General features: G+C 41.1%; 1 protein-coding gene across 1 annotated transcript; it reads right to left on the reverse strand.

Moving 5' to 3' along the window:
• Positions 1 to 7,871: 7,871 nt before the first annotated feature.
• Positions 7,872 to 92,937, reverse strand: LOC142141581 (sodium/hydrogen exchanger 2-like). The gene is made up of 12 exons (XM_075200199.1): positions 92,495 to 92,937; positions 70,556 to 71,019; positions 39,318 to 39,568; positions 35,130 to 35,347; positions 22,894 to 23,099; positions 21,946 to 22,035; positions 19,300 to 19,370; positions 16,428 to 16,586; positions 12,456 to 12,552; positions 11,829 to 11,963; positions 9,769 to 9,859; positions 7,872 to 9,189 (listed from the first exon to the last, which is right to left on the reverse strand). Exons 1-12 carry the CDS (start codon positions 92,709 to 92,711, stop codon positions 8,840 to 8,842), a joined length of 2,349 nt encoding a protein of 782 aa, XP_075056300.1. The 5' UTR covers positions 92,712 to 92,937; the 3' UTR covers positions 7,872 to 8,839.
• Between the last annotated feature and the right edge of the window lie 39,202 nt (positions 92,938 to 132,139).

The raw sequence follows: 132,139 nt of genomic DNA on the forward strand, positions 1-132,139 counted from the left end.
CGTCTGGGCCTGCTATCATATAACCTCCTATGATTGAGTTGGCAAAAGATGGTGTGAGTTGAAACTGCTTTACCTTTTGTCTTAAGGGTCAGCTGGAACCTGTATGGCATTTGATTGAGATGCGTTCTCCACCATTTGAACAATCCTGTGCTGCAATCTTCGATTAAGTTTTAGTGTGCCAGGGACCTTAAACTTCCTAATAACATTACGTATATTAGAAACAGGAACATCATGGTCTCTTGATTTGTAAACTTAAGCTTGGCTACAATCTTCTATCTGAACTCAGACAATTCTTAGTGCTGTTGTCTATTTAAGCTTGTTTAATGAGTGATTTTTATTGCAGACTCCTGCTACTCACCACAGGTGAAGGAAAATCTCCTGCTTGAAATCTAATTATTTCTAACTACTTCTAAAAGATGCTAATAATTGTGTCTGGTCCTTTTAAGGATTTCTACATGGAATAAACTACAATATAGTAATGTTTTAGTCCACAGCAAACCAAATCTATATGTAATCTCATAATATCCCACCTAGGTTTTGCCAGGCAGCATGTGCAAGACCCTGATAAAAACACTCCCTATTGTGAAGCATGGTGGTGGGAGCATGATCTTATGGGGATATGACTCTGCTCCAGAAAACTGGGCAAACGTGTGACGCAAGATATAAATACATTTCCAGGAAAACCTGCTGTAGTCTGGAAGAGACCTAGGAGAATATTTATATTCCAGCAGGACAATGAAACCTACTGTAAAAACTACATTGAAGTGGCTTAAATATAAAAAGATCAAGTTTCTGGGGTGGTCCAGTGAAAGCCCAAACCTCAAACCTATGAAGAATCTGTAGAATGGAAGGTTGCTGTTCACCAATGGTTCCATCCAACTAGAATAAGCTCAAGCAAAAATAATGGGCTAAAAGAGGTTTACTAAATATACTCACAATTGTAACTACAGCTTAAGCAAAATATTAATATAATACTTTTGTATTCGAATGTTGACTGTTTTTACTTAGTATTTTTCTTTTTATTGTGGTAAGAATCCTGATTAAATCCATTGTAAGAAAATGAAATGTGAAAATGGAAAAGTGAATACTTTTTCTAGTCATGCTTATTTTTCAGTAATATCTCTTACATTAGCAGTTATTTACCAGTTACTTACCAATTAGTTCAATTTTAGAAAATGAAAAGCATGGTTCGTCAAATTGTTTGTGATATATAGTGTTACATAAAAATAGCTAAAAAATGATGCTATACACATAATGCAGAACAAAGTTAACTGTTTATTAAGTTATGTTGGGTAAATACTAATAGTTTGGTTTGGAAATGTAGGTACTATGTCATTGAGAAAGACGTCCACAAGATGGAGATGTGGCTTTTCTTTTTCTTTTTCTTTGTTTCTACACATAAAATACTTGAAATGCTAACATTCAAATAAAAATGGATTGAGGTTGAGTGTAATCAGGTATACATTCAACACATTATAAGTGCCAGGGCCAATAACTTGCAATAACCAACAGAAAGGCTATGTTTTGTATACTAGGCACCAAAGAAACACATTGACATTAACTGCATGCAGTCGCCCAGTCTGACTTATAACCCCCCCCCCCCCCCCCCACATACACACACACACACACACACACACACACATATCAATTAAGGGGGGAGTACAGACAGAGCAGCTCCCGACTTCAGGAAATTGAAGGGGTTGGGACAGATCAATATGAGTGGGCTTTCCAAAACTTGGCAATCCCTTCAAGTGCTGCCCAGCCCCATGTTGAAAGTAGGGGAATACTTGCTCTGTTATCCCCCAGTACCATAGTGCTGTGGATTTCTAAGCATTCGCTGTGGCTCACAGTCCAGGTTGACAAATTAGATCCAGTCCTTTTCTGTATTGCCAAATAGAGCTCTTCTTTTGGATAGACTGAGTTCTTCATTGCATGAAATGCCGCACACGCAGACATGTGCTACAGTGCAGGAACTGGAGGTAGGACTTAAAAAGATGCAGAATGATCCAATTTAGACCACCCATTTAAGGCAATTGGGCATCATTGCCTGTCTCTGTAGACATGGACCTGCACATAGCATGCGGCCGCAGACAGTCCACTACTGATAGAAGAAAAAAGGGGTGGGGATTAGATCAGGACCCACCACCACCACTAAAATAAAATCTAGATACACCCCAGGGCCGTCTTTCCCATAGGGCACAATATCCATTGCGGAGCGCGACGGAGGAGGAGACCAGGGAGGGAGCCGGATCGCCAGCTGACAGCACGGTAAGTATTTTCTTCTTTTCTTTTTCCAGGTTTTTTTTTTTTTTTGGCTTCCTCCGACGGACCCCCCTGGGCTGCAGGGCCCATATATATAATCTTTTTTTTTCCGTATATATAGGGGCCCCGGTGCACTGCTGTGCCCGGGGGCCCAAGATGGTCTTAAGCGGGCCCTGATACACCCTTGTATAAAAAGTTGGGAGGGAAAGTATTCTGAATTGAGATGTGTGTCGGGGAGTTTGTAGGTAGAGGTGAGTAATGTGAATTATATTCTAGAGGACACAGCAGATGTGGAGCGGTAAGAAAGGAAGATCAGTCTTGCAGCAGCATTTAGGATGGATTAAAATGGGGATACATGTGTGTCTGGAATGTCAGATAGCAGGAGGTTGCATTAGCCAAGACGGGAGATGATGAGAGGATGGATAAGAGTTTTGGTAAGACAAGGGCGTATTCTGGCAATGTTTTTAAGGTGGGAGTCGACAGGACTGGGAGAAAGTTTGGAGGTGAGGAATAAAGCAGAGGACTTAGTCAAGGCAGCAGGCATGGGTGACTGAAAAAATTGTGGTGTTATTGACAGTGAGAGAGAATTGAGGGATGTTGATAAGTGCTGTTGAGCTTTAAGTAGCATTGGGACATCCATGTGGAGATAGCAGAAAGATGATTACAGGAGAGGAGAGAAATATAGATTTAGTTGTCAGCGTAGAGGTGGTACTGGAAACCGAATGAGCAATTTAATTCCCCAAGAAAAGAGTTGTACAATGAAAAAAAGAAAAGGGCCAAGAACAGAGCCTTGTGGGACTCCAATAGATAGTGGGAGTGGACAGAATGGTGTACCAGAGGTAGACACACTAAAGGAGCGGTTCGATAGGTAGGAGGTGAACCAGGAAAGAACTGTGTTATGAAGCCAATGGAATGAAGGGTGTGTAGTAGAAGAGGATGATCAACAGTGTCAAAAGCAGCAGAGAGTTCCAAGAGAATGAGTATAGAGGAATAGCACTTGGACTTTGCATTAAGTAGATAATTGATCACATTTATAGGAGCAGTTTCAGTGGAATTTTGGGGGCGGAAGCCTGATTGGAGAGAGTCCAGAATGGAGTGAGAGGAGAGAAAGTGAGAAAGACATTTGTACACTAATCACTCTGGAAATTTGGAGGCAAAGAAGAGGAGAGAAATAGGGCAGTAGTTTGAGAGGCTGGATCAAGATATAATTTCTTTTGAATTGGTGAGATGGGCGCATATTCAAAGGAGGATAGAAATAATCCAGATGAGAGAGACAGGTTGAAGAGGTGGGCATGTAGTGGTGGAGAGGGAGCGGAGAAGTTTGGAGGGAATAGGGTCGAGGGGGCATGTTGTAAGGTGAGATGATGAATGAGTGCAGAGACTTTGTCTTTAGTTACTGGAGAGAATAAATTAAAGGTGGGTAGAGTGGGTGAAATATGTGAAATTTGGCATGAAGAAATATTTTGTCGAATGGTGTCAATTTTGTCTTTGAAGTAGCTGGCAAAATCATGGGCTATGAGTGAGGAAGGGGGAAGTGGTGCAGGTGAGCAGCGAAGTATGTTGAAGGTGTCAAAGAGACAACGTGGATTAGAAGACTGGTTGTATATTAGAGATTTGCAGGTTGAGTATGCTTAAGGCATGTTCACACAAATGCGGCTCGTGCTGACCTACAGAAACACACATATATGCCTGTTTAGAGGCGTATGTTTTGCACCTGCTATAGGGCAGGTACAAATACATGATGATTTATTGTAAACCAGGTGCATATGCTGCAAATGCAGAGGTGGACACAACTGGAGATGGGCGAAAATATGCTTGTTTTCCACACTTATTTTTTAAAAGTAATTTCCGTCCATTTTCCGTCCAACTCTGCATCAACACCGTAGTGAGGAATGGCACGACAGAAACGGAACTTGAACTTTATGTCCCCCCACACCTCTGAGAAATGACCTGTTCTACTCCAATACTCTATTTGTGTTATGTTTTGTTGCATTTTCCACTCAACTCTACTAGTTACTATGCTAGTTTATACTACATCTATTAGTATAGACACTATGATTTCTGTCTATTTATGGTCTTTTCTGGTTTAAAAAAGTGAAAAATTAAATGTATAATTTTATCTATGTCATACCTTAAATTAAGTACATGTTTTATGTTCATACATTCAAGGGAACTAGTTTATTACATTCTTGCTGTAACGTTTTTGGGTAAATTGCTGTTGTTATATGGCGTCATTAAAGTAGTTATAGGAATAATTATGCAAGTGTATTATTCTGTATCACCTAAAAAATGCACAACAAATAAATACATAATAATAATAACAAACAAAGACCACCACTTCTAAATTTTCACTTCAAGCACTGAATGTATGTGTGTATGTGTATGTGTATGTATATATATAATTATATATATATATATATATATATATATATATATATATATATATATATATATATAAACATTTCTTTCAAATGTGAATCTTCTGTGTATAGATAATTTACATAGTTTCCTTAGTTTCCTTAGAACACAAACATGCATTTGCACATGTTTACATGGTGTGATGATTAAATGTTGACTTAATGCACAGCTTATGTGCGACATAGTTTTGTCCTATGGGTTTGAGATCACTCAGCAAGTGATCTCAAGATGCATCAAGTGTTCTCCATATTCTCTTAATTTGAGCGATTGAATTATACTTAATTAGTGGCATGCATAAAAGGTAAATATGGCTATGCAAAATTGTATGTTTTTTTCCTGTCTGTATCCACATTTACTTACAGAAGTATCCATCCTCTGCAAGGCATACTAACAAACAACATAGCACATATTTCCCGGCAACTAAATTATACCTAGCAAATGGTCAGCATATCATAATTAGCAAAGGAAATGGCCAGATTATCATACCCAGGAAATGAATCATACAAAATTTGAACAGACCAAAATAGTACAAGTGTAAGTATTATGTGAACAGGTACAATGTATTTAAAAAACATTTCCACAAATAAAAAATTATGAAATATGAAAATTATGCTTTGATTTTGCAAACCTAAACTTGCACAACTACAATACATTATGAAAAATCTCACAATTTGTTAATTGACTTCACTTGTGTAACAAATTAATGGTTCATCTTCTGTTACTTATAGTGTAAATATAAATATCTCTTTCTCTATGAGGTCCAACAGCACTTTCAAGCCTCCCCAAACAGGATTCCCAACAAGAGAGATAAAATTATAGAGAGGCACAAATTTGGGCATGGGTACAAAGACATCCCTCAGAATTCAGTGCAGTCCAACGTACAGGTATCAAAGATGTTTGAAACTAAAGCCACATTGCCTATATTAGGCCATCCCTGAAATTTAGTTGTCTGACAAGTAGTTAGAGAAACTGCTTTGAGGTCAAAAGTGACATTGCACAAGCTACAGAAGTCAGTTGCTGCAATGGAAGATAACATCTTTGGGTCAACAATCCCCAAGACAAGCCACAAAAAGGAGCTTTATGGGATGGTTACAAGGAAGAAGTCATGGCTGGAAAAACGGAAAAACCCATATCCTTGCCTATTCAGAGTTTGCAAAATGCAGAAGATATTACAATTATCTGACAGAAGTCTTGTAGTTTGAGAAGTGTCAGAACCTTAAATTTGCTATTTATTGCAGTCCCCCAACTAACCTAACCCAACTTGAGTTTTACAAATAGAAATGGGATAATATTGCCCCAAACTGGTGTTCAAAGCTAATAGAGACTTATCCAAACCAAGACTACTGACTATAATGGCTGCACGTGTAGTTCAACTGCTTATTAACCAAAGAGTATGACTACCTAATCCTGGGCCTCATTAATTAAGGAACGCAAATGCTGATACATCCCCTATTTTGCATAAAATCCCACTGTACCTGCCCAGAATCGAACAAAAGGCCAGTGATCGCAGAAAAATAAAATTTGCCTTTGAGAGCAAAGTACCCTTACAACAACTTATGATTTCAGGGGCGGAACGGGGAGGGAATGGGCGTAAGCACATAGTCAATGTACAGTGAATGCTTTTCCCAGCTCCAGAGCACACAAAAGTACGCTGTTTTTCAGATGTAAGTTTTGCACCTGCTCAAGGTCAAGTGTAACTAACGGATGATAGTGAATTGACTATTCAACTGACACTACTCATTCCATTATACAACCCTATATAAGACTGACAAAGAGAGAATACTCTAGTGCTATTTCGTAAAATACCACACATCAGAATAATTTTATGCAAGTGGATTTCTAAAGTGGCTTTTCTAAGTGGTTCTATGACTTTTGTGTCCAGATTACCTGGCAATTTATTTGCAACCCTTAGTATGCCCCTGCACTACATCTAGTTTACAGTGCATTTTTATTTCCATTGAAATTTGCTGCTCAGAACAAAAATCACACAACAATAATAACAATTGTATTTTTTCATTTAAGCTATGTTGCTAAGCACTAGTCTCACCCTTTGTGGCCTGACCATTTCCACGTTAGCGGCAGTACATGATATTACATGGGTCCCTACGATTGATTTCCCCACTGGACCCTTCATGCTCCAATCTGACACTGACTACAATTTGGTCTGTAATTGTGTTGGCTCTTTCAATACCGCCTCACTGGAATGAACAGCTGAACAGCAAACAGGTAGTGCTTATGTGTTACAGTTGTTGCTAATAATACCCTTCAATCAAAAAAGTTTTTTAGGTTTCCTCCTAAAATATAGCTTGGTTTAGCCTCATTTATGTCCTACATTAATAATTTGAGTTAGAGATTGTCTCTATTACAGATGGTGATGTTGTGTGTTTGAAGCTTTTTATGTACTGTCTTGTTGTTTTCCTTCTCTATGGCGCTGCAGACCTTATGTGGCGCCCTATAAAGATTAATAAATAATAATATTATATTATTGTAGTGCACCTTGAAATACGCTTGTCCGCAGAACTGGAGGCACAAAACAAATCCCATGGAAATTTTAGGAAGAGATCAGAATACCACCAGCTCTGAGCTAGTGTAAAATCAACTACTTTTGCAGAGTAGAAGTGGCTATTTGCCCCTCAGCAAGGTAAGAAACACTCCTAAAAATGTCCCCTCTCTACCGTTTCTCATTTTATGAATCTGGTTCGACAAAAGGAGATCTAATATCTGCACTGCTCCATATAATGAGGCACTTCAGTACACCTGCTTTTACTACTCTCCAATTGAAACAGATTGGCTTTTGCTTCATTCAATTTAAAATATAAGAGGGATCGCAGGAGATCTAAAATAGGTTGAACTTGATGGACTGGTGTCTTTTTTCAACCTCATTAACTATGTTACTTTACTAAGAATACATTCCCTATGCCCAGCTCCTTTCCTCAGCCTGTGCAATCTTCTGCTCCTCTGTAGGTACCACCATCTCACTCTAGAATCCCACGTATCATGGTGAAAATCAGCGTTCACTTGTACAAATCATGGTTCACAGTGGTTCCAAAGCTGGTTTTGTAAATGATCAAATACTGCTTTGTATTTTACTGCATAGTCACAGGAAATAATGTTTTCTGGCAAAAAGGTGTGTGTGTGTAACAGGTTAGTTTTTTGATTGTTTAAAAAAAAAAATGCAATGATTTCCAGCCTTATAGATTAAAATTTAATACTTTCATTACTGTCACTACATTGTAATAAATATCATTATAAAATTAAAATGTATTTTAAAACATTGATGATTATCTTTGTGCAGGAGAACTTCATTCATCAAATGTCATCATGACCAACAATATAAACAGTACATAACATTAATAGGTTAAAAGACAATAAGTGCATGACTTAGGTTTCATAATTAACAGGAGATAATTTGCACTGTAGTGCATAAGTGCTGGAGAAATACAGGGGCCTCGTCCGCTTGTGTTGCTGGATGACCAATCATAAAAGTTTTACCTGACAATAGATGTCTGGCATATCTTACTACAATTGATCATGATAGCAGGGCTTCTCTGTTCCTGAAACATCTGACCAGAGCATCCAAACTAAACAGTACAACTCCACAGAGTACAAGGACAATGTTTCTTCTAAACAAAAGCTCACAGACACCATGTTGTATTACAAAATATATTTGTTTGAGCTTCAAAGATTTTGTGGAGACAATTTGTATGAGAATGGAAATGTCAGTAGTAGTCAAAATGGGAATAGTTGTATAATAAGTATCCAAGTCACTTGATAACAATTTAAAATATTACTCCTGAACTTTTCCAGCTGTAGTTTCAGGGTATAACTTCCAATAAGTCAGTGCAATGTACATTGAGTTTCAATTTACAATACAAAACAAATATTTAAAAGTTATTCAGCTTTTAGATGTGTTGTCCTCCTAATTTATTAAATGAAATTATTGTCTGCTGCAGTAATACTGGTAAGGAGTGTTTTGCTAACAGTTTTATGGAAGTCTGTGCTCGTTAGATTCTGTCCATCTCATTCAGTCTAGGACCATGAAGATACTTCTTTTTTAATGACAACCATACTTTCCTTAGTGTTATATGCACAATTGAAGTCAGATAAATTGTACAAGGCATTACATCTTGCAGCTCTGTCCATTTGCTTTGCTTGATCACTATTTTGGTGTTCGAAAGTGAGGTCTTTTTCCATACCTCTGTTTTTGACTCTCAGCTTCTGAACCACGCCTAATTCTTGGAGGTGGAACTGGTGCCACCGTTTCCCCATATGGCTCCCTGTCTTCTCTTAAAGTTCCAAACCTTGCCTTAGATAACAGGGGCTCCCGTAGAGGAGATTTATCAAGTGATCTGGATTCCTGCATATTGTCGTGTAGTCTCTCATCTGTCCACTCAAGTCCACTGACGTATGGAACTCGTTTTTGCCTCTCATTCCTTAAGATTTCCGCAGCTCTGGGGTAGAAGTTCAACTCTTGGCTGGAGTTACCAGCATCAGAGTCACTGTCACCTACTGTATATAAAAACAAAACAAAACACAATAATAGCAAGATTATGTTAATGTTGCTGTCTTGATGTTGTCTGAGAAACGATAGCAGGATTTCCAAAACACTGATGTAGTAAATATTACTACTAAGCCACAATTTTGAAACATTTGCCTCCTAAGTTATGCAGATAAGAGTTTTTTCTTTTCTTTTTTCAGCACTAAGACCATTTAAATCATGTTTGTTAAGGTGTATGTATTACAATAGATTAGCAATTTCTGATTCAATGGAATAACAAAAACAACCTATATGTCATGTTAACCATTAGCCCCAGAAAGCTAAGCTATGTACCAGTTTTATCTGCTATATGTCATTAGTTAAGGGGCTGACAAGTTGAAGGCAAAACACAACCAAGAGAAATCTCCATATTAACCTTCATACAAATCCATTATTCTATGACATTATGTGTTATTTGCCATCAACAAAGTTTCATGTTTTCTTTTTGCTATTCACTAATGCAGCAATAACTAGTTAATAAACATAATAAATAAACGTCGTAGTCTGCGGCACTGGCCAGACGCTGGAGCTCTATAACAGATGTGTCTCACCTTTGAAAGAAGCTGCATTTTTCCGTCTTGATCCTTCAGAGAGCTTTGTGTGCCCGGGAAGAGACAAGTACCGTGCTGGGTGAACAGTGGCCTAGGTAGAAAATGCAAAGGATAGCCCAATGTGTACTGCAATTATCAACACCATCTCCCCATTATTAATTGACCAAGATGCTTGATATGAGAAAATGTCAAACTAGACTGGAGGGGAAGTTAGAACATGCCCTTTTCATTGCCTTTTGCACAAATATACCTATTGTCACGATCTGCCTCTGTCTGCAATACAGCATCTCCTCTGTAGATGCTGCTTTACCTATACCAGATCCTGCCTGCAAGGGGTTAAGCTTTCATTTCATCTAGATCCTAATCACCTGTGCCTGGTCATTATTAAGACCGCCTTTCCAGCAGATTGGAGCCAGTTCATCAATTGTCACTGTTACTGGTCTCACTCAGAACGCCTGTGATCTGTTCCCGATTTATCTCCTGGTATCGGACTCCTGTTTAACTTATCAAATTGCACTTTTTTTGTGACCCTGACCTTGGCTTTGTAGACTTATGCTCCCTGGTACTGTTGTGGTTATCCCAGCTACTCACCCTAGCTTGCTGACATTCCTCCAGTCTGCTCTTTCCATGGAGCATCCAGTCTCAGCTTTAAGACACCATATCAGTGGGTCTACTCCCATCAGTTCTAGACTGTTTTTCTGAGCATATTTCAATATCTTCCGCTGTGGTATTATTAACATCAGTGTACTCTGCATCCTAAGTTTCCTGTTACCTCCCGTGGTTTCCCAGAATTTTGCAGCCATCACTTGTGATTGTGCAGCTATGCTACAGACTATCTATTTTATTGAGCTGTCACCTGTGTTTATCCTGCTACTGCTGCAATTACTATACCCACTAGCTGCTGCCACTGTACCACTTAGTTTATTGCATTCTGCATCAATTGCCTGTGGTTTCTTTGGACTTGTACTGACTCTACTATTCTATGCATCTACCTGTGTGATCCTTGTTTGAAATAAAGGACTGTTTCATTTTCACATCTCTCCGTAACTGGGAACCCTTATGGTATGCTGGGAACCCTAACACCTATATTTCCCACCAGCTCATACATAAGTGCATTCCCAATTGTGTTTTTGGAAAGCACCATCTAAACGCTGTATATGACCTTTTGCTGTATGGCAGGTAAAGCTGGAAAAGCAAATTCTGTGTACTATAACTTTTTGGACCACCCCCTTTATTAATTACAATTTTTACATTTTTCTCCTAAAATACTCCTCGTTCAAGTCTATTTATATTTTATAATCTGTCAAGGACATCAGAACTGTCAGTATTTAATGTGTCACATTTGTCTTCTTAAATGTTTTATTATTTTAATATTTGCCTATCAGAGGAACCTGGAAGGGACAAAGTGTAGCACTGAAACTATAGAATGAGCCCTGAATATCTGCATCTCTAGGGCACTCATAGCATGTAGGTCATATTGCTGGAGGATGAAAAATTCTGCAGGCACCTGCTATCTTAAGAACATCCTCAAGTGTGCACTCTACAGCCCATGAGACTCCATTAAATTGCTGTCTCCCAACATGAAATCTTTCTTTTGCATGTCCGTGGAATACAAGGCACACAGATTCACCCAGCCTGCCTTTAGCTATGAATACTCGTTCCGTCAAGGCTCTCCCATCAGAAAAATGAAGCACTTGCACCCCTCGCACTCACCAGCATCTTGACATGCTAGTTGTGCACATTCCATGTATATGAGCATATTCCTGCCAATAAATATGCAAGACTCGCATAATAACATTTTCCCTTTAAAGTCAATAACTTGAGAATAGGGCAACAATGCACTATTAACACATAATTACTAAACTTTTAAACGTGTGTGTTTTCATATTATTAAACTACATTGTATCTTGGGAATTTTATGATGGTTTATTTAGTATTGTCTTCCTGAAGATGGTTTTCTTCATTATGTGTTTTGGATGAAAGCCCTAATTCCTGCAGATCAACTAACCCTTGGTAATATGACCACACCTAGTTATTAAAAGTAGGAAAAACAAATGTACCGGTCTACTCCTTGTCATTAGACTATTATGCTTCTTTAAACTCTCTCTCATGCTGTGTCTCCGACGAATCAGTATTTCTTTTGCTTGTTTTTCATTGGTCCCACCGGCAAGATTGTGCCTGTTGTAGGAGAGTGTCTGGAATAAGAAAAAAAAACTGCAGTTAAAATCCACTGCTTGTAGTCATTGCTTCAATATATAATAGAATGCCAGGCCAGTTTGCTGTAATATATATATATATATATATATATATATATATATATATATATAGTGTCTCTGTAATGGTCGGTAATCGGTAATCCTCGGCTCCATCTGATTACTGCCCCAAGACTTGTGGTGCAGGATAGGTGAGATTAGCTGGAAGCTTAACTAGTTTTGTTGCTGTAATGACACTGCCTCAGAGGCTTCCTCCATTTCCTCCATCTGACCTGCCAACCCATGTTTATTATTGATAAAAAAAAATTGTTTCAATATTAGAAATTTAAAAATTTAACAGCGGCTACCTTTGAACAGCGCGAATATGGTCACAAAAGTTTATCAACCTTTTTCATGATTAGACTGTGCGCGATTTTATTCCATAATGGATTTTAAAAAGGTAAACCATAAAAACGCCTATATAAAATATCTTACTCGCTGACGTATCTGGTAGAGGTTCTTTGATAATACATCTCGCATTTCATTAACTTCAATTGGAGAAAGAGGTTTCACTTTACTTTTTTCATATGTTCTGTAAAAAATAAATCCAATTATATTTAAAAAAATATATATAAATTAAATGTAGGTAAAATAAGATTAATAACTTAATCACAATGCAAACATCACACGACACTGTAAAATTCACTTGGATATCCAAGTAAATAAAAAGTTTATTTATGGTGTAAAGAGCAAGAATACAAAATGATTTGGCCAGTAACTACAGCTGAAGCTTAGTTTATTGATGCAAACAGCACTTTTGTAATTAAATCAAAATCCAGAGTTATTTACATTTACACTAATCAGAGACCTGCCACAACATAACACAGATTTGCAACTTAATCCTTAAACATTGTGCATCATTCCTGGAACAGTGGCAAAGTAGATAGCATTGCTTTAGTGCAGTTCTTCTGAGGCCTTAGGTTCAATTTCAATGAGGGGTCTACCTGCAAGGAATTTGTATGTTCTTGCTGTGTTTGCATGGATTTTTTTGGGTTGCCCTGTATTCTTCCCACCATCTAAAAACATGCTGTAGGTTAACTGGCTTCTTACTTAATTTGCTCTTTTGATAACAAACCCACAGTTCCTATTTTCGAGAGATGGAGTTTTGACTAAATATGCTGGGTTTAGAATGATCAAGGTCAGGGGTGGATTGGCCATAGGCCTTACCGGGAATTTTACCGGTAGGCCGATGACTTAATGAGGCCGTCCGTAGGCTGCTTGTTTTTTTTGTTTTTCTTTGTCCATTCATTTTTTTTCACTTGAAATCACCGGGTGCCCAGATCTGCTTAATCCGGGCAACCCGACACTGTGCCGAATGGGGGTGGGGAGGGAGCATCCCCCCACCAGCCAGAGATACCAGCTGGCCGCGTATTATAGTTGGTGGCTGGACCACCTTCCCCCTAGTAGCTGCGCCTGCGATCCCTCCCTCTTGTGTGGCTGCAGTGGTCACATGGGACGCGCACCACATGACAGGTGCCGTCCCATGTGTGCTGAGAAGCGCGACTGGAAGGTGTGTGTGTGCAAATGTAATGTAATATTTGTGCGTAGGGGGGCCTCTAAATGTAATATGTTTGTCTAGGGGGCCTCTAAATGTAATGTGTGTGAAGGGGGTCTCTAAATGTAATGTAATATTTGTGTGTAGGGGGCCTCTAAATGTATTATAATGTTTGTCTAGGGGGCCTCTAAATGTAATGTGTGTGAAGGGGGTCTCTAAATGTAATCTAATATTTGTGTGTAGTGGGCCTCTAAATGTAATGTAATATTTGTGTGCAGAGGGCCTCTAAATGTAATATAATATTTGTCTAGGGGGGCTCTAAATGTAATGTAATATTTGTGTGTAGGGGGCCTCTAAATGTAATGTAATATTTGTGTGTAGAGGGCCTCTAAATGCAATATAATATTTGTCTAGGGGGAGCTCTAAATGTAATGTAATGTGTGTGTGTGTGTAGGGGGCCTCTAAATGTAATGTTTGTGTGTGTGAGGGCAGGGGGGCATATGGCTATGTAGTGTGTGTGTGTGTGTGTGTGAGGGCAGGGGGGCATATGGCTATGTAGTGTGTGTGTGTGTGTGTGTGTGTGTGTGTGTGTGATGGCATGGGGGCATATGACTATGTAGTGTGTGTTTGTGATGGCAGGGCAAAATATGGCAATGTAATGTGTGGATTTGATGGCAGGTGGGCATATGGCTATGTAATGTGTGTGTGTGATGGCAGGGGGACATATGGCAATGTAATGTGTGAATGTGATGGCAGGGGACATATAGCTAATTTAATGCTGTGGTGGTTTGAGGCTATTAATTGAATGTGGGGATGAGTTTGGACAGGAGGGCTATTTATTAAATGTGAATATGAATTATTTAATGATGGTTGTAGGAAATGGTTATAATTATTAAACGTAAATGCTATTAATTTATTGCTGGGGCTTGAAGGGAGGGAAATAGGTTTATTTATTAAATGTTAATACTATTATTTTAATGTTGGGGCTGGAGGGGGGTCTAATTATTAAATGTGGGTGCTATTGATTTAATGCCGGGAATGGTTGGAGTTTTCTATATTTCATGTACCCATTTTTTTTTCCAAATAGGGCTTCCAACATTCCAGGATCCAGACAAACAGCAACTGATCTAAAGAAACCAGCAGTCGCCGATGGTGAAAGTCATAAACAACAGGTAGGAGAGACCAGGACAGTCTGCCAACTGTCCTGAATGTGTTGGGGCACTTCAGAATTTGGGTGACTGTCTTGCTTAGTCAGGATTTGATCCAACAACAAGGACAGTTGGGAGAAATGTCCTGCTTCAAACTGTACTGCTCGTGAAAGCAGAGCTGCGTGCAACTAACAGTAGTGCACACAGCTTTGTTTGTGTATTTGTCTAAAATGTATACAATATGATAACCTCCCTGTTTTAAGTCATCACATCTAGGTTTTCTTAAATGTAACTACAACAATATTCCAGTAGTTCTAAATCCTACTTTAGTGTTGGCCCCACCTACAGTTTATTTGGTCCCGCCCACACGAGCCACTTCAATAATTTTTTCCAGGGCCACTTTAAGTTCCCAATCCGCCCCTGATCAAGGGTATGTGTCTCAATTAATCCCGGGTCTTTACGATGCGAATCCTAGGATCTGCACAGTTTAGCGTTTATACTAACAGGGCGCTGAGTCTAACGAGCAGATGGTGTTCACCAGGAACTGCCGCAAAGCAGTATGGTCTTAACTGCGTCTGATCGCAGGTCGCGGCCCCTGCCAGAGTACTGAGTGAGACCCTCTTGGAAAGGCAGGAGAGTAGAAGGAACTTGATAGGAGTGTCAGCCTTGCAGACAAATAAAGTAGAATAGTCGGTACCTGAGTGGAGTGTCAGCTTTGCAGACGAGTACAATAGAATAGTCGGTACCAGAGTGGAGTGTCAGCTTTGCAGACGAGTAGAGTAGCAGGTACTTGAATAGAGTGTCAGCTTTGCAGACAAGTACAATAGAATAGTCGGTACCTGAGTGGAGTGTCAGCTTTGCAGACGAGTAGAGTAGCAGGTACTTGAATAGAGTGTCAGCTTTGCAGACGAGTACAATAGAATAGTCGGTACCAGAGTGGAGTGTCAGCTTTGCAGACGAGTAGAGTAGCAGGTACTTGAATAGAGTGTCAGCTTTGCAGACAAGTACAATAGAATAGTCGGTACCTGAGTGGAGTGTCAGCTTTGCAGATGAGTAGAGTAGCAGGTACTTGAATAGAGCGTCAGCTTTGCAGACGAGTATAATAGAATAGTCGGTACCTGAGTGGAGTGTCATCTTTGCAGACGAGTAGAGTAGCAGGTACTTGAATAGAGTGTCAGCTTTGCAGACTAGTAGAGTAGCCGGTACTTGAATAGAGTGTCAGCTTTGCAGACAAGTAGAGTAAACTTAGTAGCCCCTTCTTTGGTACCCAAAGGCAACTGAGGAACAGGCACTGAAGGTTTGGAGGAAGTGCCTTTTGTATTTGGCGCCAGGATTGCCTGGCCAATAGTAAGGAAGTCAGTGATTTCATACTTCCCTGATCTGCGCATGCGCAGACTCGAATCCAAGATGGCGGTGCCCGGGATGGAGCGGACCGCCGGAGCCAGGTAAGTTTGCTGGGGGTCGGGTGAGCTGTCCGATACCCGGGCAGGTGACAGTATGGTCTAAGTTCCTACTTTACATTTGGGAATGTCAGCATATATGATGTGTATGTGTTATGGAGCTTAGCTTTCAAGTTACATCAGTGTCCTCTATGTATTGCACCACATCTTCAAAGAACAAATAGATTTGCTTTCAGAGATTCACTAGCTCTCTCTACAATATGTCATCTACAGCATCATAAATGTCTCAAAAATACACTTATATACAAAGAAGCATATCAGACAGCAGTTTATAGTTATTTCATAGAGTTTGTGCTGTACTTACGTCAATGAGGATAAAGATGGGTCCCTACTTAGACCAGTTTCTGCCATCTCAATAGCCTGTTTAATTTCCAGCTTTTTATATAAGGACACAATGCTTGATTTTGGCTCATTTTCTCTAATCAAAAGTTTACGCAGGTATTTTTCGTCAAATTGTTTAAACCTATGTGAAACACATATATCTTTAATTTTTCAATGGATACATATAAACAATATGAAAAAATTCTGGCGTAACAGCTAAATGTTTGGAATCTTTTATGGGGAACCTCAATCCAGATAAATTTAAAAACCAAAAAGAAAAAAGTAAATAATTATGACACCAAGCATTTCTTCCTATAGTCACTCTGAGGAGCCCTGCTACTGAGGACTGAGGATTAGAATGCTGGAAACAGTGTAGTTTAATATATTTTTAGTATAAAGTTTCTTATCGATATAGCCTTATTGTACTTTGTGTAGCCTTGTTTTTTCTTAAAAATGTAGAGAAAAGGTATATATCCTGCCTGTTCTTCTGTACGTATAAGCCTCATGGGGGCGTATTCAATTGTCGGCGGAAACGCCGAAAATCCCACGGTCCGCACACTATTACCGTTATTACGGTAATAGTGTGCGGAAAAACCGTTACTACGGTAATTTTCTCGCTGGATTTCAGCTCGCAGCTCAGGGAGCTGCGAGCTGAAATCCAGCTAACTATTACCGTAATAACGGTAATAGTTTTAACGCGCCGCGGAAAACCCAACAATTGAACACGCCCCTTAGTGTTATATTTACTAAACTGTGGGTTTGAAAAAGTGGAGATGTTGCCTATAGCAACCAATCAGATTCTAGGGCCTGATTCATTAATGATCTTAAATGAAGAAGTATGTTATTTCAGTCTCCTGGACAAAACCATGTTACAATGCAAGGGGTGTAAACTGGTTTTCTGTTTTGCAAATACGTTAAATACTGACTGTTTTTTCATGTAGCACACAAATACTTGATAGCTTATTTGTACACTGAAATTTAAAGATGATATTTTTGTGCTACATAAAAAAAAACAGTCAGTATTTAACTTATGTGCAAAACAGAAAACTAGTTTGCACCCCTTGCATTGTAACATGATTTTGTCCAGGAGACTGAAATAAGATACCTCTTCATTTAAGATCCTTAATGAATCAGGCCCCTAGTTATCATTTATTTAAGACATTCTGCAAAATGACAGCTAGAATCTGAATGGTTGCTATAGGCAACATCTCCACTTTTTAAAACCACCTAAACTTGACCCACCCCGACAAAGGTGATTTGTGCAATTAATGAGGCATTGCCAAACCATTGTGATATGTTCTGCAGTCATTCTGATATATAGAACAATAGATTAAGTGCCAACCTTAGGGTTCTCCAAAATACTTTAAATTTGTGAGGAGGAGAGGTGAAATAGAGCTTTGTAATGCTAAGGTACCCTGATTATTAATATTAAAGCAAAGCACATTTATACTGGAGGAAGGGTAGCACTGTAAATATAAAAAAAAAAAAATAAGAACTGAAAATCTATATTGTGCAATGAAGGTGCATGAATATTAAAAGTTGCCAGGTCAATCCGCATACTGCTGCTTAAAAGCTTAAAAATCGTCTCACTGCTTTGTGAGACATTTTTAATAAATATTGTATTCAGAATGGACGAGTTATCCCCAGGTGTCTTTTACATATGAAATAATCTTATCTAGGTCATTGTACAGTATATTAAAACCACAATAGAACTTTTGTAATTTCTTTCATAATCTTTTCTGTGCTTCAATGGAATAAAGAGTCTTTCTATTTCTCCTGCTAGAATGTAATTCAATATGCTCATGTCCATACAATGTGGAAAAGAAAAGAACCAGCAAATGAGAGCTGGGTAACACAGAAAGTAAGCATTTGTGTACTGCAGGATCCTGGTTACCAACGATCACTTCATTTATTCGAAGTCACTATATTTACTGCTTAACATTAAGGAAATGTTTTGCCTGTCATTAAAAATTCAAGCAGTCAGTAAAATGCAATAAATTGACTATACAAACCTAAGTATTTTAGGTTTTTGCGGGCCTATTAACCATTTATTTGTCATTTCTTAATGCCATTATTTTTAACATTGCCACCAAATTTGTTTTTCAATTAGCAGTAAAGAAAACATATTCAAAGCAACCCAGTACAGAACTGGACAGTGAATATCCCCTACAGAATCCTTTTCAAACTCCTCACCACCACTTACAAGGCTCTCTCTCAGTCTACTGCCTCTTACATCTTTAACCTCCTCTCCATTCACACTCCCGCCCGCTCCCTGCGCTCAGCCAATGATCGCCGCCTCTCCTCTACTCTGATCACCTCTTCCCACTCTAGAATCCAAGACTTCTCCCGTGCTGCCCCCCTTCACTGGAACGACCTCCCTCGCTCCATTCGTCTCTCACCCAATCTGTGCTCCTTCAAGCGGGCTCTTAAAACTCACCTGTTCCTTAAGGCCTACCAACCATCCACTTAACCTCTCACCTCTTCTGGTTCTCCCCTGCCCCCTTTCTCTCTCCCCGTTGCTTCACTGGCTAACTTATGTACCTGATTCTGTTTACCCTCCCTTAGGATGTAAGCTCGTATGAGCAGGGCCCATCTTCCCTCCTGTCTCCATACCTGTTCTTCTGCTCCGTCTCTACTGTATCTGCCTGCCTGGAGTTTCTGAAGTACTGGTACTTTGTGTTTAATGTTCTGTACTGTCTTACCCTGTATAGTCTACTGTTTGTACCATGTACGGCGCTGCGGAAACCTTGTGGCGCCTTACAAATAAACAATAATAATATTAATAATAATATTCATGACGACTGCTCCTTTTTAAAGAGAATGTGTACTAAAATAAAGAATCATATTAATCATACTTGTCTTTGCAGTAGTTGTGTCCCCAGTGACCACATACATCTTCAATGCCTGCCTTTACATGATCCAATAACTGTGGATAAAATGACAGCTGCTTATTGGTACAGTAAATACAATTCACCGTTCCACACATTCATATATATACAAGTTTAATGGAAAGCAATGTTTTGTGTACCATGTCAAATATTAGAGATAAGACACTGAGCTCTTTTGGAAATGTAATTTGCACTACTCTCCTGCAGTTGACCTAATACGTGTAGGTAAACATTTAATAAAGTGTAATTTGCAAAAATTTACTTAATATTGACGATCTGATATAATGGAGTAGATTAAAAGAAGTCTATAAAAATATTCACGAATTGGCACAAAAATACAAGAACTGTAAATAATGGATAGAACATATTTGTTAACCACATTAAAAGATATTCTCAAAATGTTGTTTGTTATATGTTTTCAGAAGAGAGAGGGCTTCATTTGGTAACATATTGGATTATATAATTTATGTCTCTCTAATTAGAGAAAAATAGGGGGGGGGGGAAATAACAACAAACAAATTATATTTTCTCTCCTCAATTCATTTATTTGTAGAACCAGATAGATTTTGAGGATTCACCAGAAAATGGGTCTGCTATCAGCACTAACAGATCGGAAAATAAATGATCTAATAGTAACTATTACAGCAAGGAATTATTAGTGTAATGCTTTGCATAGGAAGCCTGATTCAGGTTTTTGCATATACCATGCACAGAAATACCTGTGACATCACATGCTAATGTCACAGAATATCTTGTTACAAATGCAGAAGTGCATAGCATTCAATGTAAATGATTGATTGGACCTCTGGCTTCCATTGACACAGGGGTTTACTAGTCCCCCTGGTTTGACATTGTGACTTCAGCCGGTCATGGCAGCACATGACTGCCATTGTGTGGAGACATTTAAAAAGTGCACCACAACTTTGTCCTCTGCTGGGATAACTCCAAGGATTCTAGTGGAATATAACCTGAGACAATGGGGACATACTCAGGTTAATTAAGGGGCAAGGCCAAGATGATTAAATGACACTCCCAGCATTAAACCCTTACAAGCTTTTTTCAGCCAGAACAAGCTTCCAGCTGATCAGGGCTTTCTGTAGAGAAGGTAGGGGGAGGATGAATGCAGCTACAGCCCCCACATCTGTATCCTATGACTGTACCCCACACGGTCCTTACCCATAACCCACCTAGCTTCAATTTATGAACAATTAACAACAGCATCATTGCAATAACAGCAAACACATTTTTACAATACGTAACATAGAATGAATAAGTGTCCTATATAGGCATGGCTACAGTCCCATTATTCACATGTATTTAAACACTGCATTTGTTCTCTAGTAAGCTGGGGAACATTAACAGGGCTATAAAAAGGACATGTTATGCTCAACATTTTGTGAGAAACGAGGGACAGGCTGGTTATGGTGATATTAAACTTGTTTCGTCACAACAGTGCATTGCAGCTTGCTGTACCTCTGTCCACCTCTTAAAGCGCCTACTATGGGCACGTGTGTGTCCAGTACTGGACCATGGAGCAATGGAAGAAGGTGGGCTGGGCTAATCAATCCTATCTTCTTATACATCATGTGGACAGCCTTGTGCATGTGCGCTGGGAAAGAGATAGCGCCAGGATGCATTATGGTAAGAAGGCAAGCCGGTAGAGGCAGTGTGATGCTCTGGGCAATGTTCTGCTGGGAAATGTTGGGTCCTGGCATTCATGTGGATGTTACTTTGATATGTACCGCCAACCTAAACATTGTTACAGACCAAATACATCCCTTCATGGCAACGTTATTCCCTGATGGCAGTGGCCTCTTTCAGCAAGATAATGCACCCTGCCACACTGCAAAAATTGTTCAGGAATGGTTTGAGGAACATGACAAAGAGTTCAGGGTGTTGACTTGGCCTTAAAATTCCCCAGATCTCAATCTGATCAAGCATCTGTAGGAGGTGCTGGAAAAGCAAGTCAGAGCCATGGAGGCCCCACCTTGCAGCTTGCAGGACTTAAAGGATGTGCTGCTAACATCTTGGTGTCAGATATCAAAGGACATCTTCAGAGGTCTTGTGTGGAGTCCATGCCTCGACGGATTAGAGCTGTTTTGGTGACACAAAGTGGACCTACACAATATTAGGCAGGTGGTTTTAATGTTGTGGATGATTGGGAGGGGTGTGTGTGTGTGTGTGTATTTTTTTACATTATCAGAATTTTAATGGCACAAATAAAGATTTGCTTACATGGAAAATATTACATTTAACACTGTCACTTTTTTGAAATTACATTTTCTTTCAATGGTGGTTATAATTACAAATATTGAGAATATCCTTCCCCCCAGAATTCTGATATACACTATAAATACTAACTTTCTGTAACACTGTCATCATTAATCCAGATACCCTCAGGTTGGATTAATGATGACTGGTAGAGGATATTTTACCTCTACCAGCCAGTTAATGAAAAATATCGGCGATAGATATTTACTGCACGATGCGGCGATAGAAAATCTCTTCTATCGCCATTTTTTGTTTATATAGACCCCACAATCTAAAATTGACTGTAGGCTCAATTTTGGTTGTTAATTATTTGAACTATCAGCATAAATGTCCCTGGAATACCCGTTTATGAATTTCTTCACTGATGTTCTGCTGCTTTTTATTTGCTTTTTTCACATTTAAAAATTCCACCAAAGGACGAATGGTAATGCCCTGAAAAAAAGAAGAGAAATTGTAGTGAACATACAAAATTTTTCATGTATGACTTTTGTTGAAAAATGACATTCAGCAGGTTTACAGTGAAGCCCAGAATGGTTCTATACACAAATGTTACACAAGTGCAGGAACTACAATTGGTGCAGCAGGTGCCATGCACCGGGGCCCATGGAAATATTGGGGCCCGTTGCATGGCAGATGCAGAGGGTCGAGGGCCCCAGTTCCCTAATCCCCGCCTCCCTGCACCGTGGCCCACAGCTCACTAGTTTCGCCTCTGTGCCCATGAACAGTCCAGATTCAGATTGGGAGTGTTACAGTTGCAGTGATTTCGGCTAATAATAAATACACAGGTAATTTAATAAATACAATGCACATTTCCTCATCTTTAAGCACCTTAAAATAGACTTTTACAGCACATCTAAACCATCACTTGCACTTGAAATACACCCTGGAGGGTGTCTGTGTGTTTGCAAGCTAAGTGGTATTTATAGTCGACCCCATTTATAAATAGATGTAATGCAAACTGCTGAAATGTGCAAAACAAGATGTGAATGCTAAATCTTCATTCACAAGGTTTGCCGTATACAGGAATTGGTCTGTATATATGTGCATATATTGACTGTGCTAAGTTACAAGCATAAACAAACATTTGGCAGATACTATGTTCAACATTCACACCAGATCCCAGGATCTTCATTCATGTTGTGCCTACAAACACATATATAAGCAGACGATTTTGAAGAAAATGGCTTAATTAGCAGACAAAATGACATTGTGTATGACTGCATGAGCATCTTTAGTGTCAATTTCATTATACAATTTCTGATGAAACTCAAGCAAATAATATATTCCCACCTGAATAAAAACTGTAAAAAAGATCACTACTATTGCGGCCGTAATAAAAAGTTTCTTCCTCGGAAATGCAGGGGAGTCAGGGAGGAGAAACACGAGGGAAAAACATATTGCTCCTCGAAGCCCTCCATAGGCAATGATGAACTGGTCTTTTAGTGTCAGTGTTATTGTACGGAACCGATTGATTATAAGAGTCAGAACAAATACACCTAAAATGGAAAAATAACATTACTTCATAACAACTGTTAATCATAGCTGTCGCCTACGCACAGAGGAGCCCGTTATTTTGTGGATGAACCAATATACATGAGAATGCAGCTTTACAATACACAAATTGCCTCAGTTGTGTGATTATTCCATGAATATACAATAGATATACTTTAACATTCGTGTGTATATATATATATATATATATATATATATATATATGTATATATATATATATATATATATATATATATATATATATATATATACATCATCATTATTTATAGGGCGTGACAGATTTATTAGTGTCAGAAAATTATCTTACAGATATGACATACAAGAATACAATAAGCATTATTTGTGGTCAGGACCATACAGATGTGGTTATTTTATGTCTGCATATGCTATATATAAATAGTGTCCTTTTCTACTACATATTTCACACTGCGCCTGGGAATCAAATTTATATCACTATTTAGAGGAGAGGGACCCCCCTCTTATACATTATTTCCCTAGAAGGCTGCATTATACATTTAAGAGGAAGTGCGGTTTCCCACACCTAGCTTGTTTAGAGCTTACATTAGCTATCTGTAGCGAATAATAAACTTTTGCTTTTGTGGTGTATTGCCCTCTAAGTTATATGAAAAAGGCTAATATACTATATTCTGTTACTGCTTTATTGTGGGTCAGATGCTATAAACACTACTTCATACAATAGATCTTATAGTGTTTGTGAGAAATAATAAAAGAGTAAGAGGGCAGGAATTGGCGTGAAGTAGCATAAACACAGAGGTTGTGTATATTAGAGAAGTGTGGCAATCAGCCTGAACGCAGTTAAAATCACGTGGGTGAGTGATTAGGTGTTTAGCCTATGGGCTTATTCTATATGTGAACCAATAGGCAGAGAGGGGGGGGGGGGGGGGGGGTGGTTTAGTTTTATATAGGTTATGTTCTCCACCATTTTCCCCTCTCTGTTTCCGGATTCCTAGCTGTGCAGTTGGAGCTGTGGACTCAGGCCGTGTGGAGAGTGCTTTTGTGGTATCGTATTGCAGGGCTGTGTATTGTACTTGTTCTGTGTCTTTGTGTGTATTTTTCATCCTTCTTGTCTCTGTTCCCTCCGTTTTCCTCTTCTCCCTCTCCCTTCTCTGTTCCGTCCTTCACCCCCCCTCCCCCTCTTCTCCTTTCTCTCTCTTCCCCCCCCTCCCCCATTTTTCTCCCACAGTACCTTCTACCTCGTGCGCTTCGGTGCTCCGTGGTGTGCATCCCCCCTCTCCTCCTTTCTTCTGGTTTCCAGCTGTCGCAGTCATGTCGCGGCCTAGCACGGTGCGTAGCGCACCAGCTCGATATCGGGAGGCAGGGCCAGGTCCAGTGTCCCTTCCATCTTCCCCGTCTTCCCGGTTAGCGGGTGTCCCTCTCTCGGCCCCTGGCGGCGTGCCCTCCCGGGGGTCGCGCAGTGCCTCCCCCCCTTCTTCTTCCAGGAGTGTGGCTGTCACGAGGGGGAGGCGAGCTTGGGTGGGCATAACGGGCGGCGGTCTCATTCCATTGGCCCAGGCATCTGGTTCCCCGGCGGGGGCAGGTGTGGGGGCGGTTGGCCCTGTCATCGGGGAGGTTCAGGGGGGGTCCTTGGTCCGTTAATGCCCCTCCGATAATGCCCCCCAGGCCAGTTTCATCAGGTGGTGTGTTTAGGGGCTGGGAGTCTTCCCCAGTCCGTGGGTCCCGGGGAGATTCCAGGCCCAGGGTGGAAGATAGGGTGGGGTCCACATACCGAGGTTTGGGGCCTGTGATTTGGGATCCTCCTATCCCGGGGGGGGCTACCTTTCCCCCCCCTGTCAGTGAGTCCGTTCCAGGGGTGTTAGCGGGGGGGTCAGTCATGTTCTTCCCCCTTCCACCACGGGTGTTTTAGTGGGGACAGCAGATTAGCGGGGCTAGGTCTGTATAAGCCCTGGCATGCCTGGCATGGAGAGGTTCCTTTGCCTCCGGTGGGGGGAGGGGGAGGGGCGGACCCTTCGGGTCTTGGGGCTATTTTTCCCTGGGCAGGTAGTTCCTTTGCGGCCTCACGGGGTATGGCCGGGGCAGGTTCCAGGGTAGGGTTTTCCTCAACTCCGATAGGCCAGTCTAGCTCGCGGTCTCCTCTCCCTCAGTTCCCGGCAGCCATGGCGTTTCCCGCCCGGGTTGCGTGGGATTTGCCGTACACCCCGGTGGGTGGGCCGGCCCTGGTCCCGGCAGGGGCTGGGGGGGCCCTCCTTACCCTATTCCCTTTGGGGTTTACATGCATTCCTACCCGGTGCCCGAAGTGCCCATTGGGGGGAAGGTGTACGACCTGGGTGTGGCCCAGGCGCTTCAATGAATAGACCCCCTCCCCAGGGGTTTTTAGGGTTAGAGAAGGAGCTCTTAGGAGGCACTGCTTCAGTAGCAGTGGTAGATTCACCGGCAGTGATGCCAGCAAGACTGCCAGATGTTAACGTGCCTCTTGTTACAGATTCGCAAGTTATGGTTGGAGGGACGAGAATGCAGCCATTGCAGGTGGTCGGTGACAGGCCAGGAGCGGAAGCGCGAGCTCTGGTCGCAGCAGATAGTCTGTCACCGGCAGCAAGGACAGCAGCTGATCGGTCGGGAATGGAATCTCAGCAGGCGGCTGTCACGGAGGACGTAGCAGCACCAGGTCCTTCCGGGGCGTCAGGATCCGGGCCACAAGTGGAGGCTGTCGTTGGTGGTGAGTTGTCGGATGTTGTTATTTCACAAGAGCTCACACATAGTCCTCCTTTGTCCTCCACTGACGAGGATTCTCCCTCTTCATCGGGGGAGGGTCCTCGAAAATTGATAAGTTGCTTAACACACACTTTGGCAAGTCTAGATCCCAGGGAGGGAGACGGGATGTGGCAGCTAAGTTGGCAGTGTCCAAGGTCCTATGGTGCTATGTGAGAACACGGCTCTTTTAGCAGGGTTACGGCACAGTATTAAAGACAGGATTAGGAAGGGATGGTTCGTTAACATGTTCGAGATAACGAAGGCGGCCAAAAAGGGTTTAGACGCAGCTTGCGAAAGAGGGGGTATCGGCGAGGAGGCATATAAAACCTTCTCTAATTGGGTGACCGGTTTTTGTGCCTTTGCGGCATGCTACATTGAGACGAGGCCGGAGGCGCATGAGGAGGTCTGGAAATATTTGCACCTCATAAACGAGATGTATATTAATGATCGTCCAGGAACCTGGCTTAAATACGATGAGTTATTTCGAGAGAGGGTGGACGGTCGTGTTGATATGCCACTGGGGGTGAAAGACATCGAGATTTGAATGCAACTTAACCGGGCTAGCTTAGCTTTCGGTCCAGGGGCGCAAGGGAATCGGTTTCTGCAAGGGGGGAGACGTAGTGCTCCCCAGTTTGCTAAGAACAGATGTTTCGCCTTTAACAATACGTCCTGTGGGCGGGGGGAAACGTGTACGTATCGACACAGCTGTACGTATTGCCGCGGACCACATTCTGCCAAGGAGTGTCCGAGGAGTGCCCCCGGTCTCGGCAGAGGTCGTGGCAGCGACGGAAATATGGGTTAAGGGCCCCTCCCCTATTCGTATTGATTATTTAGAACAATGGCTTAGATTATATCCAGATGCAGAACAGGCTTCTTTTCCCTGGGAGGGTTTTCGTCACGGGTTCCGGTTGCCGATTGGGGCAACAGTCAAGGCCAGGGCGGCGAGAAATTTAAAATCAGCTTATATTTTCCCGGAGGTCTTGAAGAAAAGATTCGTGGAGAAATTAGCCTAGGACGCATGATCGGCCCTTTTAGCTCACCCCCTTATCAGATTTAGTCATTTCCCCGGTGGGGATTGTTCCTAAAAAGGTACCGGGTAAATTTCGTTTAATTCAACATCTGTCACACCCGGTAGGCGAGTCGGTTAATGACGCTATCGATCAGGACATAAGCTCGGTAGTTTATCAATCATTTGAGGAGGCCCTATTGATGGTTAGACACTTTGGCGCGGGAGCTCTCATGGCGAAACTAGATATTGAATCCGCTTTCAGATTACTTCCCCTTCACCCAGATTCCTTCAAATATATGGGTTTCCAAATTAAGGGAGGGTTTTACGTGGATAGATGTCTGCCCATGGGTTGTTCTTTGTCATGTGCCTATTTTGAAGCTTTTAGTTCCTTCCTTCATTGGGCAGTTCAAGCAGGGACGGGGCAGGAGGGCATCGCTCACTATCTTGATGATTTTTTGTTTGTTGGCCCGGCCGAGTCCTCAACGTGTAAAGACCTATTGTTCTCTGCACAGGCCCTGTTCTCAGTCATGGGGGTGCCAGTGGTGTGGGACAAGACTGAAGGTCCGGTTACATGTCTGGCTTTCTTGGGGATTGAGATAGACACAATGGCGGGCTGCTCTAGGTTGCCGGCAGATAAAATCATGAAGCTAAAAGGGATGATATATAATGCTATGTCTTCCCCCTCCCTTAAACTGAAAGAAGTTCAGGCTCTGTTAGGGCTTTTTAACTTTGCATGTAGGGTTATTCCAATGGGTAGGATTTTTTGTAGAAAGCTACAGCTTTCTACGGTGGGTATGAACAGGCCGCATGCATTGATCAAACTAAAAGAGGAGATTAGGCAGGATTTGTTGGGTTGGACATCTTTCCTGGGGAGATTTAATGGCATTAGAATTTGGCCTCCCCCCTTATTTCCACCAGGGACTTAGAATTGTTCACAGACGCAGCCGGGTCTAAAGGTTTTGGAGCATACTTTCAGGGCGAGTGGTGCGCAGCTTCTTGTCCGCAGGAGTGGGTTGACAGTGATTTGATTAAAAACTTACTAGTATTGGAGCTATTTCCCATTATAGTGGCCCTGGAGTTGTGGGCTTCTCAGCTTAAGGGTCATAATGTTTCCTTTTGGTGCGACAATTTGGGAGTGGTCCAGGCAATTAATCGCCAGAATGCATCGTCAAGACCAGCTGTGAATTTATTGCGGGTTCCGGTGCTTCTTTGCTTGGACTGCTACATTAATGTTCGTGCTAAACACGTCCCTGGGATTGAAAATGGCATTGCTGATTCTCTTTCTCGTTTTGATTGGGGGCGGTTTAGATTATTGGCCCTGAGAGCTAATCCCGTAGGTATAGCTTGTCCATCTTATATTTGGCAGATGATCGGTCCGGACTAAGGTTTTTGGCTGAAGCGGCCCTAGCTCCCTCTACGCTGAAGGCTTACCGGTTGGCGTGGAAACGCTGGGAGAGTTATTTGGTATCTTCTGGTAGGCGATTTACGGGCAATGGTTCAGACATGGAGGATTTTATGTTGAGGTGTTATCAGGAGGGGCTTAGCAAGGCGTCCATGTCTTCCACTATAGCAGGTATAGCTTTTATGTCTAGAGTCCGGGGGTTAACGGATCCTACAAAATCCTTTCTGGTTAAGAAAGCCCTGAAAGGGTGGGCTAGGTTACATCCTGTACCAAGAGATCACAGACGTCCCATTGACACTTGTTTGTTGTCTCGATTGTTAGGAGTATTGCCTAATATAATGGTGGATGCCTTTGAATCTTCCCTTTTTAGTACAGCCTTTTCCATGGCTTTTCACGGGGCTTTGAGAGTAGGGGAGTTGGTTGCTCAGTCTAAGAATCAGTTAGGGTCAGCTATCTTAGCAAGAAATGTCATTATGTATTCGGATTCCGTTCAAATTAGAATTGCCCGGTCTAAAACAGATCAATTGGGAGTTGGTCATTGGTTAACACTTTCAAAACAGGTCAATGGTATGATTTGTCCGGTCAGGCTCTGTCATCAGTTATCAGAAGCACGCCCGCAACATGCGGAAGCTTCGTTAGTTCATAAAGACAGTTCCCCAGTTACCAAGTTTCAGTTCCATGCCATTATGTGCAAAGCTCTAAGAGACCTGGGCTTACCCCCCTCTTAATTCGGAACACATTCCTTTCGTATTAGCGCAGACAGTGGCAGCAGCAGATGGGGCTTCTAATTTAGCTATACAGGCATTAGGTAGATGGAAATCTAGTTGTTATAAGCGATACATTAGACCTGATGTTTAACAATTTGTTTTGCTTCCCTTTTACGCAGTTCTTCTTTTTCTTCGCTTTTCTCCCTTAGGTGGTAGACCCAGGGGCTAGCTGCTCGCCGCTATTTGCTGGTGCGTGAAGGGCTTTTTCCAACCGGGTTTTCACCTTCACCTGGGTCACTGCCTTTATTTTTCTGTTCTATTTTAATGTTGGAAGTAAAATCACCCTTGTTGTTAGTTTCTGGGTTTTTTCTTCCTGTTTTGTTTGGTTATTAGTTTCATTAAGTTTTTAGTCTATGGGCAATTTTTAGTTGTTTTTGGCATTACGTTTGTTACAAGTTGTTATTTTTGTAGGGGTTGATACCAGAAAAATCTCGGTGTGGTTTTTTGGACATTGCTATATCTTCTGGGCCGGTAGACACCCGTTTGTGCGTTCATGCCCGTGGTTCCCTGTGAATTCAGAAGTCATTTGGATAGGCCGTCGAGGTATGAGATGGAGGCAGTTCTTGTCGGTTTTATCCTGTGAGATTGCTGTTCGCGGATTTCCCGATATCCTCGTGGTTCACTTGGGTGGTAATGACATTGGGCAAGTTAAATCCCTGGACCTCATTATAAATATTCGTGATGACATTTTATCGGTCTCTGAGAATTGGCCGTCTATAAAGTTATGTTGGTCCTACATTGTTCTCCGCAGGACATGGAGGTCTGATTTGCCTCTTACGGCTATTGCATCTGTGGTCAGAAAAGTGAATCAGGTGGCTAGTAAGGTTTTCCGCCAGTCCGGGGGTTTTTCCATTTCTCATCCTTTGTTAAAAGCTGAATATATTCATCTATTTAGAGTAGACGGGGTTCATCTGTCTGAAGAAGGCATTATCTTTTTTATAGATCAGTTATTTTGGAAACTTAGAGCTATTTTTAGGGCTGTGGTTGGCGGGCTGTATTTATAGTCATCTCTGCAGCGTGGGTGGGAGAGCAGTGCAGTTGGTAAGTTTGCATATGGTGCTTGGGTTATATGGTCATAGGTCACTACTCCCCCTTTCGGATTGTGTTGTCATCACGTGTGTTGGGTCCAGTGAATGGGACTCTGGGCCAGTATGTTGAATATCTTGCTGGCGGTTTAAATAGGGGGTGTAGTCTTGCCGTTGGACATATATTTCGCACCGGCCAATAGATAAGGTATGATCCTGGGTTGGTGGTTCAATGGTCTGACCTTTCCACCGTTATTGGTTTTGTGTTTGCTGACTGCCCTGCTCTCGTCCGCCTTTCAGCCCCTTTAGTTTAATATTATCCATTTAATAAATATATTTTAATTCCAACGTTATTCTGGTGTCCGTCGCGTTATTGGTTTTAAGATGGTATTATGGTAAACACTATGAACTTCCACACTGTGCATTTTAAAGTAAAAGTATTGAGCTTACCAAGAGTTAACTTAAGTTGTAGGGGGTTTGGGTAGGTACTAGCCAATCAGTTTTAGAGTTCAGGGAGGAGCTTCGTGGAGGAAGACTTATAAGGGTGGCAAGTGGCACTTAGATTTCTCTTGCCTTCTGGAAAGTTTTATGGTAATTATAACTTGACTGAACTGGTAAGTATTGATGATAGTGATTTCACTGTGCTATTATTTCAATTCTTTCTATATATTTTTTTTTTCTATAATCTGTTTATTTGTATTTGCTATATTTATCACAGTCATTTATTTCTTTAACTCATAATTTTTCCTTGATTCTATAGTTTTATTCCCCCCTCTTTTTTTATTTTTATTTTATTCCTTCTATTTTTCCCCTCTATTTACTTATTTCTCTTAATTTCTTCCCCTGCTTTTGTTTATTTTTTTTAATTTCCCTTTCCTTCTATTCTCTGCCCGGCAGCCTGTTAGCCCTGCCCCCTTGCGATGGCATCTAATGTGCTGCGGCCTAGAAGACCCCGGGTTCCCCCGCATCGCCTCATTGAGGCTGCCTGGGGTCCCCCATCTGTTGGTTCACGGCGAGTCCTTTCTGCGAACTCGCCACTTGTTGTCCCCTTCCCCTTCACTCTCCCCATTTGCTGAGAATCGGACAAACGAGAGGAGTCAACTGCGCGCGCTCGTCCTCGCAGTGCAACTGCGCATGCGCAGCATCGTTCGCACGCACAGAAAATGGATCCATTTTGGATTTGGCCGATCCGGAAGCACCCACGACATTATCCACTGCCACCAATGAAGGTATGGCAATGAACGTGTACCACACTGTTAGTGGGGATAACCTGGCAGTTAAAGAGGGCTGTAATATAGGTGGCGCTGGTTCAGCGCTTGTCAGCAATGCATCTCCCATTTCATTCATTGGTGGCAGGAGACAAGAATACACAATCTACCCTCCTCTTCAATAGGATCAGCCTAATGATGAGATAGGTCACTCACTTCAGACAGGTGTGATGGCAAGGGTACTGGAGAATGATTTAAATATAAACTTGGTACCCATAAACACTCAGAGCAGTTCGCAGGTCCCTTCATCGCTATGCAGTACTATGGTTTCAAGGTCACATGCCCAAACCCCTTTAATTTTGCCTGCAACATTAACTGCGCATGTTTCAGGTGCTATGGCTACAGCGGTGGTTGTTGCGGCAGCATACAGTTCACTGACTGCTTCTTCCACTCTGCCTAATCCCTCTACATAGTTAGTTGAATTTAATCTCTCCCAAATTCCCACTGGTCACTCCACAACCAGTGATAGGTCGCAGCATGGCGCTATTTCTTCCCCATCTCCTTCGCTGACAGCTTTTGCACATGCTCAGCGCAGCGCCTTTCCCTGGCCTGCTGGCCAGGCGGCTGGTGGTCACGTGTCACCTGCGCCGGCGCAACACAATTTTCCTTTGCAGGATGTGGGTACAAATTGGTTTCCAACTGGTACGAATGTTGCCCCTTTCATTGTGAATTTCACAATCTGTCTGAGCTTATTAACACTTATTTTCCCCATTCTTCTTATTTGACAAATCCCATTTTTGAAACATTTTGCTCAGGTTCCGGTCAATAACAGGGTTCAAATTTGTCATGGGGGAGAGGCATTCCTATCAGTCACATAATACCGTTGACTCCTGCATCGCTGGCAATTTCCACATAAACTCACAGGAGTTCTGCTCAATCACATGTCTCTAGTGTTATGCTTGCTAGCAACGTGCCACTGGTCACTATTGGCCCAGGCCCTGGGTTGGGTTCTGCGCCCACCTTGGCGCCTACTGTGGTAGCTACTCACACGGTTGCATCTACACTCCCAATTATAATTTCACAAGCCGGGCAGGCTGTAATGCCTGGTATGCCTGGAAGAGAGCCCTCTACGCTAATGGTAACTTCACCTAACCCAGCAGTGTCATGGAGTGTCGCTCCTGGATTGGGGAGCTGTGTTTCTGCTTGTTCCGCTACAGGTTCTGCTGGTCATTTATCTTCAAAGCATCGGAGGCATCGTGAAGCTGAGGACGCGGTAGCATCCACGTCAGCTCAAGGGTCTTCGTCGCAGATGGCTAGAAATGTGTGCAGGCAGCCTATGGAGTCTGGTGAACATGTCTGTGATTTGGTTTATGATGATAACCAGGTTTGGGCTCTTCTTCAAACAGTGATATTACTGTTCAATCACGGAGCAGCAATGAGAGATTGATACAGCTCCTTGAGAGGAAGTTGGGCGGTCCCTGATGCCATGCCAGGAATGCTGGGGAGGGCACCCTAGGCAAAGCAGGTGATGATGTGGTACGCTGTGGTAATACAGCAGTCTGTAGGGACATTAGAATAATGGTGCGGGATAGAATCTGCAGTGGTAAATTTGTTGACATGTTCACTATTACTAGTAAGGCTAAGTTGGCCTTGGCTGCTTCAAAGTCTCGGTCTGGCATAGGTGAGGAAGCATATCATAATTTCTCGAATTGGATGGAAGGTATGCTTGTGATTGCAGCATGCTATCTGGAGGCCAGGCCAGAGGAGCACATGAACGTGGTTAAATATTTATACCCAATACAAGTTATGTACATGCATTCCAAGGGAAGCATGTGGAGGAAGTATGACGAGACTTTCAGTAAAAAGCAAGATGGGCTTCAGGTGATGGATTTTGTTTGTAAGTATGTGGAAGTCTGGTTAGAAGTGACTGTGACCTGTGGTGAGACAGCGGCAACCTCTGGTGAGACATGGTTCGTCCTTTCAAGGCCGTGGCAGATGTTTTGCCCATAACGGGGGACACTGACAGAGCAGTCCTGTAGACTTTACTTTGCAAACCGTTGTACATTGTCCATGCCCACATACTTACATTACCCCCTTAACAGCAACGATAACAGCGTCACGCTCGCCGGTGACGTCATCAACTCTCGTCGCCGTCTTCATTCGTCGCGATGCCTTCCAGGCGTTGGTCATATCAGTCGGGAAGGAGCCGTTCGCTGTCAACATGTCGGGGTAAGTGTTGTCGAAATAATGATAATCATTATTCCGTACCCCACCTTCCCTAACAGGGATGTTCAATTAGTTTACCACCCTCGGTGTAGTTGGGAGAGGGGGCACCGCTTGGTCAGGCGGGCCTCAGCTAATTAGCCAAAAGGGGTTGAGTTGGGCTCCACCGCCTAGAAGTGTCCAAAATGAAAATGCAGGAAGTTTATGATTTATTGGATATGGCTGATTGGTCCTGCTATTTATTGCCCACCATTCTTTCTGATTAAATGTTATATTTTTAATAAAAATTTTGTGACCTTTCAAATGCCAAACAAGTGTCTGAGTCTTTATTTTTATGTTACAGCAAGTATTGGTAAGTGAAATATTGTATAAGGTATAACTATCAACTGTTAGACGGATTAGGGTAACAGAGAGCAGGAATTGGCGCGAAGTAGCATAAACGCAGAGGTTGTGTATATTAAAGTAAAAGTATTGAGCTTACCAAGAATTAACTAAATTTGTAGGGGGTTGGGTAGGTACTAGGCAATCAGTGTTAGAGTTCAGGGAGGAGCTTCGTGGGGGAAGGCTTATAAGAGTGGCAAGTGGCAGTTAGTTTTTTCTTGCCTTCTAGAAGGTTTTCCCGCCCACCCAGTCTCATTTTTTTAAAATTTTTACTTATTATTTTATTTTTGTTTATTTATTATTATTTTTTCTCTTGTTTTTGTCTGTCTGCTTTGTTTGTCCTTTAGCCTGTTTTTCCTTTTTGAAAGGTCCAGTTGGCGGAAAGCAGTCCAGTCAGCGGCCATAGTGACACATTCGGGTGGCGTGTTCGGCACTCTCCCCTAACAGGGATGTTCAATTAGTTTACTATCCTTGGGGTAGTTGGGGAGCACTGCTTGGTTGGGCGGGCCTCAGCGAATTAGCCAAACGGGGTTGAGTTGGGCTCCACCGCCTAGAAGTGTCCAAAATTTTAATTCAGGAAGTTTGATTTATTGGATATGGCTGATTAGTCCTGCTATTTATTGGCCACCATTCTTTCTGATTAAATTTTATATTTTCAATAAAAATTTAGTGACCTTTCAAACGCCAAACAAGAGTCTGTGGGGTAAATGTATTAACATGCGGGTTCTTCAACACCCGCGAGTTCAGCGTCTTCGGCGATTAAATTTAAAGTGGAAGTCTCCCTTTACAATGCAGCGCCGCTTTAAATTTAATCGCCGAAGACGCTGAACTCGCGGGTGTTGAAGAACCTGCATGTTAATACATTTACCCCGTGTCTTTAGTTTTTATGTTACAGCAAGTATTGGTAAGTGAAATATTGTAAAAGGTATAACTATCAACCGTTAGGCTAATTAAAGACTTGGTGGCTCACAACTACAGTCGTTTCATTTTTTTAAATATTTACAAATAATTCATTAAATTGTTTCTAATTTTATGGGAAATGACAAAGCAAATATAAAAAACATTGTGAGTTAAGATGTGGATATTACATAGCTTATGTCATTGTACATGAAATTATTAAGAGAAAATATATCAACACAGTAACAAGCTAAATTACACAAAACTAGTCTAGTGAAAAACTAGGCTCCTGGAAATAGTTGATTCAAGCAGCAGTCACATGTGCTGTAATTTGTTAATGTGGTAATGTGTTCTACTGTCATTTACACTTACCCATTGCACGCCAGATCAAGCAGAAAATCAATGTGAAACAAACAAAAGCCCAGTTCCATTCATGGTTTCTTCCAACTGTGGAAACACCCATGAAGATAAAGATCAAGGTTTCGCTGACACTGCTGAGCATCTTCATGAAATACTTGATTGTAGTGTAAGATTTCTGGGACACGTTCTCTTCCACATACTTATTCATAGACATAGCACATGTTGTGATGCTGAAACAGAAACACTCACTGTCATGATGTCTGTTCATGTGGTAATTTTTAGCTATTCAATAATAATATATCCTGTTCCTTTTCTCCGTGAAATACAATTCCAGCTATGTTTTAGCATTCCTGCTCTTTTGTAGTTGATTAAAAGCACAATGTGTAAGTTTAGGGTATTCGACAATCAGTTTTTGGGGGACAATTTTGCACCTGAAAAAGTCAGGTAACAAAAAACAAAACGTTAAATAACATCACAAGCAAGAATATAAGGGCAAACTTTTCAAATGGCCACAGATGCTGTAAAAAGTCACACTTTTTTCAAGGGATCACTTCAACTGACTTTTAACTATAGATTCACATACAACTCTAGTTATTATACACAATAGAAAACACCATTAAATAATACAACCCATACAATAGTATAGGGTAGGTGCTGATAACTATGAGTAGACAATTTTAAGAGCCTGATGAGCAGTTTACCCATACACCTCTATGTATGATCGCAATAAGCGGACACTGAAAGGATCTTGGGTACACTCTTATATATGTTCTTACTTCATATTAAGCCTAAGAGGAGCATAGTATTTGTTATAAATGCAGCATATATCATACCCAATCTTGCCTCTTCTTCATTTGGGACAGGGGATGTGACCCATCACAATGGGCGTGTGACCATACCACTGGGGGCGTGCCTAGCTATTTTAAAGCACTGGGCCACACCATATTCTCCTCCCCTCCAAACACCATTCATTGCACTGCGTGCTGTACTCTGCCTTGCAGAGCAGCAGTGAACAGGCAATAATATCCAAATTTCCCACCCACGGGACAAAGCCATGTAGGACAGAACCCTCAAATCAGGACTGACCAGCCTAAACTTGGACAGTTGGGAGGTACGCATACATATCCTAATTGTGAACGTTTCATAAATAAAACCACCTCTAACTTACCTTTTGTGTCTTTCCCTTTTCTGCTTTGCACAATAAGTTTTATATGATAGAATGTCCAACAGGAAAGTCAGGGGCTGTAAAACTGGGCTTGGAATCCTAGATTCTGTGTCGCTGATCGGTTGCCGTGCTGGTCTGCCACTGTTATTTTTTGTACTGCAGTTTTTGAGAGACTATTCCTAGGGATTTCTAATTTCTTAATGAGCTTCACCTGTTCCTAATCTGGAAAAAAAAGGCTATAGAAACCCAGCAGTGTCCTGTATCCTTGACTACTACTGGGGTTTGTACCTGTGTTCATACAGTGTTACTTCTGTTATTATTACCTATATACTGAACTGATTTGTGCTTGCCTACGTCTCTGCTTCATTACAAATGTACTAACAGCTTGCTTAACTATGCTCCGCATCTGCCTACACTGACAGTATGATATACTGTATAATATATATATGACATACTCTTATATTAGCTAACATAAACATGCTTGTGAATTTCAGGGATTTATAAAGTTTGTTGTTGCAAATTACACTTCAGTATTTGGATTATTTTTCTCTGTACACAATAGTAACACAAGAAAATGTCTATATATTTTTGGTTACTTTAAATTAGTCGATTTTAGGATATGATTCCCTAGTCCATCCTTATACAGAATTCCCAAATTATTGTGCATACTTGCCTTAAAACAGACCTAAAGATAGCTTGTAGGTCTACAACAGCTTGGTATTCCAACTGTTGTAGACCTATAAATTCCATCATGACCTGTCTGCCAGAGAACATGCTGGAACTTGTAGTTACACAAAAGCTGGGGAGCCATAGGGTGTATTTCTGTACTGTAATTGATAAGTTCTATATCACTGTCAAAGGTAGTTTTATATTATACTATTCATTTCATAAGCCTGCACTGCTAGGAGATTACTCCGAACCCCTGCACCACATCACAAATGGCTAAATCTAATAAAGTTGATGCCAGATGACTCCCTGAATAACCACAGCATATTAGTTCAATTCTAAATTTTGCTGCTTATCACTGTATGAAATGATGCAAATGCTTATGAAACGATTAACTGCTTGGCACTATATTTTTTTCTTTTTGCCCCAATCAGATTTTTTATGCTTAACTTGTAATAGTTAATGACTGCCCATTACAGCTTGTCAAGCAATAAAAACTGATAAATGCACTTGGGAAAAAGTCATAAAATGTATTTGCTTTAGAGAAAAGATCATGGCAATGATTGATTACCGACCTGTATGTGTGTTATTTTATTACCTGCTACTTGAGATGGGTCTACTCACTTGCTAACAAGACACATGAAATGCAGCTAGGAATATTAGCATAAAGTTTGCTATTCTCTAATGACGTGTACCTCAGAACCAATTGTAATCCGGTAACGCAAGCTGATATACATGAGTGCATTGTACATCAGCCCAACACCAACAATTGTTTGCCAGGTGCTGAACAGATTGCTGTTAACTGTACTCAGCCATTTCAGACTGAGAGTGCCATTGACTGTACACTACAATAGAAAGAAAGTGTAATTTTAAATATCTAATTTGCATATTAACGCATGATTGATACAGGATTGCAATGCATACCACTAAGTGTGCCAGCTTTGTAACGTATGTAGTGTTACTAACTGTGGCCCAAAGGTGACAGCAGACGAGGTCACCGGGGGCAATATAACTAAACTGGAGTCTTGTGAGCCAGGTGCCGGTGATGTGGGCCTCATTTAAGTTGTATATATGACCTCTAAATAGAGGTATACCATCCAAATAAGCAGAAAAACATGTAATAAGAGAATGTATAAATTAGAAAAATATATCCTCACTCAGGAATATAATGCAGCACAGTGTGTGACCAATACACTTAGTGTTGAAGGCTTAAAATCCTGGACTTATATAGTAAAATCAGAGTCTGAAAAGTTCAAAGCAGCGGTAAATGCAAAAACGATCTTACCCGACAACTTGCACCTAATGTCAGCTGTTTAGGGAAAAACACAGACAGGTAGACTTTTTCAAAGAAGGAAAAAAAAAAGTCTGCATTGCGAGCGGACGAAACGCGTCAGGTGGAGATATTCTAATAAATGGTATTATACACCTGGATAAGCAGAGGACTATTACTCACTACTACTGGATACTATTGGACTAAAATTTTACAAGCGGATATATTATACTATCCCCACCCCTATGAATGGATATTATCTAAATCGAGATCAATCATCAGGTTGTAAGAAATCTACAGGGGAGGTGATTTTCCCTAAACAGTCGGCGTTTGCATTATACAAATTTAAGACAGTTGAATACTTAGGACACACAGCGTCCATGTGATATCTAGTGGTTCACTTAGGATCCCCGTCTGCAGATTTGTAGACGATGCTGGTAATTCCGACACCTGTCATGCCGCCAGAAAACCCCCCGAAAGAATAGAAAATCGACTTGAAAATAATTAGACTTAGCTTGAAGACGACGCTGGAGACCCCCGAAGACAGCAGCATAATGACAGAAAGGCTTTCCGATTGGAGAACTGACCGCCTCTGCTGCCTGACGTAATTGCGACGTGTTTCAATCAAAATTTATGCTGCTGTCTTCGGGAATCTCCAACGTCGTCTTCAAGGTGACTCTGCTTATGGCCTACTCTCAGTCAAGCCCTAAGTTGTGGGGACTTGTCTGCCATAATAGACCCTTGCAATGGAGAGGAAGAGTCCCAATATTCAGATAAGGGGGAGAATTATGGGTGGGGGTTTACAATACAACATTATTATACAACATTATTCTGTAAAGGTGGAGTTAACCATGACTGGGCCAGACTGAACTAGAAAAATCCGAGGAACATATTTTTGGTATAAATATCTAATATTTTTCATTTCTGAAAATTGATTTTTGCATAACATATTTATAAAAGGGAAGCATTGGAACATACTGCATAGAAGATGATTCTTTATTGCCTATTACCAAGACCTTGTCAATATTTTTAAAATGAAAGAAATACAGTCATATTTTTACTTTGAAGGTACCAAGTACAAGTTTTATGGGTAACTTACGCCATAATTCCTGAAAGGTGGAACATTTCTGCAGTTAAGTATGACAAATAGCTGTACAGAAAAACAAAGAGAGGCTCAATCACACGGATGTTGCGGGTGAAGCGGGTGGTGAATGCAGCAATAAATCCAAAAATTATTCCAATTAAAACTCCTCCTATTCCCACCAGAAAGAAATTAGCCATTCCAGAAAGGATGTCAGTTGTTTCAATAGTTGTCATTTCACAGAATGATTTGAATAAATTATACAGCACCTAACAACAAAATTAAGAGACACAGGCATAGGCATATTAGTTTCTAACATATATAAACAGTCAAATGCATAATAACACAAATGTATGTTTTTGTTATGTTTTCATTTGTTATGTGTTTATTTGTTATGCATTCATTTGTGAATTTTATCCCCACTGGGATTAGATTTATCAAACATTATAAAAAGGAAAATGGGAGGTGTTGCTCATAACAACCAATCAGATTATAGCTATCATTTAGCTAGTATATTCTAGACATTGTTAGAAGGTTTGATAAATCTACCCCTGGACCCCTCCTCAATAAAGATTTCTGGACTCCCTTTGCTCTGCAGAGCTTGTGCTAACTTATTTTTATTTAGAAATTCAGTAAAACATGAGATTTCACATGGGCTGCTCAAACTTTTGCATACAACTATAAGCACCATCCTATTATAGTCACAATCTACAATTTACAAAAAAATCTTAGTGGTTGAATAGGGACTTTCCTTCTTAGTCAGCCAATCACTAGCGGCAAGTGAGTTTTATATTCAATTACAGTTAATTCAAAATTGCATCTGTATGTTTACTTATTTCGACTATTTTGATATAATAGTTATGGGTCTAATCGACCTAGGTGCACCGTGCTGTAACCACTGGGATGCAAAGTTGCCAATCCAGGGATCCCAGTCTTGTTTATCCCTCTAGAACTGCCCAGTACTGCCCATCTGATGGTGGTATAATGGTGGTGTAGCAAAATACTGTGAACTGAGAGGCTGGTGCTGCAGGACCTACAAAAAGTGTGGGAAAATGTTAAATGTAAACAGGTACATAATCTGACTATACCTGAAGCTATGGCATTTAAATCTTAAACTCAATTCTGAGACTTTTATAAAAAGTGTACGTATTGGTGTTATAAAGCAAATCGAACTACATACACAAAGTAGAGACAAACTGAAATTTAAAATAATGATTTATTTTTTTTCACAGATGGGGTAATAGAACCATGGATCTTCTAGAAAAAAATGGAACCTTTTTTCACAGATTCCCATTTTAATACACTAAACTCCCAGTAAGCAATGACTGAAGTAAGCAGTTGTGTGCATGTGGGAAATGCATAGGTCAAACATATTACTATTATTAAAACATATATATAAAACATTAATTGAAAAAGCAAAGAAAAAAAAGGCAGACTAATATTTGACATCCCATCCTAGAAGATCAATTGTCTCTACTGTATCTGGACCTATAATATATTGGTACTTTACATCTGATTATTCTGAGTAAACCTATATATATATAAGAGATTGTAAAGCATTTATGAATCATCATATTTGCAGTTTTGATTTCAGTAAGGATAGTGTATATTGAAGACTTTTATTGAAAAGGTGATTTGGACTTTGAATTTTCCATGGCACTACTATAACTGTATATTTTGAGGTATACTCAGCACCAGGCTATAAAACCCTTTATGTATAAATTGGTGTAATTGTTACCCAATATAACTCAGGGAGGTGCTCCAGTACTGTTTTAGAACATTAATACAAGAAAGAGAAAAGAAGGAATAGTACTGAAAGGAGCACTCTTTTATTCAGATACTTGAATTATTATCATTTATGTACGTTAAAATGAACAACCTTTATTAGTAAATTTAAAATAAATAAGCGAAATATTAAAATACGAAATTTGATACAAATTGACCTGAATATTACATCAGTTAAAAAAGGTAGAAAACTACCACATTGGCCTGATGCTATGTATAGTCCCTCTTATTATTAATAGAGTGTATTCATGACATATAGTCACTAGGGTTAATTATATGAAGGGCTATGGTAAACCCATTATTTTAAATCCACCAGGAGGCAGGCTTGAGTCCGCCTACTGAACAGACTTAGCTAGTCCACATATATCATTATTACCACTCTCTGATCGTAATCACTATTATAAGGAATGAGGTAATGGTAAATCTAATGATTTATGAATTAGGAACGTGTTCCCTATCAGGGTATCACTGATCACTGATCATAAGGGTAAAAGCTGGTATACTACATGTATAGTTTCAGGAGGTCCACTGGTTACTATGCTCACCAGTTCATAGATCCCCTTGATTCTTGACTAACTATATAGATTATTGTAATTCACCCTGGTACATTCTGTCTGCTGTATCATAGCGCTGGATTAACTAGCTCGATAAATCGCTAACTAGTGTCAGTGAGTCGAGGACTGCTAAACCCTAAGTCTCATTTCATGGATATGAGAGAATATATTGATATAAAACACCGCTGCTCTTAATTATTAGATAGTGAGGGCATAGCATACAGGCTCAGTGTGAACGCCGACGCGCATTTCGCTTATGAGCTTTAACGAGGCAACCAGACTGACGGTTCCAAATGGCTTTATAAAGGGATGAGCCCGCCCACTCTATGACGCTCGTGTGTCACGTTAGACTGGACACTATGCATTCCCCGATATTTGCAAGCGTTGATAGGTTATAGAACATCACATGACTCCGTCATGTGTTCAATGATGTGGTTTGTTGATATTCTCGTTTTACAAGGGGAGGCCTGTCATAAATCAAGCAGTGTAATTGGTCCCCTGCTATATCGATGGTAACAGAATTTTAATGGTGTTCTGACATATTCTCATGGTAAGTATATCTCTTCCACCTCACCAACAATATATAGAAAATAACATTAAATAGGGTGGACTTGATCATTCATTGATACGCCACCTTCATATTATTCCATTGAAAATATACTTATTAATTCTGCGTTTAACTATTAATTAAGATGACCTGATATTATTATATTAAAGATATAGGATTTCTGAGCGCTATTGAAACATCGGGTGTATATAATAGGCGATATAGCTCATAGCTCCCTCCTACTATTTACAATGTTTTAACATATTTTCTTAATAAGGATATATATACCTTCCACCACGGCAACCTTATATAAATAATAACTACTTATTAATGACTGAAGGAATATTTGTCATTCATTAATGTGCCATTTTCATGTCATTACGATAGGAATCGAATTAATAGTTCTACATTCACCCAGTAATTATTAGGATGATCTAGTAGTATTATAAATCTAGAAATTCTGACCAATATTATGCATCAGGTATGTAAAATATTTGCTATGGTTTATGTCTCCCTCAAAATAGTTGGGGTAAATTGCTTGCTACATTATGGCAGTATCTAGTTGTATATTCAATATATACATCTCTATTCCTTAATTTGAGCCTGAGCCCCTATTGTTGATGATCTTCGTTTATATTAAAGCGCACTATTATTAGTCATCAAAAGTTATTTATATAATATATATAAACCTAGGACTGGGTGCTGACTCTTAATATCATTATCTAGTGTCCAGTGAGTCAGTGAATCATCATAGTACTGTACATCGTGTATTTAGATTATAGTTTACTAATTATAAATGGAAATCGTCTGTTTATTCAGGTAACTTAATCCTAATTATTTTCTAGTGATGATGAGACAATAGTGATTAGAAATGTAGGTGACTGTAACTTTGCTAAATAACTAAAACGTGATGTGATATTAATTAGTTAGGTAAGCTTACAACGCTTACTTATTAGTGATTATACGTAAAATCTATAATAACCATTGTGTTGTGTATTTAATTATAGGGTATTAATGACACTAATTGTCAGTCTAATTCCCAGTCAGCTAGGGTTCCATTATGAGTTTTATACATTAAGTATTTAATGTTGTGTAGGTGTTAAACATAAACTTCTATATTGTCGTGTGGTCAGTGATATATATAGGTCTAAAATGCTCTGATTAAGATCAAATTGCTCCTACTAATTCAAGAAAACACCATATAGTTACTGTTGTCATTAAGGCCTTTAGGGGTGAGACTTCCCATGAAAAAGATTTTTTTAGTCTCATGTTTCAGAAGTTCAGTCTTAATATCCCCTCCCCTTAGACCTAACGTGATTTGTTCCATCGCATATGCTTTAAGATGTTTGGGATCATTATCATGATGTGTCAAGAAATGCTTTGCCACTGTAGTCAGTGGTTTCATATTTGTTCTATCCCTATTGGCATTGCGTATATTCCCAGCGTGTTCCAGGATTCTTTTCTTAAGCGGTCTGCTGGTCATACCTATATAGTTGAGTTGGCAGGGGCAAGTTAGACAATATATTGTATTAGGAGTATTGCAGTTGAGAAACTGATCTATAACCCATTTTTGTTGGAATTTGTCTACATATTCCTTTGTTGGAATTGCATATTGACATGCTTTACAAATTCCACATCGGAAAAAGCCTTTTGGCCTAGTTGACAACTGTTTACAAGGTGACTGAAGTGAACTATGCACAAGTTGGTCCTTAAGATTTTTGGAACGTCTCCACGTGATTTGAACCTTGTTTTGTAGGGTTTGACTAAGGTTCTCGTCTGTCATGAGGACATGCTGTAACAGATTCTGGATACTATATTACTAATCTTGATTAGCACTGGCTTACCTGAGGTGCGGAGTCTAACGATCTCCCCGGTGTTCACCAAGAACCGCCGCAAGGCGGGGTGGGCTTCGCTGCCAGGAGTCGCAGGTCGCGATCCCCAGGTTTGCCTCAAGATGTAGTACAGCGGAGTGAAGCGGTGGTAGCGGAGTCAACAAGCCGGTTCGGTACACAGGAATGGAGTCAGGCAGAATCAGAAGGCAACTCGGAGTCAACAAGCCAGGTTCGGTACACGGGTCACAAGAATAGGAGAATGGTCAGCAAGCCGGGTTGGTACACAGGGATAGGAGAGCCAGGGGGGTCAAACAGGCAGAGATCAGCACACAGGAGAAACTGGAAACAGGAAGACACTGCAATCCACGAAGAGCAGGAGCCAGGAACAGGTAAGTGTTGCTCTGACACTCAGCCAGTGTCAGAGTGAGGTTTTTATACTGAAGGAGATTCAAAATCCCCGCCTCTAGGGTTGTGGTCATGTGACCGCCTCCGGGTGCGGTCACATGGTCCTGAATGCGGAAGTGCGGCTGGACGGAGCGGCGGGGATCAGGTAAGTCCGTGACAGTACCCCCTGCCATAAAGGTGGACTCCGAACACCTAATAGGGTTTCAAAGGAAATTTTTTATGGAAGGATTTAAGTAGACGGGGAGCATGTAGGTCAATGGCTCTTACCCATGAGCGCTCCTCAGGGCCGTAACCCTTCCAATCCACCAAGAACTGTAAGGCAGACTCAATCTAAAGGCTACGGGATTAATAATCTCAGATATAGCAAATGGGCCAATAAACTTGGGAGCAAATTTTTTACTGGGAACCTTTAAACGAATGTTCTGGGTGGATAGCCATACCCTGTCACCAACTGCAAAACTTGGAGTCATTCTTCTCCTTTTATCATAGAATTTTTTGGAACGAGTAGTTGCTTGTTTTAAGTTTGTCTTGGTTTGTTCCCAAATATCAGAGAAGTTACGAACCAGAGAGTCCACTGCTGGAACTTCAGAAGATGAGACTTGAGAGAAGGTGGGTAGTCTAGGATGGCAGCCATACAGAACAAAAAAGGGGGAGTTAGAGATGGCCTCATGAAAATGGTTGTTATGGGCGAACTCGGCCCAAGGGAGAAGGTCCACCCAGTTGTCTTGGTTACTAGAGATAAATATTCTTAGAAACTTCTCTAATTCTTGGTTGGTTCTCTCAGTAGCCAAATTGGACTGGGGATGATATGCGGAAGAAAAGTCAAGCTTAATCCCGGATTTATTGCAAAAAGACCGCCAAAATTTTGATATGAATTGTGATCCCCTATCGGAGACAATATGTTGAGGACAGCCATGGAGGCGAAATATTTCTTTAATAAAAATATCGGCTAAGGAGGAGGAAGAAGGAAGGCCTTTGAGAGCAATAAAGTGGGCTGTTTTAGAGAAGCGATCCGTGACCACAAGCACTACAGTACAGGATTTGGAAGGGGGAAGGTCCGTGATAAAATCCATGGAGATCTGTGACCAAGGGTAATCAGGAATGGGTAATGGGAGCAAGCATCCATAAGGCTTTTTCCTAGAGGTCTTGTGTTGAGCACATTTGGAACAAGCAGCAACAAATCTCTTCACATCCTCCAGCAAGGAAGGCCACCAGTAGCTTCGGGACAATAAGTCCCAGGTCTTGCGAATGCCGGCATGCCCAGAGAAGAGTGAGTGATGAGCCCAGTGAAGGAGCCGGGTGCGTAGATGTGGCAAGATGAATGTTTTGCCTGGAGGACAACCCTTTTTCAGGTGTGTAGCTGCCAATACTTGACATGGATTTACAATGAATTTCTTATCTTCCGAGGATTCCATGTCAGCTGGATCAAAAGAGCGAGATAAGGCGTCTGCCTTTGTATTCTTAGATCCTGAGTGAAAAGTGATGTTGAAATCAAAGCGTGAGAAGAATAAGGACCACCTTGCTTGTCGAGGGTTTAGACATCGAGCAGTGCGTAAGTAAAGCAAATTCTTATGGTCGGTATATATGGTGATAGGGAATTGCGCTCCTTCTAGTAAATGTCTCCATTCGGAGAGAGGCAATTTGATGGCCAGGAGCTCTTTGTCGCCAATCCCATAATTCCTCTCAGCAGGTAAAAAGCGACGGGAAAAGAATCCGCAGGGATGAAGTTTTCCAGAAGGACCTCGCTGTGATAGTACGGCTCCTGTGCCAACAGAAGAGGCATCTACCTCCAGGACAAAGGGACGAGAACAATCTGGCTGTTGAAGAATGGGTGCAGATGAAAAGAGAGACTTTAATAATATAAAGGCTTGGATAGCCTCAGAGGACCAAATACCAGCATCAGCAGATTTGCGGGTTAATGCTGTGATGGGAGCCACGAGAGAGGAGTACCCCTTGATAAATTGACGATAATAGTTGGAGAATCCTAGGAAGCGTTGAGTGGCCTTAAGGCCCGAAGGTTGGGGCCAGTCAAGTATGGCTTTCAATTTTGTGGGATCCATCTGTAGACCGGTGCCCGAAATAATATATCCCAGGGAGGGAATTTGTCTCTGCTCGAAGGTGCATTTCTCCAATTTGCAAAATAGATGATTTTCTCGGATACGAGAGAGGACCTCCAATACATGAGTACGATGAGATGCTAGATCTTGAGAAAAGATGAGAATGTCGTCCAAGTAGATGAGTACAGATTGGTACAAGAGGTCTTGAAACAGCTCATTCATAAAGCTCTGAAATATAGCTGGGGCATTGCATAGCCCGAAAGGCATGACCAGATATTCAACGTGGCCGTCTCGGGTGTTAAACGCCGTCTTCCATTCATCCCCCTCCTTAATGCGTATAAGGTTATACGCTCCTCTGAGGTCAAGTTTAGAAAAGATGGTGGCACCCTTAATCCGGTCAAATAATTCAGAAATCAGTGGCAGTGGATACCGATTTTTAACGGTAATGGCATTCAGGCCTCTGTAATCAATGCAAGGGCGGAGGCGCCCATCTTTAATTTTTACGAAGAAGAAGCCAGCCCCAGCTGGGGAGGCAGACTTGCGGATGAAGCCCCTGTTTAGATTTTCTTGGATGTACTCCTCCATAGCCTTAGACTCCGGGAGGGAAAGGGGGTAAACACGGCCCCTGGGAATGGGTTTACCAGGTATCAGATCAATGCCACAGTCCCAGATTCTGTGAGGGGGAAGTCTAGTGGCCTCTTGTTGACAAAAAACATCAGAGAAGGTTTGGTATGGCTCAGGCAGGAGAGTCACAGGAAATTCTTGGATACGTCTGGGACTATTCGGGGGAACCACTCTCTGCAGGCAGCGAGAGAAGCAGGACTGTCCCCAGGACAATATGTGACCAGATTTCCAGTCCAAGGTGGGAGAGTGGACACGAAGCCAAGGAAGTCCTAGGATGACTGGGTTGGTAGATCTCTGTATTACTAGAAAAGAAATCTTCTCTCGATGAAGTGCTCCTATCTGAAGTAGAAGAGGAATAGTGCGTACCAGGATGGACCCCTCAGGGATTCTTCCCCCATCAATGGCCATCAGAGAGATGGGTTGTTCCAAGGCTTGTGTGGAAATAGCGAATTTTTTAACTACTGTGGCAGAAATGAAATTTCCTGCGGCTCCGGAATCTAGAAGAGCCGACTGCGGGAAGGTCTTTTGTCCTAACTGAAGGGAAATGGGAATAGACAGGCAATCATTACTATTGGGAACTGACTGACACTGAGAAAAGAGGCCCAACGATACAGCTCCAGAACTCGTTAGGCCCTGTCGTTTCCCGAGCGTTTGGGACAAGAACTCAGAAGATGGCCACTCTCTCCACAATATAAACACAACTTGTTCCGAAATCTCCTCTCCCTCTCTTCGGCTGATAGTCCTCCCAAGTTGCATGGGCTCTTCAGGGGGAAGAACAGGGGTTTGGAAGTTGGGGGCCAAGCGAATCATACTACGCCGCGACTGTTCCTTCTCGGAATTACGTTCCTTGAAACGCAAATCAATTTTGACACAGAGGGAGATAATATCGTCCAAAGACGTAGGGAGTTCCTGGGATACCAACTCGTCTTTGATTCGGTCTGAAAGGCCCTGCCAGAATGTAGCTACTAGGGCCTCATCGTTCCAGCGAAGTTCAGAGGCCATGGTTCTGAAGTGGACCGCATACTGCCCCACAGACTGGTTTCCCTGGCGGAGACGTAGTAAGCCGGAAGCGGCATTGGACACCCTTCCTGGCTCATCAAATATTTTCTTGAAGGTGGACAAGAAGAGGTTGAAGTTATGTAGAATGGGGTCGTCCCTCTCCCATAAGGGGGAAGCCCATGCTAAAGCTTGACCGGACAATAACGAAATCACATAGGCCACTTTCGTTTTCCCGGAGGGGAAGTTCCCAGGTAGAAGCTCGAATTGTATGGAGCATTGATTTAAAAATCCTCTGCAATTTTTAGGGTCTCCATCGAACTTGGGTGGGTTAGGTAACCGTAGCTGCGAGGAAGAAGCTGCTGCTGCGGCCTGAGGTACAGGGGCCACTGCCGGCCCAGGTGATCCACCAGCCACTAGGGTGTTCTGGACAACATCCAACCGAGTGGATAGACTATTGAGGAATTTTAAAAGTTGCTCTTGGTTAGCTTCTTGCTTATCCATCCTTCCTACTAAATGCTCCAACAGATCTTTAGCTGTGGTATCCATGGTCAGAGCAAACTGTAACAGATTCTGGATACTATATTACTAATCTTGATTAGCACTGGCTTACCTGAGGTGCGGAGTCTAACGATCTCCCCGGTGTTCACCAAGAACCGCCGCAAGGCAGGGTGGGCTTCGCTGCCAGGAGTCGCAGGTCGCGGTCCCCAGGTTCGCCTCAAGATGTAGTACAGCGGAGTGAAGCGGTGGTAGCGGAGTCAACAAGCCGGTTCGGTACACAGGAATGGAGTCAGGCAGAATCAGAAGGCAACTCGGAGTCAACAAGCCAGGTTCGGTACACAGGGATAGGAGAGCCAGGGGAGTCAAACAGGCAGAGATCAGCACACAGGAGACACTGGAAACAGGAAGACACTGCAATCCACGAAGAGCAGGAGCCAGGAACAGGTAAGTGTTGCTCTGACACTCAGCCAGTGTCAGAGTGAGGTTTTTATACTGAAGGGGATTCAAAATCCCCGTCTCTAGGGTTGTGGTCATGTGACCGCCTCCGGGTGCGGTCACATGGTCCTGAATGCGGAAGTGCGGCTGGACGGAGCGGCGGGGATCAGGTAAGTCCGTGACACATGCCAATGATTCTGGAAAATAGATAAAATATCCTTCCATTCTGTACAGTAAGTACCTGTCATTCTGGTGTCATCATGTTTGTTTTTCTTATTATTGGGAGAAGGATATAAAAGAGATTCTCTGCTTCTCATCCTAACATCCTGTTCTGCTTGTCTGATGGTATTTTTACTGTAACCACGGTCAAGGAATCACTGTTTCACTTCACTAGCTCGTTTTGTAAAGGTTGCTTCATCTGAACAGTTCCTCTTCACTCTAAATAGTTCCCCCTTTTGAATCCCTTTAATGACCGGGGGGAAGTGTGAACTTGTAAAGTGAAGAAGACTGTTCGTGGCCGTTTTTTTACGATATATATCAGTATTTAGTCTTCCATCTGGGGTTTTTGTGATCGTCAGATCCAAAAAATTAATCGTGGTTTCGTTAATTTCAGAGGTTAATTTAAGGTTTATATCATTGGTGTTTAATACTGTTACAAATTCATGGAATAATGAGTCCTGATCATCCCATAATACTAACACGTCATCTATATATCGTAACCACAGGCTTATGTGGTTCTTATATTTTTCATGTTGAGAATTGAATACATATTCCCTCTCCCACCATCCTAGGAAGAGGTTGGCGTACGTAGGGGCACATGCCGTCCCCATTGCTGTCCCGCGTATCTGTAGGAAGAATTTATCTTCAAATATAAAATAATTTTTGGTCAAAATGAATTGTAATAGTTGTATGAGGAAATCATTGATTCTACTATGTTTTTCCATATTAAGAAAGTATCGTACAGCATTAATGCCTTGATGATGAGGTATATTGCTATATAGAGATTCCACATCCAGGGATGCCAACTTCGTAGAGTTGTTAACTGACATATTGTTTAGTTTGACTAGAACGTTCAATGTATCTTTTACGTATGAGTTTAAACTTATTACATGTTTGCGTAGCTGAAGATCTAAGTATCTGCTCGCCTTCTCAGTAAGACATCCTACCCCCGACACTATGGGTCTTCCCGGGGGGTTGGACTCATTTTTATGTACTTTAGGGATCAAATATATTGTGGCTATTTTGGGGTTATGTACCTCAAGATATTCATAGTCACCTTTCGTTATTGTTCCCCCATTGTATGCTTCAAAAATGAGTTTTTTGTATATTGCTAAGTAATTGGCTGTAGGGTTAAAGATAATGCGTTTATAACAATTTACGTCATTCAGTTGTTTGTACATTTCTATCAGATATAATTCCCTAGGCCATAGCACAATATTACCCCCTTTGTCTGAGGGTTTGATGATGGTGTCCTCCCAAGTTTGTATCTCTTTTAATGCTTTCCTCTCTGTTGTAGACATATTATTTCCTCTTACTTTTCTTTGAAATGATTTGTGGTATAATTTGTCCAGATCTTTGGAAACTAAGTCCCTATAGACTTTAATTTGGGGACATATAGTTGTATCCGGCCAAAATGTTGATTTCTTTTTAAATTTAGGGCGTGTATCCTCTATACTTAGGGGTTGATCGTCTGTATCTAATTCTTCCAGTATTTGCAGTGCATTCTGTTCTGCTGCAGTACCAAGTAAACTTGTCATTGTTGTATCAGATTCATGGGATTCATAAGAAGACGCGATGTTGGATTTATTTGAATAGAACTTTTTGAGTAGTAATTTCCTCGAGAAGAGCATGAGGTCCTTCTCCCAAGTAAATCTGTGTTTAAAACACAATCAGAGCAGCCGGGCAGCACACTGTCACTGCCAAACGGACCTGCACAGTGTGCAGCTGTCGGCAGGAAGCCCCTGGATCCGCCAATGCTTCATATTTATGAACATCATCTTTTCTAAATTGTGAAGAAGTAGCCTCCTACGCTGATCGCTGACAAGGTTCCTGACTGTGCTGAAAAATCTTTCTGAGAACACACTGGAGGGTGGGACGTTTTAGTTAGTGCAGAACGAGTTGGTACATGAGTCTCCAAACTTCCTTTTTACCCTCACATTATATAAAGGGACTGTCTGACGTGTCTATTTCTATGCTGTCCTTAAAATAATCCTCCACCATCCTTTGGATGTTGATTGTAGGATCAGGTGGAGTTGTGGCAGAGGTGTCACGGTTTTTGGTCTATTCTTTTAGACCAGACCAGATGTCACAGCATTGTGCAGAGTCATCTGCATCATCCCTGGGTCTCTTGGGAAAGCTAAGTTTTTCTTAGCAGCAGTTGAGTGAGAAACTGAAGGATGAGACGCCGTCCTGTCACGTAACACTTGAGTTGACATCTTGCTCACCAGGAGCTCCTTGCATCTCTTGAGATCTAGGTCAGTTGTAAACAAAGAGAAGACATAGCTCTTAAACCTAGGATCAAGCACAGTCGCCAAAATGTAGTGATCCGATTTCAAGATTTTGGATCCTGGCGAAGCAAATAAAATACTTAATCTACAAGTTCGACATACTTAGTGTAATTTCTTTGTTTCATCTCCTCCTTCAATTTCTCAAGCTGTTTTTCCAAAAGTCCAAATAAGGGAATCACTTGTATTATCCACTGTGCTTGATTAAAATACATCGCCCCTCCTTTCTCAATGTCATGGCTTGTGGAGTAAGCGTGGATGGCTTTGCGCTGTTCCTCCATCCTCAAAAGCATATACAGGGTGGAATTCCACCTTGTTACCACCTCCTGCTTCAGTTGGTGGCAGGGCAAATTAAATTGCTCTTGTAGCTGCTGCAGTCTCCTACATGGTCTTGGTATTTTACGGGCCACAGACAGCATCTCCTGCATGTCCCTGTCATTTTTTTAAATAGGTCTGCACCACCAAGTTTATTGTGTGAGCAAAACAGGGAATGTGATCAAATTCACCCAGCTGTAATGCTCTGACAATATTGGTGGCATTATCAGAAATTACATATCCTGAGGAGAGTCCAAGTGGGATAAGCCATGTTGCAATGACATCCCTTAGTTTTTGTAACCAATTGTCAGCTGTATGCCTCGTATTGAAGCCGGTGATACACAGAGTAACCTGCCTCTGAAAAATGTGACGTACTTGGGTACATGCTGCTGTTCCTGCTGGTGAAGTCGAATCACCAACCCAGTGGGCTGTCACAGTCATATAATCTTTAGTTTGCCCAGTTTAGCTTGTCCACATATCTGTGGCTAATTGTACAGTGGGTAGAATGGCATTTTGTAGCCCAATAATTTAATTTTTACAAACCTTCTGGTAGAGGTGAGGAATAGCTTTTCTAGTAAAACGGTGTCATGATGGAATTTGGTAACGGGGACACAAGGCCTCAATTAACTGTCTAAAACCAGCTGCATTAATAGTGAATATTGGACGCAGATCTAATACTAACATAGTTGCCAGGGCGTCTGTGATCCTCTTTGCGACTAGGTGACAGTTTTCATACTTGCTTCCTCTTGCAAAGGATTTTTTAACAGTCAGTTGTTGTAAACTGCTAGTAGTCTTCTTCTTGGTCTGCTTCTGGGATGAAGATCCACCCCTAGCAGCAGCAGCAGCAGTGGGACTAACGCTCAAGAATTCTTCTGAGGAATCCAGGATAGTGGAGGAGTCATCTAGCCTTAGCAAATTGGATGCAGGACTAACTACGATTGCTACTGAGGATATAGATGAGGAAGGTGTTGTGGGTGTAGATTGCAGGTGCCGGGATCTAGCTGAGAGAAGGGACCTAGCTGATGCTGGACTGCTTGTTTTTATTTTTTTAGCATAAGTTTCTGATTTTCCAACAGATTGCCATGAACTTGCTTCAAATGGTGTAACATGGATGAGGTTCCTAGATGGTTAAGGTCCCTACCACTACTGACTATGGCTTTACAAACGATACAAATGGCAAGACAACTGTTGTCAGGATTTGGGTAAAAATAATTCTACACATAAGAGGTGGATTTTTTGGTCTTATGCCCAGGCATGACAATGGCCTTCTTCTTATCAAGTGCAAGAACTGCTTCCACAGGTGCAGGACTAACACAAACAACATCATCCTCATCAACATCCTCATTAGCGCCGTCATCAGATATACAAATATCCCCCTTATCCTGTTGCAATTCCAAAGTGGCATCCTCAATTTGTGTATCACCAACTACACTTGGGCTGCTCATCCACACATCTGCAGAAATGCTGAAAGGAGGCTTCTTTATGGGCACAGTATCAGAAAGGTCAGGCTTACACATAGCACTCATGGATAGACTCTCCTCAGGGATTTGTGTCATTTCTGAATCAGCTATAATAACATAGTACAATGTGACTGCAGATTTTGAAGAACACTGACAGCCCTATTATTTATTTTTTAACAATAACAATTAGCAATGGCGCAATAGACTGTAGACGGGCAACAAAACTGGGACCTCTCCTGTTTCTGTGTGAGCTATAATAACACAGTACAATGTGACTGCAGATGTTGAAGAACATTGACAGCCCTATTATTTCTATTTCAGCAATGACAATTAGCAATAGAGCAATTAACCTCTCCTGTTTCTGTGTGAACTATAATAACACAGTACAATGTGACTGCAGATTTTGAAGAACACTGATGGCCCTATTATTTTTGTTTCAGCAATGACAATTAGCAATGGAGCAATGCCACGTAGACTGTAGACTGGCAACAAAACTGGTACCTCTCCTGTTTCTGTGTGAGCTATAATAACACAGTACAGTGTGACTGCAGATCTTGAAGAACACTGCCAGCCCTATTATTTCTATTTCAGCAATGGCAATTGTCAATGGAGCAATGGACCTCTCCTGTTTCTGTGTGAGCTATAACTCAATAGAATGTCACTGGAGACTTTTAAGATAACTGCCACCCCCTATTCTTTCTGTTTTAGATATGACACTGCCCAACTGCACTAGAGACTGCCAAGAACCGTGCTACCCCTTCTGTGTCTCTCTGTGAAATGGCGCTGGATCGCAGTGGGGGGCGATACTTACAGAATCCAAAACTTGCGAGAGCCAACAACGCAACAATGACGTTTTGCCTCGTCTTCACTTCCGAGGGTGCGAAAGTACATAGCCGGCTTGAATCGATACTCAGAACGGCGAAGTTCGGGTGGGCTCGGTTCTCGGAGAACCGAGCCCGAACATCTAATGGTCGTGTCTGGTTCTTTTGGTGGATTAGTAACCTTTTTCCTGACAAAGTTTAAACCTCATGACTCACACTTTGAAATGAACCATTAGGAAAGGAAATGCTTATAATGAGCGCTTACAATAACATCTTAACCCTTGCCTATGACACCCAAGATAATTAATCTCAGTTTAGTACCCATCCTGTGGGGTCACATCATGGTATTATCAGCAGCTAGGTATCTTATATTGTATAATTAAGAAAAATGCCCCTTCCCCCCAAATAAAAACAAAACAAAACACACATGTATTTGTTTATTTAAATTTTATCTTGTATTAAAATGTATAGTGAATATATTACTGAGTTGGTAGGTAAGTCAATTTTTATTTTAAACATTCAAACAATTTTTGCCCTGTCAAGCATGGATTTACATTTTTTGACCCTCAGGGACGCTTTTTCTATGACCTTCCCACCCACTTCATGCCAATCATCCACCATTTGTTTAAAATAAATATATAGGAATAATTTTGCTCTATGGATGAATGTTTATGGTATGTAAAATATTGGTGTGTTTTTTAGCTATCACCAATTTCTCCTATTACTTTTCTTGTTTTGGTTTTAGGATGCAACTTTCAATGTCAATTCTTATCCTGTATGTTGTATAAAAGTAGTATGTTTGTAGAAAGCCCTCAAGTATGTGCTGGTACACACTGGGGGTCATATCTAAAGCAAAAAGCATGGTGTACTGTGTAAGCTGTGGTCTGCTCTTCTGGGTGTTTATGAGGATATCTGACCCCCTTTAATTTGTGAGTAGGCCGCAAGCATTGATCTATGTCGGACCTGCCTCTGTCATTGAGCCTCTTCATACTACTGTCACAATGGTCTACGCATGATAACTATCGATGTTGAGACTATGAAGGTTAGCGGAATAAAGCATAAAGGAGCACGAAGAAGGGCTGACATAGGGCTCTAATTATGGCTTACTCTCAATCAAGCTCTAAGTTGTTGGGACTTGCTTATTACCATTGACCCCTGCAATGCAGAGGAAAGGTTCCGAGGCAGGGACCTACAATATTCAGACAAGAGGGAGAAAGCCGGGTGAGAGTTTACTTGTCAACATCAATCTGTAATGGTGAAATTATCCTTGAATGGGACTGACTGGAGCATTATTAGAACTGCAATTATGCACAATCAAACACAAAAGCACTAAATGAGACACAAAGATTTGCACAGAGCTATCCACTCTCAAGATAAACGCCAGCGTGATAGAAAACTAAGGGCTATATTTACTAAGCTGCGGGTTTGAAAAAGTGGGGATGTTGCCTATACTTGTACTTTCTACAAAATGACAGCGAGAATCTGATAGGTTGCTATAGGCAACATCCCCACTTTTTCAAACCCGCAGCTTAGTAAATCTAGCCCTAAGTGTTCTCTGTTGTATTTTGCTTAGCACTGGACAGCAATGACAAAAATGTTATTTGCAATCACAAAAGAAAAACAAATAGCTGAAACTCCCAAAACAACTAAAGTACGTACATAAACTTGTGTTGCTTTTAAAAATAGTATGCATAGTATTGAGTTGTTAAAGGAATTTCACATGATGGTACCTTAAGAGGTTTATGGAAAATAAATCAATTAATCGCGTGAGGCCTACGCAGATTATTTAAACCTTAAACCTGTTCTAGAGAAATAAGTTAATGTAGTAATAATCGTGTGTATACAGTGCACGCAAACTCTTTGAAGGTTGAGAACAAGCAGCCTATTGTATAATGTGTACTCTTCCTAGATCAGCAAACCTGGGTGTCTGTGACAATACTTTAGGACCAACTGCTTAGAGACAAAAACATAAACGTTACTGTATTTGTTACAAAAGTCTGTAGCATGGAGTTGTATGTGCAGTAACTGCAGTTTACAAATGGCTGCTTCATTTTTCTATGTTGTTCCTCATTTATCTGGTCATTTTAACTGCACTTTGAGGACCTATACCAAACAATATAATTGGAAAGACAGCGATTAGGATACCTGTGTGATTTAGGATATCACTCTCCATGTAATTTCTCTATGAAGTAACTGTGGATTATTAAAAACTATGTCCATTGAGAGATATATTGTGATTTTATTATAATGGACTGGGAAATTTTAATAGCATCCATTGTGCATATAGTTCCCTGGATTTAGTTTTATGAGACAATGAAACAAATAATTCACTGAGGAGGAAATGCTGATGGCAGCCAAATGAAACTTCTTCAGCTGAAGCTGTGAGAGTTTCTGTGTAGAGCAGGTAAGACTGGTTATAGGCTGCTTTGCCCAGCCATATGGAAACATACAATGCTGGTGGTATGTGTATATAGAAACAGGTGCAGAGGTTAATTTGCTGCTTATAGTAGTCATTAACATTCAGATAATACTATGTAGTGTTTAATTTACTTAAGCTGGTGAATGTACAAGAAGGAAAGAAGAATGTCTTTGTGTATAATTATAGACTCTGTATGCATTGTTTTGAAACTAATTAGCTCTGGAGGTGTTTAATAGTTTAGTGAAAATATATATATTTGAAATAATTCATTTTAATGCATTAAAATGTAAAATCACATCAACTGGTTTGAAATTGAAAGGGTGCCATTTGCATTTCAGGTTTGAAATGGGTCAACTGGCTTATCCACCTTCCCTGGTGTGAGTGTGGATGTGTTATCAGAAGTAATCTGTAGAGAGTTGGCCAGGGGTCTCCCAAGTCAATCCCTGTTGGACCTTGCCAAGATCTGCAACCCACGACAAATCATGACTTGGTTGGTGGCACTGCGTTTGAGAAACTGAGAAAATAGTGAGATTACCCTAACCATGAGATTTACCACGTGTCATCCCTACAGGTGCATTGAGGTACCTGCCCGTGCAGGAACCACATAAGTAAGAGTCATTCTGTCATAGTTAGCCAAGAAAGCTCTCTATGTGTTAGTCATGCATGCATTTAACTTGTAGCTTGTAGGCCTCATCTTGCCCACTGCACGGTCTCCTAAGACACGTAGAATGATTAGGTATCTATTTGTGGAAATAGAAGGGCTTCCTTGTTGCAAAGTGGACAGTGTTTAAAAAGGAGTGGGTTGATTTGCACGAAGGGTTGATATTTAGACATTTAAATTAGATTAGGCAATTATGGGTTCTCTAAGAGCAACCTACTATGTTTAGAGTTTAGAAAATAAATTTAGAAACTGAGGTACCAGGGATTATGTGAGAAGATTATGTGATGCTCACATACAGTCATAGCACATCCTCCATGGTCGCACTGCTGCAGAGTGCCAATAAATATTGTGATGCAGCCAGGGGGTTGCATCTCCCTTAAGAGTATCTTTAGCACATTTTACAACACTTTAACATTTTTTGAAAAAAATCCCCATCCATTTGGACATAGCCTTTTTAGTACTAAAACAACTGAGTTTACAATATGGGTTAATTTATTCCCTACACTAAATTATAAGGATACTAGAAATCAGTAGAAAGTTCCATGGCCATATAAAGATACAAAGCTGCATGTCACAGAAGCACAAAATGATTTCTAATATCTGAATTAAATTACAGTAGAGGCTGCACTATTACTTTTAATATATATATATATATATATATATATATATATATATATATATATGTATATATTAAAATATACACAAGTTGTCATAATGACAAGAGACCAAACTGTTTATATAGGAGATAACACATATATGAGCATCACTAGTGTATTATATAGATTTAGCTATCCATTAGTGTGTTGTCCTGGCACAGTCCCACCATATTGATTCTCCTTTGAAGATGAGGGTCTTAGCCATTGTTGGGTCGTGGACTAACTGCAAACCTGATCTTGCAAGTTTTCCCTCTCTGCTCACACGCAATTCACTAATAGCGGGAGTCTCCCTCTCTGCACATAGGCTCGCTTTGCTGTGTAATCTCCTTCAGGCTGCTTAGGGGACTTAATAGTGGATTTTTCGGAAATGATTTAGCTACAAGACCTCTCTGTGCAAATCTACACCCAGCTTCTCTTTGCATAGCATGGATATCCCTCTGTTCCTCTATATACTTCACGCTTTCTCCTGTTGCTGTGACACACTTCACACACACAGCACCTCTTCCCATCAGCTTTTTCCTTCCTGCTGCTTCTGCTGCCCCATCTTCTCTAGGAGCTCTTTATACAATATTTTGGTGGCCTAGACTCTGGAATTTTCCTCTATTCTGGATAATGACAGGTGGCAAGGCTTGTAAAAGTTAGATTGATGACTTCAGTCCATTTCAAGGTCAGACGCCGAATGTCCCAGCGAGATTTGTTTCATATAGTCCGGGAGTCTACTGTAGCATTATCTATTGACTTATTGATATTCTTAACTCTGATATTATATGTCCTCAATCTGCTTTCCAGATCTTCTTGTTTATCTTTTAGTGTTTCAAGATCATCTTTAAGAGTGGATTTTTCCAATCTCAGCCTGCGAAAGCGACATATAAAATCAGTTTACACTTCCAAACCATCACTCACATTTCCTAGTGAAGTGATTTCTGATTTGATTTTGATCTCTTTTCTTGATTCTTGCTGAAAAGTGTGTTTGACATCTTGTAACATGTTTGAGAAATAAGCTGTAGCATCTGGGTTAATGTTATCTTTTAGATGTTAAGGAACGCTTGCTGAATCTTTAGAGCTAGGACTATGTGGGCAGGTAGATGTGGAAGGCTACACCTTTATGTTGAAGAACTATTTTGTTCTCTTCGTATTTATCTCACTGACAACGTTAATAAGTTTTGCATCCCTAGGTTCTATACGTTACCGACTTAATCTCTGATGTTTCAATGCTGTACAGCACTCCAGCCGCTTTATAATATAACAAGCATTTTTGTCTACATGGTTTTAGTATTCATCTAAAATGGGAAGACTGCTGCCCTAATCAGCTCTAGCCTACTGTACTTTACTGTTGTCTCTTCTGTTATTACAATGCTATACTATACTTACTTTTTTCTGCACAAGCAGTGGTAACTTTTCCATTTTTATTTCTTCTATTAGATATGGATAGATACTTAATCCTCTCCTCTATTGGCATCTCTTTAAGTCCCTTTGGGGGCTCACCATTCTCTATTATGAAAGGGTCACCAAGAGGAATTCTGGGCCACAGTACAGCAACTTCACGGGGCCCCCTATAGGTGATTAGCATGTAAACTTTGAAGATGTGCTGCCCAGTCAAAAGAAGTGTAGCCATACCATTGGCGGCGTGGCTGCACATCATTGGGGCGTGTCTCGCAGGTGAAAAGCACTAGGCTACCCTCCTATAGAAAAATTTGTTACTCACACATGCCCCCTCTGCCCAGCAGCTTTGCTCACGCATGTCTCCTCTGCCCACATGCTTTAATCACACATGCCCCCTCTCTGCCCAGCAGCTTTAATCACACATGCCCCCTCTCTGCCCAGCAGCTATTCACGCATGCCCCCTCTCTGCTCAGCAGCTATTCACGCATGCCCCCTCTCTGCCCAGCAGCCATAGTCACACATGCCCCCTCTCTGCCCAGCAGCTATAGTCACACATGCCACCTCTCTGCCCAGCAGCTATAGTCACACATGCCACCTCTCTGCCCAGCAGCCATAGTCACACATGCCCCCTCTCTGCCCAGCAGCTATAGTCACACATGCCACCTCTCTGCCCAGCAGCTATAGTCACACATGCCCCCTCTCTGCCCAGCAGCCATAGTCACACATGCCCCCTCTCTGCCCAGCAGCTATAGTCACACATGCCACCTCTCTGCCCAGCAGCTATAGTCACTCATGCCTCTTCTATGCCCAGCAGCTATAGTCACACATGTCCCCTCTCTGCCCAGCAGTTATAGCCACACATGCCCCCTCTCTGCCCAGCAGCTATAGTCACACATGCCCCCTCCCCATCGCAACTTCTTACCTTTTTCTCCACTGCACAGCACAGGAAGATTTCCTGCAGCCCATCCGCACTCTGTACCATGTGACCGCTGTTCTGACAGTGAGATGAGGACGCAGTTGCCATACTGCCTTCACTCCTAGGGTGGGTGATTGCCACCTCTAGATGTACCCATGCTCCCTCGCTGGTCCGGCTCTGCACACATCCCCCCCCCCCCCCCACTATATATTAATATTGTTATCTTTGGTTTAACACCTGTGTTAAATGGTGGTAATCGTAAAAATGATTACCCCAACCCCGACAACCAGGATACCTACAAATAAACACTGATTGGGAAATATTAACAGACTTGCCTACAAAGCGACGCTTCACATTTCCGATGGGTGGATCATGCTGACCGCAAGTAATTCCGAAGACAGAGGTCTCCAGCACTTCAGTTCCATGTCACTGAACAGTGCAACCTAGATAACTCTTCATTTAAATCGACAATGCCGGGACCCCACAGCTTAACTGTTTAATGAAACAGTCTATTATCAGGTTGAAACACTTAACCTGTGGGTTCCCGACATTGGTTTGTAGTCATACACAAAGTAAACACCCAAACATGTGTAATGGCTATAATTCTGGTAAACTTTCCAGTCCTAATTTTACCCTCAGTAACTCACCCAGATCAAGTCATTTTTTTTCCTGGTCCCAGGCTTCAGGCAATTTCAGATGCACAATTGATCTAATCCACTAAACTCAACAGATTAAATTCTTTTAAGTGGTTTTAGTTTTGGACATTGAAAAGGCTTTTGACAGGATTAGCTGCCCATTTATGCCTAAAACCCTGGCCAATATGAACTTTACTGGAATTAAATTTTAACTTGAAATTGCAACCACTGAACATCAAATACATAGGCATATACTGTATATCACAAAGCATTACAATAAATACCAGGCAATTTACCCACCAGTCATTACTTCTTTTAAAAATAACCTGTTCTCATGGAACAAGTTAGTAAGATCCTGGATAGGGTGCATTAACTAGATCAAGATAAATATCTTTCCCAGGCAGTTCTATCTCTTTCAAGCTCTCAAATTACATCAATTCCATTTATAAAATGGACACAAAAATGTCCAACAATCAAGCTGAAGATTTTACAAAGATTATGACATCCCAGTCTAGCTCACCATTCAACCTGGAATAGCTACTCACTCCTTTGACTCCCGAAAAACACCATCAACCTTCTCCCCTTAATACTCTCTCCTAAATATTTCTTGCTTACTATCCCAGTACTATCAGCTACCCATCATCCGAATAAACAAATCAGACTTATCTTTGCAGAAATACATATATTATAAAGAACCTCTACAGGAATAAAACAGTATAAGAAGCTAATGGGGAATCCCATGACCTGTATAAAAGTACCAAATCATAAAGAATGCTTGTAAGTGATGGGATGCCCACTGGCTTCTAATATTATTTTTTCATGTAGAGGGTTCATTACTACTTATAATTTAGTAGTTTACATTTAGAACCCTTTAACCCTCTTGTGCTAGCAGGTGTTATGTATTACCATTGAACTCAACAGCAAATTTATTTACTTACTGGTTGCTGTGGATAAGTGAAAATGTGCACCTAAATGAGATATAATCATTTATCAGCATTGTTTTTACTTTTTCAATTGCCTTATGAGAGAAAATAACATTTGATACCGGTGTATTGTGTTTAAGGGAAACCAAGAGGAATAGTCAGTATTTATTTTTCTTAAAAAGTGTGGGAGTGGATTGGAGTGGCTGTGAGTGGGGAGAGAGGTTGGAGTATTGGAGTATGATGGGAAGTTATACAAATTCTTTTTTTTTTTGTATAGAAATGCTATTTTTCCTCTTCTGTTTTGTTTTATTCACTGTAGACATTTGACACCTGGAGGAGTTAAATAAAGGTACCAGACAAGCAAATTAATACCAAGGCCTACAGAAAGTATGTGGAGAGCTATCAGTGATAGATTTTAAAGACAATACACTATTGCCTTGGTGCACTGGATGGCAAGCAAATCTGGATACAAGTGCCTAGAAGTGGTTATGTGTTTTACATATAGAATAAATTATCTCTGATTGTTGAGTAGCGTTTGTTAATATTTCATAATTGTATTATGATTAATTTAGAAGCCTGTGGCACACAGAGTTTTATTTTTATTTATTCTGATTGGTTGCTATAGGCAACATCTCCACTTTTCAAACCCGCCGGAAAACTCTCAGCTTGATACATTTACCCCCAAATCTTATGAAGCCATATTCTAAAAAAAGAGTACTTGATTAGCCTAAAAAGAATTTCAACTATCAGCTAAGTCATGTACGTCGTTTAGTGGAAGGTATAGTTTAATAAATAGAGAGTCATCCGCACTGTCATACAACTTACATCTTCCTACAAACTTCTATGATTAGGCACATTTTTATGATGTTGCTATATTGAATATATGAATAATTATTTACTCTCCAATTCAAGGCAAGTAAATATTAGATTCTATTCATGAAATAGAAGGGTTTGTCAGTTACTCAGGGTAAGCAGAAAGTAAACCCACATTTTATAAGTAGGCCTCCCCCCAACATTAAAATAATAGTAATCACATTTGATAAACAGAACTATTTCCTTCCAACCAGCCCTGACATTAAATTAATAGCAAACACATTTAATAAACAGACCTATTTCCCTCCAACCAGCCCCAACATCAAATAATAGTATTGCCATTTAATAAATAAACCTATTTTCCCTCCCTCCAAACGGCCCCAGCAATAAATTAAATAGCATTTACGTTTAACAAATATACCCATTTCCACAACCATCCCCGGCATTAAATAAAATAGATTGACATTTAATAAGTAGCCCAACTCCTCACACTCAGCTACATATTTAATTAATAGACCAAAACCACCCCAGCAGTAAAATAAAAGTCCCGTTACCTCACCTTAAATTAATAGGCCCCACTATTAAATTAAATAGCCCTATCATAACCCTACAAATAAATTAATAGCACCCACCATTAAATAATTAGCTCCGACCCACAGTCCACCCTTAAATTAATAACCTACCTCCCACCCATATTACAATAGAGACCCCCTACCCTGGCAATAAATTAATAGGTATATTAAATGTAAATGCCATTTCATGCAACTATAACTGCCATTAAATAATTCATATTCACATTTAATGAATAGACTTAATTTTCCCCAAACAGCCCGACTTTCAATTAATAGCTCCCAAACCATTCCAGCATTAAATTAAAGATCCAATCACCCCATCTTAAATTGATAGGCCTCACTATAACATGAAGTAGTCCCACCAATCAATTAAATTGCCCCACCATCACCCCACAAATAAAATAGCACCCATTAAACAATTAGTCCCCATCTGCACTACACCATTAAATTAATAGCCTACCTTCCACATTATATTAAGACTCCCCTTCACTCAAAACATTATATTAACAATCCCCCTCCACACACACACACACATTATATTAACCTACTCTCCCCCTCATCCACACATTATATTAACATACTCCCACCCCCCCACACACACAGATTATATTAACATATTCTCCCCACACACTTACCTTGTTCCATCTGCTCTGTGTGGTCTTGCTTCGCTACACAAATGGAGCAGCCCCTGTCATGTGATGCATGGCCCATGTGACACCAGGTCTCTTGCCAATAGGAGGCCACACAGAGGGGAAGGGAGGGAGGGGGGATGGATCAAAAGATCCACGGCCAATAATGGAAGGTTGCTGGTCCTGGAGGAGGGGCTAGTCATCAAGTAAGAGAGACTGGCCCAAAATAGTATTTTTCTGTCCGGCCCGAGGGGCATATGCCCCCTGCCCAGTCCACCCCCATCTGCACATTGCTGCGATATGTGGCATTATGCAGCAACAGGTAAGGAAAAGATGACGTAATTCGCTATGAATCAGGTTTCCAAGCCCCGTCCCTACCCACGCCATTATAGAAAGGGGTGGGATGCAGGAGGATGAATTGGCCTTCTGGAAGTCCAGGAGATCTCATAGAATTCAGGACATTCTGGGAGAGTTGTCAACTATGCAGATGTGAAACTGGTCATGAATGGTATATAATCATGTGGGTACTCTGTCGAGCTATTAGATAATCATAATGAGCACCTCAGCCAACTTTTATATAATCCTGTGGGCACTCTGCTGGTTGGTAATCATAGTGACGCCTATAAATGGCTAGAATTTAATCACACTGACAACTCTGCTGATATTTAATCGTGTTAGCATTTCTCCTGGCTGGTATACAAATATGCTGGCACTCAGCTGGCTGGTAAGTAATCATACTGACACTCTAACATCTATTCTTTAATTATCTGGATACCTCTAACTTGTATATAACCAGGTGAGCATATCTCACCATTATATAATCTTGTGGGCATGTGGATTATAATCATGTGGTCACTCTGCTGTCTTTTATATAATCATGTGGGCACATCTCGCTGGCTGGCTAGCATATAATAATGTGGACACTTTCCTGGATCATATATAATCAATACCAGGCACCTCTGCTGGCTCCTGTATAATCATGTGGTCACTATACTGGCTGATCACTAAGGGCCTGATTCATTAAGGAACTTAAATTAAGAAGTTTCTTATTTCAGTCTCCTGGACAAAACCATGTTACAATGCAAGGGGTGAAAATTAGTTTTCTGTTTTGCACATAAGTTAAATACTGACTGTTTTTTCATGTAGCACACAAATACTTGATAGCTTATTTGTACACTGAAATTTAAAGTTGATATGTGTGTGCTACATGAAAAAACAGTCAGTATTTAACTTATGTGCAAAAGAGAATACTAATTTTCACCCCTTGTATTGTAACATGGTTTTGTCCAGGATACTTAAATAAGAAACTTCTTAATTTAAGTTCCTTAATGAATCAGACCCTTAGGGCTAGATTTACTAAGCTGCGGGTTTGAAAAAGTGGGGATGTTGCCTATAGCAACCAATAAGATTCTAGGTGTTATTTTGTAGAAAGTACTAAATAAATGAAAGCTAAAACCTGATTAGTTGCTATAGGCAACATCCCCACTTTTTCAAACCCGCAGCTTAGTAAATCTAGCCCTTAGACTCTTCTGATGGCTGATATATAATGATGTGCATGTAAGCAGGGCGCAGTGGGGCTGGAGACTGGAGGAAGTGGACCCAAACGGTGGCACCTCTTACACTGACGCTCTTACCATGTTGCATTTATTAAATGAGAACAGTATGTATTCAAAACAAAGCAACTGATTTAGCAAATACAGCTAATCAGAGCAAAATTTGGACATGAAAAAAACATTTTGTGCTGTAGAGGGTTAAATGAAGAATAAACAACTTGATTTGATCTGGAGTTGTGAGGAAGATGCGGCCTAACCCAAATCTAAATTGCAGTGCAACAGACCTGGCCAGTATGTGTGTAGCATGCAGAAGCATGCAGTTTTTGGCGTACATGTGTAAAATAAGTTTGCATGTGTACCCCTTGTAGTGCTACGTGGTTTGAGCGCCTGCAAATTCTGCAATCGGTTGCATGTAACTCTAAATCAGCCCCATACTACCTATTTTATTTCGTTTCCAGCATTTAAGGTTGTAGAATTTGTCACAATGCATTAAAGATACAAGTAAAGGAAATGAGTTGAGAGTTGAGAATTGGGGCTTAGCAAGGAAGTTTGCACTGCAGGAAGTCAGAAAGGATTATGTAGCATTGCTGTTTTATAACTTGCCAGTGAGTTTCACTTAAGACATATTACAATAGAAGTTTGACAGAAAGAAAAAAAAAAGTCTTTCCTATTTACATTCTTTTGAGAATGCAAAAATTATTTTGAAATTCATTGTTTTATTGTTCTGGTTGTATATTTGTATAGTTACTTCTTGACTTTCCTCTATATAGTAGACACTTAAATAGCACACATTAAATATTTAGACGCCATCAGTAGCTTGTTCTAGTTTATTTCTTCTACAACTGCTTTTGGTATAGAATGACAAGTGAGGCTTTTAGGATGAACGTACTTAAAGGGCGACAGTGTTTGTAGCAAGCTGAACACTTGCCTGAAGGGGTTAACATAGGGTGGGGCCCAACCAATGGTAGCTCTTGTGGGAGGGACCTTGATTGAATATAGCAGGCTGTACTTCCTGGTCTGCCTCACTCTACAGCACGAAATCCCACCCACCCACTCCTCATTTTAAGTATTTTAGGTTAACGTTGCGGTAGGAAGGCACTGCGTTCAGCGGCTGATTAGTGGGCGCACAGGTAGTTGATCGTAGGTCACTGTCCCCTTAGAGGCACTAGTAACTCCTTTTTGGTCCTTCGGTGAGGAGGGTCCCTGTCCGGCTCGGTGAGGGAGGGCAGCGTGAGTTTAAAGGGGCAGTCACTCTGACGCCAACTCAGCGCAAGTTATGATGGGATTTGTTCCCCTTGGTTTGTGGACTTACGGCGGTTTGCGCCAGTCCCCTTGTGATCTAGTGTTATCAGCTTGAGAGCTGTTTCGCAGTTCCCTTTCTCCACCACCATAGGTTTAGTTTAATATAAAATCATAATAAAAGTTCTGCCATTTTTTAATAACTTATACATGTCTCTGTGTGTTTATTTGCATGCAAATGTTTAGATTTTTAAGGTTGATGTGAAGTTTATGGGAACATACACAGTGAGCCCTTCATGACTAGCTGATCTCTGTTGGTTGTGCTATTCCAAGGAAAAGTGAGTAAGGAATGAAAGTGAAGAAGAAATCACAAGACCTATTTTAATTTCAACCTGTCTAGTGATAGTAGAGATTAGTGACATTTTTAAAACTTTTCAAAATATTCACCTAATTCTGCATTGGGTTGCGAAAGCTTGCATGTTACGCTGGCAGAATTTGGCTAACACAGCCGCACCACGCACTGCCATCACAGCTCTTATCATAGACTATAAATTCCGCAAATGTAAAAATACAATGCAGAATGGCATTCCGCGGCATGGCGAATCAAAAAGCGAAACTCTAAGACTGTATTGCTGGAAATTTGCACAACAGTGAAATAGTCCATGCTTTTCTACTGTTTGAGCCTCCTCTCTGTTAGATCATAGAGGGAAGGTGAAAATGTGGGTGGCATTATCACGGGCCACCCCCGCTGTACAATATTTATTCGTAGCCCAGGAGGTCTCCCTAAAATTCAGAAGACTCCCAGACATTCCCAGCAAATATAAAATAGCCTGTTCTGCCACAAAACTTGATTTGCCTGAAGTTTCACCATTCTGATTAGCAAAACAGGGTTCCAGACATCATGTTCATATTTTCAGAAGCATCTGTTGCGGACAATAAAATGAATCTATAACACGGCTTATTTCATAAGCTAATGGTAAAGCAAAGTGTCCAATTTTGCTCTAAACAGCTAGAACAGTTTAACAAGAACAGGTTGAGTTATACAGCAATATCGTTGGTACGCATACCCTGTTTTTTTTTTTTTGGGGAGGTTTCAATTATTCATATTGTTAAATCCTGTTTCCTTAAATTTCCCACATGCCCTCTCCTTCCGTTGCTCTGCAGGGATTCAGTAAGAAGCCTTGCCAGAGAAACAACTTCTCCATTCGCAACTCCATATTTTGCTAAATGTACTCGGAAAGGTGAATGTCTCCATTGGCCACTCCCTTCTGATCTATAGACCAGATGGGGTCAGCAAGAAAAAAAGCATTGGTACTGAATTCACTACAAAGAAAAAAAAACAGCATTCTTACTTGTTACTCTCTACACAGCCTTATTACATTTCCCTGATAGAGTGCCTTCAATTTATCTGATGAGTGCTGACATCAAGTATCTAAAAGAATCCAGTATGACTCAGCCTCTTTTAGCTGTAGCTCCAACGGTCAATGTCCCATATTTCTGGGATGCCAAAAGAGTCAGTTCCTACCAGAGTGTATTGCATATCTGACAATCAAGGGACTCCAAAAACAGGTTCTGGGACCACACAGATTGCACACCACTGACAGTGTCTTGCAGTAAAGAGTAATAAGTAAAACTGGTGATACTTCCCCTTTAACAATAGACCATCCTCAATAGATTCCTTGCTTGGTTTCCTCTTTGCTATATGTGTACATATTTGACAGTCAGTAGTGATTTAGATTATTGGCACAAGGCTGTAATTACAAAGGCAAATACTGTATGGAAGGACTAATGGTAATGTTTAACCATACAATTCACAGGCATGCGGATATTCTACTATACATATATTTTCTTCTGCTTTTTATTTCTATACAATTGGTAAAGAACTTTGATACATAAGTAGTGACATGCTGAATAGTTTGCAATGATGCAGTACTTTTGTATGACACAGGTCTGTTTATGAAAATGGGGCGATAAAGTTGAAATGCTGTGATAGAAAATCACCTATCACCACAATTTACCATTATTACTATACCATTATTATTAGAACTGTTAATTATTATAATAAGTATTATTATAATTGTTAATAAAATAAGTAAAAACAAATGTAAAATATATTTATCACTGAAAAGTGCTTTACTCACGGAATAAAGCAGCGGTAATTTTACCTGCACAATTCTTGTTAAATAGGCTTCGCCATGCTTTGCAAGGAGGATGCCAGCGAGACCCAGGGAATTTTAGTTTTTAGCGAGGGGCAGGTCTTTTTTGCCTTTTAATAAGTAGACCTCTTAAGGTTAAACAATTCAGAATTTGAGCTACAGTGGTTAAATGTCCAACAGCCTTTCTTAGTACTCATACTTGCTTCCTCTTCCCTCATGAGCCTTGCTTAAACTTGTCTCAAAATCAAACCTTCAGTGTTTCACCTTCTGCAGAAAGTGTAATGTTCATAGAGAAGATAGTATTTATTGCTGCCAGTAAAATGAAAAGTGTTTCTTATCAGAAAATAAATACTGAGCACACAGAGAACAGTCTGGTCAAGACTTCCTCTGGATAAAGGGCTGTTTGTCGACCTCCTTTTCAATGTGATAAATCCTGTATTTCTTCAAAAAGTCTTGTGAGTGCCTCCTTATTTATCACTTATAAATGAAAAGCACAAGGATTACCAAAACTCAATGACAAAAACTAATGCAAAATGATACTATGCACATAACATAGTTCACCTCATTTTACAAGGCAAAACTTAGAAACTCCTCTGTGTTTGCCCTAAATGCTCTTCCCATGAAGCGTAAGATCTGAGTTATATATCGTAACAGTTTACGTGAAACCCCAAGTATTAATCCTGAGTCACTGAGCTCTCTGGGAATAAACTATAACATTATCACAACTGTGCAAAAGTTACTTTTTACTACAAGAAAATGTGCGAAATGTAATTGGGTGGCTGTAGATTCGCCCACTATTCTGAAATGGAGTACAGTCTGTGATTAGTAAATTTAAAAAGTTGTTATATGATCAAAGGAAGTGCTAATATTTGTGGTGCATGGGAGGCGATGTGGTGCATGGGAGGTGATGTGGTGCATGGGAGGCGATGTGGTGCATGGGAGGTGATGTGGTGCATGAGAGGCGATGTGGTGCATGGGAGGTGATGTGGTGCATGGGAGGCGATGTGGCGCATGGGAGGTGATGTGGCGCATGGGAGGCGATGTGGTGCATGGGAGGTGATGTGTTGCACGGGAGGCGATGTGGCGCATGGGAGGCGATGTGGCGCATGGGAGGCGATGTGGCGCATGGGAGGCAATGTGGCGCATGGGAGGCAATGTGGCGCATGGGAGGCAATGTGGCGCATGGGAGACGATACACTGGTCAGGGAGAGATAGGGATGTGGCCCAGGTGCAGCAATTGTATGTAGCCCGTTGTTGTACTGAATATTATAGCCATACAAACGGTTACTAAATACCAGTGGATCAGATGCTGTAATGGGTATATTAATGACAAGGTTTCAGGTGGGTTCACCATCATTATTATTATTATTCATGAATATAGCGCTACCATTTTACACAGCGCTGTACAGACATTAATGCATTCTTCATAGAATTCTCTGGCCATTAAAGCTTACAGTCTAAATTCCCTACCACACAAACAGACACACACACACTAGGGTCCATTTTAGGAAGCAGCTACTTAAGCTTCCAGTATGTTTTTGGAGTAAGATTTTGGGAGGAAACTGACGCAGACACTGGTCGAAAGGGAAATCTTGAGCCCAGCACTGTGCGGCGGCAAATTGTAAGACTTAAGCATGTCACAATTTGATGTCTTACATTGGAATGCATGTACACTAACTCAGTTAGGGTTTCAGTGAGATATTTTTATTTATTATTAACTTTTCTTACCCCACAACTTAATATAATTACTGTACAGTGAAGCTGAAAAAAGAACATCCTGTAATCAGAAATAATATCAAACAACATTCTGTAATGTATTATGCAATTTTCAAAAATAACGTTATATGTAAAATATGTATACTCACCACTGTGACGGCATCATTCAACAAGGATTCCCCAAATACTAAAATGTATAGTTGTTCATTAACATGGATATTTTCAAAAACAGCCAGAACGGCCACTGGGTCTACAGCTGAAATCAAGCTGCCAAACAGCAGGCATTGTAGCAATGAGATATTTAACAGCCCAAAAGCTTCGATCTGACAGATTCCAAATAGTGATATGCCAATTCCAATAGCGTTCCACAGTGTGCCCATTACTGCATACCAGAATATTGTGCCCACATTGTCAAAGAAGGGCCGAGTGGGGAGAAAGTAACCTGCATCTAACACAATTGGAGGAAGAAGGTACAGGAAAAAAACATCTGTCTTCATTGCAGGAGGAGACTTCTCATTAACTGCAAATATAATTCCACCAAGAAGTAGTCCAACGAGGATAAGTAGACAGCTCTCTGGTACTATGGTATGGAGCTTGTGGTATAGATGGAAAGCTGTAGAATAAGAGAAAACAAAGGAAATGCCATATAAAATAAGGCTGCTATATTAGATCAATAAAGTTTGCAAAGATATAATCCTATACAAAATAAAATAAATATTTCAAGCGATTTCCTCAAACTTTGCCAAAAATTAAATAATTAATTGCTTTAAACTTAATTAATTGCTTTAAACTTTGTTACATTTTATCAATGAGATTAATTTACAAATGCGTAAATGTAAAAGTGCAGCGCAAAGATCTTTTTTCCTTCTTAGTGATATTGTGTGAATGCTTTTGCTCCATTTTGCATTTTTTAGGTACATGAACTAAAAGAGGTTATATTTGCTCCTTATAGTAATTGCTGAGCAGGATATAGATGGAATGAGGAGTTTCATACAGAATGCAGTGTAGCTACATTGTTGCATTTGAATACGCAATCCAATGCAAAAACAAGGTTTAATTTTGTGGGACAAGCTATTCTAATGAATTTCAAGAGCTAAATTCAATAAAGTCGAACAGTTTTGACCATGTTGAAGCTGATTCGACCATGGTCAGGCCTGTTTGCACATGATCGAGACAGACACACTTGTGCAAACCAGCTCAAATACAGCTTTAAATGAATATATATTAACAGATTTACATTGCAAATGGCAAACTTCAGACACAAACTTCGAGCACAAAAGTGTTCACAGTTTGAATTAGAAAGATGTTTAAATACTTGTTTTTTTATTTAAATATATCATTTAAATTTTGCTTAAAAATAAAAAGTAATTAAAACGACTAATTTGAACAAAAAAAAATAAACGTCAAATTTCGAACCACAGATTTGGCAAATCAAAACTGCAAATAGCTCGAGACACAAATTTCAAACCACAAACTGTAATTGCGGTCTACTGGTGATTGCACTGCAAACATGTTTGTGGCCATGAAACCAGTGAAATGTGATCAAAATTTGAACCGGTTCGACATTTTACAGAATCTCTACTAGAGTGACTCTTCAGTCAGGCAAATAAGCCACACCTTTAAACAAGCTTAGAGTGGAAATAATCAAACTCTGACCTCTCCTTATTTTTTATCTAGGTGCATATTATATCAAAGTGGAACAACATGCTCATATAAACCATATGTAAATAAAATAAAAATAAAAAACTGTGATGTGAAATCAAGATAGCTTCAATGTCCACTTACTGTCATGAGAGATAACAGATATCCTGTAAATATGCGCCAAACAAGTATTATTTTAAGAGAAATAAGACTTTTGCAAACAAATTAAGGGAGACCCAATTTTTTTTTAGTAGGGAGTATTCTTAGGTGATAATTTTACTTTTGCCAACTTGCCTACTTAGAACATAAAAACGCAAACTGGGAGTATGATCCAATCAAAATACCCAAAAATATATTTTAACTACCTTTCCTTTGAGACCAGTGGCAGCCTGCAGCATAAGAGAGGGCTAGCCCCTCCGCTGGATAGGACCATCCAATAGCAGCTCTTACTCTGCTGTACAGAGAGTACTTGTCACTCACAACAGTCCCTGTCCCATTGGAGCTTACAGTCTAAATTCCCTAATACACATACTATGGATAATTTGTCAGTAGTCAATTACCTACTAGTATGTTTTTGCAGTGTGGGAGGAATTGCATTTATAATCCCAGTGCTGTGAGGCAGAACTGCTAACCACTGAGCCACCGTGCTGACATTATTCATTATATACATGATACTTTTTTTTTTACTTAAAAGATTTTTTGTTGAGTTTTAATAGCAAAACAAGTAACAAACAAAGCAGTAATTACCAAATACAGTGTATAATGCAAGATTCAATGCTCTCTCAATACTGCCGACAAACAGTCAAGAAGAATAATAAACACACAAATAATAAAAAAAAAAAAGATACATGATACTTTAAGGGTTGCACTCAGGGCAAGGAGAGGTTTCCTTATGGAGACTTCAAACTTTCTGTTTATTACATCTATTATCTCTGTTGCTGAGAGGAACAGTAGTCTTTTTAAAAGCCCTAGCCCCAATATCAACCATAGGAGGGTGTACTGATGCCTTGAATTATTCTATGTCACAGGGCAACAGAATATCAAAATGTGTCAAAACAGTAAACTTTATCAGTACAGACCTGTTATTTTTAACAGTTAGCAAAATTGTTTCACCTGAAAGAAAAGATACCAGATAGCAACCTCATAGTAGTATGAATATATTTAAAAAAACACTCCTGATCATCATCTAATTCATATTAAGATTATCCTGAAACAGCTCACACCTGATCCAGCAGTATCGTAACTAGCAGAAATCTGTAAATCCATCTGCGTACATGGGTTCCTCATCAGAGAACTATTGGAATCTTTAGCTTTATGTACAGCAGACATGCTTTGATAACATCTATAAACCATTAAGTAATGAATGACTACAGGTTACAGGTCTATACAACTTTTCAGAACAAGATGGCCAAATTCAACTCTTGTTAGCCATGACTCTTGTAACTTTGCTGCAAAGTACTAAAATGATGCATTACAAGCGGCACATATAAGCCTTTTAGAATTTATTTTCCCTTCTGTCTGAGGATCAGGCATAAGTTTATCTGGAGTAAACATGATATATATATATATATATGCAGAGACAGATTTTAGAGCTCATAGAAGCCCAAACAGAGAGCAGAGGGCTTACTAGGCAGTGTTAGCTGCAACATACCCAGAATAGAAGCCAGAGAAGAGAGTGGCAGCAGTGGCATAGTAGGATATTGGTTGAGTAAGTAAACACTCTTCAGAAGCGAGCTCGTACTGGGCTGGGATATGATCCTACTTTGCTTTGGACACATTCAAACAGTCAAAGATGATTCCCTCATGTTAAACACAATAAGCTTTTCACGCCCAAAGTTTTTCTGATCACACACGACACCAAGATGCACAGCATCCAACCACATTTTTTGCATTGTTTTACCTGAAAGTACTGTATATTGAGAATTGAGAAAAGCGAAGCCTATCAAGTGGCTTGGAGGAAGATAATAAAACATCACTGTATGGGTCATTATATTAATTATTTAGTTATGAAATGAGTGACATGATGAAACGACAGCCACATGCAAGTTACAAGATTAGGTGCAAATTTGACACACTTCAATATTAACTCTGATTGTGTATACAGTCATGGCCAAAAGTTTTGAGAATGACACAAATATTATTTTTCACAAAGTCTACTGCCCCAGTTTTTATGATGCCAATTTGCATATACTCCAGGATGTCATGAAGAGTGATTAGATGAAGTGCAATTAATTTCAAAGTCCCTCTTTGCCATGACAATGAACTTAATCCCAAAAACAAAATTTCCACTGCATTTCAGCCCTGCCACAAAAGGACCAGCTGACATCAGGGGGTAAATGTATGAATCTCCGGATTCTTCATCTCCGGCGTGTTCAGCCTCTTCAGCGCTTAAATTTAAAGCGGCGCTGCATTGTAAAGGGAAACTTCCCTTTACAATGCAGCGCCGCTTTAAATTTAAGCGCTGAAGAGGCTGAACACGCCGGAGATGAAGAATCCGGAGATTCATACATTTACCCCCAAGTAAGTGATTCTCTCATTAACACAGGTGAGAGTGTTGACGAGGAAAAGGCTGGAGATCACTCTGTCATGCTGATTGAGTTAGAACAACAGACTGGAAGCTTTTAAAGTAAGGGTGGTGCTTGAAATCATTGTTCTTCCTCTATTAACCATGGTTAGCTGCAAGGAAACACGTGCAGTCATTATTGCTTTGCACAAAAAGGGATCACAGGCAAGGATATTGCTGCTAGTAAGATTGCCCCTAAACAAACCATTTATCGGATCATCAAGAACTTCAAGGAGAGAGGTTCAATAGTTGTGAAGAAGGCTTCAGGGTGCCCAAGAACTTCCAGCAAGCGCCATCAGGGACAAACTGATATTCTGCAAAAGGTACAGAGATTGGACTGCTGAGGACTGGGGTAAAGTCATTTTCTCTGATGAATCCCCTTTCAGATTTTTTGGGGCTTCTGGACGCTTGTCCGCAGAAGGAAAGGTGAGAGCTACCATCAGTCCCTGTGTCATTCCAACAGTAAAGCATCCTGAGACCATTCATGTGTGGGGTTGCTTCTCAGCCAAGGGAGTGGGCTCACTCATAACTTTGCCTAAGAGCACAGCCATGAATAAAGAATGGTACCAAAACATCCTCCAAGAGCAACTTCTCCCAACCATCTAAGAACAGTTTGGTCACGTACAATACCTTTTCCAGCATGGTGGAGCACCTTGCCATAAGGCAAAAGTGATAACTAAGTGGCTCGGGGATCAAAACATCGAAATATTGGGTCCACGGACAGGAAACTCCCCAGACCTTAATCCCATTGAGAACTTGTGGTTAATCCTCAAGAGGCAGGTGGACAAACAAAAACCTACAAATTCTGACAAACTCTAAGCATTGATTAGGCAAGAATGGGTGACCATCAGTCAGTATGTGGCCTAGAAATTGATTGACAGCATGCCAGGGTGAATTGCAGAGGTCTTCAAAAAGAAGGGTCAACACTGCAAATATTGACTCTTTGCATAAACTTAATGTAATTGCCAATAAAAGCTTTTGATACTTATGAAATGCTTGTAATTTTACATCAGTATATCATAGCAACATCTGACAAAAAGGTCTAAAAACACTGAAGCAGCAAACTTTGTGAAAACCAATACTTGTGTCATTCTCAAAACTTTTGACCATGATTGTATAATAAATAAAATGCTGGAAGAACTCTTATGCCATGTTACATTAATAAAAAAAAAAAGAGATACAGTATTGCTACATATATTGTCACACTAAATACCTGGCATACTCTAATACATGGGTTCTGGAGACCGCAATAGTGTCATTCAAGAGGACTCAGGAGCCAAAGAAGAGAATAGGAGATTTATATGATTGTAACTCATGGCCTTGCGGAGGGAGGTTTCTGCCATGAGATACATTCTTTCCAAGATGTAATCAACTGTTGGCTATCTGGTTTCCCATTTTTAGGTTTGTTTATTTTTTTAATGTGTTTGATTATTTTTAGATTTAGGGGTAGATTCGCGGCCGTTCCAGATATTTTCTGAATTAAATCTGCCCCTTAATGTTATTAAATATTCTTGTTTTTTAAAAAAAATATATACACATGTACTAATATTAGAATGAGCAAACATAATACTTGGCTACATTATCAGGTACACTGTATAAAAAAATGCATCATGCGTTTAACAAAAGCAGTGCTGGAAAAAAAGGTTACAGTATATCATATTCAGACACTGTATGTATAAAAATGTTTTAAAAAGTTACCCGAATAGTTGGAAACTTTTTCCAATATTGTTCACCTATACTAAACTCACACTGGTATTTGTTTTCCAGTTGTCTAATTAAAATAATTTAAATTACAATAGCTAGCTAAAATGAGTGGGGGATTTTAAACAGAGTAGTTTGCCTAAGCCAAAATCTGAATGAGAAATTTCATTTTACATTTGTCCCATTTAAAGCACAACATGTCTTTTAAAGTCATCTCTACAGTATTTGAGGTTGTAAGTGTACATCACACCCTATGTTTTTTTTCAAAACATTATGATACATCAACTAATGTAAACTTTACAACTCTAATCAAATTTTACATTGAACATTATCGCGTAGTTATTTTATTTACCCCACCCCTTAGATTGTACGTTCCTTCGAGCAGGGTCATCTCTCCTCCTGTCTTCACCACTTTTAACTCTGCTCTCCAGCTACCTAGCCCTCCTCCTCGAGGACCCTCTTCCCCCTGTCCCCTCTCGCTCCCTCCTCTCCCCTCCTGGGGTCTCCCTGTCATCCGTGCCCTCCCTCTTGGGCTCCGTCATATGCAGACCTTCCCCTCTCCCCTCCCCTGCCCGTGCTTTGAGCTCACTAAGTTACTGTGCTTATTGTTTACTGTACTGTGCTGTCTCACCTCGTATTGTAATTTCGTTTGTCCCTGTACGGCGCTACGGACACCTAGTGGCGCCCTATAAATAACAATTTATAATAATAATATTTCACATTAAAATATTGAGATTACACAGTAATATGTTTCTATAAGCTCCTGAACATTTCCATAAAACAGCTTACACTGTATACAATTTACTATAAAATCCCAAATAAGTTACCACACCAACATCTTTTCAAAATTTACGGATAGCGTTCCTACACTGAGATTCACATTCATCATCATCATCATCTATTTATTTATAATGTATTGGATTGAAACCTATTCCACTGCAGATTCCTGTACATTCTGCATGTCCTCTGCATTGCATACCAAGGTACTGTGGAAAACAAGCTATCACTGCTGCCATCCAACATCTCCCTAAAGATGCCATTTAGCTCTGCTCTATATCCCGAAAATAACTCTCCTGTCTTGTAATAATAAACTAATATACAGTCTTCCTAGTTTCTGTATTTCTGGGAGAAGGATACTGTATATTTACATACTCTGCTTTGTTTTGGACTAAATTATATGACCTGAAAGCTTGTATGGATACAGAATTGTTATGGAACTTTGATAGAGTATCCTGAATTTTCAAGATCTGAATTAGGTAAAAATCCTTAGAATTTACAGAAATAAACAATACACTGTTAATACTGTACAAAATATACTACTACTATACCTGTAATAAATGTTATAACAAATTACTACTAAATGCAGAAGTACCAAACAGGCATGTCCAAGTAGCCCTAAAAGATTTCAGAGATGAGAGATGATAAGCATCTGTGTTCATTGACCAGATACAGTTGCTAGTAGTGGCACTTCGATATGAAGTAATGAAGGCTAAATTAGATAGGACATCATTGCTGGGCACAGGAGCTTAATAAACAGGGCTTTAATGGGCACAGCAAAGTGATATAACTGGCTAGTGATGCAAAGCAATATAAGCTCTTATCATGCCAACACTACATGTTAGTAAGGCAGTATCACATCAGTAATTTAAAGTTTTTCCAGGTAGCAGAGTACTAGCTGAATTGCACCTTTGGCAAAAGGTTGAAGTGAAGGGAGAATGCTCCACCCTTGTCACACAGCAGTTATTAAGCTCACAAAATATATGCACGGTCACATAGCTTAATTACAACCGTGTGAGAGGGACAGAATTCTTCACTTAAACCTGTATGGGAGTGATTAAACATTATCAACGCTAGGGCTTTTCTAGTTTAAAAAATTGGTATAATTCGAACAAATTGTGCAACACCATCCTAAAAAGATTATTGATTTTTTTTATATTGATCCCACGTTATGGAAGTTTAGTATGGGGACACACGTTTGGGAAAAGGAGGGGAGTGTAGAAATTAGAGATGGGCGGGCTCGGTTCCCCGAGATCCGAATTTATCCAAATTTAGCCTATCCGACTATCGAGCCGAGCACGCTCGGTACTCTCCCGCTCATTCGGATTTGAAATAGAGGCAAAACGTCATTGTGACGTATTCGTATTTCTGAGCTCGGTTCTTGAGAGATTTGAAAAGCATAAATACCAGCCTCCACAGCAATCCATCGCCATTTGACAGAGGGAGAAAGCAGGGTTAGGTCACACTGGCTATATCAGCGCAGGGACAGAGCAGTAATTGGACACATTATTGTTTGTATGCAATACCATTGTAATCTTAATACCAGTTGTTACAGCAGTAAGAGGAGGATAGAGGAGGGTTTTTTTGTGCAGTTTCTGGCACTCCAAGTGCTTTTGGGGTGTTGCCCATTATTTTGCTTTAATATTTCTGGCTGTCAAAAGTCATATTTGTCAGCAGTATCTAAAACAATTTGTAGCACTACAAGTGCTTTGGGCTCAGAATGGATTCAAAGCAGTCCACATATAAGCAGAATGAGCAACCAGGTTCTGTCACCAGTCCTGATGGTAGTGTTCGCAGTACGTCATCTGGGAAAGGCGATGTCAAACTACACAGTCTTTTGAAATCAGTCAAAAAAACACACACCAAAAAAAAAATTACCGGGTTGAAGCGAAAAAGAAGTGTAACTGAGGAAAAGTTAAGTGCCGATAAAGAAAAAATTGCCAACACGCCATTCTACACATGCAATGGCAAAGAGAGAATGAGGCCTTCACCTTTCTCTATTAGTGGCAGATCCAAAAATGTTACCGAGCCTACAAGTGGTCCACAACTACTGTTACACGTCAAATCCGAGCTGCAAGATAACAGTAAGGCATTAGTGAATAATGTTTGCTCTGAATCAGAAATGACACCAATCCCTGTGGAGAGTCCATCCAACAGTGGTATGTCTAATCGTGAGCATTCTGTCAGTGTACCCATAAAGAAGGGGCCTTTCAGCAGTTCTGCTGATGTGTGCCTGAACAGCCCGAGTGTAGCCAGTGATACACCAAGTGAGGATGACACTTTGGAATTAGAAGAGGATGAGGGGGAGATTTGGGTAGCCGACAAGGGCGCTGATGAGGATGCGGTTGATTGTGTAAGTCCTGCGCCAGTGGCAGCAGGGTGGCACCAGTGGTAGCAGTTCTGGCACGTGAGGTTCTGGCACCAATTTGCACTTTCCAAACACAAGCAGAGATGACGCAGGTGGCAGACCACAACAGTTTGACATCTGGGTTGGTTTGAAGGATTTGACAAAAAAATATGTGACCTTGCCCATAACTGCAACCAATCCTACTATTAACATGCAAAGGGAGGGCCTAGCAGGGATTAAACTATATTTTTCCTAATTTGCACTAATACGGTTTGGGAGTAATAAACACCCAAAGTCGAGTGCTCAATTGCTAAGAGTCATTGATGAAGAGGAAGACAAGCAGGCTTGTCTGTAGAATTTGCAGGCAAATTTTACTGCATTATATAGGTAACACCCAAAGAGAAGAGCTCCATTGCGCCATTGCTAATTGTAATTGAACTAGAAATAATAGGGCTGACACTCTTTGTGTAAATCTGCAGTTACATTTTATTGTACCATAGCTCACTCAGAAACAGGAGAGGTGGCAGGGTTCAGTGCTAATCTTCCTCAAACAATACTAATTCATCCCACCATCATAGAATCCGGAGGCCCAGCCAAATGAGGTAATTAAACCCTTCTTAACCCAGCCCACCGGAGACCCTAGTGAGAGCCAGCTAGCAGCTATTACAGTGGACCCAGGGGGAAATTAGATGAGATGATCTTGGGCACTGACCTGTCAGTCAATCCCCATGCCATCTCTTGAAGGGGGGAGATGTCAGGATGAGAGCATAAATCTGATATGCTGAAATAGAATATTGAATGTCAGGGCCCAAATAAATCTTTGCATGAATACCTAAATTAACCTGATCTTCAACTCAGATAAATGTGTGACCAAATGAGCCCAGTAGGAGGTAATTGAGTTAGGCAAACCCTTTGTGTGCGAGACCAGCTTAAGATATGCAGATCACAGACATCCATTGTATTTGATCCTGTATTTCCCTAGCTAATTGACTTCCTTTCAATAGGTAGTGTAAACACAAACTAACCCCTGGGTGTAAATTGGAGAGCCATATGCCTAAGTGCGAATTTTGTAGACTCTTGTATAAAAATCTGCATGGTCTTTATGCAGGTATATAGAAGTATGAACTTGAAAGGAAATGCCTTTATTTTTCATATTTTGGAAAATCCCTCTGCCACTCAGTACTGAGGGACAAAAACCACACCAGGGTTTTAAAACATAGATACCAACTACACAGGGAACAGCCATAGTCACATGTATTTCAGGATGAGATTGGATATTGTTGTAATATCATCATATTTAGTATTTAAATGTGCGGGAAATTAGGATCGGTTTATTGAAGGGAAAGTTATGTCTCTGGGAAGTATCTGAGGAAAGCTAAGACCGGTCAAAACTTAGGAATAGTTTAAACAAACCTGAGGTGACACCCAGGGGACATTTCCGCCCCCCACGTTAACATTCACACTGCCCTTGGGAATGTCGTCCCATTTGAGTTTGCTTCAAAACCTGTGTCTGGAGGGACAAAGGGTCAGACTTTTGGGGAAATCAAGTTACATTGATAAGCTGTCCATCTTCCTAGCCAATTCCCCTTGGCCAGAATGCAATTCATGTAAGTGCAAATCTGAATGTAATCCTTTTTATTTTAAACTGTTTTTGCTTGTTATGTCAATATATTGTTTATTCATCATTTTTCTTTATATCTGAATGCCCTTTTTTTTCGTATATTAAATCTAAAATGTAATAAGTTGCGTCCTTGATACTCTAACGGATTCATTAGCCTGTTTAGAAGAGATTGCTCGTCCAGGTTATCCCATGGAATGCCAGTGTGTGATTTGTGGATACATTTGATTAACAAGCTGTGTGTGCTTGTATTTACATTTGTGTAAGTCTGGAGGTGTGAAGAGTTAACCCTGTGTGTGCTGGTGTGGGTCTTGCTAGTTTGTGGAACTAGAAGCCTGTGTGCCAGTGAGGGACAGTATATTGGGGTCCTATTGCCCATACTCAATAGGTGGTGGCAAACCTTTAAGTGTCTGGGGGTGTGAGAGCGCTGTGTTGGGGGCGATTCCGTAGGTCTATAACCTGTGTGATAGGTCAGAGAGACTGCGGGCTGAAATCGTGTGTGACCTCATACAGTGAACACCCCAAAGTCACGGCAGCTGGGAGCGTGTTCGTGAGTGGTTAGCACTTTTGCTTCACAGCACTGGGGTCATGAGTTGGATTCCCGTCCATGGCCTTATCTGTGTGGCATTTGTATGTTCTTCCCGTGTTTGCGTGGGTTTCCTCCGGGTGCTCCGGTTTCCTCCCACACTCCAAAAACATACTGGTAGGTTAATTGGTTGCTAATAAATTGACCCTAGTCTCTGTGTGTGTGTGTGTGTGTGTGTGTTAGGGAATTTAGACTGTAAGCTCCAATGGGGCAGGGACTGATGTGAGGGAGTTCTCTGTACAGCGCTGCGGAATCAGTGGCGCTATATAAATAAATGGTGATGATGATAGAAGTCTGTGTACTATGATGTAATTGCCAATAATGTCCATCAAAATGGAATTAGTAGTTAATTTTAGGGCAGAGCTGTCACGATTTTTGGCCAATTCTTTTACAGCAGAGCAAATATCTAAATGTTGTGCGGAATCATCTGCATCACCACTGGGTGTTTTGGGAAAGCAACTTTTTGTACAACAAGCAGTTGCCTGAGAAACTGAAGGAGAAGATGTCTCAACAAGATGTCGATAGGTCTTGGATCCTTGCAAAGCAAATTAAGTATTTCGTCCACAATTAAAATATAGTTAGCACATTTACTTTGTTTAATCTTTGTCACACGTTAAATTTCTGTAGCTCCTTGTGAAAATGTATTATTAAGGCAATCACTTGACTGAAGCTAACCGTGTCTGCACTCTCTTCACAGGTGACTACTTCGCTGGACTAAAGTACATTCCCCTCAAATGCTAGTCTTCTTGCAGCTGCTGCATTCTCCTACATGATGTTGCAGAAAACTGAAATTGCCCCTAAATTTTTCCGGACACAAACAGCATCCCCTGTGTCACGAACAGCACTCACCTGAGTCTGCGTGACGCGTATGTGACACAGGGTTAACCACACAACAACCACTTGGTATGTCTAAAATGATTAAATACTTCCCTATCTATGCCACACACTAGCTTTGCGATACTAATTACCACCACCAAGGTTTTTTCGGATAAGAGCTGACACTCTTATTTAGGAAGCCTTCGGTTCTCCCTAGCATTAATCCAACACAATTTACTTTAATCAGAGTTCACTTAAACCAAGGTTTGCACAGTTTCAATTAGGTAGCGTCTGGACCAAACTGTCGCGTGAATTCATAAGAACACAGAGACTAGAACTTATTAAGTGTAATTTAATATGGAAGACACATCCACAATGCTTAAGATAGAAAGATAATAAAATGACATACAAATATAGTGCAATTGTTTCTTATAAAATAAAAAGGATAAAACACAGAATTGATACCTCACTTAGAATCAAGTTTGTGGTGCCGGGAGGAGCAGGAAAAAATGGAACCTCTTCAATTACTCCCTCAGAAGAAGAACCCAGAGTTACATTTTCAATACAGTTTTAAAGTCAAGCTACAGAGCCCCCCAGCCCCCTTCCCTGTGAGGTCAGAACCAACAGGAGGGGAGAATGCAAATTAGGGTCTTATGACTTTGCTGTTTTAATACCTCTAAGTCAATTTTTCTTTACACCGTCCTAACTTTTCCTGTGCCCTTATTCAGCTTGAATCTGTCATTAACATACAACCCAGTCTCTGCAGTCGGCCTGTCTGGGGCCTCCAAAACATGTGTGAGATTTCATTGTCTTGCAAGAGATCTCCTCAAAGGCATTCACATTTGCCATCCTGCCATAAATGGTATAAGGTGCTATCCTTATCTACCAGCCCCCCTGGGTGGTTTAACATCCACAAAACCCATTGATCTAACAGCTTCTAAGAGAACCAGGTCACACTATTTCTAGGAAGTAATACACAAACATATATTTGCAGATTTATGCCTAAACTTTAGCTTGCACATGACACCTTCCCTTTTTAAGAGATGGCATGGGAATTGACTGCCAGGTCATTGCCCAAGCCATCTCCCACAGATCCCACCTGGTTCAAATGGAATAGCTGTTAGCCGGGTCTCAATAGGTTCTCTGGGGAGAAGGCTTAAAAAGGGGTTACATATCTCAGACAGCTGGGACTTCTGGTCTGGCAATATCTGTGGGCTAACCTCTGTATTCTTAAAGGGTCCTATCCCTTGCGCTGCAGCTACTAGATCCAATGGCAAGTCCTTCTTCCCCTCATCTGGCAATCTACAGACTGTCAGGGCACACGCATCACTGTCATTAGGAGCCTTCAACAGATTATCATGAAAATTTCTCTCTATCATCCTGGCAGGGGGATCATACCACTGCTTCTGGCTTGTCTGGGCCTGCGTCATGTTCTCATGTACCAACCCTGTTGCAGTGTGCACTTTGTCTCTAATTCTCATGTCCTCTAAGTTAAAGCCTAAGGGAACAATGGCCTGGGATTCCTGACACTGCACTTCTAGGTGGGGACACACTATGTAATTCTTATCTTGGGGGCTACGGAACAGGATGCTCCCCTCCCTCTTGGACTCATCTATCTGGGGGTGTAGAGTAACAGGGAGTTTGGGCCCCTCATCTACCTCCTCTAAGCTGTTAGACGGCTGGCTAAGTGAGAGTGGGCTAGCCACTGACCCCCCTGTCTCTATAGAAAACTCAAGTGAATGGTCAGAACTCAGATGTAGATCTGAGTGGTGAACATTCGAACTACAGGTCCCAGCAGCACGGTAAGGATTGCTGTCACTCGCTATTTCCCGTTGGTCAGGACTAGGTGTCTCCCCCTCATGCTCACCAGCTCTGTGTGCAGCTGGTTCAGGCACAGAATATACATCTTCACTCTGCCCGCCCTCCCAGTTACCTTGTACAGCATCTTCTGGGCATATTACCTGGGTAGAAACATTGTCTTTCTCTAGCACAACAGAAGTAATCACATGGGCATCTGTCCCATTTCTAGTAAGCATAATATTTACACCAGTATTAATGCCAATATCTGCAATAACAATGTCCGCTGTCCCTATCCCATGACAAGATGTCAGTGTGAAGACAGGTTTGGATTCTAACACAATACTGTTATTGGCATTATCCTCATTATTCGCATTAGGTACAATAATACATTCTCTTTCCTGGTCACCTCCTGGTGCCTGGGAAAAAACATGGTTACTCTCAGCAGGTTCTGGTACTGTAACATGGGCGGCATTAAAATCATTACACACTTCAGGTATAATATGGCATTTCCGTTCCCTGTCACACCCTGCTGCCTGGGAACAAACGTTGGTATTCTCAGCTGATTCTAACACAGTGACATTAGCATCATTACCTACATCAGATATAATAAGACATTCCCTGTCCTTGTCACATCCTGGTTTACACATTTCAGGTGCAATTGAACAGACCTTTTCCTTGTCACCTCCTGCTACCTGGGAACAAACTTTGGTACTTTCAGTTGATTCTGACACAGTAACAGGGGTGGCAATGAGATTGTCATTACAGACATACTGAGACAACATTCTTCCTAAATCTGTCCCCAGTAACACATGTATAGGCATATTATCCGAGACCCCGACATCCCTTATACCTCTTCCAGCACCCCAATCAAGGTAAACTTTGGCTACAGGTACAGTAAGGTTAATTCCACCAACCCCTTTCACAGAAATACATTTTCCTGGAATGAAGTCCTCTACCCCTACCAGTTCTGAATGTACTAATGTAACATCTGCACCAGTGTCTCTTAACCCCACAGTTACCTTGCCACCCACAGTGACTGTTTGTAGGTTGTCCGTTCGGCCCCCTTCTGGTCCCGCAACACACAGGACAGCTGGTGAAGATTGCAGGGAAGGTACCCCCCCAGCGGAGGGTGAATTGGTCTTCTTCTCTGGACAGGCGGTACTAATGTGCCCCACCTGGTTGCACACAAAACACCTGCGGGTGTCTCCCACAGCAGGCTTGGCCCCAACCCTTCCAAAAGATGAAGAAACAGTGGGTGATGGTGTTGAGGGGGGTGGCGTTGATCCTCCTGGCCGGCCCCCTTTCCAGGCCGACTGCCCTGGCACAAAAGTTCCTCTTTTAGCTGCAGGTGCCCGGGTGACAGTGTACTTGTCAGCCAGTCTAGCTGCTTCCGCAGATGATGTAGGGTCCCGATCCACTACCCATTCCTTCACATCAGCTGGGCACAAAGTCAGAAACTGCTCCTGGATCATCAAATCTTGCAGAGCATCAAAGGTGGTGATCTGTAGCCCTCCAACCCACTGTTTGAATGAAGCACACAGCTGGGCCACAAGTCCTGAATATGTGTCAGAGGCACTGCGTTTTAAATCTCTGAATTTCTGCCTATGCGCCTCTGGGGTGATGTTAAAGCGTTGCAACAGGGCACTTTTGATGGCCTCATAATTTCCGTCCATCTCAGGTGGTAGATCTGCAAAGGCTTCTAATGCTTTCCCTCGCAAACCAGGGGTTAAATATTGTGCCCACTGATCTTTGGCCAGTCCATACTGTTGGCATGTCTTTTCAAAACCTCGCAAAAAAGTATCCAAATCCCCATCTTTTTCCAATACAGGGAAATTCTCAGGACGGGGTCTGCTAATACCAGCATCTCTGGCTTCTGGCTGGCGTTTGAGCTTCGCAAGCTCCAGCTCATATCTCCTCTCTGCCTCTCGCTCAGCAGATTCTCTTTCTGCCTGTCGCTCTGCTTGGCGCTCTGCTACCTCCATAGCAGCACGCCTCTCCTGACGGTCAGCAGCTTCCTTCTCCTGGAACTGCTGTATGAGTTGCATTTTAGTTGTAATGTCCGCTGGGCCCAAATATTTTAGGGCAGTTTGCAAATAAACGTCCATAGCAGTGTCCACACATGAACCATTAGAATCATCCGAAATTAACAGTCCCTGGTTTTGAGGAATACCCACAGTCAGGTCCACTTCGGAGTTCTGGCTATTCTCTTCCTCGGACACAGCTGTGAGTTGCTGATCCCTCTGCACAAGAGCTTCAATCAATTGCTCCTTGCTTTTTCCACTAGTGGGAATTCCTCCATCCTCACAGTCTGAAATCAGCGCCTCCTTTGTCAAGCGTTTATATGCAGCCGCCATCTCCTCCGCTTAATGCCAAATTAAAAAAGATAAGAAAAAAAAAGAAGGGGAGGGAAAGAAACAATTGCTGTATGTCTTATAATGTGAATTAGTCTGTATTTCCTCTCTCAGGGATCACACACCTTAATTCACTTAAGTTCTTAAAAAATTAAAAATATATCCCACAAGCTTGCCACCAATTTGTCAAGAACAGCACTCACCTGAGTCTGCGTGACGCGTATGTGACACAGGGTTAACCACACTACAACCACTTGGTATGTCTAAAATGATTAAATACTTCCCTATCTATGCCACACACTAGCTTTGCGATACTAATTACCACCACCAAGGTTTTTTCGGATAAGAGCTGACACTCTTATTTAGGAAGCCTTCGGTTCTCCCTAGCATTAATCCAACACAATTTACTTTAATCAGAGTTCACTTAAACCACAAGGTTTGCACAGTTTCAATTAGGTAGCGTCTGGACCAAACTGTGGCGTGAATTCATAAGAACACAGAGACTAGAACTTATTAAGTGTAATTTAATATGGAAGACACATCCACAATGCTTAAGATAGAAAGATAATAAAATGACATACAAATATAGTGCAATTGTTTCTTATAAAATAAAAAGGATAAAACACAGAATTGATACCTCACTTAGAATCAAGTTTGTGGTGCCGGGAGGAGCAGGAAAAAATGGAACCTCTTCAATTACTCCCTCAGAAGAAGAACCCAGAGTTACATTTTCAATACAGTTTTAAAGTCAAGCTACAGGGCCCCCCAGCCCCCTTCCCTGTGAGGTCAGAACCAACAGGAGGGGAGAATGCAAATTAGGGTCTTATGACTTTGCTGTTTTAATACCTCTAAGTCAAGTTTTCTTTACACCGTCCTAACTTTTCCTGTGCCCTTATTCAGCTTGAATCTGTCATTAACATACAACCCAGTCTCTGCAGTCGGCCTGTCTGGGGCCTCCCAAACATGTGTGAGATTTCATTGTCTTGCAAGAGATCTCCTCAAAGGCATTCACATTTGCCATCCTGCCATAAATGGTATAAGGTGCTATCCTTATCTACCAGCCCCCCTGGGTGGTTTAACATCCACAAAACCCATTGATCTAACAGCTTCTAATAGAACCAGGTCACACTATTTCTAGGAAGTAATACACAAACATATATTTGCAGATTTATGCCTAAACTTTAGCTTGCACATGACACCCTGCATGTCAATTTTTAAAAGTTCTGTAACACCAAGTTGATTGTGTGTGGAAAACAGGAAATGTGATGGAATTCAACCCTGCTGTAATGCTTGAACAATATTGGGGTCGTCATCAGAAATGACATATCTTCAGGAGAGTCCAAGCAGGATTAGCCATCTTTCAATGACATCCCTTAGTTTTTGGAACAGATTGTCAGCTGTATGCCTCTTAGTGAAGCTGCTGATACACAAAGTAGCCTACTTCTGAAAAATGTGACGTACTTGGGTATACGCTGCTGCTGTCCCTGCTGGTGAAGGCGAATGACCAACCCAGTGGCCTGTCACAGTCATATAATCTATACTTTGCCCAGTTCCGCTTGCCCACATATCTGTGGTTAAGTGTACAGTGTTTAGAATGTCATTTTGTAGCCCAATGATTACATTTTTAAGAACTTTCTGGTAGAGGTGAGGAATAGCTTTTCAAGTAAAATGGGGTTGTCATGGAATTTGATAATAGGGACAGAACACCTCAAGTAACTGTCTAAAACCAGCTGCATTAATAATGGACATTGGACGCAGATCTAATACTAGCATAGTCCTTATGGCGTCTGTGATCCGCTTTGCGACTGGGTGACAGATTTCATACTTGTTTCCTCTTGCAAAGGATTGTTTAACTGTAAATTATTGGTTCTGGGGATATTGATAATGAAGGTGTTGGGGGGGGGGGCGGGTAGATTGCAGGTGCTGGGATGTAGATGAGAGAAGGGAGGCAGATGATACTGGACTGCTTGTTGTTATTTTTTTTTAACCTAAGTTTCTGATATTCCCAACAGCTTTCCAAGAACTTGCTGAAAAATGAAGTAACATGGATGAGGATCCCAGATGGTTAAGGTCCCTACCTCTACTGAGTGTGGCTTTAAAAATGCTACAAATGGCTAGACAACTGTTGTCAGGATTTGTGTAAAAATAAGTCCGCACTTAAGAGTTGGATTTTTGGTCTTATGCCCAGGCATGACAATGGCCTTTTTCTTATCACTGGCAAGAACTGCAGCAATTTTTCTTTGAAAGTGTATGAAAATCATATTGTGACCTAGGAGGTGGTCAAAATTGATTGGAAATGACTGGAAATTAGTGTTAGGGAGGTTAATAACAATGTAGGTACAAAATAATACCTAAATTATGTTATTTTAGGCGAAATATAACAAATTGCAAAACAAAACCAAACAAAACCAAAACCAAAACACGCAATGGCGGTTTGGCAAAACCAAAACCAAAACACGAAGGTAATTCAGATCCAAAACCAAAACACGGGGGTCAGTGAGCATCTCTAGTAGAAATGCTTAAGACCAGTTTCCTACTGGCATTTAAACATTGCATCTATGTGTCCATACCCATTTGTATTCATACTTAAGCCTGTTATGTATTTAATTTTTGTAGCAGCGAGGTTTATTGGATGCTGCTCGATCAAAGCATATTACTGCACTTGAAAAACTCCATTCATTTTTATGGGAGTGCATTCTATACATATACCTCTGTGCTACATTTTTCCCATTGATTTCTAAGGTCAATTCTTTTCAGTGGAGTTGTGCTCAATATGTAGAATCTATATTGTAATGAATGGGCCGTAAAAATGCATGAGTCATAGATATAATTGGAGCAGTGCAGCACTAGTAATAGTTTCCCTTCCCCCATTAATAGATAATTAGTTATCTGAAGTACCAGCCAATCACATTGCAGTTAGTGTGAGAGTCCTGGTCAATTGATCCTTATTGTATTCTTAATTGCAGCTCTGAGCAAAGCAATTTGCGTCGTCTTAATGGTTTTTAACTTTTCCTTTCAGTGGATTACAAGAAGAACATCTCGCTTGGATAAATCTTTGTGTTATAAAATATAATCTGCCTTGGATTTAATATTAGTTTAAAAGAAGATATGCATTGTATTTGACTATTGATTACAAATTAACAGCATTTCCCTTTGGATTAAAATAAATTCTGCCTCGAATTTACAATACAAATTAAGGATATTTCCCTTTCATTTAGAAGATGGACTACGTTAGGACATGTTAGGACAAGAAGGTATAATGCATTGTTCTGTTTTATAATGAAAATAAACATAACCGATGGTATCAGGGATTATTTCATTTAATTAAACTTTAATTGTATAACTACAAATGTTTATTTATAAATTATTTACTTTGTATAATGAGCAGGGATTTTAGGGACTTCATTAGGTCCAATAAGGTGGCAAAATTGCCATTACAGGTTGGACCTGCAGCCCAGGGGTGTGGAAGAAACCCAGCACTCTTCAGCACTGCTCTGATAGTGTCTGAGAGGGTGCTGGGTGCCATGTTATTTTCCTTGCAGTCTCCACCCCCGATCTGACCAATCTGGGTCAGGTTCGCTATGAGAGGAGGCCCCCACGCTGTGGGTTTCTCTGTTAATAGGGAAAACTAGCTCAGGCCGTTTAGCACTGGATCAATTCAAGGAGCAGGACAAGCCCACCAGTTTTTAAAAATTTCAATAACTCATTTATTCCATTGCGGTTTTTACATACCGGAAACCCCAATAAAGTGAATGGGCCACTGAAATGAATAGGAAAACCTTTGTGCCACTTGAATCTCAGCACATTGACAAACGCATGTAGACAGCCTGTGAACCACATTTCCAATGCATGAGTAAACACATACCATTTATATGTGCTTTCACTTGCGCGATTTTATGCAAATGCCACATGAGTATGTGTTACTGACTTAACACTTTTTTTAGAGATCAAATAAATACATTTCTTTTAATGTGATCAAAACACATTTAAATTAGTTTCACTACAGTTTCTGAAATGCTAACATGTTTTACAATACAGTATCATATACACATGATTACTGCAACTGCTGTATAGTCATAAAGTGTTATAAATTCTCACAATTATTGCAGGAGGTACTATTAAACTGCCTGGGCCACTTACTGTGTATGGGTGTGCTATGTTACAGAGAAAACATCATTTGCTGAGAATATGATCTATGAAAAGGAAGCTGCACAAATGTACAACTTTAGTATCTCCATGGAAATACAATTATGCTAAACTAAGAAGCAAATGGACAACTTTTTCATTAATAACATTCCAGTGTCTCCTATACAGTAGGACTGCGGGCTTCAGGTTGTAAGGTGAAGACAGTGAAACAAGTAAATACCATCATAAAATACCTCTTCAGCTAAGCCACCGTGTCACTAGAATAGATTGTATCACCAAAAACAATCCATATGACCTACATTGTGTTGTGTGGGATATTTGTCCTGAAGTGCAGATTTCTTATACTTTTACTCAAAACTGTACTGTTGCATAAGTACATACTGTATGGTAGATAACTATTTAACAATATATAATACGTACTTTGCATCTGTACTTTAAATATCAGATTTCTTATTATTTTCAAAATATCTAGAGTTACTAACATATGAACAAATATATGAGAAGATATTTAGAAGTTAGCAATATAAGTATCATCAATAATCTAAAACGTTTTCCTAAGTAAGAACCTTTTTAACTAATGATCGCATGGCTGTTAGTTGGATTTCCAAATCACTGCAATTATAGCCTTTTATCTTTTTTTCTTTATTGTTGCTAAGCTTCATAAGTATGAAATACTTATCAATTATTCATTTCTAATAATCTGCAGCAAACATGCCTACAGTACCAAATGATACATTATCTAGCAAGCTCTTGTCCTTAACAAACTTTTCTATCAATATTCAGTTCATTATACTTGTACATCAATATAATATATACCCTAAGCTTTGGGTGTATTCTGCATAATCATTTGAAATATATCAGTACACTAAAAATGTATGTTGTACAGAAACTCAATAAAGAGATGTTTAAAACATTTTATTACCTATCCTATATTATGTGCCTTTATTATGAACAAAAATCTAAATATTATGGGGTTTACAAAACAGATTTAGTCATTGTTAGCCATGAACAGATGCAACGTTTTGTATAGAATCCAAGACTTACAGGTTTTAAGTAATCACAGGTCTCTCAAGGAAGTTTTCAGAGTGACTGAGTAATAAATTAACAACTATATTTAAAAATAAGAGTGTGGATTTTAATGTGTGACAAATGTTTTTTTCTTTCTATGATAAACAATGAGGCTAGTCATTACAGTCTAATTTGGACAGAGGCTTATCTGCACAAGTAAAAGAAGTGTGCAATGGAAACCAAGGCACACTGTTTTTTAGGCATTCCTATTTCCCATTACAAAAAACACTAACATTGCTGAAGAACAGAGTTATTGAATACATATATATATATATATATATATATATATATATATATATATATATATATATATATATAGTATTGTACATCTTACTAGTTACACTGCAGTTTCATTGATGTTAATACACTTTGCATAGTGTTACCATGTTAACAATGGACGTATGGTTTATAAAAACCGTCGCCCATGTGTACAGTATACAAGTAACTTTTTATAGTATATAATTACACTGTAATCCTATAATAATACAAAGCAATGTCAGCCTGGCATGCACGCCTACAAGTAGTTAAAATTGCGAGATTGTGTGACCACTTACAAACTGTTTCTCTATAACAAGTTAAATGACATTTGAGCTTCTCAGGAGGACTTGAGTCACATAATCACGTATGGAACAGTGGCAGACAGTTTTCTAAGGAATGGAATTGGATCTACTCACCTATTTTAGCCAGGGAAGCCAGTAAAATCCAAAGAGTGATTTCAAAAGGAATCTGTACATGGGGGTAATCCAGGGTGAAGACTGGGAGCCGCGTTTCAGCAGGGGTGATCCCATAGTGCGATGCGGTCTGTAGCTCTGTACTGGAACCAGCATGTGAACTTGTTAGCCGGGCGAATGTGATGAGACAGATCAGCAAGGGATACATTCGGTGGATCATGTTACAGTATTAGCACAGCATATCACTTGCAATGCCCACAGAAAAGATCTGCTAAGAACCGGCGGATCATCCAGCAGCCACACTAATTCTGACACTGTGACTAACAGTAACACATAATGCCGTCAATGTCAGTCGCTTCTGCACAGAACTGATTTTGGAGAACGCGCTGACTTCCTGTCTTGTCTCCAGTCTCTTAGCCGTGAACAGGTGCTCAACACGGGATCTGCCCACCGACACTGTCACAGCCCTGGCACCCCTCCCTTCCTCCGCCTGTCCCACAGGGAGTTCTATAATCCACATATTTATAAGGCACCAGTATCATCATACAGAGCATTATATTTATATTACTGTAGTAATAATTAAATGTTTATAAAAAGTAACGCGTTAACTTTTTCCATAAATAAAACAGAGAAGAAGCAATATTGTTGTATTATATTTTATTTTGACATAGTAGTGTTTGTTTTTTTACTACGGAAAAACAAGGTTTATGTTCCTTCATTTGCATTTATTATAGAAATATATCCTTTACACAATATGGGGGGTATTCAATTGACCACAAGCTATTTTTTTAACACCGTGTTAAATCATTTTAACTAGGTTTTTCATCATTTTGGAGTGCGATTCAATTCAACTTTTAACGCACCATTCTTTTTGCTCAAACGGTCCTATCACGCTCAAGTAGAAGATCTATTGAAAGCATAGGGTGTGCGAGAGGTGCGGTGCGTTAAACAGGCTGATATAGTGTTTTATCTCGCACCTCTTTGGGGTGTGCTAAAAACAAGAAACCTAAGAAAACTATTTGAAATCATGTAATAATGGAAAAAAAAGATAAAACTATGTTTATCAGTAATGCATAACATTAAAAAGTTGATTTTATTTTTTAAAAAAGTGAAAAAAACAACATAAAAATAAAAAAAAAAACCAGAAAAAAATGACTAATTATATTTATGTATTTTTTTGTACTAATATGTATGTACTAATGTGTTTTGACATGGTATAGATGACTCTACAGTAAAAAATAGTAAAATAAAAAATATGCTAAAAGAAAGTACTGTATGTAGATATTATAAAATAGAAAGGTTGTGTAATGCAATCTAATGTATGCAAATGTATGGCAATCATTTTTTTTTATACATTACTGCGTTAAACCCTCCCCTCCACTCCCCTAAAAATTTGCAAGCACCAATGAGCAACACGTTACCTGTTTTGCAATTGAATTGCACGAGTTGTAACGCTGCGTTAACTAAAAATGGTCGCTCTAGCAGGTAAAAACCCGCAAAGGGAATTTTTTTTTAACCTGGCTGGAAAAAATAAGACTTGCGGTCAATTGAATTCCCCCAATATGTGTTGAACAATGCATCCTCTGCTTTAAATATAAGGATGTTAGATATCACTGAGGTGGTCTGTGGCCATATAAAACAAAGTAGTAGTTCTGTGACAAATGAAAACATTTCTTAGTTTAATTACCATTGTGTTAAATTATGTTTAGGTATACATATATAATTTTTTAAACATGCATTTTTAGATTATTATTATTATTATTATTATTATTATATTTAATGAGAAAGGAAAGCTGTCAGCCTGTCACAAATGTAGGTCTTGAGAGGTGATTCTATCTGTGACAGGTTGCTGCATGGGTGAAGGGCTAGGTGCAGACAGACATGGGGGTATATTTACTAAACTGTGGGTTTGAAAAAGTGGAGATTTTGCCTATAGCAACCAATCAGATTCTAGTTATCATTTATTTAGTACATTATACAAAATGACAGCTAGAATCTGGATGCTATAGGCATCAGCTACACTTTTTCAAGCCTGCAGCGTAGTAAATATGTGCGCCAGGGGCAGATTGGTCAGAGGCCATAACGGGAAGTTTCCTGGTAGGCCGTTGGCTTAACGACGTGCCTCATGTATGACATTTTTTTTATTTTTATTATTAATATTATTTTTTGTTTTATACCTGGCACAGGACTCTTAATTGGGGGTGCACAGCTGCTGTGTGTGTGTGGGGGGGGGGGGAGGGGGGTTATAAACAGGGGGGTGAGGGTGTGGGGCAATGAGCATTGGGGGCTGGCACTTGGGGCAATGAGCAGGGGGAATAATCGCATTCTTTTGCTGAGTGGAAAAAGGCTTGCTGTTTTCTTTCCCTTCAAGAATAATAGAGACAGAGAGCTACTAGTCCAACTGTGATGACATCATAAACCATACTGGCCAACTCTCCCTGAATGTCAGGGAGACTCCCTGAAATAGGGGTGATCTCGCTCACTCCCTGAAAAGTCTGGCATTCTCCCTGATGCTGAGCCAGTACAAGACGTGGTTGGCTTCGCCATCTGGGGCAAGATGACACTGTTCAGAAAATGTGTCCTATGTCCATGTATAGATGCCTATGGAGGTGGCCATTTTCATGGAGACCAAGATTTAATCAAAGACTGACACTTCAGTCTCTAGAGATTCATTAGCTGCTTTTCTTTAACGCATAGTTGCCTACTCTCCCGTAATGTCCGGGAGACTCCACATTTCTGGGAGACCTCCTGGGCTTCCGGGAGTGCAGGGCAACCTCCCGGTTCTCGCTCCCACAATAGAGAAGTGGCGGGGGCGGGGCTTAACGGCGCAAATATGTCATCTTAGTAATTGGGTCAAAATTGTGACAATTGTTTAGGGGTGGGGCCAAAATAATGCGATTCATGAAGCCCCATCCCCGAACACCCCACCTCCCCCGGGATCTTCCTGAAGTCAACGAGGAAAAGTTGGCAAGTATGTCATAAACGAGTGCATCATGTGCAGATCCAGTGTAAAAGTGCAGGGGGGGGGGGGTTGGAGGAAAGAAGGCTCCTCTGACTTCCTGAGTTGTGCATAGTACGGTATGTTAACTCCACACCTTATACTCACTAGCTTCATATGTAGACTATAAATGTAGATTACATACCTGCCTCTAGCTCATCTCTGAATATATACTGTACCACTGGCAGCATAAGTAATCACTAGTGAAGACAATAAAAAACAATATTGTCACTGCACAAACTGTTGCAGATACAGATCTTTATGCTATATCTGAAGAAAATAATTGTTAGTCCAGTACTTCAATATATAGGCCAGAGTTGTCCAACTAGCATTTTTCCATAAAATGTTTTGGTCCCCCCACCTTTTAACTTCTATGGCTCTATTGCAGTGGTGGGGAACAGGCAGACCTCTGAACCTCCACCTCTGTCCCTCAGGGATGGCTGTTGCGAGGATTGCATCCTATTTGAGATCCGTTGTCAGCTTCCTTGCCAGGGGGCGGGTCAGTCAGTAGAGACATACAGGCAGAGAATTGCGAGGCTGCTTGTTGCTGAATAGGGTGGGGGCTGCAGAGGCTTTCGCAAGACTTCTTCATGCAGTGATGAAATCCATCCAGATGGATGTCAGGTGCACCACAGAATCAAGATCAAGTTAAGGTAGTGGCAACAGACAACAGACTAACATGCTAATGTAAGGAGTACACATAAAATACTTAAATACTGTTGAAGACTTTTTTTTTATAATGAGTATTTGCTATCCTTACATCAACTTTACAGAGAACAACATGTCATAGCAATAGCCGATATATGCCTACAAAATAAATCCTCACATCTGCAATTGGTCAAAAAAATACCCCACAAAAGATTGTTATATTTGTAAAAATTGTAATATACTAGTTTAAGTGAAGCCATAAGCTGAAGGAAATTAAAATGTTGTGTTTATACTTTTGTCAGCACTTACCATTATGGGTTAAGTTTCTTTCACAGCCAGCCAATCATAGTTGTGGGGAGTGGTTTATGTTGATGCTTTAAATCATACTGACACTGTGTGCTGGCCCTCTTGGTTCCTGGATCTTCGGATAGGAAGCAGCTCCTGGTGTTCAGTTCAATAAAGGCTTAGTATCTTGATGTCCACCTATTGCTTTGTCCATTTGGCTATCTATACTTATTTTCTATATATATCTTGCTTTGTTTATCTATTTCTTCGTTTCCTTTCATATATTTCTTTCACTTGATTTTCTTTTCACTCACATTAGTACTTGCCCCCCCCCCCCTCGCCCTTTGTTTTGTTTATTTTTTTCAAATATCCATCTCCCTTCCTATATCGATAGCAGCCTCTTTCACTCACAATTTTTTATAAGTCTTCCCTGCATTCCCACTTTCTAATGAATTTCCCTGGAACATAACCCGTCCCCGCCGTAGTATTGAACTGTCAGCGCGGTTTATTGCCGACTCCTCGGGTCAGACCGTTGGTCTGTCTGAAGCTCCACCCCCCTCAGCAGCGGCATTTTGGATCCTCAGTTGGCGGAGTCTGCAAGCGGCCGGGGGAAGCCTTGCGCCGCTGCAGACTCATCTAATTTGGCACCTGTCAAAGCGCCATAACTCTGTCTGTGCAGGCGCTGAGCGCTCTGGAGCTGGGGGAATCAGACGGTCGTGTGCTCCAGAGAGGACTGTGCGCCCATCCAGTTTTGGAGCATGCAGACAGTATCAGGAAGGGAGAGGGAGGAGGAGGAGGGGGGGGGGGATGGAGAGGGAGAGCCTCTTCCGCTTCTGCCACTTGCCATCCAAATAATCAATTAAGCCTTCAGGCGAGTGATACACAGAATAATAATAGAGGGCACATCAAGGAGTGATGGCTATTTCTTACACACCCCCTAAAGCCAAATCAGAAATCCAATGTTAATAAATATAAATATTACGGCCCCTCCAAGACACTGGTGTCCCACAACCCCCTTGTCACAAGCTGGACACACCTCTGCTAGATTGCCTTTCTCTCATGCCCAAAGGGTGGACAAGAATTAGGGGCCGGACCCTTTCCACTTCTGGCCCCTCGGCAGCTCTGGGTGCTACGCCTACAGATACGCACTCTTCCCTACCTCTAGTGCAGGTTCCTTTGTATGAGGAACGTAACCCATAACCTGACTTCACACATTATGGTCAGCAGTCCTACTTTTCTCATATACCCTGGCCCTTTCAGCCAGGTGCTATGCTGGATCCCACATTATTCAATCAAGTTAAATACCCCCCCCCCCATCCACCATGGCAGAACATTCCCCCTTTTAATTCCACAGCACAATGGTCCCTTCCTTACCCGCCTCCGGTATCACAAGGGGAATACAGTGTTTTGCCGCTGTGGGCGGCTCCCTATCTCCCGCTGGGAAGAGGCCTGCCCCATGTTTATTCTGCCTCTTCCTCATCCCTGCAAGGGCCCTTTCCCCCTGAAGATCTCAGCCAGATGCCTAATCCCTCTTTTGCAGGCGACGCACTGGCCCATCCTCCAGCTCCCGGCTTTCGCCTTAATCTGAACATAGATGGTGTTGCTCCTCTCTCTCTCAATGGTTTGGAGCAAGTTGGTGTTTGTATGTCAGATATTTTGCCTCTTGTGAAGATACCGGGTTTTCTGGCACAATGCTACCCACTTCACGCTGGCTGGCCACCCACGGGTGCCTTCCTATGCCAAGGAAGTCTACCCAGTACGTTCTAGGATTCATATGGTCACTCAGGCAAATGCAGTTACAAAAGTACAACAGTACATTTATTGTCATACAAACAACACTAGAATATTATGTACACACAGTAAATAAATGCCAGACAGGTTTACCACATCATCTGTCCCTTACCCCAATAGCTTAAGGAGTTATAGTTACCTGGCTGTCCAGACTTGACGACCCATGGATCTCTATCAGCTGCATATAGACTCTAGTAGAGAACGACAACTCAAATCCCAGACCTTTCATGAATGAAATCCCAGAATGAACACTCCTCCCCCCTGGAGTGGCTCCTTATATCTCAGGTCTAATTTCCACAGTCTTTCCCCTCCCTGGGCAAACCCCTGGGTCTATTCTTAACCATTGGTCAGTGCAGGACTAGGGGGCTTGGATAGGGCAGAAGCCCCCTGCTGGGATGCAGACAGAACAACTGGACTAGTCCTAAGGAGAACATTTGATACTAATTGGCTTCCCCTACTTCCAAGGATAAGGTAGCAGTGAGCCCCTCCTAAAATTAACCCCTTACACTACTTTGTGATGTCACAGGGTCCCCAGCTGTTCCATGCTTCCTGTAGAGGAAGGAGGGGGAGAATGAATGCAGCTCCAGCCCTCTGGACACCACCTGATCTTTACCCATAACCCTCCTGCTTCATTTTAAGGACAATGAATAACATACTCACTGCCACTTCTTCAATAAAAAATACACAACATACATATTTACACTGAGCTACAATGTCCCCTTAGCCACATGTAATTAGACAATGCACTTGTAGTCTAGTGAGCTGGGGAACAAAAGCAAGGGCTATAAAAAGTACTTGCTATAATCCACATCATGTGAGAAACGAGAAACAGAATGGTCACAGGGTTATTACACTCGTTTCGTCACACCTCTACCTAATATATCTTCTCGTCCAGTAATGCAGTAACAACAAGGAGGAGAAACGGCTGCAGCTAGAGGAATTGTTTCGTTATCACAGTCTACACCGGTGGCCAGCAGAGAAGAAACAGTACAAGTAAATATTACAACAGAAAATGTGCCTCAAGATGGCACCTCACAGCAAGAACATTTCGTTAAATGCACAACACTCTCACACACATAGCGCCCCAATATCATCTACTGATGATAATTTGTCTGATGACGAACTGTTACGAGCAGCGGCGGTGCCCAGCCGGCGCGACTCTCTCACCTGCGTCCCGGCCGTCACTATGACAACCGGGACGTCACTTCCGGGGCCAGCCCGACCGTTGCCTTAGCAACGGTGGGACGCTAAACAGCTCAGCGCCGCGTCCCGGCACTATGGGGCAGACGGGCGCGTGCGAAGTACTTCAGCAAGCCTGCGGGCTAATTAATATAATCAGTAGCACAGTCTGAGGGCAATTTCAGAGCTCTCATTGGCTGATTCCTGTATTTAAGGCAGGGAGGGCTTAGCCTCCCTGCCGGTTATAGCTTCCAGTTTTCTGCCTGCTACCTGCTCCTGTGCTGTTGGTGTACACCTTTTTGGATTGTCTTTGCCGTGTATGACCCCTGCCTGCACCTTGGATTTGCCTCTTTGCCTGTGATCCTGATTTATTTAGCCTGTGCCTTGGACCCCGCTATATTGCTTGTGACCCTGTCCTTTGGCGAGTTTCCCGATTATTCCTGCTTGCAAGTGACCCCTGACCTTGGCTTTTGTTTGACCATTCGCTGCCATCTACGCTGCCTCCTGGCCTGCCGCTACGGTTTAGTATCACAAACTCACACTACATCTGGAGATAAGTCTTGGGGACATCTGATTATCGGTGAGCATATAAAGCTCTATGGGAAAGGCGACTGCTAAAGGCGAAGACCTCCGCCAACTAGTTCTGTTAGTTTGTTTACTGATTGTCAGCGTAATACGAACAAGGTTCGCGCAAACTGCTAAAGTTACTGAAAGATCACTTAGTTCAGGCCGCTAAGGTGGAGTCTGCGGTAACATCTCCTCGTTAGGTGGCCCCATGGTACGCTATTTGGTATCTTGTGCGTGTTTTGAGCGCTTTAGATCCTTCCTGCATTAGTGTATACAAGCAGCAACGGGCCACGTTGGTTTAGCGCATTATTTGGATGATTTCTTGTTCATAGGCCCGATCTCATCTCCGGTTTGCTCAGAGGTTTTGTTTTCGGCAAAATCTCTTTTTGCCATTATGGAGTTCCAGTAGCTCATGACAAAATAGAGGGTCCTGCTGCTTGCCTGTCTTTCTTGGGTATAGAAATAGACACCATCATAGAATGTTGTCGACTACCCAGGGAAAAGATGGATAAGCTGGGGTCATTTATTGCAGCCTTTTTTTTTAGCTCAGATACTAGTACCCTGCGGCGGATACAGTCGTTGCTTGGATTATTGAATTTTGCAAGCAGAGCCATTCCTATGGAAAGGATTTTCTGCAGGAAATTGCAGTTAGCCACAGCTGGGCTAACGTAGTTGCATGCGCGGCTACGGCTAATGGCTGAAATACGAGGCGATCTGCGGATTTGGGTGACATTTCTGTGGGATCTCAATGGAGTGCGTATATGGCCAGACCGTACAGCGTCTAACTCAGACTTAGAGCTTCACACGGATGCTTCTGGGGCTCATGGCTTTGGAGCCTTTTTTCAAGGTGAATGGTGCTCTGCTCTTTGGCCTATGGAGTGGCGGCAAAACGGTCTAGTAAAGAACCTACTAGTGCTAGAATTGTTTCCCATAGTTTTGTTCCTAGAGAAATGGTCCAGTCTCCTGTCGGGACGGAACAGAGTGTTCTGGTGCGACAATCTCTGGGTTGTTCAGGCCATTAATCAGCAAAGCTCATCTTCGCTACCTGCAGTTGACCTATTGCGCAGATTGGTGCTACGTTGCTCAGAGTTTGATATCTTGTTTCGGGCTAGGCATGTTCCGGGCAATCATGTGGCTGACTCCCTATCCCGTTTTCAATGGCATCGCTTTCGATCCTTGGCTCGTCACGCGCAGCTAATTGGAATTCCCTCTCCCTTTTCCGCTTGGCAGATGGTCGAGTCGGTATAATGAGCCTGGCGGGAGCTTCCTTGATGTCATCTATGAGACATTCTTATCTGGCCTCCTGGCAACAATGGCAATTGTTTCTGAGTTCGTACTCTGGAGGTCACTCATCAGGTCAGACTGATCCCATTCTAGACTTCACGTGGATTAGATATTTTCCTTTTTAACACATTTAAATCTCTTCTGAATCCTCCCACCCCAAATCCTCCAACTACCATCAGTGCCAAGGATTCCTATTTCAAGGACAAAATAGGTAAGATCAGACTTGAAATGGTATCATCTCCTTCGACAAGGAATCGGCTCAATTCCTTTGTAGCACCCTCTGGCACTCTCTCTTCATTTGATTCCACAAAGGAAGTTTCTACTCTTTTCTCATCTTTCTACTCTACCTCCTGTCCTCTTGATCCCATTCCCTCACAAATTATTAGATCCCTGTCCCCTGTGCTCATTCCCCCTCTAACTAAAATCTGTAATCTATCTCTTTCTACTGGTATTTCTCCATCACTATTCAAGCATGCAGTGATTACTCCCATTTTAAAAAAGCAAAATTCTGACCCAAACTTTCTCTCAAATTACCGCCCCATCTCTCAGCTCCCATGCCCCGCCAAGCTTCTCGAGAGAATTGCCTACATTCGCCTCACACACTTTTACAGCAAACAACCTATTCGATCCTCTTCAGTCAGGCTTTCGCTCTCAACACTCCACATAGACTGCACTGACCAAGGTTGCCAATGATTTGATCACAGCAAAAAGTAAAAACCATTACTCTCTTCTAATTCTCCTGGATCTTTCTGCTGCATTTGACACTGTTGACCACTCTCTCCTCATAAAAATGCTACAATCCCTAGGTCTTGAAGGCACTGTCCTGTCCTGGTTCTCATCCTATCTATCTAATCGCTCTTTCAGTGTTAATTTCTCTGGCTCCACCTCTGCTCCGCTTCCTTTATCAGTTGGAGTACCACAAGGCTCAGTCCTAGGTCCTTTGCTATTCTCTATCTACACCACTTCTCTTGGAAATCTAATAAGATCTATCTATACTCTCCTGATCATTCACCATCTGTGTTGTTTCACGTTACTAACTGTCTTTCTGCCATTTCATCTTGGATGTCTTCTCGCCAACTCAAACTCAATCTTTCAAAAACTGAATTAATAATATTCCCACCCAAAAACAGAAGCTTCCTGTCTGACATTTCTATTTTTGTTGATAATATGACCGTAAATCCCACCCCGCAATCTCGCTGCCTAGTTGTAATCCTTGACTCACAACCATCATTTATTCCCCACATCGACTCTATATCTAAATCATGCTACATACATGTAAAGAACATTTCCAGAATACGCACATATCTCACACAAGACACAGCAAAAACCTTAATTCATGTACTCATCATCTCCCGCATCGACTATTGCATTTCCCTCCTTACTGGTCTTCCCAAAGTCAGACTTAAACCCCTACAATCTATTTTGCATGCAGCGGCTAGATTGATTTTCCTTGCAAACCATTCTTCCTTTGCTGAGCTACTCTGTCAGTCTCTACATTGGTTGCCTGTATTTCAACGTATCCAATATAAAGTTCTTCTACTAACATATAAGGCCGTCAACAAAATTGCACTGACATACATTTCCTCATTTGACTCAAAATATCTCCCAACTCGACACCTCCGTTCTGCACAAGATCTAGGTCTCTCTTCCACTCTCATCACATCCTCCCATTCTCGGTTACAGGACTTTTTCCAGGCTGCACCCACTTTGTGGAATTCTCTCCCTCGCACAGTAAGACTTTCCTCTAGTCTTCAAACCTTCAAGCGTTCACTGAAAACCCACCTCTTCAGACAAGGTTATGATATTACTCAACCACCATCTTAATCTCCCTAGATTACTCTATTACCATCCTCTACACAGCTAACGCAAGACAACAACCCTCTGACCAACATTGCCACACACACACAGCCAACTTAATACTTTTTACCTTTGCATTCTAGCTGGTCCATTGTGCAATATGATGTAGCACATGCCCTTGTGTTTCAAACTCCCATTGTCCTACAGATTGTAAGCTTGCAAGCAGGGTTCTCTTACCTCTCTGTCTGTATGTATTACCCAGTATTGTCTTATTAATGTTTGTTCCCAATTGTAAAGCGCTACGGAATTTGCTGGCGCTATATAAATAAATGTTGATGATGATGATGAATAAAGTGTGCATATAAATTACTTACTACAATGTAAAATAATGTTGTTTCCATGTATAGTAGACACGATCTATCAGGCATATAAACGATTCCACAGGTGTTCTATCAGTGTGCAGAACCACATGCACACATCGGATTAAGTGTATTCCACTCTTTAAAGTGCGTTTACTAGTGCACTGCACTGTGAGATTAACAAAATGTTATTCATCATAACGGAGTAATGACAGCATAAACATTTTTGTAGAACTTTTTGGACATTTCAATTAAGTGTATCCCATAGTGACTGATTTTTAAAGTGTTGCTAGCGCACTAGATGGTAAACAGCAGTGAGAAAATTATCTAAAACGGAACAGTGTAAAAGCGGCATATGCACTTGTTAATCACAGTTTAAAAATCTGTTTGCAGAGGTTGCAGGGTTTAGTAATGTGGAGCACAGCCAGCTATTAAACAGCTTTGCCAGAGAGGTAAATGCATCACCTATCGTCACACTAGATAACCCTGGGCCTGAGTCGTTAAGGAGAGCAAAGCAAAAAAAAGAAGTAAGTTTGCTCCTGGCAAAACATGTTACAATGCAAGGGGTACAAATTAGTTTATTATTTTGCACATAAATACTGACTGTTTTGTTCATGTAGCACACAAATACTTTATTTATAGCTTTATTTTTACACTGAAATTTAAAGTTGATCTAGGACATTCCCTATTCCAACTATAAATCTGTCCCCACTTTTTAAATTGACCTCCCCCTCCAATGCAACATGGTTTTGCCAAGGTACAACTGTTACTCCTTTTTTTATGCTTTGCTATCATTAATGACTCAGGCCCCCTGTGTCTATGGTGTATGTGCGTGTGCTATAAGGCTTGCTACCAATACTGAGAAAATAGAGGATTTAATAGCAAAATGGAACCGTGCCAAAATATGACATACACTTACTAATCACAGTTCAAGAACTCAACTGCAGAGGTTGCAGGGTTTAATAACGCAAAGTACAACCAGTTATTAAATGGCTTTGCCAGAAAAATAAATATATTACTTATTACTACACTAAATAACCCTGTATCTATGATCAATGTGTGTGCTATAAGTCCTGCTAGCGCTATTGAGAAAAGTGAGAATAATATGGCAAACGTTTGATAATTTTTGTTTCACAGCCATCAATAAAATGTAGAGCAACATTGTAGCTATAAAAACTGAAGTGTGATTCACCTTCAGTCTCATGATTTGACTTATTAAAGTAACAATTTAGCAGGATTAAATAAACCCTACAATATTACATATACCATATGTAAGACAAAATATTAATGAGTTTATATACTGCAGATTATCAATCTGTAATTCTGTGGAATACATATATACCAACAAAACTAGGCTAAGATATTGTACTATATCCACTGAATATATGTTGGTGGAAATTTAAAACAATTTATAGGTCTTTACTATTACCAGGAAATTTGAACCTGAAAAAAACCTTTGATATATAGAAGTGATACACATCAATCTACCCTATCTATTAGAGATATTCACCATCACCAATATAAAGGGTGTCAACGATGATCTGATTATCCCATATACGCTCATTTTATTTCACTTCATTTTATATTACGCCTCTTATTTTTTTATATATATTTTATTGACACATAATAAAAGTTACATTTTATTTATTGAGGTGTTGGGCCTATGTGTAGATTCAGCTACTAGTCCCAGGCACAGGTTCTTATAATATAAACCCCATGGGGTATATTTACTAAACTACAGGTTTGAAAAAGTGGAAATGTTGCCTATAGCAACCATTTAGAGTTTAGCTGTCATTTTGTAGAATGTACTAAATAAATGATGACTAGAATCTGATTGGTTGCAATAGGTTTTCTCAAACACGCAGTATAGTAAATATACCTCCAGAAGCCCCTCAAAAATCAGTAGTACTTTATTCTCTTTTCTTGATATATGTATGAATTACGACTTAGAGAGCACCCAAGTACATAAGAATTAATATATTAGATTAATACAATATTGTACATTTAAGGGATGATTTCAGATCAATATTGTTCTAGTGCAGAGGGTTTTTCTACTATTGCAACATTCCTAAAGTTGGAAGAAAAAATGAGGAAAGTCCCTCAGTTAATAATCCACAAGCTTATTAATGCCACCTCCTGATTACATTGAAGATGAGGCTAGCATAATTTTTTTTTTAAAAGCCCAAATTTTAAATATATATGGGAGAATAAAAAAAGGGAAATTAGAGTGGGGTATAGGGTGCTAGTGGTGAAAGGAGAGGGTTCGGGGACAGGATCCTAAGTGTGATGTGTATCAATGATGTGGCGTTCCAGGCAGTGTTAATAAAGCTTAAACTAGTCCCTCTCATCAAGAAGAATGCCAGTGGCTGTTTCCATGAGGTTCATAAATTGTGCCATGTGGCACCAATTTGGATATCTAAAATATTGTTTTATTTATGGTTATTTACAGTTGTAGTCACCCGGCACGATTAATCATTAGACTGGCATGGAACGTCTCTTTTTCCATGGGCTCACAGTTACCATCAGACAGGTACCACTTCAGGATTTTGGGCTGTAGTAGTCGGCTACTACAGAAATGCTGGTCAGATATGAGCTTCAAAAAGGTGGAAAAACTTTAAAGAGATAATTCTAGGAGGAGATCAGCTTTTAATCTTATCTACTGGGATTAAACTCCTTTGTGGGAACATATTGCTGGCTATTGTGTAGCACTCTTATGGTGAGACTTTGGGGGGTTATCAACAGCAAGGGGTCCTGGAGTACATGAGGTACGAATTTGACAACACACCCCAGAACATAAGGTCTATACAGTCGACAGTCAGGAGGTTGGCTTTGCTAAGGGTACCCAGCACCCACACAGTGGAAAGCTGAGGGACTTTAGAAGACAGTGCCTTGGAGCCTTGATGTTGTAGGAAATTGATTGGAATTGCTGGAGCTTACTGCTCCACTGGACTGTGTGGACTTGGGCCTAAGAAATTCTACACCCACAGATCTCCATAAATCCACCCACTAGTGTGTTCCCGCTGACAGCAGGGTGAAGTTGGGAGTAAATATCTTCCATGTTGCCTTTTTTAAGCAGCAGAAATTGATTGTTTAATTTCAGCAGCTTTATTTGAATGATTTTCCCAAGGGTCTCAATATAGGCGTAGGTAGAGGTACATCCCATTTACTAAGAGAACAGGTGCTGACAGACTATCTCAGATCTCTGCTAAATCGCTTTTTAAATTCTGAGCATTTTTAGCCAACATTTAGGTTTGGCATGCAAAGAAAGCAAACAGCTACAAATTGCTGCCTAAAAGGATTGAATCCAGTCTTTGTGCCATGCAATTGATTGCATTGATACTATTAGTTTAAACTGGCCTGCAATTTCCAGTAACTTTTTATCTGCTGTGCTAAAACTGGCAAGAAAAGGTCCCTGGTGTAACTTCCTCCATTAGAATTTAACTCTATGAGAGCCAGAAGTTTGAGAAATGTTTAGAAAAGCCAAGCTCATTCATACAACAGTTTAAATACCTGCTTCAGAATGGCTTGAGAGCTCAAACATTCTGTTTGAACTATTTTGCCATTCAGAACATAAGAGAAAGCACAAGTGACATTTAAATTATTTGGGCAATCATTATTTATTGATTAAGGGGCAAAATTAATTTAATATTAACTTATGGGGGATTTTTTTTTTTGCATTATACTAAAGGGACAAAATTATTTAATTATTATATTATTCGGGCACTATGTAATGTCAAATTGTGCAACATAAATAATTATATCCACCATTAACAATCAGTTAATATTATTATATATTCACATTTTACACATAATGCTATAATAGTGTCCCCTTAAAAAATATTAGGGATGTGCACCGGCCACTTTTGGTGTCTCGTGTTTTGTGTTTTGGATTCAGATTTGCTTGAGGTTTTGGGTTCGGATTTGTTTCGCAAAACACTTGACGAAAGGTTGTGGTTCGGATTTAAGGTTTTGGATTCGGATTTATTTTGAAAAAAACATAAAAAGTGTTAAAAACAAGTTTTTTTGTTTATTTTCACTCCTACGCTATTATTAACCTCAATAACATTCAATAACAATAATTTCCACTAATTCCCAGTCTATTCTGAACACCTCACACCTCACAATATTGTTTTTAGTCCAAAACGTTTCACCGAGGTAGCTTTCTGGACTGCATAGTGCAGTGGTCCCGGTACACAATTTGGTACCGGGGCCACAATACCTCCGCCTTCAAATGGTCTGAATTCCACTGCACAGTTGCCTGCTCCTACATCCTCTGCAGCATATGCAGGGTGTAGTTCGAGCGTGTCAATACCTCTTGTTTTTGACGATGACAGGTCATTTTCATTAATTTATGATTTGGCAGCAACAGTCAACATTGTTTAATATCTGATACGCCTCTATCTGGACTGCATAGTGGAGTGGCCCCGGTACCCAATTTGGTACCGGGGCCACAATACCTCCTCCAACTTTCAAGTGTAGTGTTTATAATTTATAAAAACTACAGTAGTTATAGCACGTCAATAACTCTTGTTTTAGACGACCATGGTACAGAGAATTCATCATTGAGATCCCATCAAGTATGTGAAAGACAGACAGGGTCGAAGTGTTATTTGTTGACTTTGTTAACCCAAAAATTGTTGCTGTTGCAAATATTCGTGCAATGAAGAGTGACTTTTTCATTTAAAGGCTCAAGCTTTCAAGTGTAGAGTTTATAACTTATAAACACTACAGTAGTTCAAGCACGTCAATACCTCTTGTTTTTGATTATGACAGGGCATTTTACTTTTGGTTTAATTTGTTGAATTTGTTTTAATTTTGTTTTACTTTGTACTCATGGCAAACGACTGTTGAATGGTCACATAATGGCACTAAAAGGGTTGCAAGATGGAATTATCCTTGGGCCCTCCCACCCACCCTTATGTTGTTGAAATAGGACATGCACACTTTAACAAACCAATCATTTCAGCGACAGGGCCTACCAAACAACTGTGGCTGAAATGATTGGTTTGTTTGGGCCCCCACACCAAAAAAGCTATTCATCTCTCCCTGTACAAAATAAACAGGCTCTACTGAGGAAAGATGTCGTCCTCATCCTCAACCTCTGATTCCTCTCCCCCTACAGTGTGAACTTCCTCCTCCTCACACATTATCAATTCGTCCCCGCTGGACTCCACAACCACAGGTCCCTCTGTACTATCTGGAGGGCAGTGCTGTACTTGATTGAGTAATTGATACTTCATTTTTATGAACATCATTTTTTCAACGTTGTGAGGAAGCAACCTCCTTCGCCGCTCACTGACCAGGTTCCCCGCTGCACTAAAAACTCTTTCCGAGTACACACTGGAGGGGGGACAACTCAGGTAAAATAGAGCCAGTTTGTACAAGGGCTTCCAAACTGCCTTTTTTTCCTGCCAGTAACAATATGGACTGTCTGACATGTCTATTTGGATGGTGTCAGCAAAATAATCCTCCACCATTTTTTCTATTGTGACAGCATCCAATGCAGCAACAGTAGACATGTCTGCAATGGTTGGCAGGTCCTTCAGTCTGGCCCAGATGTTATCAGCATCCCCGCCAGCGGCTCTTTTAGGAAAACTGAGCTTTTTCCTTGCAGCCACAGATGTGGAAGAAAATGAGTGTGGAGCTGTTGGCATGTCACGGTCCTCTTCAGAGGACAATCTCCTGACCAGCAGGTCTTTGCACCGATGCAGACTTGTGTTTGCCGGAAACAGAGACAAAACATACGCTTTAAACCGAGGATCGAGAACGGTGGCCAGAATGTATTCCTCTGCCTTTAAAATAGTGACCACCCGCGGATCCTGGCAAAGTGTACGAAGGGCTTCATCCACAAGAGCTACATGCTTGGTGGAATCGCAATCCTTTACCAGCTCCTCCCTCACTTTCTCCAGCTGCTTCTGCAACAGCCTGATCAGGGGAATCACCTGACTCAAGCTGGCAGTGTCGGAACTGACTTATCGTGTGGCAAGTTCAAACGGCTGGAGAACCTTGCACAACACGGAAATCAGTCTCCACTCCGCTTGACTCAGGCGCATCCCCAATCCTTTGCCTATGTCGTAGGTGGCGGTGTAGGCCTGAATGGCCTTTTGCTGCTCCTCCATCCTCTGCAGCATATAGAGGGGGGAGTTCCAGCGCGTCACAACCTCTTGTTTGAGGTGATGGCAGGGCAGGTTCATGATTTTTTGAGGTGCCTCGAGCCTGCGGTAGGCACTGGCAGAATGCCGAAAGTGTCCAGCAATTTTGCGGGCCACCGCAAGCATCTCCTGCACACCCCTGTCACTCTTGAGGTAATGCTGCACCACCAAATTAACGGTGTGGGCAAAACATGGGACGTGCTGGAAATTGCCCATATGCAATGCCCGCACAATGTTACTGGCGTTGTCTGACACCACAAAGTGGAATCTCGACGGGATTTGGTACCGGGGACACAATACCTCCATCAACCCTCTAAATCCCACTCCACTGATGGCGGACACCGGGCGCACGTCTAACACCAACATAGCAGTTACAGCCGCAGTTATATGCTTTGCAATAGAGTGACTACTATCGTATTTTGTGGTCATGGCAAATGACTGTTGGACGGTCAATTGTTTTTTGAAAGACATAGCGGTCTTACGACTTCCCCTCTGGGAAGATGACCGACTAACAGCAGCAACAGCAGCAGTGGCAGTAGTAGGCGTACCGCTGCAGGATTCCTCGGATGAATCCCGTATAGAAGAGGACTCAGTCTGGCTGGTGACATGGCCTGCAGTTCTAAATCTGATGGAGATCGTGGAGGAAGTTGACGAGGAGGGTGTTGGTGGTGTGTATCCAACAGGACCAAGGGATTTAGGTGTCCCTGTACTGATGACGGTCCTAGGCCCAGTTCCTGAACTAACCACTGAACTATGAAGGTTATTCAGGTGACGTATAAGGGAGGATGTCCCTAGGTGGGCAAGATCCTTACCCCTGCTTATTTGAGCTTTACATAAGCTACATATGGCCATACATTGGTTGTCTGGATTTGGATAAAAATAACTCCAGACCGAAGAGGTGCATTTTTTGGTCTTCTGACCAGGCATGACGATGGGCTTTTTCATCCCATGGACATCAGCTGTTTCCCCCCCCTGGTGCCTCATTTACAATAAACACATCACCATCCTCATCATCAAGTTCCTCCACAGCGCCAGCTACATTAATAGCCTCCGCCCGGTGTACAACATTGACACCTTGATTATCCAAATCTGGATCTACACTGTGGGTGATCCTTCCAACATATGCAGAGGGTGTGCTGCAAATGCTGGATGGAGTCACCTCTTCCCGTACAGTGATGGGAAGGTCAGGCTTCACAACCACCAACACCCTTGGACTCACCTTGGGGATTTGTGATGTCATCTGTTTAGAAGGCAGAGTTCTTTGTTGTTTTGTTGTTGTTGCTGACAGCATGACTCTCTTAAATTTTTTGTAGGGGGGTGGAGGAGGAGGGCTTAGATCCTTGGGTGAAGCTGGACCACTAGTCATGAACACGGGCCAGGGCCTAAGCCGTTCCTTGCCACTACGTGTCGTAAATGGCATATTGCCAACTTTACGTTTCTCCTCAGATGATTTTAAGTTTCTCTTTTTGCTACTTTTTGAGAACTTGGGCTTTTTGGATTTTACATGCCCTGTACTAGGAGATTGGGCATCGGGCTTGCCAGACGACGTTGATGGCATTTCATCGTCTATGTCATGACTAGTGGCAGCAGCTTCAGCATTAGGAGGAAGTGGGTCTTGATCTTTCCCTACTTTATCCTCCAAATTTTTGTTTTCCATTATATGTAGCACAAGAGAGTGTACCCCTAAGCCACACGCACCCGGCAAAGCCTTTAAAAATTATATGCGGCACAGGAGAGTACCACTGGACTTATACTGCTGAATCAGTGAACTTTGTAATATAGCAGTACCACTGGACTTATACTGCTGAATCAGTGAACTTTGTAATATATCAGTACCACTGGAATTATACTGCTGAATCAGTGAACTTTGTAATATAGCAGTACCACTGGACTTATACTGCTGAATAAGTGAACTTTGTAATATTGCAGTACCACTGGACTTATACTGCTGAATCAGTGAACTTTGTAATATAGCAGTACCACTGGACTTATACTGCTGAATCAGTGAACTTTGCAATATAGCAGTACAACTGGAATTATACTGCTGAATCAGTGAACTTTGTAATATAGCAGTACCACTGGACTTATACTGCTGAATCATTAAACATTGTATTATAGCAGTACCACTGGACTTATACTGCTGAATAAGTGAACTTTGTAATATTGCAGTACCACTGGACTTATACTGCTGAATCAGTGAACTTTGTAATATAGCAGTACCACTGGACCTATACTGCTGAATCAGTGAACTTTGTAATATAGCAGTACCACTGGACTTATACTGCTGAATCAGTGAACTTTGTAATATATCAGTACCACTGGACTTATACTGCTGAATCTGTGAACTTTGTAATATAGCAGTACCACTGGAATTATACTGCAGAATCAGTGAACTTTGTAATATTGCAGTACCAATGGACTTATACTGCAGGATTGTTTTTGGATATTTTTTTTTAATTTTTTTTTTTTAGAATTACTTTTTTTTTTTTTTATAACTTTTTTTAAAAAATTTTTTTTAACTTGGGAATAATGGGGTAATAACAATGCCCTTAGAAGGACAGAGCACAGGACACAGCACCACTGGACTGAACAGGACACAGCACAGGACCCAGCAGCACCACTGAACTCAGAAGGACAGAGCACAGGACACAGCACCACTGGACTGAGCAGAACACAGCACAGCACAGCACAGCACAGAACTGAACAGCACAGCACAGCACAGAACAGAACAGCACAGCACAGCACGAGATATAGCAGGACAGAGGACCACCTAACACAACCTCCCTCTACCCTGATCAATGCCCGAGTGAAGATGGCGGCGACTAGCGGGGAATTTATAGGATCCGAGTATCGCGAGATCCGACAGCGGGATTATGACTCAGAGCCTCGGTTTCAGTTTTGCAATTGGCGGGAATACCCGGATCTGTTTCAGATCCGGCTCGGATCGGCAACGTTCGGGTGGGCTCGGATTTCAGATATCCGAGCCTGTTCATCTCTAAAAAATATATATATATATATATATATATATAAAAAAAAATCCCTCATATTTTAATATTAAATTCAGGACAGCTCATCTCTACTCCCATACCAACTGCCTGACTCAGCACAAACCAATGTTTAAGAAGGAGAGACTCAGGGATTTGCTTGGGGGAGAGGAAAACACGGTGGAAATTTGACCCAGGATATAAGGAGCCACTCCATGGGGGGAGGGGGCAGGCGCGGGCTGGGAGAGGGATGGCCGGGGGGCACACAGGTGGCCGCATCATATGACAGGGGATGCGGCCGACCCCTGTCATGTGATGCGGCCGCCTGTGCGCTGACACAGCCGCATCTGTTGTCATCAGATGCGGCCGTGGGGGGAAAACTATGTTTTTTGCATCCGGGGGACGGCCGGCCGGCTTACCCCCCGGCCCTAATAGCCGTCTGACCCAGCGGCCCGGGGGGCCTTTGCCCCCCTGCCCCCGGGGCCAGCCCGTCCCTGGGAGGGGGTATTCTTGCTGTGGAGTGATTCCTGAAAGGTGTGGGACTCACTGGTGTTGAGTGTCTGTTCTCTACCAGCAGACCAGGTGACCATTGCTGTCCTGTGTCCAATGAAGCAGGCTTCTGCTACATATTGAGACTTGTCATCACCTCACTCCATCGGGAGATACTCGCAAGGTTCTGGGGATATTGGTGCTCCCACAGGAGTGGGAAGACTTATACCCAGAGCCCCACCATGCTGGTGGAGAGTTGGCCAAGTGGCTTGGAATATCATGATATTAAGACTGCCTGTAATTCGCAAGTCAAGACAGCCAGTTGACTGTAACTCCTTAAGCTAGTGGGGTAAGGGACAGATAGTGTGGCCAACCTGCCTGGCATTTATTCACTGTTTTTATATAGTATTCTAGTGATTGTTATTATTACAATAAATATACTGTTGTATTTTTCTAACTGCATTTTCTTTAGTGACTATAAGAACCCTAGAAGGTACTGGGTAGGCTTCCCTGGCATTGTAAGGCACCCCTGGGTGGCCAGCCAGAGTGAAGAAGGTATAATTAGGCCAGAGAAACCTGGTATCTTAGTTTTTGTGAGGTGCTAGGGTTAGCCTTTTAACCTTCTCTCTCTTTCAAACACCCATTCATTGCTGCGTGCACCAGTAGCAGGCATTTGTGAATGGGACATACCTCATAACTTTACCACCAGCAGGACAAACATATATGTGGGTGGAACAATGGGACAAAGTCATCAAATATGGACTGTACTGCTTAAATCAGGACAGTTAGGAGGTATGATCTACCACTAAAAATCTATTTGGAAAAAAGTGGCACTACATGTGTTATTTATTTGTAACAATTCAGCTCTGCTTAGTAATGGATTTTGGCAGGGCACTTGGGATGTATGATCTATCACCAGAAAAGCTGCATTGAAGACATCACAGCAAACAAGGCATTAATTTATGAGTTGTGGAATAACTGTAATTTGCAGCATTTTGTTCATTTGAAAGAATGTATCCACTACTCTATAATACATTCTGCAAGAACTGTAACTTAAAAAGATTATCAGCATTGGACCAGTGCTATCTAGGTGAATTTTTGGATCAGAGTGACACTATACATATTATTTAGTTAATTCAGCTCTGCTGAACTGAGCGGGCTGCACACGTGTTTTTGATGAGTCCCCTGCAGGCAGAGAACTACATTTCCCAGCATGCAGTGGGGAGGAGGAGCTTGTGAAGAAGAAGTTACAAATGGCTGTTGGAATTCTGAGGGGCACTCAGAGGGACAGACATCCTGGGAGGGTCCCCTGCAGTCTGTAAGAAAGAGGAAAACAGTAGTCTGAGAAGTTTGAGAGACAGAGGGATTTAAGAGTGAGATAGACACCGTGAGAGATTGGATAAGACTTCACAGTGGAGATTGAGATACCTTACCAGAATCCTGAACTGAGAGGAGCCATATTGGGTATAGATGTTGTTCAATCAGTGGGGATAAGTTTCTCCCACTGTTAATTTGCTGTTAATTTACTTGGACTGTGCTTTATGTTATTAGTCAAGTAGGGAACAGCTGGGGAGGCCTGAAGAATATTGTACTATACCCTTTTTCTGGAGTGAGATAGGATAACAAGGGTAAAGTGTAGGGAAAGTTAGTTAGTGGACAGAGACTGAGTTTAATTTGTGAGACACTGCACCAATTGCCTTACTTTTATTTACCACATTTAAGAGAAGTTCATGTACTTGCTGGGTGAGGGGTCAATGTTATTGAAGCAACTACATCGTTATGCCAAGGGGACAGAGGCTGTAACAAAAGTGCAAAGTGAATGCTATCCTTATTGTGTTGTAAGGAAAACCTACTGAATCCTGTATTATTTGAGAACAGTGATATAGTGAGGTGCTGCCTTTTGGAGCATCAGGTTTAACTCCATACCGAAGAATATAAGGGACCAGGATATTTTTTGTACTGTTGGCTGCTAAACGCTTGCTAAAACTGAGGAAAAGCAAGAGAGAACTCTGTTTAAACTACATCATGGCAAAGTTAAAGCAACTGCGATAGAACTATGTGTGCATTGCTTGTGATAGCTATCACCTATCACAATTACATTGTAAGACCACGTTAGAAGGTAAAAAAGTACCTCTTAGCTACAGTACATTAGAGAGGTATATCTACATTGTAGATTAAATACTAGTCACTATTTTCATAAGTTATATATGACTGTTTTGTTCAAACCGAAGAAATCTATTTTTGATGCAAAATTTACAAACTCCTTTAGGAGCTTATGCCTCATTAATATATGTGCCAGCGTGGCTTCTAAAGATCAACTTGGTGTGGAATATTTTCTTTGTGTGTGTCGGTGGTCTGGAGTAGTGCGGTGGAGTGTTCCTTAGTCTCTCTCTGATGTTGCTAACATCAGGACACTACCCCATGAAGAATCTACGATACCTAGACTACGGTGGTGGCACTGTGTGACACTGAATACATAGTAGAGTTCATTTGCAGACAGGACACACAAAGATCGCTATACGCACCATAGCAAAGGAAAAGAGATGTTACATCTATATGCAAGGCACAGAGCTGGATTAAGACCAGGTACTCTAAAAGGGAGCCAGCAGGGGGACAGTATAATACTTGGTGGCTGGTCTTTTCCCAGGACCAACCACCATCCTTCTAGTGGCCGCGGAACTAATAATCTATCACTCCCTCCTCCTATGTGTGCCTGTTTCCTCCCTCTTCCAGTCCTCGTCACTGACAGATGTCACATGGGACGTGCACCATGTGACAGGTGCCGTCCCATGTGCACAGAGCAGCAAGTGAAGCTCCTACACAGCGCAGAAGTAACATGGTAAGAGTAAGGGAAGGAGATAGGGGTATAATATTATAATGTGTAAAGGAAGGAGAGGGGTCTGTTACAATAATGTGTGAGGGGGGGGTATGTTACTATAATGTGTGAGGGAAGGGGGGAATATTACTATAATTTGTGAGGGAAGGGGAGGGATGGCATATTACTATAACATGTGAGGGAAGGGAGGGGGGCTATGTTAATATAATGAGTGAGGAAAGGGGGGTCTTAATATAATATGTGAGGGAAGGGGGGTCTTAATATAATGTATGATGAAAGGGAGGGGAAGTCTTCATATAATGCGTGAGAGAAGGGAGTGGGGCTCAATATAATGTGTGAGGGAAGGGGGGATCTTAATATAATGTGTGAGAAAAAGGAGGGGTGATTTCAATATAATGTGTGAGGGAATGGAGGGGGTCTTAATATAATGGGGGTGGGAGGCTCTCAATTGAGTGGTGGAATGTAGGTGGGGACTAATTATTTTATGTGTGAATAATTGGATGAAGTTGGCTAAATTAATTAATATTGGTTTACCGTGCAATTTGTACGCTACATCTAATGACGCAATTGCACAGGTAAACAACACACACATTTACATTTGTAAATAGTACAGATTTAATAAAGTTCCAACTCACATCAGTTTATTAGTAAATCTTAAAGGTTATTTATGCAAAGATAAATTTACATTACAGGTAAATTACAGGCCCTAAGAAAAGGATGGTGTTTGGTCTTATATCATTCCTTAATTTACCAGTAGAAATCCGGTATTGGCGGCTAAGCGATCGCACACTGTGATTGCTAGTTATGATTATTATAAGATTGATACTCTATAATACTGTAGGCAACACATGTTAATAGGTTGCTTTAAACTGGATTTAGTCGGTTCCCTCAGGCACTACATGTGCTCAGCTGTTGGAGTGAGCTGCCCCCACCTTTGGAGAGAAATTCTATGAAATGACTTATGATCTGAATTGTACTGGGCTGACTTGACTCCTGGACTAATTAAGAAAGACCTTAGTTTTATATTTGTGTACATTGTGAAATCATCACTGTTTTTTTTTGTTAACTCAAACTGCATAAAAAGCCACTGGACAGTATAATTTATCTCTTTGACTGCAGACTTCAAGACTGAAGCTGTACCTGGATCCAGGGGTGCAGGCCTAATGTATTCGGTTATAATTTGTATTTTGATATACCTTCTGATACATGTTGTATTTTGTTATACCTTCTTATACATCATCATGGTTAATGTAATTCTGCTAAATCTTGCAATTAAATCTCTTTGTGCGTTGGAACCACATTAATCGCATCAGACAATATTGGTAGCGAAAATACAAACATAACAGCTGCCTGCACCTAACAGTAGTGCACACAATATTGCCTGTGCATTTGTCTGAAATTTGTCTAAAATTATAATCATATTACATCATAGGGTCCCCCTTGTCTTAAGTGCTTCAGGCCCCCTAAAGCCTTAATCCAGCTCTGGCAAGGTAGTTAGATTAGAAGTGGATTTGTAATAAATTAAGGGCTTGATATAGAGTTGGATGCAAAATGCAGAGGTAAATTGCATTGCAAAAAATATGAGTTTTACATAGTATGCAGAGCTGCAGATATCTTAAGATATCTGTGATTCTAAATACTATGTAAACTGCTTACGGTGTGTTAAGATACACTTGAAGCTTATCATACACTTGAATGTATGCAGTAGAGAGATGCCTGTCATCATCAACTTGGTCCTAGCATATACATGGCTGCCAGAAAATGCTTGCAGTTTTAGAGCTACAAGTCCCAGCATGCCCTGGCATTCAGGGCCCACTGGGACCAGTAGGTGCACCTGTAAAAAATATACAGTGCAATAAACACAAACATGCAAACTAGTTATTCAAAACTCTTTATTAAAACAAAAACTCCCATACATCCCCTCATTAACTATTATATTGCTCACTTAAATCCTAAGGATAGTGACATCTTTATTCCAGCTTGACTATTGGTTGCAAAACAGCATATGGGGCAACGAACACGTAATAAAAATTTAAAACAGAATGGCTTTACTCTGATTGGTCAGAGTATGGGAAAGCTCCTCTGCATTGACTACTAGTGTAGTTCATTTATGTATTTACATGAATGAACTATATTACTATTCAATGGAGAGTGGCTTTCACGCATTCTGAGCAATCATTAAACAGAAGTGACTATTCGCATTGTGGCTTCTACAGCAGCAAGTGTTTGGAGCTCCAGATATTTTACTTTTCTTTGCTTTTAACCTGGAATGCCAAGCTTAAATAAAGTTAAAAAACAAAACTTGTGTGTATGTTTATTGTACTGTATTTTTACCGGTGCACTTCTGGTCCCAGCACTCCCTGGATGTATGCCATAAGTGCTGGCATATTATGGCAGCCATAGGCTAAAGCTGGTTGACATTGCGACGGGGGGAACTCTGCACTGCTGGTGTCCTGCTACAGTGTCACTAGTCAAGCCATAGCCTAGTGTTGGTAGTGGCTTTTTTTTCTTTATTATTACCTATTTACCCTTACTCTTTTTTTACATACCATCAATGTCCATGCTGATGAACATCATCACCAGCAGCATGGATCTTGCACAAGGGGTCAAGCAGCTAAACAGATACAACTCCTGACAGGGCTTCTACCTCTACATGCTACGTAAATTATGTGAAACTGTTCTTGACCTAACCTTCCCTCCCGTGTTCCTCCTCTCTAAATGGACAGGATTGTAAGTGAAAGATATGGCTCACTCTACAGAGGGACTTACACTTACGCATTTTTTGTGCGCATTCGCAGTCTAAAAATGCATATTTTATGTAAAAATAATGGACACAACAAAGAACCAATCAGGACTCAAGCACTATCACTCTGCAATAATGTTTGAGCACAGCATTGTGCAGGGGATTAATCTCTGTATTTGTTCCTTTCAGGATAACCCCACCCAGGCGCGGGCTGTATAGTTCAGCCCGGGGGACACACAGGCGGCCGCATCACATGACACACGATGCGGCCACTTGCAATATTCATTAAATATTGTATTCAACGGCGGGGGGGCGGCCCAAATAGCTGTCAGACTGAGCCCCCCTGCCCCCCGGCCCAGCCCGCCCCTGACCGCACCCTTTCAAGCACATGCTGTTACCTATAAATTGATTGAGCAACTTTCCTTTCTGTATTGTTTGCTTGAGAGGCATGCTCAGGTAACAGTAGCTGATGGGGAGTGCTGGTGCCATACTGCCATTTGGATGCCTTTGGGATACCTTTTGGTAAGTTAGCGCTATTTAAAAATACATATATGTATCACCCAAAAATAGGGACTCTCATTGTTTAGACTTAGGACCACCCTATTAGCATTAGAGCCATGACATAGCAGGTGGCATATCATTCATTTACAAATTTGTGTAACTGAGAATTCTGCATTTTTATGTACAAGTAGAAAAGGCAGCTCATTTACTGATTAACAGAGGTGTGCTGGGGGATTTTTTTCCACATAAAAGATAGGCTTTTGGTATCCATATTCCCTGTCTGCATTTTGTGATTTGTGTCTGTGAATTGTGGGGTTCAAGATAGGGTAGTACACGACACCTAGTGCTAGGAGTTTATAGTTGTGCGGCATCTGGTCACATGGTTTGGTTGATAGGACCAGGGCGCTGTTTTGTGTTATTATAGCTAGCACTAGTGTGGGAGGTACATACCAGTCTGGTAGACAGCATTGTGGGTGGAATGCCTCGTGTCGCCCCTGTTTCTAGACGCTAATTCCAGAAGTGAAGGCGACCATCAAGAGGAGGCAGTGATTACCTGGTGAGTATCATCTTTCCGTTTTTGTCTTTTTCTCTTGGTAGGGGACCTCACCAATACATCGTGAGTAGAGTATTCGGACAAGATACGTCCCTGTCCTAAACATCCGCAGATCCAAATCAAATCAAGGTGTCAGCAATAGAGGTAGAGTGAGGTGTCTCTGCTCCTAGCCGTCACCTCGGACACCTTTTCTCCTTCCATCCTGCATCCCTGTACTTTAGTAAGTATCCAATGAGGGTGCCAGTCATCAACATTAAGATAAATAGTAAAAACAAACTGTCTTCTAGTAACAATTCCAGATACTCTTTTTATTAGCTAGCAGATATAACACAGTATATGTGAAGAAAGAAAGACAGTTAGTGAGTGAAAAACACACATGTGAAAGATGTGTGTAGAATGTTGTTTTGTTTCCCTTTACCAGATGATGATGCAAATTATGTGAATTAATACTAATGTGACTCCAAAGCAAAGTTAACAAGAAAACCGGAAGCTCAGTGCTTATTACTGAAATATGATCACATGAAGCTAGTGTCATTTAGCCACAAAGATAAAACTGGAGGATGAGTAATGAGATAATAATAGTACACAGGTGCTGACTATTTTTGGTCACACTGTGCCAGACTTGTGTTACTGTAATATCCTGTATTTTGTTTACAATTTATTTTTGCTCACAAGTGAATTTGATATTTAACTTTTAACTTGACTGAGACTTAGATAATTGTTACATTTTTCATACCATCACTTCTAAATGTCAAATTCAACCACTGTGCGTATACTTATATATAAAAATCATTGGTCTGTTTGTTTGTCTGTCCGGTTATGCATTCATACACCCCTGCACCAATTGGGATGAAACCAATGCGAAGTGGTCCAGTTGGATCCTGGCCAGGATTAAGGGGGGTTAGGATCCTGGTCAGACCTTCCATTGCTGAATGTTGGGCAGAACTTTGACCCAGGGAGCCTGTACTGAGCCTTCCACTGGATGGATTTGGATGAAAACTTCACAGAGTGGTAACATTGGATCATAGAAGACATACCAGGGGGTTGAGGGACTGGTTGTACCTCCTGTTGGTGTATGCTGAGCAGAACTTTGACCCGGGAAGCCTGTTCTGGGCCTTCCACTGGATGGATTTGGATGAAGACTTCACAAAGGGATGGCAATTGGTCTAGAATTCCTAATGGACTGTATGGGGTCCCGGTCGGACCTCCCATTGGTGTATGCCCAGCATACACCAATGGGCCCAGAAAAAGGAGCTTGTTCTTTTTCTTTTTTGATGAGTATATTGTGAAACAATTATGCTGTCTTTTTTTGACATGCTGCTGAATTGTTTTGATCTGATTTGCTGCCATGGATGATATAATGGAACGGATTCATTCTGGACTTTAGAAGTAATAATAAAACATATTTTTATATGGAGTGCTGGTTTCCAGTCTTGATTGACAGGAATTCATATGCAATTTTTTGAACCTGGCACCAAGTTTTTGGATGTGTTGTGCAGCGTTTAGTGACATATATATATATATATATATATATATATATATATATATATTAGAGATGGGCGGGCTTGGTTCCCCGAGATCCAAATCCTACCGAATTTAGGGTATCCAAGTACCGAGCCGAGCAGGCTCGGTACTCTCCCACCCGTTCGGTTTAGAAATCGAGGCAAAACGTCATCGTGACGTATTCGTTTTTCTGAGCTCGGATCTCGCGAGATTTGAAAAGCATAAATACCAGCCTCCACAGCAATCCATCGCCATTTGACAGAGGGAGAAAGCAGGGTTAGGTCACACTGGCTATATCAGTGCAGGGACAGTGATTGTATTCAATACCATTGAAAGCTTAATACCAGTTGTTACAGCAGTAAGAAGAGAAGAGAGGAGAGTTTTTGTTCAGTTTCTGGCACTCCAAGTGCTGTTGGGGTGTCCCCCATTCTTTTGCAGAAATTTATCTGGCTGTGAAAAAAGTACTATTTTGCATCACTGTAAAAAAAATATATTTAGCACTCCCATTTGTTTTTGGGGTGTCCCCCATTTTTTTGCAGAAATTTATCTGGCTGTCTTTTGAAATCAGCCCAAAAAACACACACACCAAAAAAAAATGTACCCTGTTGAAGCGAAAAAGAAGTGTAACTGAGGAAAAGTTAACTGCCAATAAAAAAAAAATTGCCAACATCCCATTCTACTCACGCAGTGGCAAAGAGAGAATGAGGAATTCGCCTTTCTCTATTAGTGGCAGATCCAAAAATGTTACCGAGCCTACAAGTGGTGCACAACTACTGTTACGCGTCAAAGCCGAGCTGCAAGATAACAGTAAGGCATTAGAGGATAATGTTTGCTCTGAATCAGAAATGACACCAATCCCTATGGAGAGTCCATCCAACAGTGGGATGTCTAATCGTGAGCATTCTGTTAGTGTACCCATAAAGAGGGGCCCTTTCAGCAGTTCTGCTGATGTGTGCCTGAACAGCCCGAGTGTAGCCGGTGATACACAAATTGAGGATGCCACTTTGGAATTAGAAGAGGATGAGGGGGAGATTTGTGTAGGCGGATCGTGACACACGGCTATTATTATTCTGCTGATTATTATCGCTGGACTGTTAATATGAATATACTGCTAAGATGGAAGCCTCTACTTCAATTCAAGTTGTGTGCATTACCAGCTGTTGTCTAATTGTGATAAACTCTCGTTTACCTGTTAACCGGATCTTCTGTGACTTGTAGTTCTACGCTCAGTTTGGATTTTGTTATCATGCTGTTACTTCTAGGCAACACCTTCCTGCATGTTACCAGCTATACCCAAGTTCCTGGATAGCATATAACGTTCTCTGTTCCGCTATATGAACTATTGTGATACCTATAACCACCTGCTAAAGTGAATCATATAATACGTTTGGATCAGCCAAGTCTACATACTATTCTCATCAGACTTCTAGCTGTGTCAGTGGTTCACCTTCATCTGCTGTGTGTTCGTGTGGGATCCAAGTGTTCTAATTACCATCTAGCGCTGAACTGTTATATTGTCTATTTCGCATGCTGTTGCCATTGGTTGCCAACTGAAGTACATCTATGATTACGATTGTATTTTATTATTACTGCTGTTGTATCTTCTATCAATATATCAAGTTGCAACACTACTACCATCGTTTGTGTTATTGTTCCCTGTGATGCTCTCAAGTTAAGAACTTCAATTCCACTGTGTCCTGTCTCCACCACCCTCTACTATCACCATCTAAGTAGAGGCTGGGGATCCATAATTATTCATAGCCGTGACAGTAAGATCAGGCCAAATGTCTGATCCCCCGGTGGAGCCTTCCGCAAAGGATATGCTACAGCATCTAATTGCTCGAGTGGAACAACAAGATAATACACAGCATCAGTTATTACAATATGTCTTCAAGCACTTGCTGGTCGTCTAGATATGTTGCAAACAAATCAACCAGTGGTGCCAGTTTCTTCTCCGGATCAAGTTTCGGGACACCAGGCCTCCCTTGTGACTTCATCTATGCTCAGGTTGCCTGCTCCGGCCAAATTTGATGGGGACCCTAAAATGTGCCGTGGATTCCTCAATCAGTGTTCGATTCAGTTTGAGCTTCAATCACAGAATTTTCCCACTGATAGGTCCAAAGTGGCATATGTGGTTTCTTTGCTGAATGGCCAAGCCTTAGCCTGGGTATCCCACTCTGGGAGAAGAATGATCCCCTTCTCTCTGATTACGCAGCCTTTCTTTTGATGTTTCATCTTACTTCTGCTTCTATGGCCATACTTCGTTTACGTCAAGGGACTCATACGGTGGCACAATATGTAATTGAATTTCGTATATTATCCTCTGAACTTTCTTGGAATGATGAGGCCTTAGTGGCCGCTTTCTGGCAGGGGTTATCTGACCGCATAAAAGATGCATTAACACCTCATGAACTTCCTACTACTTTGGATGCTATTATTTCATTATGTAATAAAGTGGACTTACGCTTTAGAGAAAGAACAGTGGAGAAGGGAGTAGGACGTCGTTTAATTCATGGACTTGTGTCTCATCCGGTTTCACAAACTTCAGTAGTTGATGAGCCTATGCAAGTTGGGAGATCTCGGTTGACCCTAGAGGAACGTGACCGTAGACGACGAGAGAAGTTATGTATCTATTGTGGTGACTCTGGCCACTTCTTGAATACCTGTTGTAAGAGGCCGGGAAACGCCAGACCCTGATCTGTTCTGGGGAGGTCAGATTGGGGCTTGAGGAAACCACCTCTTCTGCTGCCTGCACTATTCCAGTTTTATTATTATATGATTCTAAGAGACATTCTACCCAAGCCTTAATTGACTCTAGTGCTGCTGGAAACTTTATTTCACAGGATTTAGTTACCCAATGATCCATTCCATTTGCTTCTTTGGAGGATCCTGTTGTCATCACAGCCATTAATGGTTCTCGCCTTCCCAAAGGTGTAATTCATGCCTGGACAAAGTTGATTTGTCCTAATATAGGAGCGGTACATTTTGAAAGTATTTCCTTCTTCATAATGCCATGTACTACGTCACCAGTCATCTTGGGCCTCCCATGGCTTCAATCCCACTCTCCACAACTAGACTGGAAAACGTCTGAGATTCTATTGTGGGGTCCGCAGTGTCATTCAGAATGTTTATGCAAGGTGAGACCTCTTCGTTCTTCTAAGATTATTGTACCATCAGAATCTTCTACGTTACCTCCTCAATATCAATCATTTGCTGATGTCTTTGATAAAGTTTGTGCAGAGATTCTTCCTCCTCATCGTTCGTGGGATTGTCCTATAGAATTACTACCTGACAAAAGTCCACCTAGAGGTCGGGTGTATTCTCTCTCCCAACCAGAGACTGAAGCTATGTCTATTTACGTAAAGGAAAATCTTCAAAGAGGATTTATTAGACCTTCTGTCTCTCCAGCTGGGGCCGGCTTCTTTTTTGTAAAGAAAAAGGACGGTTCTCTTCGTCCTTGTATTGACTATCGTGGCCTTAATTTGGTGACCATCAAAAATCGGTATTCTATTCCTCTAATTACTGAATTATTTGACCGAATTAAAGGAGCTAACATCTTTACGAAGCTGGACTTGAGAGGCGCCTATAATTTAATTCGTATTCGGTCTGGAGATGATTGGAAAACTGCTTTCAATACCCATGATGACTTTGTAATGCTCCAGCCGTTTTTCAAAGTTTCATTAATGAAGTATTCCGGGATCTTCTTTACTCCTACGTTGTTGTATATCTAGATGATATTCTCATTTTTTCTAAAGATCTGGATATTCATCGGAAGCATGTTATTGAGGTACTAAGTAGGCTCCACAAGAACCATCTTTATTTTAAATTAGAGAAATGTTCATTTGAAGCTACTTCTATGCCTTTCTTAGGGTTTATTGTTTCTGGATCGGGTCTGCAGATGGACCCAGAAAAAGTTCAAGCCATTCTGGATTGGCCACTTCCAGTGACTCTCAAAGCCATTCAACGTTTTGTAGGTTTTGCAAATTACTACAGACAGTTTATCTTAAACTATTCTAGTATTATGGCCCTTATAAAGAAAGGGGCTAATCCTAAAAAAATGGCCAGTAGAGGCTTTAGAGGCCTTTTCCCATCTCAAAAAAGCCTTTTCTTCAGCACCCATCCTTCAACAGCCAATCCTCTCGCAGCCATTCTTTCTGGAAGTAGATGCATCTGCAGTTGGAGTTGGAGCAGTCCCCTCCCAACATTCATCTGTTAATCGTCTGCTACCATGTGTTTTTTTCTCTAGGAAGTTTTTGCCAGCAGAACAAAATTACACTATTGGAGATAAAGGATTGTTGGCGATGAAATTGGCTTTATCTGAATGGCGATATTTATTGGAAGGAGCACAACATGTAGTAACAATCTTTACTGATCATAAAAATCTGTTATATTTACAAACGGCACAGTGTCTCAATCCCCGGCAGGCTCGATGGTCCCTCTTTTTCTCTCATTTTAATTTTCATGTCACCTTTAAACATGGACATTTGAATAAAAAAGCGGATGCCCTATCTCAGGCTTTTGACACTTCTACAGATTCTGATCCTCCTAATAATCGTCTTATCTTGGATCCTAAGTGCCTGATGGCCTCTACTGTGTCTCAAACTCCTCCTCCTGGCAAATCTTTTGTTCCCAAAACACTTCGGAAAAAAATATTACGCTGGTATCATGCCTCTAAAATTTCTGGTCATGCAGGATTTTTGAAAACATATGAGCTAATATCTCGCTCATATTGGTGGCCATCTATTCGTATTGATGTTAAGGATTTCGTGGCTTCCTGTGATGTTTGTGCTCAGCATAAATCTTCTCGTTTGGCTCCTATGGGACCCTTGTTGCCTCTTCCCATACCCTCTAGACCATGGACCCACATCAGTATAGATTTTATAACTAATCTTCCTCTTAGCAGAGGTTACAACACAGTGTGGGTCGTTGTGGATCGCTTTTCAAAGATGGCTCATTTTGTACCGTTGAAGGGATTGCCCTCTTCCTCAGTTTTGGCACAACATTTTATTCAAGAGATTTTTCGATTACATGGATGTCCTCAGGAGATTGTTTCTGATAGAGGAGTGTAATTTACTTCTAAATTCTGGCGAGCATTATGTAAAGCCTTGGGAGTTCAGCTCAATTTCTCATCCGGATACCACCCACAATCTTATGGGCAGACAGAGAGAGTGAATCAAGATCTTGAGACTTTTATTCATATGTTCTCTTCTGCTTCCCAGGATAACTGGATTGATTTTCTGCCATGGGCAGAGTTTGCGCATAATAATTTGTTTCATGAGTCTACTTCCTCTACTCCATTCTTTATTGTATATGGCTTACATCCTGGTTTGCCGAAGTTTTCAGGCCTCCCTCCCACCCATGTTCCTGCAGCTACAGAACTTATTCAAAATTTTTCGGCTACTTGGAACCAAGTTATATCTCAGCTTCAGAGGACTTCTATTTGATATAAATCAGCAGCTGACAAGAAACGTAGAGCTGTACCTGTTCTGAAAGTGGGTGACAAAGTTTGGTTGTCCACTCTGAACATTCGTCTTAAAGTCCCTTCAATGAAGTTCGCTCCTCGATTCATCGGTCCGTATAAAATTTTGAAAGTCATCTACCCAGTGTCCTTTAAATTAAAACTGCCAGCCTCACTTCATATTTCAAACTTCTTCCATGTTTCTCTGTTGAAGCCATTAGTTATCAATCGTTTTTCATCTACATCTTCTTCAACAGTACCTGAACTTTCTCAACAAGAAGACTTTGAGATTACTCAAATTTTGGATTCTAAAATTGTTCGAGGAGTGACTAAATATTTAGTAGATTGGAAGGGTTTCGGTCCTGAGGAGCGTTCCTGGGTAAATGCCTCTGATATTGATGCTCCTGCATTATTACGCAAGTTCCACATTAAGTTTCCACGGAAAGTCATCTTTAAGTGTCCAGTGGCCACTTCTAAAAGGGGGGGTACTGTCACACGCCAGTCCCGTAGCTAGGTGCTGGCGTTGTGACTTGCCCTTTAAGAACTATGTTGGTGCTTGCTTTTGCTTCAGAGTCTCTACCTGTCCATAGGTGTTTCTCGTTATGTTGATTGGGACCTCCTTCTGAAGCCTATTGGTCCTAGAGGACTATTTCAAGCTCCCATAATCATGGACTCATTGCCTGATCTTCATGTTCCTATCGGTTGCCGAAGTTACCTGTCATCATTGCTCTCCATCGCCTCCGCTGTATGCCAGTTCGTGGTTCATCTACAAGCTGAAGTTACGTGTTGTCGTTCATCTGCACACAGAACTATTCGTGAGTTGTCTGCTACATCTGCGCTCATGTTGATTGGCTCAAGTACTATTCTACTCGGCTGTCTATGTTGTGGTATTCTATGTTGAACTACAATCAAGTTCTCTTGTCATCTATGGTTCTATTTCTGGCACGGCTATTATTATTCTGCTGATTATTACCGCTGGACTGTTAATATGAATATACGGGAGCCTCTAATTCAATTCAAGTTGTGTGCATTACCAGCTGTTGTCTAATTGTGATGAACTCTCCCTTACCTGTTAACCGGATCTTCTGTGAGTTGTAGTTCTACGCTCAGTTTGGATTTCGTTATCACGCTGTTACTTCTAGGCAACACCTTCCTGCATGTTGCCAGCTATACCCAAGTTCCTGGATAGCATATAACGTTCTCTGTTCCACTATATGAACTATTGTGATACCTATAACCACCTGCTAAAGTGAATCATATAATACGTTTGGATCAGTCAAGTCTACATACTATTCTCATCAGACTTCTATAGTTATTAATACTGAAATGTAGCAAAGTGTATGTTGAAATATTATAATGTTATATATATGTTAGTGAGATCTATGGTTCAGGTTGCAGGAAAACATATCATGTTTGGTATCATTCTAATCCCCTATTTATCTGCAGTTGTCCGGCTCATTCGCTGAAGGGATCGCATTTTGCGTACTCTAGTTATCTGATAGGAAATAAATGATTAGAATGGTATTGTCTGTGTAATGTAAATAGGCTAGTTTAAACTGGATTCTTGGCGGGAAAATCAAAAATTGCATCTCCAGGAGAACTGACCCCCACCCATGGATATTTTCGTTTGAACTGGCCAATGACCTGCATTACACTAGACCCTCCTGAAGCCTGAACTATAGAAACAAGTCACTTCATTGTTTTACTGCATTCACTGACTGTATTTAAGCAGGAGCCCTGGACCCAGTGGCTAGTCTACTTGACCACAGCCTTCAGACCTGAATGACTGTACACTGGATCCAGGGCGCCTGCAATAAGTAACGGTTGTACTTATTGTATTCTGATTGTTATTTTGCTACTTTAGGCTATTAAATCACATTGTGCTTTGGAACCACATCACGGCAATCGACAATCGTTATTGGATAGCAGCTATTTGCTCATAACTATATATATATATATATATATATATATATATATATATATATATGTATATATATATATACTTATATATAAAACATTGCTCAATCACACTTTGGCACCAGATAATCAAAGACTGCAAAGTACAAAGCACTAATTTCAGAATGTAAGTATGCTTTACTTTTTCATAATTAAAGGTGAACCTTTATAAAAACAGGAACTGCACTGTCTATTTAGTCCTGCATATGTAACCCGTATGCCACTCAATTGTCTCAGATCCAGAATATCTAAATCAAAATCAGCAGACCGGGCTGCGAGGATGCTTTTGAGTAAGATGAAGTTCTGTGGTTATTTTATATATACTGTGCTACACAGTGCCTTATACAATAACGTTGTTAGCAAAAAAAACAGGGTTTCCCTGGAAAATTGTCACTCGGGTTTCCTCCATATACACCCCCACTTTGACCTGTACAGAGGCAACCTTCCCAGGAGTGAGCTATATATCCCCACAGCCCACCTCACCATCTGAGCCAAGCATTCACATTGCACTATGTTTGCATCCAGGCCTGCTTTCTGCATACCTCACTGATCTCCTACTGCGTGATCTAGAGAACCAGGAGAGAAAATAGCATGCTGATTACAATGCCTTCTCCCTAATAAATGAGGCTTCAGTGTAACCCTGTTTTTTAACCTACTAGTGCACAATGTACTTGTAGTATGTAAAAAATAACATACAGGACTTGGTCACATGACTTATTTAAATTATCACTTTGACTATTGATTGTGCATTTTGCCAATTTTTAGTTGTAAATGTAGTGTATTTACAAATATGCTAAGGATCATTTCTGAACGTTCAAAAATTCAATACACATATGCTGCTTTGTGAAATCATTCTTGCACAAATGCGCTTATTTCATAGTTGCCTATTTTCTTGGAATGTCCTGGAGACTCTCGGGAGAGCAGGCAAACCTCCCGGTTCCTGGCCAACCATTAGTTTATTGGCATGGCTCTGCTGTTATAAAACTGTGATGTATTTTAGGGGGCGGAATCAATTTTGTGTTCCCCGGAGACCCGCCCCCCACACACCCACCTCCCCCTCAATCTCCCGGATGCCTCCTTGCCAAAGTTGGCAAGTATGGCTTATTTATATGAGAAGCGAATGCATCTGTACATTACAATGTGTGCTTCTGCTGGGGCTTCAAGACTTCATTTAATGAGAGGAGCTGGGCAGATTGGGAATTTCCAATCAGCTAAATTAGGGCTGGCTGCAGAAAGTTGCCTTAAATAGCACCCACATGCAAAAATTGTACTTTGTTTTGCAGGACAAGATATTTAAATGAGATTTAAGAAGCAGAAAATGCACATTTAGAGGCGTGTTCCTGAATTAGCAGATGACTGCATATACTTTAAATGGGAGAGCTTTTGTACCATACTAGTTTATTTGATGTAGGTAAGGGAAATTATACACGCACAGATACTAAAATAAAAAATATTCGTACAAAAAGGGCATATCTAATGGTTTGTTTATGAGTACTGCAGTTCCCTTTCCCTCTGAGCAGATTTTAATTTTGGTTCATATTATGCCACACAGTGGTGTCCCAATTCCTATTATGCTACACAGTAGTGCCCCAATTTCTCTTATGCCACATAGTAGTGCCCCCAGTTCATATTATGCCACACAGTAGTGCCCTCAGTTCATATTATGCTGAAGAGAAGTGCCCCCAGTTCATATTATGCCGAAGAGAAGTGCCCCCAGTTCATATTATGTCACACAGTGGTGCCCCCAGTTCCTATTATGCCAAAGAGAAGTGCCCCCAATTCATATTATGCCACTCAGTGGTGCCAGTTCATATTATGTCAAAACTGAAGTTCTCCTAGTTAATATTATGCCACACAGTAGTGCCCCAATTCCTCTGATGACACACAATAGTGCCCCCGGGTCATATTATGCCAAACAGAAGTGCCCTCCCAGTTCATATTATGCAACACAGTTGTGCCCCAATTCATGTGATGTTAAATAGAAGTACCCCAGTTTGTATTTTGCCGGGTGTAGTAGTGCCCCAAGTTCATGTTATTCCACACAGTAGTGCCACCATTTTCATATATACACACACGTTATGATTAAATACATATATTGATAAAACATATGTAGGCATTAGGCGTTATTTTCCTATGTGCGGCTCACCTCTAGAGCCTGCACACCGAGTACAGAGTTCTTCAGTTCTGAAAAGGAACATAGCAGGAGCTATAATGTGGGGACTGGTGTTTTCCCTCCTGGCTTGCAGGCACCCCATCTGCCACACTTCCCTTTCCCTGCTTCTAGACACCCCATCTGCTACACTCATGCCTCCTTGCTGCCAGACACTCCAACAGCCACAATTCACCTAACTGCTGCCACGCTGGTCACCACTGCCAGTCACCCCATGCTGCCACTGACCCTGCCAACACATTTCTCCTAATTTCTGATGGACATCTCCTGCTTCTGTATCTCACCTGCCACCATTCTCCCCTACCAAATTCTAGGCTGCCCTCCTTGTACTGCTCTCATAACATAGAAGTTGGAAGACAGAAGAGAGAAAGAAAGATAGAGAGACGGAAAGAAATAAAAGATTACATTCACTTTGATCTAGGTAAGTAAACTTTGTTCCGTGGGCTGCCCACACCCCCTCTAATGGCTCGTCTCTAGTGATTGGCCATGCTCATTCAGTGGTGTGCCGATGAGAAGTGTCACGACCACAAGCTATTTCATGGGCCCCTACCATTGCATTGCCTTTCATGTCCCAGTCCAAACTGTGTATTGCGTCTGCTTGAGAGAAGCAGCTGGAGTGCGGCTGATTTAAATGGACCATCCCACTTTAATTCAGCTATTCATTTAGGGTGTGCCTGGTTACACCGAACAAACTCTGTGCGTACACCTATGTCTACTGTAGAAAAATAAACAAAGGAGGAGTGAAATCTGAAGGCACTACTTGAAGTTAAAGGGTTAATCTTATATTTACAATCCTATTTAAAATGCATAAAAGCTTTAAAAACAAATAATTAATTAATTAACTGGTTCACTTCAACAAAATGAATGCTGAGTCAATGATCTAGATTGCTTTATTTTTTCACAAACATACATTTTAATTTCCTCACTTCAAGAATTCAGAAATTGGAGAACCAATTACTTGTGGTGTAAGTTGGTAAAACATCATTGTCTGTTCACTCTGAAAAAATGCACTTTTTCTTATAGGGTACAGTGCAAAAATATGCTAAATGGAAATGCAATTAATTGCCCACTCTATAAAGGGAACTCTGGCACATTTACAATATTCATATAGATGCCCCAGAGTGTGCCACCTCAGCCCTAGAACCCTCCCATCATCTTTAATTTGAATGCAACATGGCTAGACACGGGTATCACAAGCTGTAAAAAGCACCTGACTGTGCTGCCTTTCTTTAAGATACATATTTTATAAGCACAATGATATAGAAATCCAATAATATCCTTTTTACGTGAACATAAAAAATGGATGCAGCTGTATCTTCTAAGATTTTTCTAAATGAAAACAGTCACAAAAATGTCTATTTTATTAAGGTTATACTTCAATTAACATAAATCCAT

This window comes from Mixophyes fleayi, chromosome 2 (genome assembly GCF_038048845.1).
Source record: "Mixophyes fleayi isolate aMixFle1 chromosome 2, aMixFle1.hap1, whole genome shotgun sequence".
In the NCBI taxonomy this organism is placed as follows: domain Eukaryota; kingdom Metazoa; phylum Chordata; class Amphibia; order Anura; family Limnodynastidae; genus Mixophyes; species Mixophyes fleayi.

Bases quoted from the DNA above. Each gene is read 5' to 3' on its own strand.
- LOC142141581 (XM_075200199.1), bottom strand. From the start codon at position 92,711: ATGATCCACCGAATGTATCCCTTGCTGATCTGTCTCATCACATTCGCC. The intron at 23,100-35,129 runs GTAAGTGTAAAT...TTTCCATTTTAG, and splicing joins CTTGATCTGGCGTGCAATGG to GTGTATTTGTTCTGACTCTT. The intron at 19,371-21,945 runs GTATTCCAGGGA...TTTTATCCACAG, and splicing joins GTGAAGAAATTCATAAACGG to TTATTGGATCATGTAAAGGC.